At 36.1% G+C, this 144179-nt stretch overlaps 4 protein-coding genes, 1 long non-coding RNA gene and 1 pseudogene across 10 annotated transcripts; 2 read left to right on the top strand and 4 right to left on the bottom strand.

Moving 5' to 3' along the window:
- The first annotated feature begins 37133 nt into the window (after nt 1-37133).
- On the top strand, nt 37134-39962 carry LOC103959428. 3 transcript variants are annotated; one of them, XR_007251606.1, is made up of 5 exons: nt 37134-37783; nt 37869-38010; nt 38229-38379; nt 38704-38755; nt 39007-39962. It is a non-coding gene; the product is annotated as an uncharacterized LOC103959428 (long non-coding RNA). The 3 variants fall into 3 exon arrangements; XR_007251605.1 differs by having other exon boundaries at nt 37869-38379; XR_007251608.1 differs by having other exon boundaries at nt 37869-38379; nt 38996-39962.
- A 510-nt stretch (nt 39963-40472) lies between these two features.
- Nucleotides 40473-139446, bottom strand: LOC103959480 (probable disease resistance protein At4g27220). 4 transcript variants are annotated; one of them, XM_048566385.1, is made up of 10 exons: nt 56540-57017; nt 56258-56424; nt 55686-55750; nt 50867-50951; nt 48094-50764; nt 42952-43320; nt 42195-42842; nt 41215-42054; nt 40824-41055; nt 40473-40675 (listed from the first exon to the last, which is right to left on the bottom strand). In XM_048566385.1, the coding sequence occupies exons 5-9, from the start codon at nt 50725-50727 to the stop codon at nt 40852-40854; spliced, it is 4695 nt and encodes a 1564-aa protein (XP_048422342.1). In that variant the 5' UTR covers nt 50728-50764; nt 50867-50951; nt 55686-55750; nt 56258-56424; nt 56540-57017; the 3' UTR covers nt 40473-40675; nt 40824-40851. The 4 variants fall into 4 exon arrangements, with proteins under 4 accessions (XP_048422342.1, XP_048422343.1, XP_048422344.1 ...); XM_048566386.1 differs by having other exon boundaries at nt 56258-56359; XM_048566387.1 differs by lacking the exon at nt 56258-56424.
- LOC125469268 (disease resistance protein At4g27190-like) lies at nt 79071-88269 on the bottom strand. The gene is made up of 5 exons (XM_048566389.1): nt 85630-88269; nt 81335-81703; nt 80573-81223; nt 79580-80393; nt 79071-79395 (listed from the first exon to the last, which is right to left on the bottom strand). Exons 1-4 carry the CDS (start codon nt 88267-88269, stop codon nt 79608-79610), a joined length of 4446 nt encoding a protein of 1481 aa, XP_048422346.1. The 3' UTR covers nt 79071-79395; nt 79580-79607.
- LOC125469269 lies at nt 83276-84216 on the bottom strand. The gene is made up of 2 exons (XM_048566390.1): nt 83884-84216; nt 83276-83772 (listed from the first exon to the last, which is right to left on the bottom strand). Exons 1-2 carry the CDS (start codon nt 84178-84180, stop codon nt 83416-83418), a joined length of 654 nt encoding a protein of 217 aa, XP_048422347.1. The 5' UTR covers nt 84181-84216; the 3' UTR covers nt 83276-83415.
- Nucleotides 107008-115211, bottom strand: LOC125469271 (disease resistance protein At4g27190-like). Its single transcript, XM_048566392.1, is given in 5 exon segments — nt 107008-107211; nt 107383-107473; nt 107475-108226; nt 109242-109811; nt 112530-115211. Coding segments are annotated over 5 exon segments (4266 nt in total). The 5' UTR covers nt 115179-115211.
- LOC103940479 lies at nt 134760-136603 on the top strand (annotated as a pseudogene).
- Nucleotides 139447-144179: the final 4733 nt, after the last annotated feature.

Here is a 144179-nt window from a genome sequence, read left to right as displayed (position 1 = left end):
CCTGAGGTCCAGGCAGAGTTCCCAGTGTTAAGTAAAGTTCTTGTTTTTGTTTTTTTGGTAGTCTTAGGTTTACGAAATTCGACAGAGAGTGAGGATTTTCTATTAGGAATATTGAAATTACATAAAAGTCCTTAATAACGGATGTTAACGGGTTTCGCGGATTCATCCAAAATGACTCATTATTTAACGGGTGATTAATGGGTTGACCCGTTAACCACCCGATCCGTTTAGCACTCATCCGAATATTAATTTTAACGGGTTAGGTCGGATCGGATTAAAGGGTCGGGTTGAAAATTCCAGGTTTAGTGGTGGTGATGGAGACAATAGTGGTTGAGGGGACGGTCGTAGAGTTGGCAATAGTGATTGCAAATATGCGTTCTCGAAACTCGAGCAATGATCCTAGAAATACAAGAATTGACTTACTATCTTGATATGGACATGTGACATGCCATCCCGATAGACATGGGTCTTGATCAATTTGCAGTTAGCAGTTTAGTCAATTTTGCATGCAAGTTTTTATGCGACTTTGAGGTGATAATGGATCTTTGAGGTGGCGTCTTAGTTTACATAACATTGCTTTTACGTACTCCACGCTTTGCGCGACATTTCAATTGAGTTGATTTCCTAGTTGTATTTTACCAGAAGTGAATGACATGTTTATCCATTCTTATATTGAATGCCTAACTCAACGCCCTAGTTTATTAACGTTTCAGTGAGGAATAGGGGTATACGCATTTGTGAATCTAGTAGCCAAGGTGAATAGGGGTATACGCAATTCAAAGTAGCCAACTCCTGCGTGCTCGTGGTTCTTCACTCAAGACGGTTGTTCGACTTGAGTTATTCTGCTATATATAATCCTAGCTTGAGTAATAAATGTATGTTGCAAGTTCATATATTACTAACAGGAGAAGCCTTGAAAATTTGAAAACAAAAAATAAATGGAGGCCTAAGATCCTCATTTAACAACAATTGAGCACAAGTACTACCTTCTCAGTTAAAAAGAAACGTTGTTTGATTGGTGTAATTGTGTCCGAACTCAAGTTTTTCTTGGAATCTTGAAACTTTGGAAGCAAAAATCTCCACATCTTGGAAACATGCAGCCTCAGATGGAAACTTCTCAGTAGGGGCAGTTTTCAGAAATTCAATTCTGTTACACTTAGGTACTGTTGTTTCAAGTCCATCCTCCATGGCAACCGCTTCCTCCAACCCACAATTCTCAACACTCAACTTTGTCAGTTGCTGTAGAACTTTGGCCACCGAGGCTGGAAAGATATTTTTCAAACTCTCAAACGAAATCTTGATTTGGACACTCAAAAGTTTTCAACTGATTGGTAGTTTTCTCAAAAGACTTGAGTTGAAATACCAATTGTAGCGACTGCCTGCCATATCTCCAAGGTGTCTAGATTATTCAATCTTCCCATCATACTTGGCACAAGGATATTTACTAGACTTTGGCATCTGTAAACATTATTGTTTCACTCATTGATGAAGGACAGAACGAAAGGTCTTGAGGAGACAAGGATAGATGACCTAGGAAGCACTCAACCAGGGGCAACGGAGCTTGCTCACGTTGCTAATTGTGGATTCACTCACATGACCAAGCCAAATGCTTGATTTTAGAAGGAGAAACAACTCACTTTGATTGCACTAAGCAAATATATTTTAATCATTCAAGTCTGTCATTCAAGAGTTTCTAGTACAATATTTATAAGGGTTTACAAATTAATTGACCTCAGGTTTCTATAACACCCTTACAACTTCCAAAATAACTTAACAAATTCCCAAATAATTAAAATACAAAACCTTTGTTATTCCAAAGCATATCAATGGTTTGATTTCTTCATGGCCTGCCTCCTGCATCACTCATTAAAACAAAACAAATAAATAATTATACATAATGAAAAAAAATGTAGTGAGCAAGAAACATGCATCTTTTAAGTAGATTATTTTCAATCTAAACAGAGCTACCATTTTGTTAGAATAAATCCATATTCATGAAACGAACAGAACATACCTCCCCTTTCATGAAAGATTTCGCAGGCCCGCCAATTTCATTCTCCATAATGATTTCTTCGGCTTCTGTATATGTCGTTACTTGCTTTTAAGTCCTTGCAGTTACAACAGAGGTGTTGCGGTTGGAGGAGAAACCAATAAGCATCGGTACATTCCACAACATCAAACATCATAATAATTCTCTTAGCTCTGAGATGCCCAAATACACCAACAATGTTGGTGTATCTTTCCAACTGATCTGAGAACAAGTTGTTCAGAAGAAGGTTAGCATCCGGAACATATATGTCTAATGCAGTTAGCTGAGACAAATGCTTTAGCTCTGAAACACTAACACTATGTTTTCCATTGATCAGACATTCAGCCTCCCATTGCTCAAAGCTGTTTAATCAAGATTGATGAAACATTAGGTGAAATCAGTACAAGTTCAGAGCAACCACTCAAATCTAACAACCGTAGACGAGTCAATTCCCCTATTTCATCAGGTAAGTCTTTAACCTGGGAGTGTGCAAGGCTAAGAATTTTCAAGTTTCTTAGTGTAGGAACCCTAATTGGACTAAATTAAGTTGAATAAGGCTGAAATACATTTGGCAGTTATACAAACTAATTATAGTTTGAGCGTGAAAAAAATAACATCTGAAAAATAAGGGATATGGGAATTGATAAGGATGCTTGCATTGCTCCACATTAAAAGAAACTGATTGCTGCAATTCACAGCAGTTGCTATCCAATCATCACGATAGATGGAAGTTGGAGAAGTCCAGTTCAATATAATAAAGGATTCCTTGCTCAAAAAGAACACGTTCTGCAATTAGGGTTCTATCACCATTGGAACATAAGGTCTTAAGTGTGTTAATAGTAACCATGGCTGCACCGGGTAAGTCTTGACCATGGTGGCAGAGATGACGTTTCGTTATGAAGACGAGGCTCCAACTGCACGGCGAATCATTGTCGTCTGGGTCAACCCAGCATTCCGGACACTGGGAGATTGTGCGAGAGCAAGGTCACTGGGATTGTACAACGGCTTGTTGCTCAGGTAACTTGCTTTCTTATTGCTTAACATATTGGGTTTTAATTATATTCAATGTTGTTATTGAGCGGGGATTAGACTCGTAAAACAATCTTCGCCAACATTTTGTATGGATAATATTCTAAAATGAAAATGTTGCACTGTATTGAAACTGACCGGTTATGTGCATGCTAGAGTCTTGTTGGTTCTATGTTGGAAGGTGTTCAAGGCACATCTCATCAATGTTCAAGTTGCAACTGCAACTCTAGCCCTCATTCTCGGGTAGAGTTGCAACTGCCAGTAAACCGTCACTTTTTGTTACCAACTTACTTTTGTTACAATCCCTTAATTCTAGAGTTTATGTCTTCTAGTATCTTAGTTCTAGATTTCTTGTAACTTGTAACTAGGGCTAGTTTCTTTATCTTTTGGCTTCTTTCTTGTAGCTGATTGTAATTGTACATTAGGTCTTTACCTAGCTCGACCTCTCTATAAGGGCCCTCTCTTGTAATTCTATCTTACAATGAAAAATATACAAACATTTGTTGAACTAAAAATCAACATGGTATCAGAGTAGGAACTATAAGGTCATGTCTTTACAGTCTGATTCATTCAAAAAAAAAAAAAACTTTGTTTCTTCTATTCTTCATTCACCGTAATGGCAAAAGGCCATTCTTTAAGCCAAGAAGCTACAAGTTCTTCAAACACTTCACCTCCCAGTATAATTCATGGTGAGATCAATCCAAATCAGCGTCTGTGCTCCGTGTTGTTAAACGAGTTCAATTACCTACCTTGGTCACATGCCATTTCTCTTGTCCTAGGTGGAAGATCGAAGTTGGGGTATGTCAATGGAATCATTAAACTACCTGAATCATCCTCTACATCGTATGGTGCATGGCATGCAAACGATCAGCTTGTTATGTCCTAGATACTTAATTCCATGGAACCTAAGCTATCTGAGCTTTTCAGCTACTCAGAGTCCTCTTGTATTTTGTGGGAATCTATCAAAGAGATGTATGGCAGCCAAAATAATGCTGCTCGTATATTTTAACTCAAGAAGGATCTTGCGGGGCTAAGGCAAGGTGACGAATCCTTCGTGCAACACCTTAGAAGCATGAAGTTCATATGGAATGAACTCGACATGTACCATCCACATACAACCGATTCTACTGCACTCTTTAAAAGAGCTGATGAAGACAAAGTGTTCCAACTCCTGGCAAGTCTAGGAGTTGAATATGAAGATCTTCAAAGTCATTTGTTGATGACACCCAATATGCCCTCATTTAATAGTGTTTGTCAAGTTATCCAAATGGAGGAAACTCGAAGAAAAGTCATGCACATTGAGCCTAAGTTTAACTCTAAGGCTAGGGCTTTCACTAGCAATCATAAACACACTGGTGAAAAAAATTTCACTGGAAATAAGGCATATTAGAAATGTACTTACTGCAACATGAAAGGGCATCTAAGGGAAAAATGCTGGACCTTGCACCCGAAGTTAAAGCCAAGGTTTGATAAGGAAGGAAGAATGATCAAAGAAGGGAAATGAATAACTCCAAAGGCTCTCCAGTCATCTAGTTTTTCGAATGGTAAATTTTCAAACTTCACTGTAAACCCAATAGATTTGATAAATGAATTTACAAGTTTTCTTCAAAGAAGAGGAAGCACCACTAAAGATGAGGAAGTGACCACTAAGAATCCTACTGCCATGCTCAGAAAATTCATGGGTTTCTTGACTGAAACCACAACTCAAGACAATGTTTCAAGTATTATCACTGCTATCTCCACTGCACTTAATGAAATTACATTTAATTGTTAGATTATAGACTTAGGTGCCACTAACCATATAACAAACAAGTCTTCTTGCTTAGATGAGTTTCAAAATACGCCTAAATGTACCCGTGTGTCTGTAGCAAATGGGAAAGGAGAACCTATTATAGGAAAAGGAAAACTTAAACTGTTAAGTGATGAGATTGAGTCAACAGCTTTATATGTAGCTTCATTTCCCTTCCAGATTTTGTCCATAGTTAAAATCACAAGCATTCTAGATTGCCTTGCCATATTCTCTCCTCACAATGTTGTATTTCAGGATTGAGTTACTCGGAAGAAGATTAGTGAAGGGTTTCTCTTGAATGGACTTTATTATCTCTTAAAGAAGTTCAAGTCCGTTAAGCACCCTATTGCCAACCTAAGTCACCTTCAAGAATGCCAACTTTGGCATCATCGACTGGCCCATCCCTCAGAACCTGTGATGACCAAACTCTTTCCTAACTTTTGTAAAACATCACATGAGTGTGAAATATGTCAAATGTCCAAAGCAACTAGACTTCCTTTTGTTTCTTCCAAGTCTAGAACCAGTAAACTGTTTGAGGTTGTTCACTCAGATATATGGGGTCCTTTTTGTGTAGACTCATTTGATGGATATAAATACTATGTCATGTTTATTGATGACTACTATCAGGTCACCTGGGTTTACCTCTTGAGGTTCAAGAGTGAATTTTTTGATGCTTTCAAAGAATTTCATAAACTAATCACAAACCAATTCTCATCTAAGTTAAACATCTTACAATCGAACAATGGCACTGAGTACACATCCAATAACATGTCTAATTATTTGAGCAATCATGGGATTTTACATCAAACCAGTTGTGTTGGTACACCATAACAAAATGGTGTAGCTGAGAGAAAGAACAGTGACTTATTGGAGAAAACAAGGTCCCTTATGTTTCAAATGCATGTTCCTAGAAGGTTTTGGTCTCAGGCTTTTCTCACTGCAACTTACATTATCAACAGATTACCTACTCGTGTTTTGAATTCAAAATGACCTGTTGAAGTAATGAAGGGATGAAGTATTGACATCTCACACCTCAGAACCTTTGGGTGCACTTGTTATGTTTATGTTCAAACTGCACATCGAGATAAGCTTGAACCTAGAGCTGTCAAAAGTGGGTTTATGGGATACTCGAGCTTTCAAAAATGATATAAATAGTACAATCCACATAATGGAAATATTGGAGTCTCAAGAGATATTCGATTTGATGAGCTTGCTCCATTTTTTCACAAAGGTTGCAGTCAAGAACAAGGGGAGATTCTTATGGACATATTCCCTTTGCCTACCTCAACAAACCTACATGAATGCAATTCTCAAAATGTTCCTCTCGAACCTCACTCAGAGCAACATGATGGTGAGGAAACATCTCCTGATCATGACAACTCAATCACGGCTTCGCAGCCTGCTCCATAACTTGCTTTGGAACCACGAAGAAATCCTACCCGAGACATGCATCCTCCATTAAGGTTGCAAGAGTACATTACGTACAATGCAAGACATCCCATCTCCAAAGCTTTAACCTATCAAAAACTGTCAATATCCTATGCAGCATTTCTCAATCAGTTGTCCACTAATGTTGAACGAAGGAACTTTAATGAAGCTATTCATATTCAAGTGTGGTAAGAAGCAATGAAAGAAGAGTTCAAAGCACTGAATGACAACCAAACATGGAGTGTGGTTGATCTTTCAATGGGAAAAAAGGTACTAGGGAGTAAGTGGATATATAAGACAAAGTTCAATTCAAATGGCAGTATTGAAAGACACAAGGCTCGATTAGTAGCCTTTGGTTTCACGCAAACTTATGGCATTAACTACAAGGAGACATTTGCTCATGTAGCCAAAATGAGCACGATACGAGTACTGTTGTCTATAGTAGTTAATCATGATTGGTCTATATGTTAAATGGATGTGAAAAATGCATTCCTCCATGGTGAACTTGAAGAGAAGGTATACTTGAAGCTTCCTCCCGGACATCCATAAGAGAATGAAACTAACAAAATTTGCAAGCTTCACAAGGCTATATATGGACTCAAGCAATCCCCCCGAGCCTGGCACTTGAAGTTGAGCTTAGTTCTTGAAGCTGCAGGGTTAAAGAAGAGTCATGTTGATTCTTCATTGTTTGTTCGAAATGGTACAAGTGGTAAGCTCATTGTCCTTATATACATTGATGATCTTATTATAAAGGGAGATAACATAGAAGAAATCAATGCCCTTAAATCCTTTTTTCATCAACAATTTGCTCTTAAGGATTTGGGAATCTTAAAGTATTTTCTTGGCATTGAAATGGCCACATCCTCCAAGGGTTTGTTCTTAAATCAAAGAAGATATGTGCTTGATCTATTGGATGAAGCTCACATTTTGGATTGCAAGCCAGCATGTATCCCTCTTGTGAGCAAACTTCAATTAGATATCCAAGGTGAACCACTGTCAAACCCTAGTGTCTACCAACGTATGGTAGGAAAGCTGATCCACCTCACAATTACATGACTTGATATTGCTTATTTAGTAAGCCTTGTCAGCCAATTTATGCACTCTCCCATAGTGATTCACTGGGAGATTGTAAAAAGGATTCTTAGATACTTAAAGGGGTCAATTGGCAGATGCTTGCTCATGAGGAAACATGGCTCAAATCACATTATGGCATACACAGATGCTGACGGGGCAGGTAATGCCCTCAATCGCAAGTCTACCATTGGTTTCTATACATTTGTTGGTGGTAATCTTGTGACATGGAAGAGTAAAAAACAAACTGTGATTACGCAATCAAGTGTTAAGGCTGAGTATAGAGCCATGGCAGCCACAACTTGTGAATTAATTTGGTTAAAGAGTCTCCTAGCTGCCCTTGGCTACGTCGATAAGGAACCTATGACTTTGTTTTGTGACAACCAAGCTGCCATGCACATAGCTTCGAACCCAGTTTTTCACGAAATAACAAAGCATATTGAGGTTGATTGTCATTACATCCGTGCTCAAGTCCAATCCAAAGTTATCAACACAGTGTACACTCGAAGTTACGATCAACTTGCTGATTTGTTCACAAAAGCTCTCAACTCTACTCAATTCCAAAGATTGCTGAGCAAGCTTGGATCAATTAACCATCTTGATCCAGAGGGGGAGTATTGAAACTGACCGGTTATGTGCATGCTAGAGTCTCGTTGGGTCTATGTTGGAAGGTGTTCAAGGCACATCACAGCTCATCAATGTTCAAGTTGCAACTGCAACTCTAGTCCTCATTCTCGGGTAGAGTTGCAGCTGCCACTAAACTGTCACTTTTTGTTACCAACTTGCTTTTGTTACAATCCTTTAATTCTAGGGTTTATGTCTTCTAGTATCTTAGTTCTAGATTTCTTGTAACTTCTAACTATGGCTAGTTTCTTTTATCTTTTGGTTTCTTTCTTGTAGCTGATTGTAATTGTGCATTGGGTCTTTACGTAGCTCGGCCTCTCTATAAGAGCCCTGTCTTGTAATTATATCTTACAATGAAAAATATACAAACATTTGTTGAACTGAAAATCAACACACTACAAAAAAATTTAATCATGCCACTGTCTTGTTTATTTTATGTTAATAAAATTTTAATAATAAAAAAACGCAGTTTGTATACATAATGACTGCCCGATAGATTGTGCCTATAAAATTTAAACCCTTCCAAATGGTTTTGATTTTATTGTGCTATAGTATAATTACAATATTCATGTGGGCCGCTTAACTTTTGAGGCAATTTGAATTAAAGATCGCAATGTTGGTTTTGGACGGTATCCTGGTACTTAATTAGCATATATCGCAGTCAATGTTTTCTTATATATATTGATAGATATACGTATTCGTTTTGCTTCTGTGATAAATATGTTATTATGTGACTGTTGATGTTCATATATTTCATTAAATTTTCTTATGAATGTACTGAATCATACATATCTTCTTACATAATTTATTGATATATTTATTATCTGTTTGATCCTTGTGATTGATTGAAGTTGTGTCCATTTTAATTGATCCGGACAAGCTTATGAAGGTATGGAATGGACACAATCAAAGTGATGTATTTTTGCTGGTTTGAGTTTTATCACGTAGAAATCTAAGAGATTAATGCATCCACCGATGTCAGTTGTATAGCAAAATTCATAATAACAAATGAAATTGGTCATTTTCTACATGTTTACCAAGTGGCTATTGGCAATCTTAGAGTTAAAGATTGCTTACAATTTTTTGGCCAAATAATTATTTTATGATTGACAGGATTTGGGGTTACCATACTGATTTTTCTGACTACTTTGTTTAATGTTTCTTGGTTTCTTCAGATGGTCTACAATCACAAGAATAAATTCTTTTTCAATAATATTTTATGCACTAACTTTTACTTCTTCAAGAAAAACATCTGAAAGAGATTTTGTAGTGCAGACTGGTGTACATATGTATTTCCACCAAAGTGAAAACACTTCAAGATATGGATTATGTAAATCATGATTTTAAAACCCATAACATGTCAATATTCTTTTCCAAAGAGTGGACTGTATGAATGGGTTAAGATGTTTTGAGGGTATAACATTTTTGAGAGAATTAAGTTGACTGTTTTCTTGTCTAAAGACTTGAAATCTTAGTTGTTTTCTTAATCTTTTACATAGTTGTTATACAATAAGGTTACATAATATATTATCAAATAATGGCTGTTTATGTATCTTGTCCAAATGTGTAACATAATCATGAATGAATAATGAAAATTAATATAGCAGAGGAGATGGCGAAGTTCATAATTTCTAAGTATATTTTTTATACCAATGATTCCGCTGTTTTGGGGACCATGAAAGAGAGGTTAGTATTGAGGTCATTTCATTTTATTTTCTCAAGTCGTGATCGATTTTACTTTGGTAATTGGCTATACAATATAAGTTAGGAAATAAGTCAAGATAAATATGTCCTTAAAAAAAATAAAAAAAAAAAAAATCTTAATGCATGTGTTGAATTTGTTCAAATTTAATGAGGTCATTTGTCTTGGGTTTCTTTGAATTAACTTGCATGTATCCATTAAGACATTATTCTATCCTTCATGAATATATCTCTTAGTTACAAGATATTTGGTACATGCTAATATGCATTAATGATTGATGAAATTGGAATTGAATCATGACTCACAGGACGACAATATGTTTAAATTGCACAAATATGTACTTAGTGTCTCTGCATTTGTTAATTTTCCCTATTGCTTGTTCTCTTTTTCAGATGTCTGGATTGATTACTTGTTAATCTCTATAAAGAATTCCGAGGCTAATAAGGACCTAGTGTTAATTTGGGCCTATTGATTCATACTAATTTTGTTGTCAAATTGTATAATTTTGTGTCAATGGTGAGTGCTTAAATGTTTCGTCTTACCTTCCATTGATGTTGTGGTGTTTTTCATATTAAAAGTAAACAGAAAACAAAATTTGTGATGGTATAGGTTATGTTTCTCTCTGATCCAATATAGCTTCTTGTAGCATGGAGTTCCAACTTCCATGAATGGTTTAAGAGCAACTGTGTTTCCGCAGGTCAGTGTGTGGTAGGTATATGGCGATGGGCGGTGATGCTCAGGTCTTTTAATCTGTTGCTGATGGGCTCTTTTGCATTTACACTTTACCTCAAGAAAACCTAGAAAAATTAGAATCGGTGGAAATTAAGGATATCTTATGTTTTATTTTCATTGGAAAAGGTTGATTATTATGTGACAAAACACCATCCAGTCATTCAATTATTGTTTCAAAGATTTTGTTACGTAGCTTAGATACTCATTAGAAATGGTGTAATGGGAAATCACTCACATACACGGGGAGTTGAGAACTTGCCAGAAAATTGATATCAGTTCATGTATTTATTACCTTCACTTGCCAGAAAATTGATAGAAGATAATAACCTTCTTTTGGGATTATAGATTATTAAAGGTGGAAAAGAACCATATAGTTGCACAATTATAAGCATGGTAGTCATGTGTACAAATTGTGTTAAGTAATTGCTTGAGTAAGGTTGCTCCCAAAATATGTTTAAAGTCCTGTTTTAAGTATTGTTTTGAAATTATATTACAATGTTGTGGATAATTGGGAGTTCGAGTTCATTTGGTTTTGCCTTACATGTTGCATATTAACCTATAATGTACTTATATCGTAGGGATTCTTTATAGTTTACTTAAAGGATGTGCGTAATAAAGAAACGTTGTAGCTAACCAATTAGAATAATTGACTGATTGTACTGGATTCCATTATACCTGCAGTTCTATGTATGGTTCTTGATTTTGCCTCAAGTTTTGTACATGCAGTCCATTATACTTCCATCACACATGGCGAGCACCACTTGGCCCAACAGGTTGCCAATTTGACAAACTCCCTCTCGCAGCAAAGCATCTTGGTGAACCAACTCCTCGAGTGCATCGAGATGCACCGTGCCCTAGATGAGGTGTCCCGAAACAGGACAAGGGTGGAAGAACGTGACTCATTGCAGTGACGTCTAGACAAAAAGACACTCAGCCCGCCACCAAAACATGCGTTCAGGTAGTGTGCACTCTTGTTTGGGCCATCGGGGAAACATCTTCTCCAGCTTAGATAAGCAGATAAGCGTTCATTCCCAACTAAGCTCACAAGTCACTGTGCATTCGAGGTTGGGTCCACACTCCGACGAGCACTCAAGACATTCTGGGAGAAGCGTCCACATAAGTCTAGGTCCACAAAGAGATCCTCCTACGAGGCAATGGAGTAGGCAGCCGCATAACGCCCAGAGAAGAGCACATGAGTAGTCTAGCTTAAGTTCCACTAGCAGCCCCTGCCCAGAGCAACGACGAGCAGCACAGGGCGAACCACGTGTACCACAACCCCAACACAAACGAGCAAGACGAGCCGAAGAGCAACATGGACCAGCAAGTCAACACTGAGGGTAGCTGAAGGCTCTACTGCCCCCACCAAGTGCAAATCCAGGAGGAATTACAAAGGCTCGTAACAGAGCAGTTGTGAGGATTTCAACACATTAACACTACCGATGATGCCCTCTGTAGAGATGTGGCCAACCTAAGCAAGTCACCATTTACAGACAGGATCGAGCAAATGAAGCCACCGCAGAAGTTCAGTTCGCCACATTTCACCTTATTCAAGGGAAATGAAGATTCGGATTAATGAAATTTTTGCTAGGTTAGAGCACTCTAGATCTGACATCTCCTGAACTCTGTTTAAGCCTATCCAAATAAGTTTGAAGTCTCAAGCAGTCATGTGAACAAGACCGCGCAAGCCGAGAATTATCCCAGTTTTTATGCAGTTTCTACCTTCCAGCATAGTTGAAGTGTTTCTTTATTCTTAATGAAGATCCGAGTAGTTATTCACAAGTCTGGCTCAATTGCTGCCTACAACAACTGGTTAAAGCCCCATTTGGGTAAGCTTTCTAGCGCGAGAGGGTAAACTAATTCCCTGACACCCATCTAAGTAAGCTCTCCAACGCGAGAAGGTAAACTAATTCCCCCGACACCCATTAGGATAAGCTCTCTAGTGCGAGAGGGTAAACTAATCCGGAACATCCAAACGTGGATGGGTGGTACAATTACTCAGTTTCCCGTGAATGCAGTAACTACGTGCGCTGGAAAACTCCCAGAATTGGCCACGATAGTTCTTCCCCTAGAATAAACTTAGCCAACTGAAGGATTCAATTCCGTGGGATCCTCGGTCTCTAACCGAAAGACATGCTAAGTGAATGACCCCTACCCATGAAAAAATTCGCGTGACAAGATGGTCTGTCCTCGACGTGTAAATCTTCATGAAGCGACTTGGTTTTAAAGTGTTGCAATACTAGTTAAGCAACCTGCAGAATCAAAGTTGCGACTCGGAATGATATGGCTTCTAAGGAGAGACTTCGCCTACACCTCACGCTTAAAATGCCTTCGAGAGCTAGGGATGACGCCTAAAATGGTTATGCGGGTCTTCTGCTTTGTAAGTAAGACACCCGACCGACAACCCGATGGCTAAAAGCCCAAGGCAGCCCGTAAGCCAAAACTTACATTTGTCATAACTACGTGGACTCGATTGCTTATTAACAAGCAGCACTTCCGGCCAATGGTCTATGGTTTAAGTTTTGCTGGGACAAAGTTGAGTTCATGACTATAGCAGCTACACGGACCTCTTCTGCTTTCTACAAGAAGCACGAGTCCAGCTGACGGCTTTATAAGTAAAAAATCTCGCAACATGCTTTGGGAGGGCCAAAGCACAAGAAGCTACTAAAGTCTAGTGTCACGACTATAGCAGCGACGCGGACCTCCTCTGCTTCCTACGAGAAGCATGAGTCTGGCAAACGGCTCTATAAGTCAAAAATCTGGCAACATGCCCCACAAAGGCCAAAGCTCAAGAAGCCACTAAAGTCAAGTGTCACGGCTATAACAGTTACATGGACCTTCTTTGCTTCCTACGAGAAGCACGAGTCTGACCGATGACTCTATAAGTCAAAAATCCCTTAAGAAGCCCCGGGAGGGCCAAAGCTCAATAAGCCACTCGAAAGCCGGAATACAACCATAATGGCCACAAGAACTCCCTTGCTTTCTACTAGGGTGGGTTGGAAAAATCGAAAACCAAAAAAAACCTACCCGAAAACCGGACCGAGGTCGAAAAAACCGAAACGAATTGAAATCTTCAAAACGATGTCATTTGATGCTATTTTATTATATAATAATCCTAATCCTAAAACGCCACCATTTTACCCCGAGTGTAACCTAAACCCAGGGTCCTCTCCTCCTTCTTTCTCGATCTCGCCTGTTTTCTCACTCCCAATTCGCTCAACCTTCTCTCTCTCTCAGACTCTGTCAAACTCTGTCAATCACTTTCTCAAACTCTGTCTCTCATTCCCAACAGTGACCATTCTCTCACTCGCAGCAAAAGGTTAATCTCACTCACACTCTCACGTTTAATTTTCTGCTCTACATTCAAACCAAACCTCTAAAGCCCGAGTCTTAAACAGGTCAGAACACTGGAAGTGACTGAGAATTCTCTATTATTTCTATCATCAGCAATCGGCATGACGGCACTAGGTGAGTTAGCACTGGAAGTGACTCAAGTGCTTCAAAAATTCTCTATTATTTCTTGTTTGAAAACTTCGATTGAAATCCATCTGTTTCCCCCAATTCTTGTCTTCATTCAATTTGTTTAAAATTAGGGTGTTTCTTCCATTTTTTTTTTATATATGATTGTATGAATTTTGGTTAATATTACCCAATATATTTAAAAATGGCTAATTACCTATTGGGATCAAAATGTGCGGAAAAATTAAATCCATGATTAACAAAGTGATATATGTGTTCATTCTTTGTTGTGAAAATTGGGGCTTGTCAAGCCTTTCAATTTCTTAATGTGAGTTGGAGGGTTTATTCACGATCCAAGAAATCAGAAAATATGTGAAGAAGTGCTATAATATTTAAGTGTATGTGTATATGTTTAAGTTGGAGACTGAAAAGTACATGGACTGATTTAAGTCATGGAGGACTGAGAGTGAGAGGTTGCTTAGGATGGTGTCTGTTTGATTGGCAATTTGGCAGGTAATCAAAGTGGCAATTTTTACCGCTAATCACTGATCAGAACTAATTTGAGTGAGCTCATCTGATTCCTTACGATTATTGCAATGCTAAATTAGATCTTGATCTTGCAAGTATAGCACTAGTGCACACTGTATGGAAATCAGGATTAGGCAATGTGTAACTTGGTCTATTCCTGTTTAGTTTTGTATCCCTTGTTTTGTTCACCCTTATTCATTCCTTCTCTCTCTCACTTACTTTTCTTCTATCTATTTTTAGATATTATTAATTGTTTTCTTGAGAATTTTCAAGCTTATTGTTTGGCCGAGTAGGACAGTGAATACATGTTTATTGTTTCAAAACTAGTGTGTGTTGGTTTTGTGGACATAAGTTGCGTAAGAATAACAAACTCATAGTGACTGTTAAGGTTTTGTTTATGACTTAAATTTAATAATGTGCTTGATAGTTGCTATGATTTACCATTAAGGTTTTGCTGCATGATTTCACTCTGCATATTTCATATGTTTACTAGTTTTCTACTGCTACTGACAGTGAATGTTACAGTTTTGATTAACATTTACTTTTGTATAAGTTTGTAGTACTAACTACCATCCTCTTATTATTTTGTGTGAATTAGATGAAGTCAAGGGCATCAAAGGTCTTAAGGGCTCAAGCTCAAGTTCAAACTCAATGAGATCAAAATCAAATAGCCTTCATGATCAAACAAACTCATCTTCGAGTATACCATCGGAAGTAAGTAGTCATATCTTTCTATTACTTTTGCCATTATGTTTAATAATTAATTCATTAATTGTAATGAATCTCTTATTTGAAAAATTAATTGTATGATTCTCTTATTTTAGATGGATATTGTTGGTGAATCAACTCCACCTCAAAACACCATGGTGGTACCTCGACAAACTCCTAGTTCTGTTGGTGGATCTGGAAATCCTGCCGATGCAACTCCAAAAGAAGGTGACCAAAGTGACCAAGTAAGTAAAGAATAAGCTCTTTTGGAATCATTAAAAAGTCATGAAAGGTTTACAGTTTAGGAGCACTTTGAAAGAAAAATTGAGGGTGGTAGAGTTAAGGGGTTGTGCAAGTATTGCACTCAATCATATATGGCCAACCCAGATAAAAATGGTACAACTAATTTAAGAAACCATATAGCAAGATGTAGAATCTACGGTTCTAATAAGGAAATATTTGCTGCAAATAGGTAAGATCTTAACCTTTGCCGGCACTAAAGATAAGTTGGAAGCTATAGGTTTTTCTCAAGAGGACGCAACTAAGGCTTGTGTTGAGATGATAATTATAGATGAGTTGCCTTTTACTTTTGTTGAAGGAGAAGGTTTTCACCTTTTTCACATGCAAGCATGTCCTATATGAAGAGTGCCTAGCCGTAAGACAATTGCTAAGGATGTAATTAGCTTGTTTTATTCTGAAAAGGATAAATTGAAGAGTCAATTGAAGATATTTAGGGTGTGTCTAACAACGGATACATGGACTTCTATTCAACAAACCAATTATATGGTTCTCACTGCCCATTTTATTGATGATGATTGGATGTTACATAAAAAGATTTTGAATTTTTGTGTCATTCCAAATCATAAGGGAGAATCCATTGCTCAACTTTTGGAGGAATGTTTAGTGGAGTGGGGTATAAAGAATGTGTTAACCATTACGGTTGACAATGCTTCCGCAAATGATTCCGGTTTAAGGGACTTGGTGCACCAAATAAGTGGGTGAGGGATTCCTAATGCACTCTTGCATGATGGAAAATATTTGCATATGAGGTGTGTTGCTCATATCCTTAATTTGGTTGTGAATGTTGGGATAAAATTGTTGAATACGGCTATACAAAGCATTCGTAATGCGGTTAGGTATGTAAGATCTTCCCCTTGAAGGTTGGAAAGCTTTGAAAGGTGTGTTGAGAAAGTAAAAATAGAGAGCAAAGGGCTTGTGATTTTGGATGTCCCTACCAAGTAGAATTCCACATTTTTAATGTTGGAATTGGCTTTAAAGTTCAAGATGGCTTTTGATAGATTAAAAGTAGATGATGGTCATTACCTTCCATAATTTGGTAAAGACAATCATGATAATATGAGGGAGGGGCTACCTTCGATGGATGATTGGAGTGAGGCGGGGATATTTGCAATCTTTTTGAGACCTTTTTATGAAGTCACTTTAAAAGTATGTTGTTCTAATACTCCAACTGTTCATACTACTTTTGGTGATTTGTTTAAGATCAAAAGTCTCTTGCATGAAAACAAAGATGAACTTTTGTCTATGATCTCCAAGTTGATGCAAGAAAAATATGACAAGTATTGGGGTTCACTTGAGGACATGAATCAATATCTTTTTATTGCACTTGTGTTTAATCCTTGCCACAAATTAGAGAAAGTTGTTGATTATTTTGAGATACAATTTGGTGAGGATGAAGAAAAAGTTAAAAGTGCCACAAGTGGGGTGAAGGACTTGTTGATTGATCTTTACAAGATTCATGAAGATATGTCTTTGAGTACACAACAAAGTATAAATGGTGGTGGTACTTCTCAAACGACAAGTGAAAACTCTTCATCAAGCATGATCGAAATAGAAAGAAAAAAGTGAAATGAGAAAAGCAAAGAGAGCCCGGGTTGTGCATAATGATGTCGATAAGTATCTTTCCGATCCTAATGAAGGAGAAGAAGAGGATAACTTTGATTATTGAATTGGTGGAGAGTGAATGAGGTTTCTAAGTACCCTATTTCGGCACGTGTTGCAAGAGAAATCTTAGCTATTCCCGTATCAACCATTGCTTCGGAATCCTCCTTTAGTACAAGTGGACGGATAATTAATCCATATCATAGTTCTTTAAGTCCAAAAATGGTGGAGACTTTGATATGTACTCAAAATTGGCTTAGGTCCATTCATGTTGCATTACATCATGAGCCAACCATTGAGGAGATGGAGTTTTGTGAAGAAGTTGAGAAAGGTAATTTTATTTATTGCATTTGATTTTGTTAGATTATTTTAAATAACATTTTAATTAGTATCTTTTCTTTTATTATTTGTAAGTAGAAATGGCAAGTGGAAGTTCAAAAAAAGGTGCTATGTTGCCCCCTAGGCCACCCAAGTGTTAGCAAGCAAATTGTCATTGAAAAAGTAGGTGGATCACTTTCATACCATTCTTATTCCTGGACAATTTGATTTCTATGCATTTGTACTTCATCAAGAATACCTTAAATTTTTCATCTTTATTCGAATTTAATCTCTATGATTTCTATGCAGTACGTTTTTAGACAAATTTCCTCTGATAGATGTGTTAATGTTCGTTTGTCTGTTTCAAGACCCATCTGAATGTATTGAATGCACTGAAAGAATATAAAGGAAACATCTTTCTCACTGTTACCTTCGTATGCTATTTTCTTTTTCTAGGTCTCTAGCTTCACATGGTGGTAAGGTGATAGGTGGTTTACATTAAGGAATAAGAAGAGTTTTGAGGGATAAGACTATGAAGACAGATGTGGGGGCACCTTCCAAAATCACTTCAGCACATAAAGAATGATATTTTAGGTGTGGAGGACTTGAACTTTGGAATGTTTATTTTAGATGTGGAAAACTTGAACTTTGATGTTTATTTAACTTTGGACTTTGGACTTTGGAAAACTGGATTATAATTGAACTTTAAATTGAATGTTTATTTTCATTGTCTTTGATTATATTAGAAATTTGGAATGCTTATTTTGACGATTATGTTGAAATGGGACTTATTACAAAATGGCTACAAGTTGTTTTCATAGAATTTTCTTTTTAGCAACTTGGGAAAAAAAAAACAAAAAAAAACCAAACCGGGCCGAAATCGAACCGAATACAAACTGAACGGAACCAAACCCACCCCTACTTTCTACGCGAAGCATGCGTTCGACCGCTGGCCCTATAGGTTAAAATTTTTCACAATACACCTCGGGAGGGCTAAAGCTCACAAAGCTACCCTAAGTAAAGAATCACAGCTATAGTAGCTATGTGAACTCGTCTGCCTCCTATGGAGACAACGAGTTAGGCTGCCGACTCTATAAGTTGGAAATCTCTCATTTTTTTCCTTTTATAGGTAAAGCTCTAGATACCCCAAAGCCAAAACTGAGGCCTAAAGTGATTGTGTGAGTCAACTGTTTCGTCGAAGTAGCCAACTCAACTGCCTGTCCTACAACAAAGTTTTGCAAGACGCCTTAAGTAGGCAAGGCTCCGGAAGGCCCGAAGCCGAAATTAAAACCTAAGTGACGATGTGGGATCAACTACTTCGTTGAAGCAGCTTACCCAGCCGCTCGCCCTACGATAAAGTTTCACGAAAGACATGGCGAAATGGAAAGATGAAGCAAAAACAATGAAAGATGTTTATTAAATTTCTAGCAAATTGATAAACCGGCTCAAAGGATAACAAAGTTCAAGCAAAGTAGGAAAAAAAAGGAAAAGAAGAAAACTTCTAAGTCTAAGCAAAAAGACTACTCCTTGGCAGCCTGCAGAACCATTGGTTCCTTTACTACCATGCATTCAACAGCTGCACTGCTCCCAGTAGCCAAAGCTTCCATCAGCTCATCCTCAGCCACCCCTGCATAGACTGTATGACCCTCAGCTACTCCACCAAAGGCAACCTCAAATGAGAAATCAAGCAGATCAACTAGACAAATGGAAAAAGTCTTGAAGTTCTTCTCGGAAAACTTATAATCCGATGGTTTACATAGCCAAGCTTGTAGAAATCTGCCTGACAAGAAGCAAACGCCACTTCCTGACCAACTTTCTCATTCTTCAGCTGCACATTCTTCGTAACAAGCCTAATGTGAGAACCAAACAGCTCATCCGGTTCCTTTTTCAAGTTCTCGCTAGCAAACAGCGCACCTTGTAGATCTATCTCATTGGACTTAAGTTTACTGGCAACCTCTTTGAGACGAGACACTTCAGCATGAATGAAGATAAGCTCATTGTCCTCGGCAAAGCAAGCAGATAGTAGCTCCGAATTAACACACTCAAGGTCATCGACCACTAGAGAAACACGATTGACTTCTTTCCTTATAGCTTCCAACATCGCCTGAGTCGCACTAAGCCTAGCATTCAAATGGGCTATCTCCTGATAAGCGATTTCCAGCTGCAAAGAAATGTGGGCAAAGACATCAGACCCTTTCAAAAATGCGAGTTCAGATTCAAGCTTCTTAATCTTTTTAGTAGTCAAGCAAAGCTGAGCCATCAGTGCCACTTCGGTTTCCTTAGTACACTTGACAACATCTTGATTAACTCGCATAGACTCAGCTGCTAGGATCAAAGTTTTATGCATAATAACAATTAGGGAAGACCTTCTCGAGTAGGCAGGACGCTTCGTAAAAAGTATGAGCGGATGATAACTTTCCCAACACTGTCAACAAACTTGGCATATGCATTGACATCCTCAAGCAGGTCAGCCTTCAGCAGCACACAAACCTCAACAGACGAGTTAGTTATGGCAGAAAGAGGAATAGGCCCAGGTGCCACTTTAGCAGTAAAATCCACCTTACCGCTCTTTATAGTGGCTAGCCTCTTAGAAGGGAATCCAGGCTTAACTCTTAACGGACGCTTCTATACAAACCCGGACACCGGAGGCGTCACCGAACCTTTTCACTGGGCAAGTCTCTCAGCAATGGATGTGGTCACCTTCGGAGCAACAGGTTTCACAGGCTCGGGCTCAACGGTCTTCTTCGCCCCATTGGGGGAAGTTAGATCAATAACAATCTTCTCAGCAACAAGCTTTACAACAGCGATCAGGCTAACTAATGCCTCATCCTTTATTTGCTTTATCTCTTCCTTCGAAGGAAGGCCACCTTTCTCTCGACGAAGAGGGCTGAGCAGCCAGCGCCACTCACGGTACTTAGAAGGAATACCTAAGGCAATGTGCACTTTCTTCATACCTATCAAAATCCTTAAAGTTGAGCCAAACTCCGAATCTACACAAAGTAAAAAAAGACGATCAATAAATTGAAGTCATGGAGTAGCTCAACAAAAATTCAAGCAGGACAAGAATAAAGCAGTTCACTTATCACTGATAAAGGTAGTCGGGACATGCAGCTCAGAAGAAGAGTCAGACTCCCACTCTCCACTTACCTCCAAGGTATTTCTCGCCCACTCATGGTCACCTTTGCTAGAGGCATCGAGCAGCCTATGGAGAGATCTCAGCTGCCCCACATCTTCCTTGTGGCCGATATCAAAGAAGTACCAAAACTTCTTTATGTTCAAGCCAAGATCAAAGAACCTGCTCAAGTTAGAGAATGTTACTATCGCATGGACTACATTTGGGGAGCACTAAGCAGGTGCACATTTCATGAAACAGATCACCTCCTGGAAAAGACGCTGCATGGGAAAAGTAAATCCTAACACGAAGTAGTATGGATGGAATTTGATAGCTTTCTTTCTAGCAGTGGCGCCCTCGCCTCATGGTTCATAGTCGCTATCATCTTTCACTCGCTTGACGTGAACCATAGATGAAATTGCATGCTTGTACGCCTTAAGAAAATCCTGAAACAGCTCATCAGAATTAATCTTAACATGCGCTGCTTTGAAGTAACCCACCTTGCCGGAAGAACCACCTTGACAGTACAAAGGAGAAAGATATTCATCACTTTTGTGGTCAGAGGAAAACATCTCAAAGTCTCTACAAAAATATTTAGAAGGTTGCTCACAAGGAGAGAATCTAAAAAAAAAAAAAAAAAAAAAGAACCGCAAGCCCCTCACGACCCTTATGCTCTCTCTCGCGCCCTACACGAGGCCCAAGCCACTCGGCCTAGTAGAAGGGGAAGCCCGCACCTCTTTTCTCTCCTCTCCTTCACGCACTAGGCGCCCCAAGGAGTAACCCAGGCCTCTCGGCCCAGGTGATGCACACAAGAGGGCCGGCCCATGTCGATCCCTTTCCTTCTCTTCCTGCCAACCCATATTCCAACCCTGCAGCTATAAAGGCCCAGCCCAGGCCGGTTTCCCTGCGCCCTAAAGCATCGTGCCACCTGGCCCATGCGAGCCGAACATTGAGCCTAGCTCGCGCCGCCAGCACCTCAGCAAAGCCGAGCCAACTCGTGTCGCGCCACCAAGCAGCCCACGGCTTTCATGCTATGTGTCATCAACCTTCTTGGTACCCACCAAGCCAATTTTTCAAGTTGCTAGACTCCCAAAAAATTTAAGAAGAAGAAAATTCAAATTTTTCTTACCTTGGTGCGATACGAAAAAGAAGAAGAACAACGAGAAACAACTCTTTGCAAGGGCAAGAAAAGAAGAACGCTAGGGAAAAGGTAATAAAAATTTCCTCTGTCTTCTCTTTCTTGTTGGGATAATAATTGTTCTCCAAATTTATTTTACCCCTTGCTTAAGGCAGAATTAAATAGGTATTGGGAATAATTATTTTCCTTTTCCTAGAAGAAGTCTATCTCTAAATCAAGAAAGAAGATCAAGTTCAAATTGGGAAACAACTTCACAAGCCTAAGCAGTTTGGGATTCCTACACCTACAATCCTTTTCCTGCATGCAGCAAAGTAGGTGTGGGGGCATTTGTGGAGCCTAAAATAATCCCAAATATTCTAGAGGCAACACGTTGACTTTTATTCATGAAAGACAAAATTACCCTCAATAAATGGGTAGGCTTCTTAGATACTCCCACGCGCAACTCACACCCCTGGAGGTCTTAGCAGCTAAATACGACTACCCACAGTTTGCCTGCCCTTGGCAAGGAATTAAAGATAAGGATTAATTACCCAAATCCTATCTTTAATACATTCCCAATTGAAGATTGACTCCAATTAAGTAAGTAATCCTAATTTAAATCAATTAGAGATAATCACACCATTATCTGAAGATATTATTTCCTATTTAATATCTTATGAATATTTAGAGAATATTTTTCCATTAAACACTATATGGCCGGCCCTAACCCTATAAATACCCTATGTTCTACCAATTTTGAAGAGTTTTTGCAACCCTAAAAAGCCCCTAAAAAGCCCTAAACACTTTACTCTCTCAGAGAAACTAACTTAGGCATGGGAGATCCGTTGACCTAACCCCCCCCCCCCCCCCAACCTCGTGGGCGTGTGAGGCTTAGGTCTCTGATTAAAAGTGTTGATTGTTTTGCAGGTGCATTTTTGTTTTCGTCAAGACTAAAGACTGCGGAAATTTGCATCGACACAATGTACTAGAGACGGCTTGCAGACTCACCTAAACACTGCCATAAATCATTAAGCAAAGGTGTAGACGGAAACTGAAAAACCCATAAATATGCATCAAATAAGACAGTAATCCTTCCACATAACCATCATAATCATTAGTTTGGTTCATGAAATTATTTTTCATTTTCCTTCCCATAAAGCATTCAGACAACAAAGAACAACAGTGCCGCAAATCACTAAAATTAACCAAACTAAAGGATCACACCTGTTCCCAATTATGAACAGATGAAGAGTGTGCAAAATACATGATCAAATTATTCACCACAACAATATTGACTAGCATAAGAAGGGTAGTATGGTCAAAATGTGTAAAATGGTGCTGGTTTGTAAAACTGTTATAAAAGATAGTTAGTTAGTTAGAGTTGTTAGGATTGGAAGCTTAGGAGATAAGATAACACTTGGGTATATAAGTGCGATAAAATCTTGTAAACAATCTATCGAATGTAGTACACTGAAAATCATATCTTTCCATCTCTTTCTCTCTATCTTTCTCTCTCTATATCTCTAAGAATTTTCTTGTTTTCTTTAAGTTTTTTAGCACTGTTATCATGGTATCAATCGCCCGGACGATTCCTGGTGCCGTTTCTTCTGCTGAAGATTAAGGAACTGCGATTGAACGTTAATGATGGCGGTAAGTTCACAGCGATTTCTGCCAAAAAGGGTCAAGGGTTTCATTCATATCAGGTTCTTGGTTTCAGTTTTTGCAGTGCACACCATCTGTTTGTGATATGTTCTAGTTGAAGAGTGTTTGTTATTTTTCTATGAATTTGAAGGCCGATAGCCATTGTTAGCAAATTCAAAGGCCGATAGCCATTATTTGAGTTTGTAAAAGGCCAATAGCCATTGTTTGATTGCGATCTATTGAGGTTCGGAAGCTGTTTTCATAGAAAAAGGAAAAAGGCCGATAGCCATAAGAAACGAAGGGTAGCATATTTGGGGTTTAAGAACATATTTTGTTTGGTTGTTTGGTATTCAAATGGCTGCGTCTAATGTCAAGATTGAAGAGTTGCTTGGGATGCTTACGGTAAAGCTTCATGATGACAATTTTGTTAAATGGAGTTTCCAGTTTCAGTCTGTTCTTAGGGGATACGATCTTTTTGATCATTTCACGGGTAAAGATCCATGTCCTCCGAGATTTGTTATTGATACAAGGGCAGGAGTTGCTAATGAAGTCACTATGGCGTATAAAGATTGGGTGAAGAAGGATCTAGCCTTACTCAGTCTTCTCATTGCTACACTATCCGATGATGTTATGGAACACATTATTGGTAGTAAGACTGCGTGTAAGGCCTAGACTTGCTTACAAGAAAGGTTTGCATTTGTCTTCATGGTTAGAATCAATCAACTGAAGAGTGAGTTTCACACTATCCAAAAAGGTGAGGAATCTGTGGATAGGTTTCTTTTACGGGTTAAAGCAATTAAAGATCAACTAGTGTCTGCTGGAGAAAGGATAATTGAGAATGACTTTCTTATAGTTGCGCTATCTGGCTTACCTCCTGAGTTTGAAATGATAAAGACTGTGATATTGGCTCGGGATTCTTCTATATTATATAAAGATTTGGGGACTCAACTTCTTGGTGCAGAGGCTAATATTGAATCAAGAATGAAGTCTTTGAGTACATCCATGGCAGCAATGTATGTTCACGGAGATGGATCTGGTTCTAATGCTTTTCAGAATAATCATAACGGTTTCGAAGTTGGGGAAAGTTCTAATTCTCACAGGTTTCAAGGGGAATATGATGGAGAACACTCCAATGCGTTTCGTGGTGGTTCTGGCTTTGTGGGGAATGGTGACAGGTTTGTACAGAAGAGCAATTTTTCAGGGGGGAAATAGGAGATATAGTGGCAATTATAACAATGGTAATTTTGATCATAGAAGTAATAATGGTTCAAGAAACTTCTTTGGTAATGGAAATCAATCTGGTCACAAAAGTAACAATGGCAGTTTTAATGGCAACTTTTCTGGCAATGGTAAAAATGTTCAGTCACAGAATGGAAGTAGTTTCTCCAATAGTGGTTTTCAAAAGAGTAATACCTGGAATGGCAATACAACTTACAGATCTGGTGTTTCACCTGAATGTCAAATATGTTCTAGGAGGGGACACACAGCAACTAATTGTTATCACAGAGCTGCCACTGGAAATACAAGGCTCATTGCTTGCCAGATTTGTGGGAAAATATGACATATTGCACTGGAGTGTTATCATCGAAATAATTTTGCTTATCAGGGTACTCCACCACCTTCTTCCTTGACTGCAATGAATGCACAGGCTAATATTGGACATAATGCACCACAAAACAATGGATATGGGTTCTCAAATAGGGATACTTGGATTCTAGACACCGGAGCTACACATCACATGACTTCTAATGTTCATGCACTCTCTCAAGTCAATCCTTACAATGGAGATGAGAAAATAACAATTGGAAATGGTGAAGGTTTGGCAGTCAAGAACATTGGTTCTTCTACAATAACAACTCCGAATAATGCTTTAATTCTGCATAATGTTTTGCATGTGCCTCAAATCACTGTCAATCTTCTTTCTGTTAAGATGTTATGCAAAGATAATGGATGTTGGTTTATTTGTGATGATGTGGATTTCTTTATACAAGACAAAGCAACAAGGGTGATTTTGTACCAAGGAAAGAGTGATGATGGGGAACTTTTCAAGATTCCAGTGATTGTCTTTGACAATTCATTTGCTACAAGGTTGAGTCGATGTGCTGCATTCTTAGGACAGAAAGTAAGGACTGCAATTTGGCATCAACGACTAGGACATCCATCAGAGGATATTTTGGCTCGAATGTTGAAGGCTGCTAAAATTACTACTAGTAAAGATCCTTGTCCAACTATGTGTTCTTCTTGTGTAAAAGGGAAAATGTGTAGACAAGTATTTCCAGTTAAACAAAATAAAGCTAAGTGTTTGTTTGAGAAAGTTCACTCTGATGTACGGGGACCATCTCCAATACAATCTATAAAAGGATACAAGTACTACATTACCTTTGTGGATGAATTTTCCAGATTCATGTGGATATTTCTTATGATCAATAAATCAAAAGCTTGTTCAATTTTTGTGAAGTTCACAGCTTTTGTGCTTAATCAGTTTCATGCTTCAATTAAATGTTTTCAATCTGATGGGGGAGGTGAATATATGAGTAAAACATTTAAGGAGTTTCTAGCAAGTAAGGGTATTTCGCACATGATTTCTTGTCCTTATATTCCTCAGCAGAATGGTATTGCTGAAATGAGACATCGTCATGTAGTAGAAACTGCCATCATTTTAATGACAGAGAAAATTTGCCTCAAGTGTTCTGGTATCATGCTTGTTCTCATGCACTCTTCTTAATTAACAGAATGCCATCTCAGGTCTTAGAGTTTAAGTCTCCATATCAACTTTTGTTTGGGAAAACACCAGAGATTCATAATTTTAGAGTCTTTGGCACTGCCATTTATCCCTTACTAAGACCATATACTATCAATAAGTTTCAAGCTCGATCTTCACTATGTGTTTTTCTTGGTTATGCTTTGGGATACAAAGGAGCAATATGCTATGATCTGACCAATTGAAAATTGATTTTGTCAAGGCATGTCATATACAATGAAGAAGTGTTTCCATATAAAACAGAACTATGAAGAAGTGTTTCCATATAAAACAGAACTATCTCGAGGGTATATTCGTTCTGATCAGCCTAAGCAGATAACAAGAGATGTGGTTATGGTTCAAATGCTTATTCCTGCAGTTCATAGTTAAGTATCAGTATCAAGTGGTGTATCTATTCATGAATTACAAGTAGCTTCAATGTTAGAGCCTGTCTCTCAGCAGCAAGCGTCAAGTGTGCAATCCAGTTTTGATATGGAAGCATCTAATGAATCTGTTAATAGTTCTAGCAACTCTTAACCATCACCTTCCCATCATCACTCCAATGCAAAAGTCAATGAATCACCCTTGTTGCCTGTCCATCATGGTTCCCAACTGGAGGTATTAATTCCTATCCATCCTCAACTAAGTGAACATTCTGAAAATCATTCAATGTCCCCAGATGTATTATCTATTCATCCCATGGTTGTAAGATTGAAGAGTGGGACTATACAACGACAAAATAATGCTACCTATTTGACATCTTTTCCAGAATTAAAGTCATTACAGATTATAGAAGATGAAGTGTTTTCTGGTGGTTATTCATTTGTGACAGAGATAACTGATACTAAAGAACCTTCTAATTTTCGAAAAGCTGCAAGTATTCCACATTGGCAGCAAGCTATGCAGGAAGAATATGACTCCCTTAGGGCTCAAGGTACCTAGCAGTTAGTTCCATATCCTAGTAACAGATCTGTGGTTGGTAGTAAATGGGTTTACAAGGTCAAAAAGAATTCTGATGGCATTGTATCGAGATACAAAGCTCGATTGGTGGCTCAAGGATTTTCACAGGGGCATGGAATTGATTATTCAGAGACATTTAGTCCTGTTGTTCGACACACAACAGTACGAATCATTCTTGCTATAGCTGCAATGAATCACTGGGAGTTGAAACAATTAGACATTAAAAATGCATTCTTGCATGGGGATTTATAAGAAGAGGTTTATATACAACAACCTTAAGGTTTTATTGATCCTACCTGTCCTACTTATGTCTGTAAACTGGTTAAATCACTGTATGGCCTTAAACAATCACCAAGGGCCTGGAATTCTAAGTTTACCACCTATCTGTGTGCTATGGGGTTTCATGCTTCATTGTCTGACACAAGTTTGTTTGTAAAGAACAATGGTGTTGATATCATCATACTACTTCTCTATGTGGATGATATAATTTTGACAGGTTTTAATTCTGTCCAAGTTCAACAAGTCATTCATGAATTATCGGAGGTGTTTAAATTAAAAGATTTGGGCAGACTCATTTATTTCTTGGGCCTACAGATTTCATATCAATCAAATGGTGATATCTTTGTAAATCAGTCGAAATATATAACTGATTTGATTCATAAGCTGGAATGGATTCTTGTAAACCATCCACAACACCATGTAAGCCACACAACTCATTGCTTGTCACTGAAGGAATGTCATTAACTGATCCTACGTTTTACAAAAGTATTGTAGGTTCTCTCCAATACCTGACATTTACTAGGCCGGATATTGCTTTTGCGGTTAATTCTGTGTGCCAGTTTATGAAAGCACCAATTGATGTTCATTTTGGAGCTGTGAAAAGAATCTTGAGGTATCTTAAAGGTACAATGCAGTATGGTATTGTGTATTCAGCAGCTACAAAATCGAGTCTCAAGGCTTTTTCAGACTCGGATTGGGCTGTAGATTTGAACACTCGGAGGTATGTGACTGGTTATCTTGTTTTCCTCGGTAATAATCCAATTTCATGGCAGTCAAAGAAACAAAGTTATGTCTCTCGAAGCTCTACTGAAGCGGAATACAAAGCCTTGGCTCACACTGCAGCTGATCTAGCTTGGACAAGGGCAGTCTTGAAGGATTTCGAGTTGTTTCTACCAACACCACCTGTTATACACTGTGATAACTTGTATGCGATTGCATTGAGTGCAAATCCAGTGTTTCATTCTCGAATCAAGCATTTGGATACGGATTACCATTTTGTTAGAGAGAAGGTGCAACAAGGTGATTTAGAAGTCTCCTACATTCCCACTGAAGATCAATCTGTCGATATTTAAACTAAGGGGTTGCATGGTCCGTTATTTGTCAAACATTGTTACAATCTTAAACTTGGTACCCCAAGTTAAGATTGCGGGGGGATATTGACTAGTATAAGAGGGGTAGTGTAGTCAAAATGTGTAAAATGGTGCTGGTGTGTAAAACTGTTATAAAAGACAGTTAGTTAGTTAAAGTTGTTAGGATTGGAAGCTTAGGAGATAAGATAACACTTGGGTATATAAGTGTGATAAAATCTTGTAAAAAATCTATCGAATGTAATACACTGAAAATCATATATTTCCATCTCTTTCTCTCTATCATTCTCTCTCTCTATATCTCTAAGAATTTTCTGGTTTTCTTTGAGTTTCTGTGCACTGTTATCAAACAACACTCGGCTATCAAATTGAAGAAATATAAACAATGACAGAAAAGAAACTTACAGCAGTAAGCTTTCTGATTCTGTGGAATTTAGGCAGCCATACTTTGCGAGGCATAGTTTGGCAGCACGGAACGGCAGCCAAGGAAAAGGGGATAATCCTACCCAGACCGGATAGAACCTCCCCCATTTTTTTTTCTTTCTGTCGACTCCCCCATTCTTCTCGATAGTTCTCCCTTTTTCTCCTTTTTTTTTTCCTTATATTTTGTTTTATTATTATCATTTTCATTTTATCTATTGTTATTAAACTTTCTTTTTACTCTTAAGATTACTAAAATGCCTTTCACTTTTGTGTTTTGTAAAATCTTCTTTCTAGCCTCAAATTTTATTTTACTTGCTCCTACACAATCGTAGCGACAAGTACTATCCATCTATGCTAACAGGTGTAACAAAACACGAAAGGATCCAATGCGTAGGATTCCACATAGTCCAACATGGGCATTTGCGTCAATTTACTTAACAAAAAAAATTCTACACCATAAATATATACGTAATGTGACTACAAAATACGAAATACGGTATTTAAATAGTGAAATCCGAGGACGGAATTTCACAAAGACATTCTGACATGCATAAATTTTGTATTCATGTTGCTATTGATGAATTATGTTTCTTATTCTGTCAATTAAATGCAATGAATGGATTGTGCACATTGATCAATTTTATGTCTTGATTCATAAAATTTTGGCGAGTTGAAATTCAGTTTTCGAATATATCGATCCAAGGATGGTATATGCAGAAGCTAGATTTTGTATGTTTTGATGAAGGCATGATGAAATTGTCATGGTGTAAATAACATCATACAGGTCGTTTTTAAACATTTGTGATTCTAGAGTGCATGTGTTCATAGTTACACATGATTTTCTACAGTTCAAATATTTGAATCGATTATGTGAGATGGGGGATGTTAATGGCGTGATAACTCAAGTGATCACTAAGGAAATTAGTGTTGTACTTTGCATGCTATTTCAATACAACGATTAGTTTACCTCCAAGTGGGAGAATGCAGAAACCCTAATAGGACTAAACTAAGTTGGATAAGGTTGAAATACATTTGGCAGTTATACAAATTGATCGGAGTTTAAACGTAAAAAAAATAACATCCGAAAAATAAGGGATGTATATGGGACGTGATAAGGATGCTTGCATTGCTCCACGTTGAAAGAAACTGATTGCTGCAATTCATAGCAATTGTTATCCAATCATCACAATAGATGGAAGTTGGAGAAGTCCAGCTCGATATAATAAAGAATTCCCTGCTCACAAAGAACACGTTCTGCAATTAGGGTTCTATCACCATTGGAATGTAAGGTCTTGAGTGAGAGAAGAATTCTTGAGTGTGTTAACAGTAACCATGGCTGCACCAGGTAAGTCTTTATTATCTAATTTCAAATCGTGACCTAGTATGCATGCTAATAACTAAGGTTTTTCCAACACTTAGCTCTCCAACTAGATCTATATCCCCCAACACACACTGATCTAAGCACAATGTTTGAAGAATTGTTAGGTATTTAAGAGATGGAGATAATGATCGAAAATTAAGCACAGTTAAATCCAACACTACTCCCTAAAGAAAACATTTTCAGTTCTGAGCATTCCCAGGGTATTTCGAGAAGCATGGAGATAGTACAGTACGGAGAGATCTCACAGAGCACTCTTTAAACAAATCCATAGCTGGCCATTCTTCCAACTCTGCATATGCTAGCAATCCGGACAGCAACATCTCGTACAAGCTGGTGCTTTCTCATACTTTGATCATCATAACCGTCTTTGAATCAATGCATGAAATGCATTTTCTGCCTCGTCTACAGTATCGACATTTTAAACAAACCCTAAACCTATAATATATTTCAACAAGTCAGACCAAAAAATTAGAGTCACTGTGTGCCATCATCAACCAAAAAATTAGAGTCACTTTAGACCAAAAAAATACGTAATTCACAGAGCATGAACAACGGCTTGAGCTTCTCATCAACCAAGTGATTGTAACTCAAGTATGCTGTCACTGTCAAACCTTTTTTGTCAAAACTTTTGAAGCGGCAACGCCCACATTGTTTTGCTAGTTGGGTTGCTACTTTCAGTATATGGTCATCTTTAACAACATCACCTGCTATGTTCTCAAACAAACTCCAGGATTCTTATTCGCAAAGACAAGCTGTAAATCTTTCTGGGTATGCATCTCAGAGTGTAAAACTTTTCGGTCTCTAGATGTCAAAAGTAGTCGGTGCCCTGAGAAGTCCCACAAGGTCCAAATGAATTCTTCCCAAAGCATCGTCTAAAATAACAAAGTGTTATTTTCCTTTATCCTGTCCCATAAACAATTTGCCCTTACTGCCTTACTCTCAGATTCATCAACGTGCATACCGAACTTTTCGGCAATTTGTTTCTGAATTTTCTCCAGGTCTTCATTTTCTTAGACATTCAGTATTATAACCACATCATCATATAACTTAACTTGTGCAGCATGTCTATAAACTTGTTTGGCATCAAATTATAGGCAAATGAAGCATGAGTTCTTCAATGACTCCGTAGGTTTTCAAGGTTGCTTTTGTATTGAATTACGTATCCCCAATTGACATCCAACTGGAACAACTGTGTACTCGATTGTTTTTTCGACGACCTTGAGAATAATTGAAGGTAAGAGTCTCCATGCACTTCAGTTTATTAATATGTCTCTGTTGAACATAAACGAAGCCAAAAACATGGAAAAAGATCTAGAAATTTATACAACAAAATAAAATGAAAAATGGAAAGACAAGAATAAACTGTGAATGAAACAGAAGACATACCTCAGCTCGTGCGAGTGAGATGAACGGCAAAGAAGAAGAGTGTAACGCGTGAGAATGAGACTAACGGCAAAGTAAAAGCAAAGTGAAGGTGAATGACAACAGAAATTGCAAAGTTGTGTTGTGAAATGAAATTAGAGGACAACTGAAGACAAGTGAAATAAGTGGGGTTTATCGTATTAAAACAAAGTCGGATGAGTTGCTATTTAGTAATACGGTCTAGTTGTATTTTTTTTCATTTGTAAATGAGAAATCTTAAGTTCTAACTTCGTGAATGGTAAGTTTGATACCAATTTAGTCTTCCTACGTTTAGTCAAACTCTTTATGGCCCAATATTATGTTTATTGATGCCCAATATCCATCTTATTTCTGTACCCCAAGTCCAATATGAGATAACTTGCATATAAGAATCTTTTTTCTTCAAGCTCTCAAAATTACTCCATCCCTCCAAAGTAGAAAGATGGCGATGGTCAAGACTTAACAAAGAGAAGTTGCGCCTGTGACTTTTGGTTCTTTTTCGATTTTTTTTTGTTTTTGTTTTTGTTTTTTTTTGTTTTTGAAGGAGGTGATAGAGGTCGGGTCATAACTGATTAAGGTATGGATGATGAGGATTTGATACGAGGAGCCAAGAAAGTGGCCATAAAAATTGAGCATGAGTGGTGCATTTTTTGGCCAAAAAAGTGAGTTCAAAACACTGTATATGGACAAAAATGCCCACCCCAGTGTTTTATTTTTTCACATCACCTTATAATTACACCCACCATAAAAAGTGAAAAAAAACATAAAAACTATTTTCTCACCCACCATTATTCCCAAAATAACCCTATATATTAATTCTTCCATTTTTCCTTTGCTTTAAAAGAATATAATTAAAAAATAATTATTACACAGAGAGAGTGGTAGAGGTAGGTAATGGAGTCCTCAGCTGCTTCTTCACTCTCAGTTACAGGCTTACAGCGTCGTCAAATTCCCCTTCCAAACGCATGTTGTTCGACTGCCATTACGCTTGGGTAGTTGACAAATGGAAAGGCCCATCAGAGGAAGCTCTTGCTGGTGGCAAAGGAATATTAATGTTGCAGCAAACTCAGCAGTGAAAGCTTTTGAACACCCATTCCTGCTTTCTCCTCGGCACCATCCCACCAGCACCATCTCCCAAATTCCGGCGAATAGAAACTCTGCAAAATCCTCTGCACTAAAATAGGACTATTGTACTGAATTCTCCTCTCCCAAATTCTAATGAAACCGCTGGCAAACTCGAGTGCGATTTCGAATCCTTCATCTCCTTTTTATTCTTTGCCTTCACCATGGTTTCTTCTTTGAACGCTCGAATGTTTGCAACTGTAATCGATTTCTACAAGTATTTGCCACAATACCTTCACCATTTTCAGGTGGGTCACCGCCGCGATGCCTAACTTAAGAAGTTCAAGTTCGAAACGGTGCTCTCACTGAATCAATTACATTGATTTTATTCCCAATCTTGTTAAGTTGTTTTATTTTTATTTTTTTAATGGTTGGGTTCAGAATCTTTATTGTTTGTTTTGTGTTTTTGTTCATCTGAAAAATGTTGCTGATGTTTGTTTGGACTATTGGTTTGTGAATTTTTAAAGGAAACTTGGCTGGTGTTGTTCTTGGATTTTTGTGGAGCCCTTTGTGGTAAAGATCTCTGGTTTTTGGTTTGCATCCACCATAATTTCAGATTCCTCCAAATTTAATATATGGCAGGTATCCAAATTCCAAATTGTTCCAAAACACCAAATACGATCGGTTTTTAGGATTTTTCTTTTTCTTTTTCTCATTTATGATATTTTAGGTTTTTGTCAATATAATTAATGATGTGGCAAGACATGATTGGTTGGTTATTAGGTCTTTGAAAATCATTTTACATAACAATAAAGTTGTCTATCAAATTATCATTTTAAAGTGTGTGGAGAAATAAAACATTGAGATGGGCTTAGTAGCGCTCTTCTTTTTCCTACTCGATACAGTGAAATTTCGAAATTACCCATGTTGTCCACGCGTCAATCTGCTTCTACAAACTCTTGACTTTCCTTCAATTGTTGTGGATGGAAGAGGATCCGCTCCAGACCTTTGTGTCCGGAGCCTCCTCATCAAGTCATCTCAACCACTAATTGGTGTGAAAGTCAAATCAGAGCCATTGGTTGTGTGGTGGCCAGGAAAATAAATTAATGAAGACTGTTGGATTTAATTTATGCGGGCTAGATGACTTGACGAGGATGTTCGGAGCGGATCCTCTTCCATTGTGGATGGGTCTGCTTCGAGAACTCCACTTCTGTTTCCATCTCACAGAAGTCTGCCGGAGAGCAAAGAAGATCATGTTCAAGCTCAATTGCTCAACTTGTTGCGAGCTCTGAGGCACCTCCACGCCTTCCAATCCACCAGAATCAGTGCGCTTACCACCTGAAATTATGGTTTGTTTATGGGATTATAGGGATTTTACGTGAAGTTAGTCATGAAATTTGGATTCCAGTGAAGTCGGTCGTGATACCAAAACCAAAAAACCTCGAGATTGTTCAAGTTCCGCTGCTATTATGCAGGTAAAGCTTTAGTTTCCATTTAAATTTTTTTACTGTTGAGGTAAGCTCTCTGCTAAAAGCTTCGGCCTAATCGGATAAATAGTCCCCGTGGTCATAAGGTATTCGGAAGGTAACCCCTGTGGTAAAAAAATTCGGATTTAAGCCCCTGTGGTCTAAGTCTATTAGGATTTATACCCAAAATTAAAACTTTCGTTATCCCTCCGTTTGTAATAGTTTCATATGAGGATAAGATGGTCATTTCATAATTAGTAGCATGCCAATAGCTTAGCTATAGAACCCCCTCAAGATCAAACTCGTTCCCAATTCTAAAGCATGAACATACCCAGAAAATTGGTTCGTGTTTGAAAAGCCACATCGATGGCTAAGCGAAGAATTGAGGGAGACATCGCACCAATATACCCAGGTATTGCTGCAATCTTGATAACTTTAGGTGATTGTTCTATTTTGAAAATCGTTTGTTCGTAATGATATCCACCATGTGCGGTATCTAGGGGTGGTTCGGTATGGGATACCATACCGAAACTAGTATCCCGAATCCCAAACCAAAATTTTTCGGGACGGGAATTTGAAGACCAATCCCAAACCAAATTTTCGGGAATCCCAAATTTCGGGAATCCCGAAATATTTTCGGGATTTTGGGACAAATCGGGAATCCCAAATTGAAATATGAAATTATGAATTGTTCTTCAAATATATAATTCAAGAACACATCCCGAATCCCAAACACTGGCATGCCTGACTGTTTTTATCATAGTCAAAATTCAAATTAATTAAACCCTTTTTGCAATATGTTGAGAGACAAAATAATCGAGCCTTCTAAAATCATCAGCCATGGCAGCAGCAATAATAAAATCCACATGAATATCGAACAAAACATGAAAAATATGCAAGGTGTACGGCATTCCAGGTTGCAGAGCATGAATTAGAAACTACTAGCATCAATTATAAAAGAATAATATATATATATATATAATAATTAATATTATGTATTTTTGGTTCGGTATGGGATTCCCAAAATATCGAGAAGCCAATCCCGAATCCCATACCGAAATTTTGGGATCGGTTTGGGATAGCATCCCGAAAATTTAGGGAATTTCGGGTTGGGAAATTTTTGGTTTGGGATTGGGATTTTTTTGGTTCGGTTCGGGATTTTTGGGAATTTTTTCCACCCCTAGCGGTATCCACCATGTGCGGTTTTATGCTTGAAGGTCTCCTCCTTATTATGCTTCAAAGGCTGGAGTTGATGGTTTTTCGTTGGATGAATCATGGGTTATATTTTCTTTTTTCCAGTAGGTCTCCTTCTTAGTGGTATATAGGGGTTTATGTGCAGGGTTTTGAAAGGGAAGAAGGCAACAAAAAGGAAACAAACAAAGCAAACTAGAAGGCAAAAAGCCAATTAGTTGTTTAATAGTAGTAGAACAAATCTTATTGCTTTTTTGGATTCCACATTCCATCACTTGTCTGTTACCTTTGAAATTTGCATTTGATTGATTAAAGTATGCAACTTTATTGTCATATAGTGCACTGCCATTTGATTGATAAAGTATGCAATTTTATTTTAATTATAGGTATTGATAGGTTAACTCTGAAGTTTATATGTGGAGGGCAATTGGTGATATTGCCCAAGCATACATATTTCGGTGGTAAGACAGTGTACTTTGACAATGTAGATCCCGATTTGTTGTCAACGATTGAATTGAAGTACATGATGGAAGAGGTTGGATATACAAATGTGAAGAAATACCATTATACTAAACTCGAAGAGGAGCCCAAACGTGGTTTGCATCCACTAGTTTCTGACAGTGACATAACAGACATGGTGAAGCTTATACCTAGATCAAGGGAGATGACTATTTATGTAGAGCATGATATTGATACACCTCATATTGCTACAGAACCCCCTCAAGATCAAACATCAAATTATTCCAATGTATTCAATGAGATACCAGATGATGTGTTCTCTTAAGTACCAATAGAATTATTCTCTCAAACAACTTATTCACACCCTGATGAAGCAAACAATGAGGAGCAGGTTGGTGTGAATGATAATGTGATTGCTGGTGAGGAAGGTCATGGTCCATATGAAACTTTTGTACAAGAAAGTGGGCAGTGCACTAATGGTTTTCATTACGAGCATGGAACGAATAGTGATGATTCTGATTACGAGCTCTATGACAGTGAGAATGATGCTGCTATAGAAGATGATAATTTCTATTTGATAAATATGTGAACTTGCCATTATCAGGAACTATTACGAGGGATCGTGTAGACAAAACAATTCTACCTAAAAACTTAGCTACTGAGAATCTCCCAACAGAAAAAGAGCTACCAACAAAGGAATTACGGGCTGGTTTGGTATTGCTGTGCTTTGAAAAAAAGCTGCTTATGCTGTGCTGTGAGAATAAGCAGCTGTGAAATAAAGCAGCAAAGTGTTTGGTAAACTTTTTTGTAAAAGTGCTTTTGAAAAAAAAAACAGTATTAGAGTGTTTGGTAAACTTTTATGTAAAACAGATGTGAAAAAAAGCCGGTTTTTCAAAGCTAGGTTTTGCAGCTTCTTGTTTTTGGCTTTTTTTCACCCAAAACTGTGAAAAAAAAGCTGAAGCTGAGTGTTTACCAAACACAAAAACAGCTCCCAGCTTTTTTTGATAGCAGCTTTTTTCAGAATCACCTCAGTACCAAACCAGGTCTACATAGCCCTGTAAATTCAGATGATGAAGAACAATCTAGTGAGAGGTTCAAGATAATAGTCAACCAACCATTACTAGAAGGGTAAGAGGTGCCACATTTACCACAATTCCTAGAGTGGCGATGCCTCAAGGTAGACTTGGAAGTTCAAATCCTATGACTGGAGTATCTCCTCATCCTCCAACCATTACTGAAGGGGCAAAGGGTGCCACATTTACTATAATTCCTAGAGTGGAGATGCCTCAAAGTAGATTTGGAAGCTCAAGTCCTACGACTGGATGGCCTCCTCATCCACCAACCACTTCTAAACAAACTGTTACACCATGGAAACCTCCTGGCCAGAGCTTTGTCAACAAAAATCAAAACCTATGGTAGAAGAGAACCTGATAGTGCTCTTATTTTATTTTGGATACATTGTGTTTTGATACTTTCATATGTGGGAGTCCCTTGTTTTATTTATTTTTTATTTTTTTATTTTTTGCTCTTTTGTAATCGGGTCAAGAAAGTTGAATTTCATAAACGATTGAATGTCTTTTGGTAGTTTGTTGTGCTTATTGATTGGAACCATGTTTATCAATGGTGATTATAAATCGTTGAGAATGAATGGTCATTCATCCCTTCCGTTCAACATTCATGAGAAGTGAATAGCAAAACCAGGCGTTTCGCCCACTTCAAGCAATATGTTGGGTTGCAAACCTCAATCTGCTCGACGACCGCGATCTGACCCTTTTTAGAAAGGGGTCGTCTGTTTGTCAATATGTTGTTAAAATGGAGAGAGAGAGATATTATTGTGAAACTATGATGGGGCTCCTCTGGTTTTGCTAGGTTACCACCCTAACGAAACCTTTCCATCTCCTCTGGTTTTGTTCCTAAACTACAAGGTTTAAATCCAAATTTTTTTTAGCACAAAGATTACCTTCCGAATACCTTATGACCACGGAGGCTATTTTTCCGATTAGGCCAAAAGCTTCTAATTCATCCTTTATTTCTCTTTTCATATGGGCAAATTTTTTGATGGATTTATGTATTTTTTTTTCCTTTGAATTAGAAATCGAATCTGAATTATGGATTCAAAAGAAACAAATTGATGAATTTTCTATTTGCGGGTATGTTGGTCCTGTCATGTGTCACCGCATGATTTGATAATCTGACCGCGAAGCTAATTGTTTATGTGTGCTTTTGGGGTTGCAGACCTGGACCGTTGAAAGGAGACGATGAAAAGCAACTGCAGGAAGGCAGCAATGGAGACCGGGCAGTAGCATATTCAAGTCGATCTGGGTCATCTCATGCCCTTCGACCCTCATCACAGCTTCTCCTCCATCCCCTTCTCCAAGTTATTTTTCTTTACATATTCTATATATCTCTATTTTTTGGTAATGTTGAAAACTTAATTTTGAGAAATATATATTTAATCTTGAAAATGAGGATTTTATTTGATTAATCCCAGCAGTAAAGTTGCAGTCTTTAAGAGAAATAGTGAATTTTTCGCACTATGCTGACAGGTTTTTGTTCAGTGGGTGAAATTCTGATTTGTTTTTTCATGGTATTTAGGGAGGAATTAGTGAAGGAATGTATAACGAAAGGGACCGAGTTGGTTCAAGCTATTGCGAATAGTCTTTTCAACATACCTTCAACTGAAGACATAGACGGTCCCATTGTGCATTTGTCGCTTCCCGAAACTAAACTGCCAAGATAGAAGCATGTAAGCCATTCCTCTTAGTTTACGATTCTCCAACGATGTTTTTGATCATGTATATGAGCGTTTAATAGTGAATAAATGTAAAGTGCTTCACAATTGAAAGAAGTGAAATGGTGGTTTCAGGTAATTGTCGAGATTTTTGTTAATCTCCTTTTGTTGTGCTGCCGATTTACGGTTCCTATCATGGAAATTGGTTGACTAAAATGTTAGTGTATGCAAAAAGGCTGTTGATGCTGCTGGTCTTTTCCACAACCTATTTAAGAGTTGCTATTGTATTCCTAGCATTAACGTCTGACTGCCAATGACATATTCTTTTGTTTTCTACAGCTGCCGGTGCCTCAACCTCCAACAAAATGGGAAACTTTAGCCAAAACAAAAGGTAAATCATTACTGTAGGAGTCAAACTGTACCTTTCTTCTGTTTCTTTTTTCTTTCTTCTTACCCCCTTTAAGGCTCTGTTTTGGTTTCTCATATGTGGCCATTTGGGCATTGAGAAATGTAGTTGGATTTAAGATTTTAAGAAATTGGAATATCGTTTAGGAAAATGACACAATTTGGAATTGAACTTGTCTAATTTGTTATAAGAAAAGTCATAGGTATCCACACTCACCATTTTTAGACTTGTTGTAGGGATTTCCCCTGAGAGATGGTTGTGTGAGACATTGAGAACCTAAAAATTTGTGAGCTGTTCCAAGTCTGAGGGTATCACTCTGAAGAGAGAATTGCTGCTAATGTCTAAGTTGTAACTCAGGAGGAAGTTACCAATCTGTGCCGGTATTTCCCCAGTAAATGGTTCTGGCTCAAGTTTAGAAGCTGCTGTTTTGTCATTTTTTTCGAGCTCAGGTGAGATTGGACCTGAAATTTTATTTCAACCCATACGCATATATGTGATGCTTATGCATTTTCCCACTATGGTGAGAGTGTACCAACAAACTGGTTCTCATTAAGAGCAATGAATTCAAGACTGGGATGAACACCAAATGCATTTATAATGTTCCCGGTAAATTGTTTCCCATCAAACCAGACTCTAGACAATGCCGAACAATTCCTCAAGCACTTGGGCAAATACCGTACGTATTAGATTGTTATTGTTCACTTTGAAACTTGCAAAGCGAATCCGCTACACAACTCCGGTGACAGTTACAAAAACCAAACTCAAAAGCGATTGAAGAGTTTTAAGGAATTCTCACCAAGGTCAAGGTAATGAAGCTTCCTGAGTTCGCCTATTTCAATGGAATTTTTCCTTCAAGGGAATTTTGAGATAGGTCAATATCTTGCAGTCCAGACATTAAACCAATATCTTAAGGGATTTGGCCACTAATGTGTATTTTTCCTTGGTAGACTTTGAAAAGTCTCATCCTTTTGTTGTTATTTTTTCCTTAATATGTATTTGTCCTGTTTGTACGTTTGGTTCAAGTCTGTCTTCGATCGTTGTCATCTGTGAGGATGGTTTCTTATTGTTTGTGTAATGTTTTGCAGGATTCATAGATAATAGGTTTGGTATGGGCTGCCATTCGTGTAACTGTGTAAGACAACTCTCTCTGTTTCATTTAAAATGGTCTACAACGGCATCTATTATTAATGTTGATTGTTGTCCCAATGCCGAATAAATCTGTCTGTTTTTTTGCCATGACTTCTTAGGGTATTTTTCTCAACATATTTTTTTGTCTTTCTTTTTTTTATCTGTGGCTTTCATGCTGAATTATTGCTCTTTGAATTGTTTTGAGGATAACAAATTGCTCAAATTGTTCAAATTTTGTCATTCAATGACCTTTTGTGTGCATTTTTGGTTTGATTCTTATTTAAAATGAATCGAATTGAATATTTATAACCAAAATAATTGATTTTTCTAATTGCCCAAATTGTTCAAATTTGGTAGTTTAGTGTGCTTGTATATGCATTTCTGGTTTGGTTCTTATTTGAAATGAATCGAATTGAATTGAATATTCAGTGAGCTTTTATTTGCATTTTTTGTTTAGTACATTATTTTAGAGTGCTACTAATCTCATCTCATTGTCCTATTTTTCCACCCACCTTTTAATAAAATAATAATAACATGTTTAATTTTCTAGAACGAAACACACAAGTCAATACAAATGTTGCGAACAAAGGTCCAAATACAAATCACACTTTTACAACGAAACACACAAGTCAATACAAGCATAACATGACAAGGAATATGCACTAGTGCCTTCCCAAATTGCACTAGTTTCTGGGATGGCTTTCCATTGAGGCCGCAGCTTGCAGGCTTATACCAAACAATATGAGATCGGCCAGGGAAGCATGGCTGGGCACAGACCTTTGAGGGGAAAACAGAGAATAGTTAGAGCAAGTAAACAAGAAAAATTAGAAATAAGTATACTGTAACGCCAAAGCCAAGATAGCGTGCATCCTGAAAGTAGCGTAGTTTTCGCCATCTAAAATTCTGAACACACCAATGTGATTACCGTGGAATGTGTAGTGTGGTCCAACGGATCAGAATGCCTTCCGGTTTGCTTTCCTGGCTGATATTTCTTCCTTTAAAAGGAAAAACAAAAGGAAGAAGAAAATAACACACAAACACGCAATCGCACACAACCGGAAAACCTTAACACGCCAGGCAATATATGATGATGCATTTTTGGCAGAGAGTCTTGCAATTGTAGCATATACATTTGTATCCGCAATCATCGGCTGGTCCTGTGGAAATATATATTTAGTTGACGATTACAAATAAACACAAACTGTTCAATATGAAATCTGACTGAACAACTATGAATAAGATGAATAAATTTGACGGTTCAAAGTTCAGGAAAAGCTGAAATTAATAAATGCTTAATTATTGAATGAAGTACTTACGGTTTGATCACAATCATTCTCCTTTGAATCACTTGGCATCAGTACATCATCAGTTTCCTCTGTTATTTCTAGTCTTTCTGGTCTTGGATCACTTTGGAGTAACCCATCAGGAGAAATCTTAAACTCGATAAGCTGGCAGTCCTTGACAATCAAAGTCGGTAAGGATGGGACTTTGACAACGCAATTTTCCGTGCAAAATCCTTTCAGACTTGGTAGATCAGAAAGTTTCAAATGTTGCAAGCAACTGAAAGTAATCTCATTTTCTGGATTATCTTCGTTGCTCGCTACTATTTCTACCATTCTTTGACAGGACTCGACTGCCAACTTCTTGAGTTGCTGCAAATTCTTAGCCACAGAACAAGGTATTAAGTATTGCAGTCCGTGACAATCGAATATGTACAAAGTGGTTAGATTTCGAAAGGATATCAATGATGAACTTAGATTCTCTAATCTGCCACATTTCTTCAGGCATAGAAGTTCCAAGTTTGGAAAAACAGGGCCCCCTGGTTGGGAGTTTTCCTTTCCTAGATGTATCAGCTCCGGCATATCGAAGAGCCCCAAAAATTTTACACGTGGGAGGGTCTCAACTTCATGTATTTCCCCTCCACTACTTCCTTGGTGGTCGTGGCCAAATAATTCTTTCCAAGGAGCGGAGAGGACACAGAGTTGTTCAAGATTCTGTAAATTCTCAAAGAAAAAATCTGACTTGGGATGTGAAGTAGCAAAACGAAGTCCTTTTAGTTTTCTCAGCAACTCTGCCGGGAGTGGACCATATGGTTCATACCAAATCTCCGTGTTCTTGTCCAACATCAAGGATTCCAAGTTGAGGAATGACTTACCCTGAAACATAATCAACAATAATGGCATGCTGTAAAGTATTTTGAGAAACTGGATTATTTACTTTTTCCAAAGAAAACTAGTTATGTACAAAGCACATAAAATTTCGTTCATAAAAAAACATTGTGTACAAGGATGTTTACCTTCTCAATTAAAAAGAAAGGTTGTGTCATTGGCCTTGAGTGGCTCAAGTCAAGCTTGTCTTGATATGTTGAAAATTCGGAAGCAAAAATCTCCACACTACCACATTTAATGAAGCTCAATTTGTTGAGTAATGGCCAATTAGAGACATGCAATCCAGGATAGAAACTCCGAAGCCGAGGTAGATTTTCAAATATCACAATTTCTACTTTAGGGAACCCGAACTCCTCATGTGTCCTTTTTGGTCCGTCCCTTGTGACAACTTCCTTCATTAAACCACAATTTTCAACCTTCAACTTGCTTAGCTGCTTAAGAGTTTTGGCCATTGAGACGGGAAAAACATTTTTCAAACTATCACATGAGTCTATCTCAACTGAGTTTAGATTTGGGCACTCAAAACCGTTCAACTGAGTGGTAGCTGATGAGTCATATACCACTTGTAGGGACTGGCATTGCACTATTTGTAATCTCTCTAGAGCATTCAATCTTCCCATGATACTTGGCCCAAAGATATTAATCAGATTGTGGCATCTACGAACATCCATAATTCTGAGCTTGCCAAAAGAATCTGAATGAAGTTGGTTGTGGAATATTCTCTGCAACTTAGGTAAGTCCCATATGTACAACGTCTCCAAGCTAGGAAATCCTACCTGTTACATATTCATTTTAGAACTTGTGAACAAACCTTTCTTCACAAGAGTGGGACGAGTGTATAAGTTGGAAATAAAAGCATAAAGAAAAAGTGAAGGTATGGTTCACCTTTTCATCAAAGAGCTCAATATCTCTTTCTTCTTTGTTGGTTATAATATTTTCACTCTTGGCATCAAAGATGAATGTCTCCAATTTAGTACAATCTTCTAAGTCCAAATACACCAAAGACGGAAATCTAATATAACTTCCTGAGCTGAATCTAATGAGGTTTGGAAGATGTTGTAGCTCTAGACGGTTTAGCTTATCAAACATGTCATCTGTATTCTCTTCATTTCCCACTATCTCTTCCATGATTTGACAGTTGGATATCTTGAGATTTTTGAGTTGTCTGAGACATTTAGCCATAGAACTCGAAAATAAGAATCTTAAACTATCACATTGATGCACAGACAAGGTTGTTAAGTTGGGCATCATAACCTGCATAGCACATAGCAAAATTCATGTTTATCTTAAAAAATTACAATTTACATTGTTGTTAGCCATATATATTTGAAATGTGTAGAAATAAAGTAAATATCATATATTTAAAAAGTAAGCTACTATGCTACTAGACAGATGTAGTCCTTGTACTTTCATTAATTCGCAAAGAACAAATTGAAGTAAAAACTACCTGAAAACAGAAATAAAGGGCCAACGTTATGTCAATCTAATTTCAAATTTAAATTATTTTATTTTCGACCAAAATAACCTATTTTATTTAAATTGATACCAAAAACATTTATACCTAGAATAAGTGTGTCCTCGTTATGACACTGTCCACAAACTTATCCCCAACATAACTCTATCAACTCCCAATAAAATTAAATAAAAATAAAAGCAAAAGTTAAAAAAAAAAAAGCCGCTCGTCCTCCTCCTCTCTCTCTCACTTCCTGAAACACAACAGCAGCAATATCAATTGCATTCGCACTTTAAATCCATAAATCAAAACCCAAAAGCCTCACCCTTCAATTTAATTGCTCCTTCAAACAATAGGGGACTACTAGATTTGGGAGATCTCGATGACGTCATCAAGGGAGATGCTGCCGCTGTGCTTGAAGAGGTGGTAGTCCGTGAGGGAGATGCGGTGAATTGTGGCGTCGGGAAGGAAGGGGAATGGGAAAGGTACCCAGTACGCTGGGCTACTTGTTCAAAATCAACACCAGCCCAATTGGTGTTGGATGCTAGACAATCCTGGCAAAATACTATGTCGGTGGTACTAGCTAGAAGGTTCTGGAGATTCAAATATGCATGGGAGGTGAAAGGTGCATGCATTGGAAATGCCAGATCATTCTAGCACCAAAGTATAACTAGAAGGTTAGTAAAGTGTGAAGCCCATGTCGGTGGGCTGTTTGTAGAAAAGTCTATAACAATGGCTAGGATGCAATGAGTCCATTCCACCAACTTAGTAAGTAAGTTTAGCAAGCCTATAAATATGTAATGGTGTAATGCTAGTAACGAAGTAAGAGTAGCAATCAAGAGAGAGCTAAGTGAGAGTAAGAAGCAAGAGTAGTCTTGTAGTGAGTGGTCTAGAGTTTGCCTTTAAAAAGTGAGAGAATGTCATAACTTCTAAAGTGTGTCATTGAGAGTTGTTCTGTTGTAATATTTTGTAAGTGTAATAACAAGTAATTTGTTTACTTATTTTGTCTCTCCAACACTTGTGCTAGAGTTGTGTACTCTAATTTTTCCTCAACAATTGGTATCAGAGTGGTATGTCAGCAGCGCTTTGCGGAAGTGGAAGATCAATGCAGGGAAGGCCATGTTTGCCCTATAAACCACAGTTGAGGAGGACATGTTAAAGCACATAAGGAAAGCCAAAACACCAAAAGAAGCGTGGGATACCTTGGCCACACTCTTTTCAAAGACGAACAATACAAGATTGCAGCTTCTCGAGATTAGCTGTTATTGATGGCCCAAAGAGACATGACGATTGCCAAATATTTCCACAAGGTAAAGTTTATTTGTCGTGAAATTTCTGAATTAGATTCTAGTGCTGCCATTGTAGAATCCAGGATAAAAAGAATAATTATCCATGGGTTGAGACACGAATATCGAGGCTTTCTTATCGTTGCACAAGGATGGCCGACTCAACCATCACTTGTTGAGTTTCAAAATTTTCTTGTCGATTAAGAATCTTTGGCAAAGCAAATGGGAAAGGTCTCATTAAAAGGTGAGGAGGAAGCGTTCTATACTGAAAGTAAAGGCAGCTTCAAGCAGCGTGCTAGTGGTGGATTTAAAACAAATGGTGACAAGGCGAAAGGTCATCAAGGAGGAGGGAGTTCTTGGCTAGGGGAGCTCCAAGGTATCACGGCAACTATAGTCAGCCCCAAAATAAAAAAAGATTTTAGGGCAATGTTATAATTGTGGAAAGAAGGGCCACATGGCGGAGAATTGCTAGTTCAAAAGGCCTGTAAAAAGTATTGTCGCCAGCTCAAAAGAGAAAAGTGAAGATGACTGGGATATCGTAACGTCTCTAGCCATGAAGGAAGAATATGACACAGAAGCATTATCTTGTTGGTGCTAAGAAAATGACGCATTGCTCGACTTGAAAGAGATTGAAGATACGTTGCAGGAGAAAATGGGATACCAAGCTGCCCAAATACAATCAAGTCTAGATGAGCTTGAGGAATTGCTTGATGATGATGATGTCAAGCAAGAAGTACTTAAGAGTCATTGGCAAACTGGTGTGTATCAACAACCAGAAGAAGTTAGACCTAGTGAAGTGGAAGTATCAACTCCACAATCACAACTAAGGAGGCCAATAAGAATATGAAAGCCAAATCCTAAATATGCCAATGTTGCCATAGCTGATGAAGCAGCAAAAGAACCTGAGACGTTTGAAGAGGCATCACAGAGTTCTGAATGGTTAAAAGCTATAGAAGAAGAAATCACTGCTCTTAAGCAGAATCAGACTTGGGATTTGGTGCCAAAGCTAAGGAATGTGATACCCATATCCTGCAAATGGGTGTACAAGATAAAGCGTCGTCTTGATGGTTCAGTTGAGAGGTACAAGGCTCGGTGGTGGCTCGAGGTTTCTCTCAGTAGTATAGACTAGATTATGATGAAACTTTTAGTCCAGTGGCAAAGTTTACGACCATACGAGTCCTACTTGCACTTGCAGATAACAAAGATTGGAACCTATTCCAGATGGATGTGAAGAACACTTTCTTGCATGGAGAGTTGGATCAAGAGATCTACATGATGTAGCCAATGGGCTTTAAAAGCGAAGCTCATCCCAAGTACGTGTGCAAGCTGAGGAAAGCACTCTATGGTCTAAAACAAGCACCAAGGGCGTGGTACGACAAGATTGCAAAATTTCTAACACAAAGTGGTTACTCAATGGCGCATGCAGATTCCAGCTTATTCCTTATAGCTAATAGAAGTAAGTTAGCCATTGTGCTGGTGTATGTGGATAACCTAATCATCACTGGTGATGATGAGGTAAAAATTCATCGAACAAATGAGAATTTTTCAGTTCGGTTAAAGATGAAAGAACTTGGACAACTCAAGCACTTTCTTGGACTAGAGGTTGATCACACATAAGAAAGTGTGTCAACAAAAGTATGCAAAAGATTTGTTGCAGAAGTTTGGGATGCTTGAATGAAAGCCAATCTCAACACCGATAGAACCTAATGCCAAGATGTATGCATATGAAGGCAGATGTATGCACATAAAGGCAGAGACTTGGAAGATGCAACGATGTATCGACAATTGGTAGGTAATCTGATATACCTGACTCTAACTCGACCTGACATTTCTCATGCAGTTGGTGTGATGAGTCGATACATGCAAAATCCAAAGAAGCCTTATCTAGAAGTGGTTCATCGACTACTGAGATGTGTAAAGAGTACAATTAACTATGGTCCATTGTACAAGAAAGGTAAGGACCGTAAATTAGTTGGCCATTGTGACACATATTTTGCAGGAGATCAACCACTAAGTATGTCTTCATAATTGGTTCTAGAGTACTTTTGTGGTGCAGCAAGAGACAACCAACAATGTCTTTGTCAACCATGGAAGCAGAGTATAGAGCAGCAACAATGGAAACTCAAGAGAATGCATGGCTGGTACAATTGATGAGTGATTTACATTAATCAGTAGATTATGCAGTACCATTGTACTGTGATAACCAATCGGCAATTCACTTGGCAGAAAATCAAGTCTTTCATGCAAAAACTTAGCATGTAGAGGTACACTATCATTTCATTAGAGAAAAGGTCTTGCAAGAAGAGATTGAAATGAGACAGATCAATATGGATGAACAAGTTGCGAACTTGTTCACTAAAGGTTTGAGTACCAGCAAGTTCGAAAAGTTTCATCATCAACTCATCATGGAGAAAAGAATGAGCTGGTGTTAAAGGGAAGTGTTGAAAATCAACATCAGCCTAATTGGTGTTTGGATGCTAGACAACTCTAGCAAAATACTATGTCGGTGGTACTAGCTAGAAGCATATGGAGATTCAAATATGCATGGGAGGTGGAAGGTGCATGCATTGGAAATGCTAGATCATTCTAGCACCAAAGTTTAACTAGAAGTTAGTAAAGTGTGAGGCCCATGTCAGTGGGCTGTTTGTAGAAAAGTCTAGAACAATGGCTAGGATGAAATGAGTCCATTCCACCAACTTAGTAAGTCGGTTTAGCAAGCCTATAAATATGTAATGGTGTAATGCTAGTAACGAAGTAAGAGTAGCAATTAAGAAAGAGCTAAGTGAGAGTAAGAAGCAAGAGTAGTCTTGTAGTGAGTGGTCTAGAGTTTGTCTTTAGAAAGTGAGAGAGTGTTATAGCTTTTAAAGTGTGTCCTTGAGAGTTGTTGTAATATTTTGTGAGTGTAATAACAAGTAATTTGTTTACTTGTTTTGTCTGTTCAATACTTGTGTTAGAGTTGTGTACTCTAATTTTTCCTCCACACTACGCTTTGCTGTTTTTATTTTTTTCTTTATTTTATTTGGAGTTAACTATGTTAATTGAAATTTGAAAATCATGGAAAGAAAAAAATCTTAATATCAAGTTGAACACCATGAGTTATCAAATCCTAAAAATAAAAATAAAAAAACCGTGGGTTATCAAAACTTGATAACTTAATATATCATTTAAACGGTTTTGGCTTATTGAAAAAAAAAATGAAAGAATTATATGGTCGAAATTCGAAGAAGTAAAGTATAGTGAGAAATAATCACGCGACCATTTTGCTAAAAAAAATAACAGAGAAAGCACCTTCTCATTACCGAAAAGTTTCGGTGGTCCACCAACTTCATCCTCCAACACGATTTTGTTGGCTTCTGTGTCAGTCGCTAATTGCTTGTCTTTGGAAGAGAAACCAATAAGCTTTGGTAGATTCCGCAGTGTCAACGATTTTAACTTTTGGAAGGGCTCGCCTTTGAGTTGTCCATAACATACACTTTCCAACCTCACAAGGTCTTCAAGAAATAGAGATTCTAGGTTGGGGAAGGCATTATGAGAGTAACTCCAACTGATGGAGTTAATGACATATGTAACTTCGTCGTTGTTTTGGACATGGAGATGCTTCAGTTGTTTAGCAGCTTCACTGTCAAATAGATAGGAAATAATATTCACACTCTCCTTCCCATCCAAGTACAACTGCTCACATCTCTTTACTAGCAACTTTACACCTCGGTCGAATTGATTTCTTCTGGTGAGCTTCAGTTTTAGCATGTTAGACAAGGTTTCGTTGATGTCAAGATATTCCCAACAGTCACCAATAAGTATGGTGTATCTTTCTAACTTATCAGAGAACAAGTTGGTTGGAAGAAGGTTAGCATCTAGAACATGTATGTCCAATGCGGATAGATGAGATAAGTGCTCCAGCTCTGAAACGCTAGCATTACTTCTTCTGCCATCGACTAAACCTTCACCTTCCCATTGCGTGAAGCTTTTTATTCCCATCCTCAAGTCTTCTAGTCTTGTCAAGCTTGATATAACATCAGGTGGGATCAAAACAAGTTCGGAGCAACCGGTCAACTCCAATAATTGTAGCCTTGTCAATTGCCCTATTTCTTTGGGCAACTCTTTAATCTTGGATTGTAGGAGGCTAAGGATCTTCAAGTTTGTTAGCTGCGCAACAATAGTTATGTCTACCAACTCGCTTGAAGCTAAATACAATGTGTGGAGAAGCTTTAGGGATTGAAAAGACGAAGGTAGTGACGGAATACGGAAACTGGTTACATCCAACACTTTGAGTTCTTTCATCCCTTCAAAAAATTTGCTTGGGATTTCCTGGGAGTCGCCAATACTATCATTCACCAAGACCAAAAATTTTAATTCTGGGCATTCCCAAGGTACTTCAGGAAGTCGGGGGATTTTGCAACTTTCTACGAAGATCCATGTGCATTTTTTAAGGAAACCCTCAGTTGGCCATTCTTTCAACTCATCTTCATATGTTCTTGAAAAGGCCTTTTGATCATCAGATGCAATCCGGATAGCAACATCTTTTACAAGTTCATGCATTCTAACAGTTGTATCGTCATAGTTGTCCTGCAATAGGCAAGAATTTTTCAATTTTTTAACCATTACATTGAATGAAGTCCGTGCCTCTTCCACTGTCTCAACATTTTTTATCAAACCCAAACCCATACTATACTTGAACAAGTCAAGCAGAAAATTACTGCTACCCCCGCAAAGCAAGAACAATTGCTTAAGCTCTTGATCCTCCAATTGTTCGTAACTCCACTTTAGAGCCAAGAATGCTTTTTCATTCAATTCTTTCTTGTCAAATCTTTTGAAACTTCTCAACGCATCTTTCCATTCCTCCAAACTACTATCCCTTAAAGCACTTGCAACTGCAACAACCAAAACCGGCAAACCTCCGCATTTCTTTGCTAGCTGGGTTGCTTCCTTCAGTATACGGTTGTCTTTAACAACATCACCTGCCATCTTCTCAAACAAACTCCAACTTTCTTGTTCTCTTAAAAATCCAAGTTCAAAATTGTTTTGCATACGCATATCATAGAATAAAACTTTTCTTTCTCTAGATGTCAAGAATAAATTACAGTTCGGCACACCGACAAGTCCTACAGCCTCAAAGTCAATTCTTTCCAAAACATCATCTAAAATAACAAGAGTCTTCCCATCTTTTATCCTGGCTCGTAGGAGATTCGCCCTTTTTCCCATATCCTCAGATTCATCAACATCCATCCCCAACCTTTTGGTAATTTCCTTTTGAATTTTTTCATCGTCTTTTTTTTCTTTGACATTTAGTATTATAACCACATCATCAAATAAGTTCTCTTTCACAGCTTCTCTGTAAACCTCTTTGGCAAGTGTTGTCTTCCCAACGCCCCCTAATCCGTACACCCCAATCCTGTTGATATCAGGTTTTTTCAGTTCTATAATGATATCCTTCACCATAGAAATCCTTGATTCAAAGGCCATGTACCCGTCAGAGGCTATGGCAGATATGTCTTCTACGGGAGCTTCGTAAGCAACACTGGAAAACTCTTTTTTTTTATTTTCATGTTCTTCAATCTTTTTCATCAGTTTTGTTGCCTTCCTGCTACGTTGATGACAGGATATCAGATTAGAACATATAATGAGACACTTTGTCTTTGCACGACCTTCATCATGCAAGAGTGCTTCTGCCTCCAGAGTGGTCTTCTCCGCATCTGACTGCCATTTCTGGACATCAGCTTCCACTTTTTGATTAACTTTTCTTCCGACTTCATCAATTTCATGCTTCATCCTCTGTTTGACAGAATCAAAATTCTCCAATTTACTCTTTAGATCTTCAAGGTTGCTTTTGTAGAAAATGATATAACCCACTTGGCGGGCAACTGGTCTAATTGTGTAGTCAATTATTGTAGGAATAATTGCAGTGAGTATCTCCATCGCCATGGCACCTTCAGCTTATCAATTCGTCTGCTTCTCCGATCTGTTGAATATATACAAATCCAAAATAAAAAAATTCAAGATACGAGAAAGAAATCCTTACTTTTAAAGCAGATGAATTAAAGAATGAAACAATAGGTCATACCTTAGCTCATGATCGAGACTACGCTTGAAGAAAAACAGAGCAGTATGCAAATCTTTTGGTTTTCTTTTGCATCTTTTGGAGAAATCTGCATAGTAAAAGCAAAAACAAGGTTATATCACACTTCCAAAAAACTTGGTTGGTACAGAACTTAGGTGACTGTTTTCAAATCTTAGAAACTAAGAAAACGTATATAATCTGCTTTGAATTACACTGAGACATTTTAACAAACACCATATCTGCACACTTTAAGCCGGTGCATGAGGCAGAAAACGAACTGTAGAGGAAAACTGAGGACAACTTGATCATTCTTCAGGAGACGACAAGTTCAACGAACAGAGGTGCGGAAGAGCAAGAAAGGCTCAAGCTTTTCTCAACTTGGTTTTCTTCATTTTATTATGCATTTAGTGACAACTTCAATTATGTTTCAAAATTCATTTCTTTTCCCTAGAGCTACGAAGTAGCCTAATCATGATTGCTTTATTCCTTAGTTTCATTATTTATGAATTTCAGTCTTATTGAGTTTATTTTGTTGTGGATTATACGCTTGATTTTTATCTTGTTGATTAGCTACAAACTTTGTTTGTCAAGTTTATATAACGCAAATTTAAGTATGTGCCAATTCAAAGTTTCTTGCAGTTAAAGTTATGAAATCTTTGATATAGAGGTTATACACTAAGTTTCATGCGGTCTCCTTGTTAGTGTCCAAATCGTTAATGATTTTTTTTTGTGTTTAGTAATCTACATGTCATAGATTCTTAGCACATAAGAGTATACCTAGTAATCTAGATGCCATGAATACTATATGATTTAAAGGAATTAGATCATTGATGATTATTCATTAATAATTTACTGCTAGAAATAGGTTGGATTGGTTATGGTGAAATCGAATGCTCTAGTAACTCACTCATCTCGTTCACAATTTGTTTCTATTTGCATCTCTATTCCTTTAGTCTTATTTGTCTTGTTATTCTTCAGTTTTTTTTAATCAAGAACTCAATCCTCGCAATTCTTTCTTATAATCAATGTTACTTTTAATTCAAGTGCAATTCAATTTAAGTTAGGCAATTAGAATTGACTCGATCTCAGTTGGAACGAGGTTGTGTTTGCCTATTATATTATACTACGATTCGTACATTTGCAAGCATTAAAATTTGAACTTAATTGGGTTGGTTTCAGTAAATCTAAATTCGGCAACAAAGATCAATTTTTTTGTCTTAAAATAGTAAAGATCAATTAAATTCTAATTGCACAGTTTCTAAATTTTTTCAAAGGGTTGGTTGGATCTGTCAAAGCTTAGAAGTGCGCTATCTGAGAATATGGTGCAGAAAACCATTAGTTGGCCTACTGGTAACCTTGGTGTGAGAAGGGACAAACTTTCACTCATTTGAAATGGCATTTCGAATGGTGTTTTCTTTGTGAAGACTTCTTATGGTCTCTTATTTCAAAGAGAGTCTTGGATGATTGGTCCCTAATGAAAACCGGGCTACGAAGTGTTTGACCTCTAATCCTTCATGCAATTTTTGTTCTTGGCATGTTGAATCTATTCTCCATATTCTCAGGAATTGTTAGAAGACCGAATATGTTTGGCTGCTTCTTAGTGTGCCTTGTTATGTGATAAACTCTTTTGATTTGAACATTCAAGCTTGGTTGCTTGCTAATCTTAAGGTGCATATAAGGTTATCAACCAAAGTTCTTTGTGCATTGTATTCCTCTTTATTTGTTGGCATATTTTGAAATGGAGAAATCAACAAAAAAATTTATACTAATTATGTTATGCCAAGGGATCCTTAAGATATTTTAGTAAGGGATGCTGCTGAATGGGTGAAGGCGTCCTCAAAAGCTTCTGTGAAGCCAACTAGGATGGTGCAAGATTAATATTGATGGTTAAGAAGAATGACTTCTAGGCAAATTGGGGATGATTGAGTTCTTAGAGATCAATGTGGTGATTGGTTAGGGAGTTTTCTGCTAATTTGGGGCAGGGACAAGTTATGGAGGTAGAGGTTTAGAGTTTTTATTTTGGCCTTAAGCTTGCTTTAACAAAGGCGTATATAGGCTTATTATTAAGATGAATTCAGTGGGTGGAATCAACTTGATTAAGCAAAATATGGCAAATGATTTTCATCCTCACCATACAATTTTGAGGAGCTACTGAAATATGAAGGATCAGCTGAAGCGTCATCAGTTGGTTCATATTTTCAAAGAAAAGAATTTTGTTGAGATGATGTTGATGGATGATTGCTTAGGATCTTCAAGGCTTGTTTTTTCTGTTCGAATGACGTTTCCTATTTCTTACATTTATAACGACGCGCTACCGCGGGCGCCAGCGCTGGTTGAAGTTTTTGTTAGGGATCCATTAAATAGTTATTTCTGAAGCCATTGAATTTAAAGTCAATCAATTTTCCGAACATTGAGAATTCATTTGGTTTTGAAATTAGTCACGGACTTCAAGGTTCATTGGCCAAGACCTAAATGTGATAAATTTTTCATTGTGCCTGAAACACGGATGGTACATCACAACTTGTTATATAAGTGGTGAGAAATGTTATTTTTTAAGTTGTTAATTTTTTAACGTAAGTATTTCACTATTTGTATAATAACACATGATGTATCACCTGTATTTCGAGTACACTGAAAAATTTCTCTTAGCCGGTTATAGAGGGAAAAGAGATTGTTGAGTGTGTTGCTAGAGTGTCTGAAATAGTCTCTTTAAATAAGCTTTTAACAACCACTTAGTATTATGATCTAATGTTATTCTTCTTCACTTATAAGTGAGACGTTTTAGTTTCGATTTTTTTCAAAAAAGAATTTGAGCCACATTATTGTTAGCCCATTGTGAGGTTTAACCTATTTTTCACCTCTCTTGGACACCCACATAGAATTTTTTTTTTTTTTTAGTACATTGATATTTTTACACTAGGAGGAGGGGGAGTTCGATTAAGCCACACAATGGGCAGCCTAATTTGGTATCGAATTCACCATTCACGAGATTCGAACCTAAAACCTCTCACTTCCAAATGAAGGTACTGAGTGACTAATCCCAACAATAATTAGCAATAACTTTTTGCACCTAATTCGCTCCCAGCTCGCAACATGTGTTTACATCTCTCTTTCTATTGTTTTAATTCCTTTTTTAAGTGAGCTTCAATAGGTTTTTAAAACTAAAAGTTGAAATCAACGTTGGAGAGATAGACAAAAGGTGAGTGAAGTTGAACTCAACGTTTTACTTGATGAACACATTTCTTTGTATAAAAATCCTAGTGGGTGTTCAATTTGGGTGTATAGGAATTAAGTTGAGTGTAGTCAAATTAGGATTTGCGTCTCCTTCTCCAGATGGGTTATGACCCTTCCACATATCAGTGAGTGGGCTTTTGGTTTTCCGTATATACCTATATACTTGTTGTTTTTCCCAGAAAATGAAATGGAATGTTTATATGTGTTTAAATGCCATGCATAGCATTTGCCTATTTATTTATGCATTAGTAGTTGCATATATGTATGTTTGGTGCTGCGGACGCACAGGTAAGTGCCAGGTAAGTTTATGGTTTATGATTGTGAATTCGTGGTTATGTGAGATGCATAGAGATCTCATAACCTGCACTCCCGATGTTAGTGTTCCCGCCCAGAGTAGGGCATAGTCCTTCACGTGATGTTCACCTCCCGCACCACACGCTCATCTTGGATCCAAGTTAGGTGCACAGTCTTGTCGTACAGACCACTATAGGTGGTTCCGACTCGTAGGTGACCCGCGATTATTCACCCAGTCTTCACATGATCGTAGCACTTGAGCGTATTTATTTACACCCAGTCCTGTCGTACAGACCACTTTAGGTGGTTCCGACTCGTGTGCAAGTTTAATTAGTGAGTTGGGGATTTGAGCTTTAGATTCAGCCGTACAGGTCACGTTAGGTGACTCCGGCTGACATATTACTTGCATTGATTGACATTACCTGGGTTACTTACATTTTATGTGGAGGCATTTGACATGACATATTTCTGAGCATGTTTTCGATATATGTGTATATTCTATTTTCTGGGAAACTATACAGGTTTTACGGCGAGGGGTTAAAACTTTTGATAATGATATGATTTTGAAAAGTTTTGTTTTTGCCCACTCACACTTTCTGTTTTGCGCCCCTCCAAGTTCTAGTTTGGTTTGCTCTTTTGGTGGCTTACGAGGAATCCACAGCATATTTGACAAATTATCACCAGTGTAGGACCACATCTGGGTGTGTTTAGTTAGTGTTTGTTCCTCTGGACTGCAATAGGATTTCTGTGCTCTGAATATTCTTTTTCACACTTACACTTGCACTTGTACGTTAACTACATTGTTTAGTAGTTTGGTTTTTATTTATTCGTACTTTTATTATTATCTTAGCTTCCACACTGTGCACATGGCTATGTCACCCTCACATGACGACCAGCACGCCTTGATTTCGGTCGGGTGTGTCACCATTAGTATCATGTGCAACTTGCAAGGTTATAAGGTTGACACTTGCTTTATGCTAAAATTGCTTTCACAAATACATTTTAACAAATTCATATTTGAATTTATTAATTTTGTTTAACTTCCTCCAATTATATCCTTATAAATGTACCTAAATGAGAAAACATTGCAAAAATATAATAATGACACCTAAGAAACATGTAAATATATAACTGTACCGAAAATATACTAAAAGGAATTGATGTACCTAAATATCTGTACTGAAATCTAAGATGTACCTAAATGTTTGTACTGAAATGTATTATATTAAATTAAGGTACTTAAATGTTCGTACCGAAATGACTATACTAAGATATATTAAATGAATTAATCTACCTTGGTTATCGCACTTTCTAGGTTAAGCTACATGCCAGGCTCCAATGAAGGGCCTCCACCTCCTCCTACATTCAAATACATAAAATAAAGATGATCATATAAAATGTGAAATATTTGATAGGATCCATTTTGGAAACGTAGAATACCGAAAATATATTAAAATGAATTGATGTATCTAAATATCTATACTGAAATATAAGATGTATCTAAATATTTGTATCGAAATGTATTATAATAAATTAATGTACCTGAATGTATGTATCAAAATGACTATATTAAAATATATTAAAGGAATTAATTTACATAAATGCAGAACTCAAAGTGTATTGAAATATAGTTTACTAAATAACTATAACAAAATAAAATATCAGAATATAATTAAATGTAGAAGAAAAAGAAAAATAATATAATTATGAGGTTACTAAATGTACCAATGGACTAAATTTGATTTTAATCTTACAAAAGATTTTAGTTTAAAAGTTATATTTTTGAAGGATTAGAATGCAATTTTGTATTTTAAATATGTTACTGTTGGTATTATGTGTGACTTGTGGAAACTTATGTATATGAACCTGAAGTTCGTAGACTTTTGATCAAAGATTGTAGGGTTGAGGACCCTAGGGACACCGCTTTAACCAAAGGGTTGACTATCTATCAGCTTTCCCCATAGCATCCTAGCATGTCATAGCCAACATATAGAATTCAGATTTGACAGTTGTTCGACTTGATCTCAACTCGACTGGTAAAGCAATAATATAGGTTAAACAAAACGAACAAATTCACACAAACAACTAAAAAAACTCATAAAGAGCAAAGGAATGAAACAAAAGACAAGGTAAAATCAAAAGACGTACCTCCTTATATCTTGTCTCTCCAGATTCCTTTGCCTACAGAACACTGGAGCACAAGCTGTCTGTTTATAAAGCTGAATTGAGTATGAATGCCTTTTTTCGCTAATAAAGCCGAGGGATGGGAAATTGAAATTGTCAGAAAATAAAATCAAGAGGCACAGGAAACAACGAAATCGATAGAACGTAATTTTTTTTTTTTTTTTTTTTTTTTTGGCTTTTGATTTTGGGATTCAAATTTTCAATTTTGTAAGTAAAGAAAAGTAAATTAAGCAAAAGAAGGTTGCTGTGATAAAGAAACCAAAACCAGACAAGTGTCTGTAATTAGAAGATGGAGCAAATAATGAGATGGCCAATGGCAAGAACAACTTTCTTAGCAGAAGAAGATGAGACAAATAATGCATGAGAGAGATAACGTGGTGTGATAGAGAAATGCAATTAAAAAAGACTGAACTTGTGGACTTATTCTGGTATTTGGTAGGTTAGAAATGGCTATATTAATTGACGTCAATTAAATTATAACTTAAATTTTCATGGCAATTATTTAGCACTTTGGAGTGGGAATCTACGCCAACTCCTAAATTAACAATATTTTCTCGTATTATAATATTAATCAGGTGACGTTCTGCATAAAGAAAACCTCACAGCAAGACTATGGAGAAGGGCGGGCCATCGTAGTATCGAATTAAAAAAGACTAAAGCGAGGACTTATTCTGGCATTTGATTCCTCGATGAAATTGTACTGGCTGTATTAGCTATGAAAATAATTTTATGTTATTCTACTATGTTGGGGTTTTAAATCTGAATCAAGTAACCACTTGATCAGTAAGCCTTTTAAGTTGATCAGTAAGCTTTAGGAGGTCGCATGATCACTTGATCAGTAAGCCTTTGTTAGCTATCCACTAATTACTGAATTTTCAGTTAATATATCAATAATCAGCCTAATGCTGTCTTTTATTGGTTTAGTTTTTCAGTTACGCTTTTAATTAAGTTGTTCCAATTGTGTATATATCGAAACTTGGATGTTTTTTGTGCGCTTGTGCATCTACCGAGCCAGATAATTACTGAAAGTTATTCAATTGTGTCATCAATTTCTTTCTATCAAATGTTATGAAATCCTTACTGGATTCGTTTATTTAATTGAGTGAGATGATTTAATAATAGTAATGTATGTTTAGGATCATAACTTAGTTAACAAATAACTAATGAATTAAAAACTCAAACGCTATCATACTATGAAATACCTTGTCAAATACTTAACATAAGCAAGCACATTATACACTAATACCATTCAGTCTGAGTGGCACTCAATCTCGATATTGTTGGACGTCCTAAGCTTACATGTTCATGGTTGACAATGGTCAATTAATTGAAAGAAAAGGTAAGAAAATGACACTTTTAGGGGCACCATTAGTATCATCTACAACTTGCAAGGTTATAAGGTTGACACTTGCTTTATGCTAAAATCGCTTTTACAAATACATTTTACCAAACACCTAACGCATGTTAATCTCTCCATTGCCCCATATATGTTCATATTTCAAACACAAAATGTGAAAATTGAAGTAAAATTGAAATGATTATCAACATGCGCTTAGAGATTATTTGCGTAAAATTAAGCTTAATCATATTTCATCAATGTGGAGGGCAAGGGTAATTAATTATTAACTCTAAAAAGTAATTTCCCTTGTGCAAGTCCACCTATTTGGAAGAAGGAAGAGCAAGAACAAGGGCGTTACTATTCACAAATATATATATATATATATATATATTTTAATGTTTCTTCGTCTTATTCCCATATGTCATTATCGCCGTAGATTTTTGTTTAATTTACAAGTGTTATGAACTTTGTAAGATTTTTGAAGTGTTAATTTTGTAAGTTTTTTAAATTTTCTAATAATTTTTCTAGTTGGTAATTTTTTAGATTTTTTTTTCAATTTTTTAGGGTTGGATTAGTCCTTGCCATTGAAATTTTCAATTTTTAAAATTTGACGCGCAAAAAAGCGCCATGTGGTGCAGCCCTAAATTTTTTATTTTTTTATTTTTTTAACCGTTGGAATCCAACGGCTGTTGTTGCCTCAAATTTGAGTCGTTCGGCTCCGTTGGCCCCCCTCTGTCTGCTACATTTCCTGGCCCAAGCCCCTGCAATAATTGGTGGGGCAGCTACTTTTCTACCAATTGCCCCATGTTTTTCAAACCCTTGGAGTTGATTTCAAAACCCATAGGCAGTTTCACCTAATTCACAGGACAATCCTACCACTGGTGGAGATTCTCTTATAAAGGTAGGGGTGGACGTTGGAATCGAAAATCGAAATCGAAACATGAACTAAATCGAACCGCGCCAAACAGTTTTGAAATGGTTGCAGTTTTGAAATTACACCGCAGTGTAGGAAAACGTTTTGGTTTCGGTTTTAACTTTTGAAAACCGCACGGAAGCTCATACCACACTTCAAATTAAATGTCATTTTTAATTGGTTGTTTGGTAAAGTCCATACATTTAGTATGGACTCAACCACACTAGAATATCACATTTCTTTTGTCTTCGACAGTCTGCTCAGAGGCAGCTCTCGCCTCTCGGTTTCAATTCTTATCACTCATCAGTCTCTCTCTCTCTCAAAATTCATCTGATTCATCTGTTTTGGCAATTGACCATTTCAACTTTATAATGTTGTTGATTGCTGATAACGGGCATTTTGTATTTTGGAGACTGCATTTTATTAACTGTGATGTGTAAGTTTACGATCCAAAACCCATTGATGACATTAGTAGAATGCATCAATGCAAGCTCTATAGAATTATTTTGTTGTGGATGGCTGGATGTGAATTTTGAATGCAAAGTGCAAATTGTATAAAACGCAGGATGATAAGTATTTTCTAGTAGCAGCTTTGGATTATATTAAATGAACATCTTTGGTTTAAATTCTTGTACATCATAAATATCTTGCTATGGCTTCATCATTGAGTTGGCTTGGGCCGTCATGTTCGGATGGGGCCATACGGTCAATTTAGTGTCGACCAACACATTACAACCTCGAAACTTGTGTTATTGAGGTCGGAGTGTGTCACTTATGCAACATTAAATCTTGACGTCACATAGATCAAATGATGATAAATGCGCTTAAGTTATAAATCTAATCAAATAGGGCTGCATTTTGTTCGTTCTCTGGAGCTGCATTCCCTTCCCCAGACGAAGCCGACTGCATCCATAGAAACCCAGCTCCTCAATGATCCCCAAATGCATCCCTTTCCAAACTTACCTAAGTCTACCCCACTTTATTCTTATCCCTTTCCCATCCCAGATAATTTTTCTACTTTCTTCATCCAGTAATCTCTTGTTTGACTTCTGACTTTCACTCTCTTTCACTCCTATTTCTTCTATTCCATTGATTAAAACTTTTTTTCTTTTGCAATTTTTTTATCAAGGTCCTCAGGTTTTAATAAACGTCATTATTTCAATAATAAAATGTTTACATAACAGCATAATTAAATTTTATTTCGAAAATATATTCATTTAGTGTTAAAAACGTTACATTCGATAAATTTATATTCAAATATTTATATTTTTAATTTGTGCCCAATTTTAATTTGCAACCTTTTTTTTATTTTATTTTATTTTATTTTTACTAATTTTCTTTTTAGTTTTAATTGGACACATATATTAATTTATTTTTGTGCCCATATTTTTTAAAACTTCATTTGTACTCATTTTGTGACAGCCTGCTCCGAAAATTTTAAAACGTACGCGTGAAAAGACGATTTTGCCCTTAATGTGATCGTTGTGTGGTTGTTTTTGAGATTGGTGTGGCTGGTTGTGGACCACAAACTCACCCTCACCATTTCTGCCCTGCACCCCCTGTCCCGAGCCCTCTCTCTCCCATTTTCCCCCTCCATGTGTATGGACACACCCCAAAACCCTTGTAATCTTCACAGATCGAAGAAACAAATTACATATCCATGCTCGTAAGGTCCGTAGGAGTTCAACCATACCCATTTCAGGTAAGGATACCTTCGTTTTCACGTCGAACTCGGGATACCCGATTTTTGGCACTGTTCATGCACACGTAAATTCTTATGTTTTTGGGAATTTCAAGCTTGTAGGAAGCTTGGTGAGGTCCTTAAGAGGCTCGGGGTGGTTCGTTTGAAGGTTTTGGACGTCGGGATCGCGAGTTTCGAGGTTGGCCGGAGTTTGGGGTATTTTCCCAGCAAGATTTCGTGGATTTTAGCACTTGAGAGTGGTATGATTTTGTTCCTCTCGTTGTAAGCTTCATTTTGGTACCAATTTTGTGAAATTTGATTGAAAAACAAAGAAGATAGGACGATTTGAAGTTTTTTCCGATTTTCCGGCGGCGGCGACGGCGCCGGAGCCTCGCCGGAGAAGACGACAGAATATTCCGTCAGTTTGGACGGAATATTCCTAACGCCGTTGACAGAATCCGTTAAAGTTAACGGAATATTCCTGACGGCGTTAACTGACGCCGTCAGCGTGCCAGGCATGTGCCTGCGTGTGGTCGGGGCGTGCGGCAGTGAAATTTTTTTCTAAAAATATGGGGATGTTCCTGAGGTTGAGTAGATCACATTGGTGTATTCATACACCCCATTTGAGCATTGTATGAGAAGTTATTTCATAAGGTTGGTTATGTGCTTTAAAATTAACGTTTTTATAGTTGTTTCGCATATAGGTGATACTTACCCCGAGGACGAGCATGGTCACTCGAGGCTAGGGGGTTACGACCCTTCCACACACCAGTGAGTGGGCTTTTGGTTTTCCGTATATACCTATATACTTATACTTTTCCAAGAAATTAATTTAGAACGTTTATTCATTTATATGCCATGCCTATAGTTTGCCATTGTTTATGCATTGTTAATTGGATATATATATATATATATATAATATATATATATATATATTATATATATGTATGTTTGGTGCTGCGGACGCACAGGTAAGTGCCAGGTGAGTATGATTTATGTGTTACATTCAGTAGTGATTTGAGATGCATAGAGAGCTCATAACCTGCACCCCCGGTGTTGGTGCTCCCGCCCAGAGTTGGGCACAGTCCTTCACGTGATGTTCACCTCCCGCACCACACGCTCATCTTGGATCCAAATTAGGTGCACAATCCTGTCGTACAGACCACTTTAGGTGGTTCCGACTTGTAGGTGACCCGCGATTATTCGCCCAGCCTTCACATGATTGTAGCACTTGAGCGTACTTATATTACACCCTGGCTTGTCGTACAGACCACTTTAGGTGGTTCCGACTCATGTGCAGGTCTAGCTAGTGAGATGGAGATTTGAGCTCTAGATTCAGCCGTACAGGTCATGTTAGGTGACTCCGGCTGACAAATTATATGATATTGTTGCGATATTACCTGAGCACTTGCATTTTACTTTGAGGTTTTGGCATAGCCTATTTTCCGAGCATGAGTTATATATATGTATATTATATTTTCTGGGAAGTATACAGGTTTTACGGCGAGGGGTTAGAACTTATTTATTAAATGGTTTTCGAAAAGCTTTGTTTTTGCCCACTCACGCTTTTGTTTTGTACCCCTCCAAGTTCTAGTTGGCTAGCACTTTTGGTGGCTTCCCTGAGGATTTCTCCGGCATATCTGACAGACTATCACCAGTGTAGGACCACCTTCGGGTGTGCTTCTATCGTGTCGTTTTCTTCTGGACTGCATTAGGTTTTCGTGCTCTGAACTTAGTGTTCACACTTACGCTTGCACTTGTTCGTTGTTACCTTGTGTAAAGCCAGTTTTTATTTATTCGTACTATTTTTATTATTATTTTATTAGCTTCCGCACTGTGCACATGGTTACATCACTTCCAAGTGACGGCCAGCATGCCCTGATCTCGATCGGGGTGTGTCACATTTTTTTTTAATCTTATATTTGTACCCATAATTTACTTATAATGTACCCATTCTTCTTTATAAACTTACCACTTTGTTATATGTAAAATGTGCCAAATTTTTTTTGTGAAATTTTATATTTAAAATGTACCAAATTTTAACACTATGGATACATTCTTTTGCCATTTGTTATTTTGTATTTTTACATTGTTTTTATCCATTTATTCAATCAATTTTATTGAAATTTTTGTATTGCAGCCATTTCTAATAGTAATAAATGAAGGATTTTAAATCTGAGATTTATATGCCATATATACACACACACACACACACACACATATATACACATGAATTATGCGATTATAAATATCATAAAATGTCAAATAATTAATGTCAAACATATAGAAATATTCAGATTAATAGTAATTTCATGAGGTGTACCAAGTTAAGGGACTTTGATAAAAATTTGAATACAATTAAGGTTTTAGACAAAAAGTGTCAGTGACTAGGGACTAGATCCAAGTCTCACTTAATTCAATTTCCAATTCATATTTTGTTTTGTTTTAATATTCAATGTGTATAATATTCATTATCTCCTATCAAATATTTGAATTTATTAATTTTGTTTAACTTGCGCCAATTGTATCCTTATAATGTAGCCAAATGAGAAAACATTAAAAAAAAAAAGGACACATAAGAAATATGTAAATACATAAGTGTACCAAAAATATTTTTAAAATTAATGAATTGATGTACCTAAATCATGGATGGAGCAAATGAAGGCTCACTAGGGGTAGATGCCCGTACTCAAGTAATTCGTTGGTTAAGCTGCATACTGCAATTATATATATCCATGTGTTATTTTTGAAGAAAATATATGTGCCTAATATCAAGCATACCATACTACTTCTACTCTATATCAAATATAATATGAGCAAAAGTGCTCTTGTTCTGTCATTCAAACCAAAAAACCCCTCATCCGCCTGTCATGTATTAATATTTTTCTCATCAATTTGCCACTTTCAACTAGTACTAAATTTTTTATAACATTGCAATTGTGATACATCGTCATATGCAATCATCTCCAATATCATATTTGGTATAAGCCATACTATAATAAGGTCTTCTTAGTTGTTTTTCAAGTTGCCCCCACTAGAAGAAATCTAGTTTCGTCCCTGACCTAAATGTTTGTACTGAAATATATTATAATGAATTAATGTACCTAAATGTTTGTACGAAAATGTTTGTGCTAAATGATATTATATTGAATTAATGTACTTAAATGCCTCCATCGAAATGCACATACCAAAATGTATTAATATACCTAAATGAATAACATGAAGTGCATTGGGATATTATATAAATGAAATTAGTTTACCTATGTCTGTAACAAAATAAAATATCATAATATTATTTGTGGAACCCCCAGATGTTATTGGGATATTATTCCTTGTTCTTATAATGGAGTGGCACTCGGCCTTGCCAAGTTAAGTTTACATAATTGTTCTGATGTAGTTTGGTTTGAGGAACCCCCATATGTTGTTTGGGAAGTTCTCAACCAAGATATGTTACTCCCTTGAGTTTATGAATAAAAGCTATCGTATTCTATTCAAAAAAGAATATAATTAAATGTAGTTAATATTAACATTAGGAAAACAAAACATGAAAATGTAATTATGAGGTTATTAAATGTATTAAGGGACTAAATTAGATTTTAATCTTAAGCTAGAATTTAGTTTAAAAGTCAAATTTTTCAAGAACTATAACCCAGTATTCTGTTTTAAATATGTTATTGTTGGTGCTTTGTGTGACTTGCATAAACTTACATTTGTGAACCTGAAGTTCGTCGACTTTAGCTCAAAGATTTTGGGGTTCCAAAGGGTTGACTTTCCCATCAGCGTTCATCGTAGCACCCTATCAATATCATATCCAATGTATACGACTTAGACTTGACAGTTGTTTGACTTGAATCTCAACCTGACATTTTTTATTTTTTTTTTAGTAAAGGAATCTCAACTTGACTGGTAAAGCAACAATTTGGGTTAAATAAAACGGGCAAATCCGCACAGACAGCTAAAAAACCCATAAAGAGCAGAGGAATGGAATAAAAACAAGGAAAAATCAAAAGACGTACCATATACCTTATCTCTCTATATTCCGTTGCTTACATAACCCCGAAGCACAATCGGCTGGTAAATGAAGCTGAACATAATATGTATACCTTTTTTTCTTTCTTTTCAAGTAAAACCGAGCGACAAGAAGTTGAAATTGGCAGAAAATGAAATCAGGAAACACAGGAAAGCAACGAAATCGACTTTCCACTTTTAGAAGTAAAGCAAAGTAGATTAAGCTAAAGAGGGTTGCTGTGATGAAGAAACCAAAACGAGAAAAGTGTGTGTAATTAGAAGATGGAGCAAATAAAGAAAAAGGGATGGGAAGAAAAGCGCTCTTAGCAGAAGAAGATGAGATAATGAATGCATGAGAGAGAACGTGGTAGGATAGAGAAGCCCAACGTTTGTATGCAATTAAAAAAGACTAAGGTAAGAAAATGGCTGTATTAGTTGACGTATTGAGAAATGTGAGAAGGAACGTGGTACGATAGAGAAGCCCAATGTAGTATGCAATTGAAAAAGACTCAATGACGACTTATTCTGGCAGGCATTTCCTACTTCCTAGGTAAGAAAATGGCTGTATTAGTTGGCGTATTGAGAAATGTGAGAGAGAACGTGGTATCATAGAGACGCCCAACGTAGGGAGGGAATTTTCAAACCATGAAACCCGGAAATCTGTATAAAAATTTTGATTCCATCTCTCAAATCATGAAAGGGTCATGGCTCCTAAGTTACAAAAACTCCATTAAAAACTCATGAACCAAACTCACTAACTCATAATCCACAAAATATACAATTATTCACAAATTTCCGATGGAAAATTTTTGAGGAAAAAAAAGGTGTAGGGAGAAACCCACAGAAAAATTAATAATTTTGGAAAAGAGAGAGAGACAAATTCAAATTGTAGATTTACCTCAGACTTTTTTCAGTTTCAAAATTCAGATCTTGGGTTGTTTCTTTGGTTTAAAGATTCAAATCCTGGGTTTGCCCAGTATAGTTCGATGGATATTTGAAAATCGACAACCACGGTTACCAATTCTTAGTGTGAGAGAGGAGAGCTGAAAATTTTGAAGAGAAGAGAGTGAGGTTTTTACAATGCTTCTGGCTTCATCGGGAATATGAAAGGGTGAAGAACAGCAAGTGGAGAGAAATATAATTTTAAATTGCTATCTTCTAAAGTTATATTAACAGTGGGACTCAAGGAGCACTATCAATTACGGTCAGATACACGTGCTGGGCAAGTCCGGCTGGACTTCCATTTGGGGCAAGTCCGGCTAGCATTCTCCTTGATCTAAAGTCTACGGACTTCAACTTCACAAACTGAAGCAATAAGGTATAAGTTACGTTAATCAATACTTAGGTACTAATTCAATTATCAACAATCATATAATATAGTTTATAAAATATGATTTTAATAGATAGTTTCCCTAACGATATGGTACTTTAACACAAGGTGAATGTTCTTCATGAAGAAAACCTCACAATAAGACCGAAGCTTCCTAAATGGTTCTTTTTCCCAACTTTGCAGTACTAAAATTTAGCACCTCAGTTTTACTATATCTCCAAAAATTGTTTACCAATAACAACAACAAAGCAATTTCCCATTAAGTAGGTCGGCTGTATGAATCCTAGAACGTCATTCCGCTCAGTTATGTAACACGTCTTCTGTTAGATCCAAATACTCTTAAGTCTTTTCTTAAAGTCTCTTCCAAAGTCTTCCTCTAACCTTTTGACCCTGAACTTCTGTCCTGTAATCGCATCTTCTAAATGGAGCGTCAATAGGCTTTCATTTCACATGTCCAAACCACCGTCACCGATTTTCTCTCGTCTTTCCTTCAATTTCGGCTACTCTTACTTTACCTCGGATATCCTCATTCCTAATCTTATCCTTTCACGTGTGTCCACACATCGAACAAAGCATTCTCATATCGGATACACCCATTTTATGTATATGTTGATGCTTCACTGCCCAACATTCTGTGCCATAAAGCATTGTTGGCCTTATTACCGTCCTATAAAATTATTTACCAAAGAGAAAAAAGATGTCCGACATAGGCTCAAACACATTAGACTCTTAAAAGGATATTGTCGATGGACTTAGATTCTTTAGTTGGCCACAATAGTACACGCTTAACTCATTCAAGTGCGGAAAAACTAGATCATCAGCTAGAGGGGAGTTCTCATTCCCTAGATGCATCAGCTCCGGCATTTCACAGAGCCACAAAGTCTTTACATGTGGATGTGAAATATATTGCATAAATATACCAACTATTTATATGATCAAATATAACAAATCAAATGTATAATCACTATCAAACTTATGAAAATTAAATTAGGAAAAAGGAATAAGAATATCTGGCCTGTGAACCAAAGAGAGGTGCAATGTCACTGCCCTAAAGTCGTAAACGCCTCCCTACGTCCAGGTTATGGCAGTGCCTACAATTCCAAGATACAACACAAAGCCTCACAGGAAGTTTGATCTGATATGCATACCAACGGCAAACGAGATTGCAAAGTAGTGATCAATTGCCCAAGAATTAAAAAGTAGGAATGTCAATTGATTGACAGAAATGTGAGAATTGAGGGAGACAGAAAAGTTTTTGGCGTATTATGTTTTCTGTCTGCGGTTTCTTTTTTAAAGAACTTCTCATACCCTTTTAGAAAAGGATTATGACTCTTCAAATAAAACACAACTCTTAAATATTAGAAATAAATAAAATATAATAATAATAAGTTTTGAATCTTAAAAATAAAATATAATTAAAATAACCAACAATCCCCCACAAGATTAAAAACTCCATGAAGAATAAAATAGGCACAATTGAAGAAACGGAAGTTTCGGCAATTTTGTATACCATGCAATGGGTGTAGGTGTCTTTTGGACTTGAACCTACACTTAGTGTTCATAGTTGTCATCTGAAGGAATCGTAGTGAACTAAGTCTTGAACTAGATTCCTCTAATTCAGATTACAACATTTGACACACATAGTATTGATCAAAGACTTGGCGTGGGTTAGCGCTATTTATGGCCATGCGCTTAATCTTGATTCTCATGAGTATTTTTAGAGAACAACCCAATTCTCACAGTCGCGGCCTCACGACTACTTTCACTTAGGTGAGTCCTCCAAGAGTACATGTGACCTGTACTCAGAGGGAGATTGCCTACCTTGGAACTCATTCAGGACAATGTCCTTCCTTAACATCACATATCATCAGCACAAATGTCATAGGGATAAGCAGGGGATTTTATTTCAAATCTCCTATTTTAGAGTGTTGGAATATTGGTCACACAATAGGATTGTTTCTACCCATTGAACCTTCTTCATGGGATCTCCAATCATAAAGGTTGGTTTCTTCCCTAAGTGACTTCCTTATGGGTTTAAGCCCATTCCCCTCGACAAATCTAGCACTCCATTCCTAGATAGATCTTTGGTCAATTGATCAGCATTATTCTTTTCGAACTTCACATAGTCCTGATAAGCTCACATTTATATATATTTTACATCAAATTCACTTGTCTTTTCTTAGTTAGTTCCTTATATTTTTGAGCTATTTACTTTGTTTTTGTTTTTTGTAGGATTTGTCAAGCAAAGAAAAGAAAAATAGCACAAGTGGGATTTTAAGTAACAAATTCGTCAAAACTGCCTGTGCAGATCAACTGACTTTGGAAGCAAGTTGCAAACAGCTCAGAATGAATTGGAGAATGAGCCTTATATGCTTGGAAAGCTACGGATGTCTATTTTCTGGAGAATTTCACGGATTGCTAATATCATTTTTCTAGAAAAGTTATGGTTGTTTTAACATTGAAAGGTTCCCAAGAGGCTGAGCAGTTTGTAACTGACAAGAAAGCATTGAAGGCAATAAATCCAATAAATCTAGCAACCAAAACTGATGCAGCCAAGAACAAACCAGCTGACACCTATTCAAATATCAGAGGAAATGGAATTAAATATGAGGATTAAGAGGGAGTAATTGGCATAAAGGCTACCCAAGGAGTTACAATTGTTTTATCATTTCCTCTCACTTATTGTCATCACTAAATGGCTATTAGTGGGTGAGTTAAGGAGAAGAAAATGACGCAGCAAGAATTGGTTTAAAAGTAGTGTTGGGGAAGGAAGGAAAAAGGGCCTCAGTCGATTTCTTTCAGTTCTATTTTCTCAAACTCATGACTATCTTTTGTTTTAACTTAAGGATTGTGTAACTAAACTTTTAGTAGTTAGGGGCTGTTTTGAAGCCTTGAATATGATTGCAAGTTTGTTGTGACATTTCTTTTGAATTACTTTTATGAATGGATGAAAATTGGTTCACTACTTGTTTCACTTATGAATTCTTTATGTGTTTTCTACGGATGCATACTTAGTAAGCATACCTAGGATTCTAATGCTATGAAAATATGTGTGTCTACCCTAATCGAATGAGGACCTACATATGTTCTAGAGTAGTACATGTTAATTGTGATTAACATGTGAATCAATGTCTAAGATAAGTAAGACAACACCAGTACTTATGATGCCTTGTGATGACTCAAACTCTTTTCGTTCTTAATGATTTCTACTTGTTAAATCTATGAACACGCCATCCTAGATTGCATGTTAGAGACTAAGTTAAGTTGAAAACGTCATTCTCTTAACATACTACATAAGAAAGAGTAATAGGTTGAGTTCTAATATTGAGCCAACTTGAGTATCTTCATCCCAAAATAAAAGGAATTTAATTGAAACATAACATGTTTGTATGATTATTTGGTGGTGGATAGCAATTCCCCTAACTCGTTTTCTTAATTTGTGAACTACTTAAAATTTGTTTTTTGTCCTGTTTTTGTTCGATTTAATTTAAATAGCAAATCAACTCTAAAAATTCCAAAAATTTGTGTGAGTGTAGCTCTGTGTGTCTAGTGTTTTCTATAAAATTTCGTAGACTTTAGATAATTGTAAGTCAGTCTAATAATTATTTTTTGGTGGCTGGTCAGTAGGGACAACAACCCAATTTTTGTGACATTTTAAGTAGTTAGATAAAACAATCTTCTGTGGGAAATACCCTTTATTTTCATATGCTACAATTGACAAATCTTAGTGTTAATAAGGAAAATCAATAGGGCATTTGTGTGCTACTTTGTGGTGTGCTCTTAATCCTATCAAGTCCAAAGAAACAACTTCTTTATTTAACAAGCTTCTCACAGATTTGTATCTAACATTGATATGTCTATTTAATTTCTTATTTGTATGTGCCTGCCTCACTAAATCTATCACAACCTTATTATCACAATGTATGGAGATGGCAGGTATAGGCTTGCTTACCAATGGAATATCAAGCAAAAAATTCTTAATCCATTTAGCCTCTATACATGCAGTATCAAGAGCTATGAGTTCAGATTCCATTGTAATTCTAGAAATTATAGTTTGTTTCTTAAATCCCCAAGATATAGCTGCTCCTCCCAATAAAAATACATATAATGAAGTAGACTTCACTTCGAAGCTATCAGTGATCCAATTTGCATCACTATACCCTTCTACTACATAAGGAAATCCTTTATAGTGTACTTAATAATCCATAGTTCCTCTTAGATACTTAAACACTTGCCTTAAAGCATTCCATTATTCTTTACTTGGATTATGAGTGTATCTATTTAGCCTTCCAACTGCATAAGCTATATCAAGTCTAGATTTATTTGCTATATACATCAAAGACCCAATCATCTGAGAATACTGGAGTTGACACATGTGTTCACCACTATTTTTAAGTAAGCACACACTTGGTTCATATGGTGTCAAGATAGGATTGCAATTGAAAAAAAAAAAATTGAACTTCTTAAGCATTTTCTCAATTGAACTAGCTTGGTTTATAATAAAACCTGCTTGTGTTCTTTCTACTTTCATTCCCAAAATACTATTGGCTTCTCCTAGATCTTTCATATCAAAGATATTCATATCAAATCTCTTTGATAGATAAGACTTAGCATCTTTCACAATTTCCAGACTTGTTCCAAATAATAATATTAATTTTCATGGCAATTAAAAAAACCTGAACTTGTGGACTTATTCTGGTATTTGGTAGGTTAGAAATGGCTATATTAATTGACGTCAATTAAATTATAACTTAATTTTCATGGCAATTATTTAGCACTTTGGCGTGGGAATCTACGCCAACTCCTAAATTAACAATATTTTCTCGTATTATAATATTAATCAGGTGATGTTCTGCATAAAGAAAACCTCACAGCAAGACTATGGAGAAGGGCGGGCCATCGTAGTATTGAATTAAAAAAGACTAAATACGCGAGGACTTATTCTGGCATTTGATTCCTCGATGAAATTGTACTGGCTGTATTAGCTATTTAAATAATTTTATGTTATTCTACTATGTTGGGGTTTAAATCTGAATCAAGTAACCACTTGATCAGTAAGCCTTTTAAGTTGATCAGTAATCTTTAGGAGATCGCATGATCACTTGATCAGTAAGCCTTTGTTAGCTATCCACTCATTACTGAATTTTAAGTTAATATATCAATAATCAGCCTAATGCTGTCTTTTACTCGTTTAGTTTTTCAGTTACGCTTTTAATTAAGTTGTTCCAATTGTGTATATATCGAAACTTGGATGTTTTTGTGCGCTTGTGCATCTACCAAGCCAGATAATTACTGGGAGTGATTCAATTGTGTCATCAATTTCTTTCTGTCAAATGTTATGAAATCCTTACTGGATTCGTTTATTTAATTGAGTGAGATGATTTAATAATAGTAATGTATGTTTAGGATCATAACTTAGTCAACAAATAACTAATGAATTAAAAACTCAAAGGCTATCATACTATGAAATACCTTGTCAAATACTTAACATAAGCAAGCACATTATACACTAATACCATTCAGTCTGAGTGGCACTTAGTCTTGATATTGTTGGACGTCCGGAGCTTACATGTTCATGGTTGACAATAGTCAATTAATTGAAAGAAAAGGTAAGAAAATGACACTTTTAGGGGCACCATTAGTATCATCTACAACTTGCAAGGTTATAAGGTTGACACTTGCTTTATGCTAAAATCGCTTTTACAAATACATTTTACCAAACACCTAACGCATGTTAATCTCTCCATTGCCCCATATATGTTCATATTTCAAACACAAGATGTGAAAATTGAAGTAAAATTGAAATGATTATCAACATGCGCTTAGAGATTATTTGCGTAAAATTAAGCTTAATCATATTTCATCAATGTGGAGGGCAAGGGTAATTAATTATTAACTCTAAAAAGTAATTTCTCTTGTGCAAGTCCACCTATTTGGAAGAAGGAAAAGCAAGAACAAGGGAGTTACTATTCACAAATATATATATATATATATATATATATATATATATTAATGTTTCTTCGTCTTATTCCCATATGTCATTATCGCCGTAGATTTTTGTTTAATTTGTAAATGTTATGAACTTTGTAAGATTTTTGAAGTGTTAACTTTGTAAGTTTTTTAAATTTTCTAATAATTTTTCTAGTTGGTAATTTTTTAGATTTTTTTTTCTATTTTTTAGGGTTGTATTAGTCCTAGCCGTTGAAATTTTCAATTTTTAAAATTTGACGCGCAAAAAAGCGCCATGTGGTGCAGCCCTAATTTTTTTTTTTTTTTTTGAACCGTTGGAATCCAACGGCTGTTGTTGCCTCAAATTTGAGTCGTTTGGCTCCGTCGGCCCCCCTTTGTCTGCTACATTTCCTGGCCCAAGCCCCTGCAATAATTGGCGGGGCAGCTACTTTTCTGCCAATTGCCCCATGTTTTTCAAACCGCTAGAATTGATTTCAAAACCCATACGCAGTTTCACCCAATTCACAGGACAATCCCACCACTGGTGGAGATTCTCTAATAAAGGTAGGGGTGGACGTTGGAATCGAAAATCGAAACCGAAACATGAACTAAATCGGTGCGCACCAAACGGTTTTGAAACGGTTGCAGTTTTGAAATTGCACCGCAGTGTAGAAAAATGTTTTGGTTTCGGTTTTGACTTTTGAAAACCGCACGGAAGCTCATACCACACTTCAAATTAAATGTCATTTTTAATTGGTTGTTTGGTAAAGTCCATACATTTAGTATGGACTTAACCACACTAGAATATCACCTTTCTTTAGTCTTCGACAGTCTGCTTAGAGGCAGCTCTCGCCTCTCGGTTTCAATTCTTATCACTCATCAGTCTTTCTCTCTCTCAAAATTCATCTGATTCATCTGTTTTGGCAATTGACCATTTCAACTTTATAATGTTGTTGATTGCTGATAACGAGCATTTCGTATTTTAGAGATTGCATTTTATTAACTGTGATGTGTAAGTTTACGATCCAAAACCCATTGATGACATTAGTAGAATGCATCAATGCAAGCTCTATAGAATTATTTTGTTGTGGATGGCTGGATGTGAATTTTGAATGCAAAGTGCAAATTGTATAAAACGCAGGATGATAAGTATTTTCTTGTAGCAGCTTTGGATTATATTAAATGAACATCTTTGGTTTAAATTCTTGTACATCATAAATATCTTGCTATGGCTTCATCATTGAGTTGGCTTGGAACGTCATCTTCGGATGGGGCCATACGGTCAATTTAGTGTCGGCCAACACATTACAACCTCGAAACTTGTGTTATTGAGGTCGGAGTGTGTCACTTATGCAACGTTAAATCTTGACGTCACATAGATCAAATGATGATAAATGTGCTTAAGTTATAAATCTAATCAAATGGAGCTGCATTCCCTTCCCCAGACGGAGCCGACTGCATCCACAGAAACCCAACTCCTCAAAGATCCCCAAATGCATCCCTTTCCAAACTTACCTAAGTCCACCCCACTTTATTCTTATCCCTTTCCCATCCCAGATAATTTTTCTACTTTCTCCATCCAGTAATCTCTTGTTTGACTTCTGACTTTCACTCTCTTTCACTCCTATTCCTTCTATTCTATTGATTAAAACTTTTTTTCTTTTGCAATTTTTTTATCAAGGTCCTTAGGTTTTAATAAACATCATTATTTCAATAATAAAATGTGTACATATCAGCATAATTAAATTTTATTTCTAACATATATTCATTTAGTGTTAAAAACGTTACATTCGATAAATTTATATCAAATATTTACATTTTTAATTTGCGCCCAATTTTAATTTGCAACTTTTTTTTTTTAATTTTTGCTAATTTTCTTTTTAGTTTTAATTGGACCCATATATTAATGTATTTTTGTGTCCATATTTTTTAAAACTTCATTTGTACTCATTTTTTTGTAATCTTATATTTGTACCCATAATTTACTTATAATATGTACCCATTCTTCTTTATAAACTTACCACTTTGTTATATGTAAAATGTGCCAATTTTTTTGTGAAATTTTATATTTAAAATGTACCAAGTTTTAACACTATGGATACATTCTTTTGCCATTTGTTATTTTGTATTTTTACATTGTTTTTATCCATTTATTCAATCAATTTTATTGAAATTTTTGTATTGTAGCCGTTTCTAATGGTAATAAATGAAGGATTTTAAATCTGAGATTTATATGCCATATATATATACACACACACATACATACACATGAAATATGCAATTATAAATATCATAAAATGTCAAATAATTAATGTCAAACATATAGAAATATTACAAATTAATAGTAATTTCATGAGGTGTACCAAGTTAAGGGACTTTGATAAAAATTTGAATACAATTAAGGTTTTAGACAAAGAGTGTCAGTGACTAGGGACTGGATCCAAGTCTCCCTTAATTCAATTTCCATTTCATATTTTGTTTTGTTTTAATATTCGATGTGTATAATATTCATTGTCTCCTATCAAATATTTGAATTTATTAATATACACATTTTAATTTATTAATTTTGTTTAACTTGCTCCAATTATATCCTTATAATGTACCCAAATGAGAAACCATTACAAAAAAAAAAAAAAAAAAAACGGATACATAATTAAGAAACATGTAAATACATAAGTGTACCAAAAATATTTTTAAAATTAATGAATTGATGTACCTAAATCATGGATGGAGCCAATGAAGGCTCATTAGGGGTAGATGCCCTTACTCAAGTAATTTGTTGGTTAAGCTGCATACTGCAGTTATATATATATATATATATATATATCCATGTGTTATCTTTGAAGAAAATATATGTGTCTAATATCAAGCATACCATACTACTTCTACTCTATATCAAATATAATATGAGCAAAAGTGCTCTTGTTCTGTCATTCAAACCGAAAAACTCCTCATCCACCTGTTATGCATTAATATTTTTCTCATCAATTTGCCATTTTCAACTAGTACTAAATTTTTATAACATTGCAATTGTGATACATCGTCATATGAAATCATCTCCAATATCATATTTGGTATAAGCCATACTATAATAAGGTCTTCTTAGTTGTTTTTCAAGTTGCCCCCACTAGAAGAAATCTAGTTTTGTCCCTGACCTAAATGTCTGTACCGAAATATATTATAATGAATTAATGTACCTAAATGTTTGTACGAAAATGTTTGTGCTAAATGATATTATATTGAATTAATGTACTTAAATGCCTCCATCGAAATGCACATACCAAAATGTATTAATATACGTAAATGAATAACATGAAGTGTATTGGGATATTATATAAATGAAATTAGTTTACCTGTCTGTAACAAAATAAAATATCAGAATATTATTTGTGGAACCCCCAGATGTTATTGGGATATTATTCCTTGTTCTTATAATGGAGTGGCACTCGGCCTTGCTAAGTTAAGTTTACGTAATTGTTCTGATGTAGTTTGGTTTGAGGAACCCGCAGATGTTGTTTGGGAAGTTCTCAACCAAGATATGTTACTCCCTTGAGTTTATGAATAAAAGCTGTCATATTCTATTCAAAAAAGAATATAATTAAATGTAGTTAATATTAACATTAGGAAAAATAAACATGAAAATGTAATTATGAGGTTATTAAATGTATTAAGGGACTAAATCAGATTTTAATCTTAAGCTAGAATTTACTTTAAAAGTCATATTTTTTAAGAACTAAAATGCAGTTTTCTATTTTAAATATGTTATTGTTGGTGCTTTTTGTGACTTGCATAAACTTACATTTGTGAACCTGAAGTTTGTCGACTTTAGATTAAAGATTTTAGGGTTCCAAAGGGTTGACTTTCCCATCAACATTCACCGTAGCACGCTATCAATATCATAGCCAATGTATACGACTTAGACTTGATAGTTGTTCGACTTGAATCTCAACTTGACTGATAAAGAAATAATTTAGGTTAAACAAAACAGGCAAATCCGCACAGACAGCTAAAAAACCCATAAAGAGCAGAGGAATGGAATAAAAACAAGGAAAAATCAAAGGACGTACCATATACCTTATCTCTCTATATTCCGTTGCTTACATAACCCCGAAACACAATCGGTTGGTAAATGAAGCTGAACATAATATGTATACCTTTTTTTTTTCTTTTCAAGTAAAACCGAGCGACAAGAAGTTGAAATTGGCAGAAAATGAAATCAGTAAACACAGGAAAGCAACGAAATTGATTTTTCACTTTTAGAAGTAAAGCAAAGTAGATTAAGCTGAAGAAGGTTGCTGTGATGAAGAAACCAAAACGAGACAAGTGTGTGTAATTAGAAGATGGAGCAAATAATGAGAAAGGGATGGGAAGAAAAGCTCTCTTAGCAGAAGAAGATGAGACAATGAATGCACGAGAGAGAGAACGTGGTAGGATAGAGAAGCCCAACGTTGTATGCAATTAAAAAGAGTAAGGTAAGCAAAATGGCTGTATTAGTAGACGTATTGAGAAATGTGACAACGAACGTGGTACGATAGAGAAGCCCAATGTAGTATGCAATTGAAAAAGACTAAATGAGGACTCATTCTGGCAGGCATTTCCGACTTCCTAGGTAAGAAAATGGATGTATTAGTTATCGTATTGAGAAATGTGAGAGACAACGTAGGGTGAGATTTTTCAACCCATTAAACCCGGAAATCTGCATAAAAATTCTGATTCCATCTCTCAAACCATGAAAGGGTCATGGCTCCTAAGTTATAAAAACTCCATTAAAAACTTATCAACCAAATTCACTATCTCATAATCCACAAAATATACAATTATTCACGGCTCCAGAACATGTATCTAACATCCACAAATTTCCGATGGAAAAATTTTGAGGAAAAAAAAAAGGTGTAGGGAGAAACCCTTAGAAAAATTAATAACTTTGGAAAACAAAGGGAGACAAATTCAAATTGTAGATTTACCCCGGACTTCTGTCAGTTTCAAAATTCTTGGGTTTACAGATTCAAATCCTGGGTTTGCCCGGTATAGTTCGATGAATATTTGAAAATTGACAACCACGGTTACCGATTCATAGTGTGAGAGGATAGCTGAAAATTTTGAGAAGAGAGTAAGGCTTTTACAATGCTTCTGGCTTCATCGGGAATATGAAAGGGTGAAGAACAGCAAGTGGAGAGAAATATAATTTTAAATAGGGTTTTTGAACATTAGTCCTTGCAAAATATTAAAGTTATATATAAAAAAAAAACCTAATGCTAGATTACATATTTAATTTAATCCCTTGAAGTGTACTTTTATCAAAATTTACATTCAATTTTTGTTATTTAATGTGTATTTTTATTTAATCTCTCCACATTAAATTTTTATTAATATGCACATATTTAGTTTTTTTTTAATTATAAATGAATGTAAATGAGAAAATATTAAAAGAAATTTGTGATGCAAAAATATATAAATACAGAAGTGTACAGAAATGATTGTGCCGAGATATATAAAATTGACTTTTTGTACAGAAATATTTGTACCGACATATATTATAATGAACCTAAATGTATGTACCGAAATGTATTATATTTAATTAATGTACCTAAATGTCAATACCAAAATGTATGTACCAAAATGTACGTATTGAAATGTCAATACCAAAATGTATGTAACTAAATGTTTATGCCGAAATGTATGCACCAAAATGTACATACCTAAATGTATGTACCAAAATATAATATATTGAATTAATGTACCTAAAAGTCAATACTCAAATGTGTGTACCAAAATGTACATAACGGAATGCATTATATTGACCGAATGTGTGACATCCCACATCGCCCAGGGGAGCGATCCTTAAATGTATATTCTCATCCCTACCTAGCACGAGGCCTTTTGGGAGCTCACTGGCTTAGGGTTCCGTAGGAACTCCGAAGTTAAGCGAGAAAGGGGCTAGGGAGGGGAGCGATCCTTAAATGTATATTCTCATCCCTACCTAGCACGAGGCCTTTTGGGAGCTTACTGGCTTCGGGTGACCCACTGGGAAGTTGCTTGTGAGTTCCCAAAAACAAAACCGTGAGGGAATGGTAAGCCCAAAGCGGACAATATCGTGCTACGGTGGTGGAGCGGGCCCAGGAAGTGATCCGCCCCGGGCCGGGATGTGACAGAATGCATTATATTGAATCAATGTACCTATATGTTTGTACCGATGGATATATCGAAATATTCAAATGTATTAATGTACCTAAATGAAGAACATACAAAATTATTATCAGAATATATATTATAAAAAAATTAGTTGCCTAAATGTAGACATTAAAATATATTATGATGAATGAAATAAAAATTAAATTTAAATGTAATTAATACATTAAAACAAAAATAAAAAGATAAATAAAACATCAAAATATAACTAATAAATGATATGATTAAATGTACTAGGGACTAAAATTAGATTTTAATCTTACACAAGATTATAGTCTAAAACTTATCTTTTTTAAGGATTAAAATGAAGTTTTCTAATTTTAAATTACTATTTTCTTAAGTTATATTAACAGTGGAACTGAAGGAGCACTAACAATTACAGTCAAATACACGTGCTGGGCAAGTCCGGCTGGACCCCCTTTTGGTGTGAGTCCCGCTAGCATTCTCCTTGATTTAAAGTCTACGAACTTCAACTTCACAAACGTAAGTAATAAGATGTATGTTATGTTAATTAACACTTAAGTAATAATTCAATTATCAATAATCACATAATATAATTTATAAAATATGATTTAAATTAATAGTTTCTCTAACAATATGGTACCTTAATTCTTCATGAAGAAAACCTCACAATAAGACCGAAGCTTCCTAAATGGTTCTTTTTCCCAACTTTGCAATACTAAAACTTAGCACCTCAGTTTTACTATATCTCCAGAAATTGTTTACCAACAACAACAAGAAGAACAAGAAAGCCTTTTTCTATTAAGTGAGGTTGGTTGTATGAATTCTAGAACACCATTCCACTCGGTTGAAATGAATCGAATGGAATATTTGTAACAAAAATAATTGATTTTTAAAATTGTTCAAATTTGGTAAATTTAGTATGCTTTTTATGTGCAGTTCTAGTTTGGTTCTTATTTGAAATGAATTGAATCGAATTATATGCGCATTTCTGATTTAGTCCATTATTCTAACATATGCAATATTTATAATTCTTCACCACTTCAAATGCATCAATGTTTACAGAAATCACACAAGCATTATTTTCCAAACACCAAAACCTAAAATATAGCGAATAAAGCTCCAAATACAAATCACACTATTACGACGAAACACACAAGTCAATACAAGCATAACATGTCGTGGAATATGATTCAGTGCCTTCTCAAATTGCACAGAGAATAGTTAGAGCAAGTAACAAGGAAAATCAGAGTGCCTTCCAGTCTGCTCTCCAGGCTAATATTTCTTCCTTGAAAAGGAAAAACAAAAGGAAGAGGAAAATAACGAACAAACACGCAATTGCACACAATCGGAAAACCTTAACACGCTAGGCAAAAGATGAGGATTCCTTTTTGGCAGAGAGTCCTGCAATTGTAACATCTACATTTGAATCTGCAATCATCAGCTGCTCCTGTAGAAATATATATTTCGTTGACGAAATAAACACATAAATTGTTCAGTATGAAATCTGATTGAACAACTATGAATAAGATGAATAAATCAGACTTCTAAATTTTACGGTTCAAGGTTCAGAAAAAGCTGAAAAATTGGAGAGTGAAATTAATAGTTGTTTAATTAGTGAATGAAGTACTTACAGTTTGATCACGATCATTCTCCTCTGAATCACTTAGCTATTTGTAGTCTTCCTGGTCTTGGATCACTTTGGAGTAACCCATCAGAAGAAATCTTTAAGTCGATCAGCTGGCAGTCCTCGACAAACAAAGTTTTGAAGGATGGGACTTTGAAAATGCAATTTCCCCTGCAAAAGCCTTGCAAACTTGGTAGACCAGAAAGCTTCAAACATTGCAAGCAACTGAAAGTAATCTCATTTTCTGGATCATCTTCCTTGCTCGCTACTATTTCTACCATTCTTTGACAGGACACAACTTCCAACCTCATGAGTTGCTGCAAATTCTTAGCCACGGAATAAGGTATTAAGTATTGCAGTCCGTGACAACTCTGTATGACCAAAAAGCTTAGATTCCGAAAGGGTATCAAAGTTGAAGCTAGATTCTCTAATCTGCCACATTTTTCCAAAAATAGAACTTCCAAGTTTGGAAAAACAGGGCCCCCTGGTTGGGAGTTTTCCATTCCTAGATGAATCAGCTCCGGCAATTCTTTGAGCTGCAAAACCTTTACACGTGGGAGGGTCTCAACTTCATGTGTTTCCCCTCTACTACTTCCTTGGTGGTCGTGGACAAATAATTCTTTCCAAGGAGCAGAGAGCACAACAAGCATTTCAATATTCTGTAAATTCTCAAAGAAAACATCTGACTTGGGATGTGAAGTAGCAAAACAAATTGTCTTTAATTTGCTCAAAAACTCTGTCGGGAGTGGACCATACGGTTCATACCAAATCTCCATGTTCTCGTTCAATACCAACACTTCCAAGTTGAGGAATGACTTACCCTGAAATATAATCAACGATAAGAGCATGCTTTAAAATATTTTGAAAAACTGGACAACGCATAATAACTTTAATATTAAAAACATAATAAATGTATTTACTTGATGGTGCATGTTTAACTAGTATGTAAAAATTACATAAAATTTCGAATATCAAAAAAGTTGTGTACAAGTATGGTTACCTTCTCAATTAAAAAGAAAGGTTGTTCCTTTGGCATTGGGTGGCTCAACTTAAACTTGTCTTGATATGTTGAAAATTCAGCAGCAAAAATCTCCACACCACCACATTTAATGAACTTCAATTTGTTGAGTGATGGCCAATTAGAAACATGCAGTCCTGGATAGAAACTCCGAAGTTGGGGCATATTATCAAATATCATAGTTGTTACTTTAGGGAACTCGAACTCCTCGTATGCCATTTGTGGTCCTTCTTCCTTCACAACAATTTCCTCCATTAAACCACAATTCTTGACCCTGAACTCATTTAGTTGCTTAAGATCTTTGGCCACTGAGGCGAGAAATACATTTTTCAAACTCTCACATGAGTCTATCCAAACTGAATTTAGATTTGGGCACTCAAAACCATTCAACTGAGTGGTAGATGATGAGTCATATACCACTTGTAGTGACTGGCACTGCTCTATTTGTAATCTCTCTAGAGCATTCAATCTTCCCATGATACTTGGCCCAAAGATATTAATCAAACTGTGGCATCTACGAACATCCATAATTTTGAGCTTGCCAAAAGAATCTGAATGAAGTTGGTTGTGGAATATTGTCTTCAACTTAGGTAAGTCCCATATGCACAAGATCTCCAAGCTAGGAAATCCTACCTGTCACATATTCATTTTAGAACTTGTGAACAAACCTTTCTTCACAAGAGTGGGACGCATGCATAAGTTGGAAATAAAAGCATAAAGAAAAGAAGTGACGTTATAACTCACCTTTTCATCAAAGAGCTCAATATCTCTTTCTTCTTTGTTGGTTGTAATATTTTCACTCTTAGCATCAAAGATGAATGTCTCCAGTTTAGTACAATCGTCTAGATCTAAATACCCCAAAGACGGAAATTTAATGTAACTTCCTGAGCTGAATCTAACGAGGTTTGGAAGATGTTGTAGCTCTAGACGGTGTAGCTTATCAAACATGTCATCTGTATTCTCCTCATTTCCCACTATCTCTTCCATGATTTGACAATTGGATATCTTGAGGATTTTGAGTTGTCTAAGACATTTAGCCATAGAACTTGAAAACAAGAATCTTAAACTATCACATTGATGCACAGTCAAAGTTGTTAAGTTGGGCATCATAACCTGCATCGCACATAACAAAATTCATGTTTATATTAGGAAATTACAATTTACATTGTCGTTAGCTGTATATATTCTAAATGCGTAGATATAAGAGAATTTTAACGAAAAACTACTAGTACTGATCATTTTAACGAAAAATCATATTTTTACACTAAAAAGTCAATTATGGTACTATTCATTTTACTCTTTATTTTGTTTTTATCGTTAAAATTCAAAGTTTTCAAACTTTTTTCATTAGTTTCCTTCAACATAGTAAATGTCATACATTTAAAAAGTAAGCCACTAGGCTACTAGACAGATGTATGTCCTTGTGCCTTCATTAATTAGCAAAGAACAAATTGGAGTAAAAAAACTATCTGAAAAAAAAAATATATATATATATATATATATATATATATATATATATATAGGGCCAAAATTATGTCAATTCAATTTTAAATTTAAACCTTTTTGTTTTCGACAAAACAAAAACCTATTTTATTTTTAAATTGATACCTAAAAACACATTATTGTGAAAGATCTTTATGGTAAGTGATGAATTAGTCGGGTTCAAATTTTTTGTACTTAAAATAAGTGTGGTCTTTTGACAAAAAAAATAAAAAATACAATAAAGTGTGATCTCTTTATGACACGTCTCAGTACTTGACACTAGTCCACAAACTTAATCTTAACCTAACTCTAGCAAAAGTTCAGAAAAAGAAGCCGCCCATCCTCCTCTCTCACTTCCCCAAACACAACAGCAGCAATATCAATCAAACACAACAGCAAACACAACAGCAGCAATATCAATCAAACACAACAGCAGCAATATCAATCAAACCCAAAAGCCTCGCCCTTCAAACTATAACGGACGACCAAATTTTGGAAGATTGAAGAATAAATCCTTTTTGGTGCAAAATTCGTTGAACCCTTGTCGATCGAGAGAGATCTCGACGTCACCATCGACGATATCCTATTGCAAATCCTTGGGGTCCTTGCCGTCGACCGTGCAGCCCACCGAGTCGCAGGTTCCACGAATCTCCTTCACCGTTCCCGTGAGCTCCTTCGGCTATGGATCTGATCCTCATAACCTTGCCGATCTAGATGACGTCATCAAGGGAGATGCTGCCGCTGTACTTGAAGAGGTGGAGGTCCGTGAGGAGGGGGCGGTGACTGGTGGCGTTGGGAAGGAAGGGGAATGGGAGAGATACCAGTACACTGGGCTACGCTCCGATTTTTTTATTTTATTGGGAGTTAACGCCGTTAGGTTTCGTTGAGTGAATGGACAGATGGCAAAATTGTAAGAAAGTATGCATAAATGGATGCAGAAGATTTGAATTTGTTAGTTTATTACAAATAGTTGTTATTTAGTACTATAGTATACTGATATTCTTTCTTATTGGCAAATGAGAAGTCTTAATTTCAATTTTCATCAAAAACGAATTTAATTTACATTATTACTAATTCATGATGAGACTTAGTCGACTTTTTCATCTTTTTAATATAGATAATATCGCATATTAAAAGAAAAAAAAAAAAAAAAAAATATATATATATATATATATCAATAGTTGAATACCGTGGGTTATCAAAACCTGATATCTTAAATATATCATTTAAATGGTTTTGGCTCATTGAAAAAATAAATCTTATATCTTAAAGAGGAATCTTAAAAAAAACCGTGGGTTATCAAAATAAATCTTAAAAAGAAATTCAAAATTCGAAGAAGAAAACTACTTGGAGAAAAATAACAGAGAAAGTACCTCTCCATTACTGAAAAGTCTCGGTGGTCCACCAACTTCTTCCTTCAAAACGATTTCGTCGGCATCTGTAACAAAACCGCTCAACTGAGTGGTAGATGATGAGTCATATACCACTTGTAGTGACTGGCACTGCTCTATTTGTAATCTCTCTAGAGCATTCAATCTTCCCATGATACTTGGCCCAAAGATATTAATCAAACTGTGGCATCTACGAACATCCATAATTTTGAGCTTGCCAAAAGAATCTGAATGAAGTTGGTTGTGGAATATTGTCTTCAACTTAGGTAAGTCCCATATGCACAAGATCTCCAAGCTAGGAAATCCTACCTGTCACATATTCATTTTAGAACTTGTGAACAAACCTTTCTTCACAAGAGTGGGATGCATGCATAAGTTGGAAATAAAAGCATAAAGAAAAGAAGTGACGTTATAACTCACCTTTTCATCAAAGAGCTCAATATCTCTTTCTTCTTTGTTGGTTGTAATATTTTCACTCTTAGCATCAAAGTTGAACGTCTCCAGTTTAGTACAATCGTCTAGATCTAAATACCCCAAAGACGGAAATTTAATGTAACTTCCTGAGCTGAATCTAACGAGGTTTGGAAGATGTTGTAGCTCTAGATGGCATAGCTTATCAAACATGTCATTTGTATTCTCCTCATTTCCCACTATCTCTTCCATGATTTGACAATTGGATATCTTGAGGATTTTGAGTTGTCTAAGACATTTAGCCATAGAACTTGAAAACAAGAATATTAAACTATCACATTGATGCACAATCAAAGTTGTTAAGTTGGGCATCATAACCTGCATCGCACATAACAAAATTCATGTTTATATTAGGAAATTACAATTTACATTGTTGTTAGCCGTATATATTCAAAATGCGTAGATATAAAGTAAATATCATATATTTAAAAAGTAAGCTACCATGCTACTAGACGGATGTAGTCCTTGTACTTTCATTAATTCACAAAGAACAAATTAGAGTAAAAACTATCTGAAAAAAGAAAAAAGAAATAAAGGGTCAATGATATGTCAATTTAATTTCAAATTTAAACTATTTTATTTTCGACAAAAAAAAAAAAAAAACAAACCTATTTTATTTAAATTGATACCAAACGCACGTTATTATGAAAGATCTGCGAGCGGTGAATTATCCTAATAATTAGAGATGGGTTCAAATTTTCTACAATTAAAGTTAGTGTCTTTTTATGTCATTCAATACTATGGTTTGACGGTATTCCTCTTCACTTGGGAGTAAGAGGTCTTAGGTTGAATCTCGTAGATTGCGAATTCGATAGTAAATTAAACTGCTATTGTATGGCTTAATCGAACTCTCTCTCCTTAATATCTAAATATCAACTAAAAAAAAAACTCTCTTTTATGACACGTCTCAATACTTGACAGTGTCCACAGACTTAACCCTAACATAACTCTATCAACTCCCAATAAAATTAAATAAAAATAAAAGCAAAAGTTAAGAAAACGAAGCCGCTCGTCCTCTTCCTCTCTCTCTCACTTCCCGAAACACCACAGCAGCAATATCAATTGCATCTCCTTCACACTTTAAATCCATAAATCAAAACCCAAAAGCCTCGCCCTTCAATTTAATTGCTCCTTCGAACAATAGGGGACTACTAAATTTGGGAAGATTGAAGAATAAATCCCTTTTGGTGCAAAATTCGTTGAATTTACACCCTTGTCGGTCGAGAATGATCTCGACGTCACAATCGACGATCTCCTATTGCAAATCCTTGGGGTCCTTGCCGTTCACCGTGCAGCCCAGCGTATCGCAGGTTCCGAGAATCTCCTTCACCGTTCCCGCGAGCTCCTCCGGCCATGGATCTGTTCCTCATAACCTTGGCGATCTCGATGACGTCATCAAGGGAGATGCTGCCGCTGTGCTTTAAGAGGTGGTGGTCCGTGAGGGAATGGTGGCGTTGGGAAGGAAGGGGAATGGGAAAGGTACCCAGTACGCTGAGCTACGCTCTGCTGTTTTTATTTTTTTTCCTTTATTTTAATATCAAGTTGAATATCATGAGTTATCAAATCCTAAAAATAAAAAATAAAAATAAAAAACTGTGGGTTATCAAAATCTGATAACTTAATAAATCATTTAAATGGTTTTGACTTATTGAAAAAAACGAAAGAATTATATGATCGAAATAGCAGAGAAAGTACCTTCTCATTATTGAAAAGTTTAGGTGGTCCACCAATTTCATCCTCCAACACGATTTCGTCGGCTTCTGTGTCAGTCGTTAATTTCTTGTAATTGGAAGAGAAACCAATAAGTTTTGGTAGATTCCACAGTGTCAAAGATTTTAACTTTTGAAATGGCTCATCTTCGAGTTGCCCATAACATACACTTTCCAACCTCACAAGATCTTCAAGACATAGAGATTCTAGGTTGGGGAAGGCATTCTGAGAGTAACTCCAATCGATGGAGTTAATGACATATGTAACTTCGTTGTTGTTTTGGACATGGAGACACTTCAGTTGTTTCACAGCATCACTGTCAAATAGAAAGGAAATAATATTCCCACTCTCCTTCCCATCCAAGTACAATTGCTCACATCTCTTTACCAGCAACTTTATACCTCGGTCGAATTGATTTTTCCTGGTGAGCTTGAGTTTTAGCATGTTAGAGGAGGTTTCGTACGTGTTAGGATACTCCCAACAATTACCAATAAGTATGGTGTATCTTTCTAACTTATCGGAGAACAAGTTGGCCGGAAGAAGGTTAGCATCTGGAACATGTATGTCTAATGCAGTTAGTTCAGCCAAGTGCTTCAGCTCCGAAATAGTAGCATTACTGCCTCCGCTAGTGGGACCTTCACCCTCCCATCGCTTGAAGCTTTTTAGTCCCACCCTCAAGTCTTCTAGTTTTGTCAAGCTTGATATAACGCCAGGCAAGATCAGAACAAGTTCAGAGCAACCGGTCAAATCCAATAATTGTAGCCGAGTCAATTGCCCTATTTCTTTGGGCAACTCTTTAATCTTGGACTTTAGGAGGCTAAGAATTTTCAAGTTTGTTAGCTGTCCAACAAGAGTTATGTCTACCAACTCGCACCGATCTAAACACAATGTCTGGAGATGCTTTAGGGATAGAAGAGACGGAGGTAGCGACGGAATACGGATTCCGCTGACATCCAACACTTTGAGTTCTTTCATCCCGTCAAAAAATTTGCTTGGGATTTCCTCGGTGTCGCCAATATCATCATTCTCCAAGACCAACAATTTTAATTCTGGGCATTCCCAAGGTACTTCAGGAAGTCTGGGGATTTTGCAAGATATTAAGGAGATCATAGTGTACTTCTTAAATAAATCCTCAGCGGGCCATTCTTTCACCTCATCTCCATATGCTTTTGAAAAGACCTTATTATCATCACATGCAACCCAGATAGCAACATCTCGAACAAGCTCGTGCATTCTAACAATATTATCGTTGTAACTATCCAGCAATAGGCAAGAATTTTTTAGTTTTGCAGCCAGTGCATGCAATGAATTCCGTGCATCTTCCACTGTATCAACATTTTTTATCAAACCCAAACCCATACTATACTTGAACAAGTCACTGAGAGAAATACTACAGCTCCCCCCTGCAATAACTCCACATAGCAAGAATAATGGCCTAAGCTCATCACCCTTCAACCGATTGTAACTCCACTCTATAGCCAATTTTGCTTTTTCTGCTGGTCCGTCCTTGTCAAAGCTTTTGAAGCGCCTCAAGGCATCTTTCCATACCTCTAAACAACTATCTTCTCTTAAAGCCCTTGCAACTGTAACAACTAAAACCGGCAAACCTCCACATCTTCTTGCTAGTTGGGTTGCTACTTTCCGTATACGGTTGTCTTTAACCACGTCACCTGCCATCTTCTCAAACAACCTCCAAGTTTCTTCTTCACTTAAAATGCCAAGTTGGAAACACTTTTGCATGCCCATCCCAGAGAGAACTGTTTGATCTCCAGATGTTAACAACAATAAATTACAAGTCGGCACACCAACAAGTCCCACAGCCTCGAAGTCAATTATTCCCAAAACATCATCTAAAATGATAAGAGTCTTCCTATCTTTTATCTTGGCCCATAGGAGATTCGCCCTTGTTCCTATTTTCAGAGATTCATCAACGTCCTTATCAAACTTTTCAGCAATTTCTTTTTGAATTTCTTCGTTGTCTTTTTTTTCTTTGACATTTAGTATTATAACCACATCATCAAATAACTTCTCTTTCACAGCTTCTCTGTAAACCTCTTTGGCAAGTGTTGTCTTCCCAACGCCCCGTAATCCGTACACACCAATCTTGTTGATATCAGGTTTTTTCAGTTCCGTAATGATTTCCTTCACCATTGAAGTCCTTGATTCGAAGGCCATGTACTCGTCGGAGGCTATGGCAGATATGTCTTCCACGGCAACATTGTAAGAAATACTGGGAAACTCTTTTTTATTTTCATGTTCTTCAATCTTTCTCACCAATTTAGTTGATTTTCTGCTGAGCTGATGATAGGATATCAGGTTAGGACATATATAGAGACACTTTGTCTTTGCAGGGCCTACATCATCCAATAATGCATCTGCCTCTCGAGAGATCTCATCTGCTTCTGTCTGCCAGTTCCGGACATCAGCATCCACTTTTTGATTAACTTTTCTTTCGACGTCTTCAACCTTATGCTTCATCCTTTGTTTGACAGCATCAAATTTCTCCCGTGCACTCTTTAGATCTTCAAGGTTGCATTTGTAGAAAATGATATAACCCACTTGGCGTGCAACTGGTCTAATTGTGTAGTCAATTATTGTAGGAATAATTGCAGTGAGTATCTCCATCGCCACGGCACCTTCAACTTACCAATTCGTCTGCTTCTCCGATCTGTTGAATATATACGAATCCAAAATAAATAAAAAATTCAAGATACGAGAAAGGAATCCTTTATTTTCAAAGCAGATGAAATTAAAAAAAATAAAAAAAATCAAACAATAGGTCATACCTTAGCTCATGATCAAGGCTATGCTTCAAGAAAAAACAGAGCAGTATGCAAATCTTGTGGTTTTTTTTTTTTGCTTTTGGAGAAATCTGCATAGTAAAAGCAAAAAGAAGGTTATTCCACACTTGCAAAGTAGAAGTCGAGACCATGAACAAGTTTTCACATACAATTATTATACTAAAAAAACTTGCTTGGCACGGAATTTAGCAACTGTTTTCAAATCTTAAAAACTATGAAAAACATATATAATCTGCTTTGAATTTCACTGAGACATTTTAACAAACACCGTATCTGCACACTCAAAGCCCCCCATATCTGAATTTCACGAAATATAGAACAATTTGTTCGTTGAAGACCACCAATTGAAGTTTGTACCACAGAGCTACTGATTTAGATGGTATGATGGAGTTGACCCCCGATTCTCAGGAGCTGAGCGAGTTAACTCTGCCAAGGCTCGACGAGTTCCAGAGGCTCATGACGAGCTCTAGTTTACGAAAGAAATCTGAGGCCATCAATTGCGAAATCCAGGCAGCCGTGAGCTCGAGCAACGCGAGGTTAGGAACAGAGATAACCTCGCTCTGAAAGGTCGAGCAGAGCTAGGGGGCTGCAGAGTGTCTGATTTTGTTCATCTTGAAGAGAATTCAATTTTTTATTTATTTACAAGTATGATAATGGCAGCCATTGTGATTGGTCCTAGACGAAGGGAGATGGAGGAAAAAGGGTGAAAAAGTTACAGGGAGGAACAAAGGAGCTGTTTGGTTGTTTGTTTAAAAGGTGTTTGGTTGTGTGTTGAAAGAACCACATAAGCAAGTCCGCGTATTGGGTTCTCAAAGACAAATACAATTTTACATTTTTATAATTAGATAATGTATATGTTAGATTAATTTAATAATGATTTTTTTTATAAAGAAAATATTAAAACGTGATAGTATTTTGTTTGATAGTAATATCTTTGTAATGTATAAGATAATGGCAATGTTGGTGGAGATGGTGGTTATGACGAGAGTAGTGCTGCCATACCTCCATCAACCACCTCCCTCCCCTTTCTCCCGAAGTCATGGCTGCTCCACCCCCAAATTTCACAACCCATGACAGATCATATCCATCTTACTAATTAACCTTATGAAGGAAATTTCATTTAGAAGAAAAATCACGAAGGAGGTTGAAATTATTTGGGGGAATTTGGGCTTCTATATTGCTGTGAATTCCATGACGGAGAAGTCCGACGACGACGGAGTGCTGCCATGGCTTCCACGATAAAGAATATGAGGATTTTGGGGCGGGGTCGTCGACAGAGAAAGTTTGGAGGAGAAGTGGGTGGCACCGATGGAAGAGACAAGGTTATCGGAACCGTTGGAGAAGACAAGGTTTCTAGTGCTCAAACCATGGCAAAAAGCGAGTAGTGAGGCTTGAAGAGCCAGGCGTTGAGAAAGAAAGGGGATGTTTGGATGTGAGGTTAATATTGTGTTTGGTTACACGTTTATAAATTAAAATTGTAACAAATGTTTTGTTCTCATTGGGCCACTTCATGTGGCTATTATTTTGGGTACTGACTATTCAGTACCTAAGTATTGTCCCAGAATGAGAACAGTGGATAATTAAAGAAGGGAACATTGCGGTAATTAGCCTCAAGTAGACCAAAGGTACAAGAGAAGACATTGTCAAATGAAAAAATTAATCAATGTGTGTTTAATGTCTAAAGTGGCGTGCAGATAATTGAAGAGTTTTTGTGTTTTTCTCTTCTAATGTTGTCGATAAATGAACTTTAAGCCATTTTCGGTTAGGGAAAAGGAAATGGAAACATAACAAGGAAAAGAAAAGGACAACTGATTTATTCAGGAGATGACAAGTTCGATGAACAGAGGTGCGGAAGAGCAAGAAAGGCTCAAGCTTTTCTCAACTTGTAAGCTTGATTTATGTTAGCATTGTGTCTTGAGGAAGCAAACTAGAATGAGATTCGGTACTGTAGTACATCAGACAAAGGACATTCTTGATTATGTGCATTCAAATATTTAGGGTCCTACAAAGACTCCCTAGACATTGGTTCATGACCTTTGATGATTATTCTAGAAGGTCTTAGGTCTACACTATGAAGCACAAAAATGAGGTGTTGAGAATTTTTCTTAGGTTGGAAGAAAAAGGTTGAGAACCAGACTGGGGGGAAAATTAAGATTTTGAGATCAAATAATGGTGGAGAACAAATATCTGTTCATTTCCTTAAAGTTTGCAAAAAGGAAGAGATTGTGAGGCATTTCAGTGTCAGGGGAACTCCACAGCAAAATGGAGTTACAGAAAGATTAAATCAAACCTTGCTTGAGAAGGTTAGATGTATGTTGTCTCAGTCAGGTTTGAGCAAGTCGTTTTGGGCAAAGATAGTTACTTATGCATGTCACATCATGGTTACCCTCAAGTGTTGTTCAGGGTAAAATACCAATGGAGCTATGGATTGGAAAACATCCTCTAACTATGGTTATATTCATATTTTTGGTTCACCTTTTCATGTAACTGAAAATAATTGATCCTAGAGCCAAAAAGAATATCTTTCTTGGTTTTAGTAATGGTGTCAAAGATTACAGGTTATGATGCCTATCCATGAAGAAACTTGTAATCAATAGAGATGTGACATTTGACAAAGAAAGTATGCTTAGAGACGCTGAGAAGAATGTGAAAGATGTCCAACAGGTGGAGCTTGAGAAAGTTGCCTCTAGTACTTCATATCCTATTCCGCTGATGTTAAAGCCACTACAAGTGAAGAAGTAGGAGGTCAAAAGGATGTTGAAGATGTTGAAGTTGAATGCTCTTTTCAAGATGAAGAGCAAGTTTCACCTCAAGAGTCTATTGCCAAGAACAAAGGAAGGAGAAATATTAACAAGCCAACTCGGTATAGTGATTATGTTGCTTTTGCTCTTCCCATTAGCACTGATGAGATTCCATCCAATTTTGAGGAAGCCATTGAGAGTGAAGAAAAGAAGAAGTGATGCAATGCCATGGGTGACAAGATGAATTCTCTCTTGAAAAACAAGACTTAGGAATTAGCTAAATTGCCCAAGGGTAAGAAAGTTATCAGTTGCAAATGAGTGTATGGCAAGAAGGAAGGTATTGATAAGAAAAGCAATGTGAGATCCAAAACAAGACTAATTGCTAAAGGGTATGCACAAAAGGAAGGGATTAACTACAATGAAATCTTTTCTCTGGTTGTGAAGCACTCTTCAATTCCTATTATGTTAGCTCTTGTTACACAATATGATCTTGAGCTTGTGCAACTTGATGTAAAGACGGCTTTCCTACATGGTGATTTGCATGAAGAGATCTATATGTTTTTAACTGGATGGGTACAAAGTGAAAGGAAGGAGAATTTGTTTTGCAAGTTGAAGAAATCACTTTATGGCTTGAAGCAGTCTCCAAGACAATGGTATTTGAGGTCAGATAAATTTAAGAGAGAACAAAATTATTCTAGAAGTCAATATGATCATTGTGTGTACTTCAAGAAGTTGCAAGAAGAGTCTTTCATTTGTTTGTTAATATATGTTGATAATATGTTGATTGCCTAAAAGAATGTCGAGGAGATTGAGAAATTGAAGAAGGTAATGAAGAATGAGTTCGAGATGAAGGATCTTGGTGAAGCGAAGAAGATCCTTGTCATGGAGATCACTAGAGATAGAGCAAAAAGTTTGGTGTGCTTGGATCAAAAGCAATACCTTGAGAAGTTGATTTGGAAATTTGGAGTTCATGATTCAACCACACCGGTTAGTACTCCTTTGGCTCCTCATTTTAAATTGAGTTCTTTACAATGTCCTAAAACTGATAAAGAGAAGCTACAAATGAAAAATATAGCATATGCAAATTTGGTTAGTAGTTTGATGTATGCAATGGTATGCTCTAGACAGGACATTGCTCATGCAGTTGGTATGGCGAATCGATATATGCATAATTTTGGTAAAAAGCATTGGCATGCAGCTAAGTGGATATTGAGGTATCTCTATGGTACTCGAGATGTTGGTTTATACTTTGAGAAGGATGTATTGGCAACTTTGCAGTTGGTTATTTTGATTCTGATTATGCAGGTGACTTGGATATAAGAAAGTCTACTACATGCTATGTGTTTACTATGACTAAAGGGCAGTTTGTTGGAGGTCTATTACAATCATCTATTGTTTTGTCTACTACAGAAGCTGAATATATGGTAGTTGTTGAAACTATATAGGAGGCCATTTGAATACATGGACATATTAGAGACTTGGGGGTTGATCAGAAGTAGGTGGAGGTGCATTGTGATAGTCAGAATGCCATTTATTTTGCTAAGTATCAGGTTCATCATGCGAAGACTAAGCACATAGATGTGCATTACAACTTTGGCTTGAAGTCGTTGGTAAAGGGAAGATCATTCTCCAGAAGATTCCAACTAAAGACAACCCCCCTGATATGTTAACGAAGATTGTTGGTGTAGCCAGGTTTGTTCATTGTTTGAACTTGGCTCACATTCTGCCTATATAAAGATGGTGTTAAGCAATAAGAGTTTTGGAGCATTTGGCTCAGCATGAGTTATTCTCTTGCTAGCTTTCGGGAGTGGTTATATGTTGATTGGTTTGACTCATCATGGCACTTTCAGAATTTGGTGGTAGAGATTGTTGAATATGTAACAAAATTATTGTGGGCCTTTAGTTGTAAGCCAAACAACCCACTAAAAGGGCATTTTTTTATTGGCCCATGTGCTAGCCACGTGAGGTGGCTAGGGTTTTAATTAGCAACAACTGCTACCTTTTGAAATCAGCCAAAAAAAAAAAAAAAGTGAGGAAAATTATGAGGAGCCGACAACACCATTATTGGAGAAGAAAAGCGAGCTACTCCCCTCTTCTGGTTTTTTTTTACTTTTTTTTTTTTTTGAGTCGAGCTATAATGTTAGTAAGTTAGATCTTAGATTAGCCACCGGCAAAGTTTGAACCCACGCCGTCATGCAAGGCGCAACACCTTTCCACCACTGTGGTAAAGAGCCACTTGCAGCTGCTGTCCTCTTTGGTTAGCAATCATCCATCAAAGCAGTTGTTGTTGTAATAGCTTTGAGCTTTGTATAGAGAAGAAATTATTCACTATATTTCCTTCTCTCTTTGTTTCTTTGGTGTGTAATAGCTAATTGGGGTTTTGGGTTGTGAGATTGTCAAACAGTTTATAAACACTCTTATTTGATTGATAGTAGGTTATTGGTGAGCTCCTACTACTGCAATGATGTACTCTAGTTACATTGATTATTGAGGAAACTCGTTAAATCTTGATGTCTTTTCTATTTTTATTCTTGCATTTCATTTGATATATTTCCTGTGAGTTGGCTTGAGTTGGTTTCCAATTAGTTTGGTTCTATCCTAGCACAACCCAAAGACTATCAAGACTCTAAAAACTCCATTTCAAATCCCCAATAGGCTTCTGGTTTTCAGTTCCCACAATCCAATTTGGACTCAAATTCTCAACGAAACCCTCCAAATTCCACAAACTTTGGTTTTAAATTTTGCCTCCTTTATTTCACACTTTCATCAAAGAAAAGTGTTAAAATTTCAGTCTCCTTTGGTCTCAAATTAGACTTCACAGTCCGATTTCTGAAGAGGGAGAAGGATGAGACTTTGGGGCTCCGTCGATTCCACATCCCAATGTTTTAATTTTTAATTTTTATTTTGCATTAGCCAAAAAAAAAAAAAAATCTGCACAATCATCATCCACGTAGGCCACAACAACAAGTCACTACACAGTCATCGTCCACATAGGTACCACATTACGCTTTAATGAACGTTTGGACAGCCAGATTAACGAAAATATGAAAATGTCACAAAATTCGGACTTTAGGTACAAGACTAAGATGAAAAAACTTATGTATGAGAGTTTGAAAACCATGATACTTCAAGGTAGTAGAGTGAGAATTACCCTTCTCTAAATGATATTTGGAAAATAGTATTGCAAACGAAAAATACATGAGGCTCAAAAGATAAATACAATTTTGCGTTTTTTAACCGTCGAGAATTAAACTCAGGCCGTCATGCAAGGGCACAACATCTTTCCACCACTATGGTAAAGGGCCACTTGCAATTTTTCATTTTTATAATTACATAATGCATGAGTTAGTTTAATTTTATAATAAATTTTTAATAAAATATTGCAAACGTGTCTAGTATTCATATATACAAGATAAAAGTACAATTTTAAAAAAGAATTGGAATTTGGTTAAGAAAAAAGAACTGAAATTAAAATTAAAAAGGGGGAAAGTAGGGAGTTGGAGAGAAAAAGTGTAGGAGTAAAACTATGTATATTAGCAAGTGACCTTTTACCACAATGGTGGAAAGGTGTTGATTGTTGAGTCCTTGCATGACGGCGTGAGTTCAAATCCCGTCGGTGGCTAATATAACAAAATCTATTGTTTGACCAAAAAAAAAAAAACTTTGGTTATTTGTGGTGAGGAAAAAAAAAATTTGTTTGTGTGAATTACTTTAATGCCTCTATATTTTTTTCTTCTAATCTAATATTAATTATGTACACTAGGGTATACTAGTAATTTTATTAATTTTTGGTTGGCAAACAAAGTTCTATTAATATGTAGCTTAGAGACATATATAATGAAAAGTACTGATTTTGTCTTTGGTAGTAATGTAACTAATGTTTGTGTAATGTATAAGATAGTAGCAGTATTGGTGGACACGGTGGTTGCAGCAAGAGTTTGAAGTGCAAACAAAATTTTCAAAAGAAAAAAACATTTCCCAAATGAAATTAAATTTTTGGACAATTTAATTTTTGAAGTACAGATGATAATTTTTTAAACGAAATTATACAAGGAAATAAAGTACATACCGGAGCTCCTAATCGACTGCAACTCTTTTCGTTTTGTTTATGCATTCTAATGAGCTTTCATTTGGAGACAACTGCATAGCAAAAGCAAAAGGAATGTCAAATTATTTCGAGATCATCAATGTACGTACGATTTACAAGTCCATCGCAATTTTCCTAATAGTGCAGATGAACTTTTGATTGATTTTAAGAGAAATAATAATTAAATTACATGAAGCATCATGTGAAAGGAGAAAGATTCTCTGTCCTTCCACTTTTCGTACTCTTCTGTTTTAGATGTGGTTACGATTAAGTAATATAAAATATTAACGTGGTTTAATCGTGACAACACAAATAAGAGGGCACAAGAGGGCACGAGAAGTGGGAGGGCAGAGAATCTACCTCCACAAAAGGATATGATTAATGTCTATAAAAGCAGAATTCATTCTTCTATACAAATAATTGGACGTGGAATTTATTTCTCTTCCTCCCATTGGAGAGATTTTTCAATGTAACCAGTACATGGACGGTACATCACATATTACTATACAAATGATGAGATATGTGTGTTAAAAATTTAATAACTTAAAAAATACAATTTCCCACTACTTATATAAAAACTACCACTTGTTTTCCGATCACAATAAAAAATTTCTCCTGCCTTTAAAGTGCTATTTCTCCTTTCACACACAGTACCACATAATAATTAATAGTCTAACAATATTAGAGTTTGATTATGTACATCTGGAGCGCCAATTATCGTACTCTTCTTCGAGCTATACCGAACACTTTCTCTACAGAACAGGCCAAAACAATAAAAAAAAAAAAAAACAAAAACAAATAGAAGAAAAGAGATTGGAAAAAGGGTACAGGAACCAAAGAAGGAAAAAAAAAAAAAAACCCAAATTGCAAAGAAACTGATTGCCTTTTTCATACAGAAGTAGGCAATACCAAATTGCAAAGAAACCAGCTTCGAAAAACCCAAATTGCAAAGAAACCAGCTTCGAAAAACCGGTTTTTTTTCACATCTGTTTTACATAAAAGTTTACCAAACACTCTAATACTGTTTTTTTTTTTCTTTTCAAAAGCACTTTTACAAAAAAGTTTACCAAACACTCTGCTGCTTTATTTCACAGCTGCTTATTCTCACAGCACACCAAAAGCAGTTTTTTTTCAAAGCACAGCAATACCAAACCAGTCCCAAGTCTTCAATAAGCGATGAGGAATATTTCCAAAAATTTTCATTTAGATTTCGCAAAGAGGAGAGAGCAGCATGAGAAGGAGAGCAAAGGAATATTTCTAATTAAAATTATCAAGTGACCAATAGAACACTTTCCATGAATATTATATGGAAAATCTAAAGACGCGCCAACCCTTGAATTAACAGTTAACACAGAATGAAATCAAAGAAGGAAACGGAAGGACAATCCTTATTTTCTTCTTAAGCTTGAGCAAGTAAGAACAAGTTGCAAGTAAACAAGTAAGAACGGTGGCGGGTGCGTAACTCTTTATATTCTTCTAACAAGCTGCAATTAAAATCAGAGAACATAAAAACGCAAGTGTGAAAAGAATTATGGAGTGGGAATACAGGAAATCTGAAGGCGTTAGTAACCTTTCATGTTCTTGGAATAACAGTTGAAAACATCAGACGAACACATGCAGGCAGAAGAAGCTGTTATCTTTTTTTGCGGTAGCTTCAAGCCTGACTTGCAAATGTCAAGTCAAGAAATGGTCTAAATAGTCCATTTGTTTAAGTCAAGCAAATTAGAAAGCAATGCGCTCAATAATTGAAGGAAAATACTAGTGGCGCAACGCGCGTCCAATTTTGTGAAAGGCAAAGACTATTTTTGGAATTTCATACGAATAGAGGAATGTACTGATTTAGTAACTGAATTATTATCAAAGTAAATTTTAGGTTCTTAAACTATGTTTTTAGAAAAATTAGTCCTTAAATTAATTAAAATTTGCTAATTACATCCTAATATTATGTGGAAAAATAATGAAAATGACTTCAAATCTTTACATTTTAATAAAAAAAATTATATACTAATTTAATTTAATAATAAGGATAAAAAAAATAAAAATAAAACATAAAACATAAAAAATACCACTTGCGCTGGGCGCGCGTACCCCCCCCCCCCCCACACCCTCTGCCCTTTTTCACTTTTTTTTTCTCCTGTTGCCAGCTATCATTAAGAGATTTCTTTTTTCTTTTTCTTTTTTGGCTTAGAATAAGAGAAAGACTTCAAATTGAATTACATTTCCCAGTTTTATCTTTGTGGTGTTGTTTCCCAATAGTAGTCAAGATGACGAGAGATTTTTCAATGTGCCTAGAAATCGATTGGTACACCATGTGTCTATATACAAGTGATGAGATTCTTGTGTTAAAAAAATTAATAACATAAAAAATAAAATTTCCCACCACTTACATAATAACACGTGATGTACCACTTGTGTTATGAGCATAAGGAAAAATTTCTCACAGATGACATCCAAGCTAAAGAATTTGGATGGACAACTACATGTAATTATTGTAGGTATGTAAAAAATGTGAGGGAATTTTAATTTGGTAGTTAAAACATATTTTTAAATATAATTACTAAGGACATAATCTTCTCAAGGTTTTAATCTAAATGATCACTTCTGGGTTCATTGTTTTGGGCACAATGAGTAGGGTATAAGTTTCAAACCTTAAGAAACTGAACTAAGAATTATACATTATTTATAAAACTTGACCAATATGTAGACATTATTTATGAAACTGAACTAATAAGTAGACACTATTTATGAAACGAAACTAAGAATTATGCACTATTTCTAAAACTAAACCAATAGGTGAAAACATTTATGAAAGTGGATTATACACTATTTATGAAACTGGACAAAAAACTAGACACTATTTATGAAATATGACCAAGAACTAGGCATTATTCATGAAAGTGGACCAATAACTAAACACTGTTTATGAAACCCAACAAAGAAAGAGAAACTATTTATAAAACTGTACCAATTACTATATTTTATTTATGAAACAGGACCAATAACTGGGCACTATTTATAAAACATGACTAGGAACTAGGCATTATTTATGAAACTAGACCAATAAATAGTGTAGTACCGTTCAATTTTATAAATAATGTTCAGTTTCATAAACAGTGTATGTGATGGACGCACGGGTCTTGCGCGTCAGTTTTTTTTTTTAAATAAATTTTTTGCATTAAAATTATTTCATTTTCATTAAAATTTAAGTTATTTTGTCATTTTTATTAAAATTTAAGGGTTTTTCATTAATATTTAATTCTTTTTTATCAAAGTTATAGCATGATTTTTTGTTAAAATAAACTTAGATCAAGCCCTTTTCTTGAAAGCTCCCAATATTATATGCGAAGCTATTCTATTCAATTTTTCGTCAATTTAAGTTACGTAACTTGCATGTGATACACTTGGTCAAATTTTGTCAATTCATTTTATTTTACCCAAAAAATAATTTAAGGATCCAATTTTTGCTCAAGTGATAATTCAGGAACTGAGTCGACAATTCACCCTAATGAAAATAAAACTCGAGTATAATTCAGATAACATTGCTACTAGTTTTTACCAATATTTGTCTAAATTTAGACTACTGGAAATATTTGCACTAGTTCCTCGATAGAAATTAAAGATTTGTTGGAGGTTTCTCGACTAATTGGGTATTTTATCCACTAATTGAAGCTTTTCTCTAAAAGGTAAAATTTTTGCTCACTATCCTCAAGTGATGATGATGCTCATCATATTTTCTATAGCATTGTATGTGTTTAATTTTGAAATATGTATAGTAGATATACATAAACCTCAAAATTTTAAATTCATTCAACACTGATAAATAGAATAATGAATATTACCACAACTTAAAGATGACGAGAAAAAATGCACTTGTTTCTTTAATATGGCGTCAACTTAAAGATGAAGAGCAAAAATGCACTTGTTTCTCTAATATGGCGTGGAAGAAGAAACTTGACTGTTAAGTGCACTTGTGTTGTAACTCAATTAGTGGAGAACCACACCTTTATCTCCGGCCTTGTAAATTAATGTGGGGCCATTGACCCCACTGGTTTAAGTAGATTTATGTGGAATCTAATATTCTTGAATAATTGTAGCCGTTGGGATCAAATTTCAATGGTCCGGATGCATTGCTTAGTGAGTTCAGATCTATTTGAATCCGGAGGGGATGCAGTTCCTTCTTGAAGGACACTTTCAAAAATTTTGAAATGTTGTGACGTTTAAGAGGGATATACATTACACGTCCTTGAAGGTGACATAAAAAAATAAGACCTCTCACCAAACTTTATAACTTTTGGGTTCTAGCTTTTTCGAATCATGTAATTTTAAATTCTTGTCTTAATCTCATTTGCTAAAGAGATTAAAACTTTGAAATTCATGTTTTGTTCTTTCTTGCAATTGAATTTGCAGGACACATATTAAATACTTGTCCAACAAGTCTCTGATGTGATGATAGGTCATCAGTGCAACTCTCATCATTTTTTACATGCGACCAGTTTTGTTCCATGAGAAATGACGTTGGTTTAGCACCAAGAAACCGTGCATCCTATAGGATCTAAAATGTGTATTTCGTTTGTGAAAGAACATTTCTCCTGATCTTGCCACCGCAATAATGCCAAAATCGAAAAGGTCCAAGCAGTCATACACAAACATAATATAACCAAGGCTTGAATTGAGCCAACAGAAACCACACTACCAAGGCTTCTCCCTTGAGGCGGAAGCTTGCAAGGTTAAATCCGATAAGCGGTTGCGGACGATTATAATGGTGCCCATCTTGTTCTTGGAATTATGACTAATAGTCATAGCACGACTTCAAGTAGCATATTTGTCTCCATCCAAGAATTTGGACGCACATAAGATCTCTTACTTATGAGTGAAGAAGAATACTAATAGACCGTAGTACTAAGTAGCTGTAAAGACTATTTTTAGAATTTCATTATAACAAAAAGAGTAATATCCCGATTTTGCAACTAATTGTTATCAGAGTGAAAATTAAGTTTTAAAATTATTTTTTTCAGAAAAGTCAATCCTTAAACTTATTAAAACTTATCAATTACATTTCTAATACTAGATGCAAAACCATTTTGTTTAATTTGTTGTCAATTTAAGTTACGTAACTTTCATGTGATACACTTGATCAATTTTTCGTCAATTCATCTTATTTTATCTAAAAAAATAATTGAAGGATCTAATTCTTACTCAAATGTTAATTTAGGAATTAAGTAGACAATTCATCTTAACGAAAATGAAACTCAAAATATAATTCAAAGACCATTACCATAGTTAAGCCTTTATAATTTTTACCAATATTTGTCTAAATTTAGAGTGGAAATTTATGCACTGGTTCCTCGATCGAAATTAAAGCTAGGTTGGAGGTTTCTCGGCTAATTTGAGTATTTGATCCACTAATTGAAGCTTTTCTCTAATATGGCGTGGAAGAAGAAAGTTGACTGTTATGTCCACTAGTGCTGTCTAACTCAACGAGTGGAGAACCACTTTGCACAAAGTTAAGGAGAATCAGACCTTTATCTCCAGCTTTATAAATTAAGTGTCGGCTGTTAGTGATTCACTGACTCATATGGGGCCATTGACCCCATTGACCCTTATATGATCACACACGGTAGCGTCACTGAAACACTCTAAATTGAATCACTATAATACCCCGGAATTCAATGTAAGGCCTTCATAGGCCTGATAATTTCTGACACGATTCGTTAATCTGACATGATAAGATATTAAATTTATAGGTTATCAGATCGACCCGATAATGAATCGGGTTGTTATTGGATAACCTGATAAGCACATGTTAAGATAACGGATTAGTCCGAGTATACATGTGGGTAACCCGATACACGATAAGCAAAATATTAATTTAATAAATTTCTACCGCTGAAAATACTATAATAATTATATATATATATTAAATTAAATTTAGAAAATTTGAAAAAAAATGAGTTAATATATTTTTATATGGTATAATACTATTGTTTTATTTCTTTTTATAATTATTTTGGTAAACTTCTTATAAATTAAATGGTTTATATTGTTTGGTTTTTCTATACTTAATTTATGCACAAGACAGTTCTGATGTGGAAAAACCTTATTGAAAACATCATCAACATAACTTCTGAGAAAGGCTTGACAATTTTGAAAAGAAAAAGTCATTCATTTTGCATATCATTGCACATTTGATATTTTGTAGTAGACTAGTAGTGCATTGGTCCTTTTTTATTAGGCTCTGATTTTGGATTGTAGATTTAGTACTTAACAACAAATGTGTTTTTTATATTTTGAAGTAAAATTTATGTGGCAATGTGGTATGTGCAAATTTAAGGAAAAGAATAATGTTTTTCTTAATGGGTCATATTGGGTCAAGTCATTTTACCTATTGGGTAAATTGACCCAACCTATTAAGGATCCGTTAAGATAACAGGTGTGACACGACATAATCTTTTAAGATAATAGGTGTTATACAAAAACTACACGAAACACGGTAAACACGACCCGTTTTTCAGGCCTAGTCCTTCCTAACATTCCAATAACATTGCTACTAGTTTTTACCAATATTTTTCTAAATTTAGAGTGGAAATTTATGCACTGGTTCCTCGATCGAAATTAAAGCTAGGTTGGAGGTTTCTCGGCTAATTTGAGTATTTGATCCACTAATTGAATCTTTTCTCTAATATGGCGTGGAAGAAGAAAGTTGACTGTTATGTCCACTAGTGCTGTCTAACTCAACGAGTGGAGAACCACTTTGCACAAAGTTAAGGAGAATCAGACCTTTAGCTCCAGCTTTATAAATTAAATGTCGGCTGTTAGTGATTCACTGACTCATATGGGGCCATTGACCCCATTGACCCTTCTGTGATCACACACGGTAGCGTCACTGAAACACTCTAAATTGAATCACTATAATACCCCGGAATTCAATGTAAGGTCTTCATAGGCTGGACAATTTCTGACATGATTAGTTAATCCGACATGATAAGATATTAAATTTATAAGTTATCAAATCGACCCGATAATGAATCGGGTTGTTATCGGATAACCTGATAAGCACATGTTAAGATAACGGGTTAGTTCGAGTATACATGTGGGTAACCCGATACACGATAAGCAAAATATTAATTTAATAAATTTCTACCGCTGAAAATACTATAATAATTCTATATATATTAAATTAAATTTAGAGAATTTGAAAAAAAATGAGGTAATATATTTTTATATGGTATAATACTATTGTTTTATTTCTTTTTATAATTATTTTGGTAAACTTCTTATAAATTAAATGGTTTATAATGTTTGGTTTTCCTATACTTGGTTTATGCACAAGACAGTTCTAATGTGGAAAAACCTTATTGAAAACATCATCAACATAACTTCTGAGAAAGGCTTGACAATTTTGAAAAGAAAAAGTCATTCATTTTGCATATCATTGCACATTTGATATTTTGTAGTAGACTAGTAGTGCATTGGTCCTTTTTTATTAGGCTCTTATTTTGAATTGTAGATGTAGTACTTAACAACAAATGTGTTTTTTATATTTTGAAGTAAAATTTATGTGGCAATGTGGTATGTGCAAATTTAAGGAAAAGAATAATGTTTTTCTTAATGGGTCATACTGGGTCAAGTCATTTTACCTATTGGGTAAAGTGACCTGACCTATTAAGGATCCGTTAAGATAACAGGTGTGACACGACATGACCTTTTAAGATAATAGGTTTTACACAAAAACGACACGAAACACAGCAAACACGACCCGTTTTTCAGGCCTAGTCCTTCCTAACAGTCTACCTTACAGAAAAAAATTTCAAACCTAACATATAAAAAAAAAAAATATGGGAATTGTTATTAACACTCTCAAAATCTCATTCTACACTCCAAATTTTCTATATTAGGAAAGAAAAATACACTTGTGAGGAGTGTAGAATGAGATTTTTAGAGTGCCAATAACACTTCCTAAAAAAATTACATAAATAACTATTCAAAATTTAGAGTGACTCCAAATAGATTTATATATTTTAAATAGCTATATAACGTTTAAAAAGTGGTCACTCGTTAGATCACCAACATTCAATGATGATATCACAGCCATTAATTTAGGATGTCATTAATATTAAGTGACAGTACGAAGAGATACTGAAGCTAATTTTTACTAACACTTCATTTATAGAGTTATGATGAATCCCAAATGGACTCTTCTTTGTCTAGCTAAAAGGAACTGGTTTCGAGAACAATATTCTTCTTTTGCTGAAGATCGCTACACTGTTGTATTTTCTTAGTTTTTCAAGACACTAGTTACTTTCCAAAAATTCTACAATATCTAGTGGTACAACATCTAGTGTCTCGACACCTTGCCAACAGAATCACACAACTTATGCTTCTCCCCTGAGGCAGAAGCTTGCAAGCTTAAATCCGAAAAGGTAGTTGCTGACAATTATAGTGGTGCCCATCTTGGTCTTGGAACTACGACTAATAGTCACAGCACGACTGCAAGTAGCATAGTTGTCTCCATCCAAAAATTTGGACACATCAATGTGATTTTTGGGAATGTTTTATGTGGTCCAACAGATAAGAGAGCCTTCAAGTCTACTCTCTAGGTTGATATTTCTTCCTTTAAAAGGGAGAATAAAATTGTTGGTAATGTATGCAAATAATATAAAGGAATTCGATTCGGAACAGATCAGAGAGCCATCCTGTTTCGACGAATTGTTGCATGAACTACAAATAAGGGTGTCACTAAAGAAAGTATTCGGTTGCATCTAGCCGAGCTAGATTGCCTACATACCTTGTGCATTCTGAAACAGTTGTAGTTCTTAGTAGCATCCTAGGGCCAAGGTGATACCCTAGAGGCTAAACTAAGAGAGAAAAAGATTCCTAAGAGTTGAGAGCTTATTCTCTCCTCTTTAGAGCAAACATAATTGTTTCTCCTAGTGTGTTTTCGCCTTTCCCCAAGATCATCTTTATATAGCGGCTAGGAGGGGAAGAGAAAATGATATCAATAGCACACCCTATATTGGGTGGAATAATATTGTCTTTTATGTAATACATGATTATATAAATCATACATCTCCTACTCACCCACATAGGGTGTTGACATCATCTCAATTAGCTCATCCAATTCTCATTTGTTATGGTTTACCTCCTCATACAGAATAAGGGACGTGCTACCTTGCAAACATACTTATCTAGAAGAGCTATCATTAACCTATCACCAAACTTAACAAGAGTGCATCACTTGGAAGTTCATTGCTTTATACCCTAGACAATTCTTCATACACCAAACTTGACATTCTTTCTTCCTCATCATGATATAAAAAGCAATGTTATGGTCCACAAGTATCATGTATATAGGTGTTACGTTTGACAACAAATATAAAACAAACGTTGGCCAACTAATGAATCACATGACATAGTTTAGTCTTCAAACTATTTTCCCTAAGCTCTCATGTTAGTCTAACTCGGTTTAACTGTTTGCCTAGACTCCTATATTTATAACCAAAATAATTGATTTTTCTAATTGCCCAAATTATTCAAATTTGGTAATTCAGTGAGCTTTTATGTGCATTTTTGGTTTGGTTCTTATTTGAAATGAATCTAATCACATCGAATTGAATATTCAGTGAGCTTTTATGCACATTTATGGTTTAGTTCATTATTTTAACACACAAACAATATTTAGAATTCATTTGACATTCTTGCAGCACCGCACGGGCTAAAGCTGCAGTAACTACTAGTCCTTTTTAAATTCTAGTTAGGAGCTCAGTGTATATGAGATGCTCTTAAGAAGATGGTTGGAAATGATCTTTTTCGCGTATCACAGAAGCAAAATACAAGAAAGAAAAAAGAAAAGAGGCAAAACATGGGAAGAAATAAAATGAGTATTTCATTAAGGTTAGTAGAGAGTGTGAAGAAAATATGGAAATTGAGGTGCATCCCAAAAACCAATTCAGAAATCACACAAGCATTATTTCCCAAACACCAAAACCGAAAATGTAGCAAACAAAGCTTTAAATATAATCACACTTTTATGACGAAACACACAAGTCAATACAAGCATACATGATTAGAGTGGTGCTCATCATGTTCTTGGAATATGACAAATAGTTGTCTCCAGTCCGTGACAACTCCATATATTCAAAATGGTTAGATTCTGAAAGGATATCAAAGTTGAAGCTAGATTCTCTAATCTGCCACATTTGTGCACGCATAGAACTTCCAAGTTTGTAAAAACAGGGTCCCCTGGTTGGAAGTTTTCCTTTTCTAGATGTCTCAACTCTGGCATATCGATGAGCCACAAAAGCTTTACATATGGGAGGGTCTCAACTTCATGTATTTCCCCTCTACTACTTCCTTGGTGGTCGTGGACAATTAATTCTTTCCAAGGAGCAGAGAGCACACGAAGATCTTCAATGTTAGTAAATTTTCAATGTTCTCTACAGCTGCCTGTGCCTAAACCTCCAACAAAATGGGAAACTTTTGCCAAAACGAAAGGTAAATCATTACTGTAGGAGTCGAACAGTACCTTTCTTCTGTTTCTTTTTTCTTTCTTCTTCCCCCCTTTAAGGCTCTGTTTTGGTTTCTCATATGTGGCCATTTGGTCGTTGAGAAATGTAGTTGGATTTAAGATTTTGAGACATTAGAAAATCCTTTAGGAAAATGACATGATTTGGGATTGGACTTGTCAAGTTGTGATAAGATAAGCCATAGGTATCCACACTCACCATTTATAGAATTGTTGTAGGGATTTCCCCTGAGAGATGGTTGCGTGAGACATTGAGAATGTCACGCCCCGATCCCGACATACGTCCAGGACTAACACTTGATGTCGCCAAATACCTATATCTAAAATATACCCCGCCTCCAAAATATGGCAAATCACAACTCGAGAATTGAATCGTATCGTAATTTTTCATACACTTTATGGCTGCATCTAACCTCCTCGTTAGACTACTTACGTACTTTAAATAGGGATTCAAAGTTCGGAAAATTTTGAATCAAAGACTGGTAAGTGAGGGATTCATGAATTGAATAATCAAATGGACAAAGAAAGCACCTTGACGAGGAGGAGGATTAGCTTTTCTACTTTTTCCTCCTTCTTTCCTTTCTTGTCGATCCTTCTCCCATCCCCTCTCTCATTTTTTACTCTTTCTTTTCTTTCCTTCCATCCCAGCCTCACACATGGCTTCTTAGATCTTTGCTCCAGAAATCTAGAGCGTTCCAAATTGAAGAAAATTACCAAAATATCTTTAACTTTAAATGTTAATAATTCTTTCGTTATAGCTTTGTTTCACGAACGGTTTGCACCTATGCGTTCGTGAGATCGAGTTCTATTCAAAAATATAAATTGTGACCTCGAAAGGCATATGGATTTTAAATAACCAATTTCCAAACTTCACTCTTAGTAACTAGTTTAATTAAAATCTAAATTAAAATAAATTAATATAATTTTACAAAAATAACATGACATGGAATATGCCTTAGTGCCTTCCCAAATTGCACAAGTTTCTGGGATAGCTTTCCATTGAGGCTGTAGCTTGCAGGCTTATATCAAACAAGATGAGATCGGCCAGGGAATCAAGGCTGGGCACAGACCATTGAGGGGAGAACAGGGAAACATGTTTCTAGGATCTCCAATGCGTACTTCCATCGACTCCAAGTAGCATAGTTTTTCTCCATCTAAAAACTTGAACACACCAATGTGATTTCCGTGGAATGTGTAGTGTGGTCCAACAGATCAGAGTGCCTTCCAGTCGACTCTCGAGGTTGATATTTCTTCCTTTAAAAGGAAAAACAAAAGGAAGAGGAAAATAATACACAAACAAACAATCGCACACAATTGGAAAACCTTAACACGCCGAACAAAAAAGGAGGATTCCTCTTTGGCAAAAAGTCTTGCAATTGTAACATCTACATTTGAATCCGCAATCATCAACTGATCCTGTATAAATATACATTTAGTTAACGATTACAAATAAACACACAAACCGTTCAATATGAAGTCTGACTGAACAACTGTGAATAAGATGAATAAATCAGGCTTTTTAATTTGACAGATCAAGCTTCAGAAAGTGAAATTAATGGATGCTTAATTACTGAATGAAGTACTTACAGTTTGATCACGATCATTCTCCCTTGAATCACTTAGCATTAGTACATCATCAGTTTCCTCTACTATTTCTAGTCTTTCTGGACGTGGATCTCTTAAGTAATCCATCAGGAGAAATCTTTAACATGATCAGCTGGCACTTCTTGACAATCAAATCCTTGGGCAGTAAGGATGGGACTTTGAAAATGCAATTTCCCGTGCAAAATCCTTGCAGTCTTGGTAGATCAGAAAGATTTAAACGTTGCAAGCAACTGAAAGTAATCTCATTTTCTGGATCATCTATGTTGCTCGCTACTATTTCTACCATTCTTTCACAGGCCATAACGTCCAACTCCTTGAGTTGCTGCAAATTCTTAGCCACAGAATGATGAAGTAAGTATTGCAGTCCGTGACAATCCCCTATGATGAAAACGGTTAGATTCCGAAAGGATATTAAAGTTGAAGCTAGATTCTCTAATCTGCCGCATTTGTGAACGCTTAGAGCTTCCAAGTTTGGAAAAACAGGGCCCCCTGGTTGGGAGTTTTCCATTCCTAGATGTATCAGCTCCGGGATATCGATGAGCCACAAAACCTTTACACGTGGGAGGGTCTCAACTTCATGTCTTTCCTCTCTACTACTTCCTCGGTGGTCGTGGACAAATAATTCTTTCCAAGGAGCAGAGAGCACACGGAGCATTTCAATATTCTGTAAATTCTCAAGGAAAACATCTGACTTGGGATGTGAAGTAGCAAAATAAATTGATTTTACTTTGCTCAACAACTCTGCCGGGAGTGGACCATACGGTTCATACCAAATCTCTGTATTCTTATCCAACATTAAGTATTCCAAGTTGAGGAATGACTTACCCTGAAATATAATCAACGATAAGAACATGCTTTAAAATTTTTTGAAAAACTGGACAACACATAATAAATGTATTTACTTGATATTGTATGTTTAACTAGTATGCAAAATTCACATAATAAATGGATTTACTTGATATTGTATGTTTAACTAGTATGCAAAATTCACATCAAATTTCGAATATCAAAAGAGCTATGTAAAATATGGTTACCTTCTCAATTAAAAAGAAGGGTTGTTTCGTTGGTCTTGGCCGGTCCAACTCAAACTTGTCTTGATATGTTGAAAATTCAACAGCAAAAATCTCCACACCACCACATTTCGTGAACCTTAATATGTTGAGTGATGGCCAACTAGAAACATGTAGTCCTGGATAGAAACTTCGAAGTTGGGGCAGATTATCAAATTCCGTAGATGTTACTTTAGGGAACCTGAACTCCTCGTATGTCATTTGTGGTCCTTCTTCCTTCACAACAATTTCCTCCATTAAACCACAATTCTGAACCTTCAACTTGCTTAGCTGCTTAAGATCTTTGGCCACTGAGGCAGGAAAGACATTTTCTAAAATATCACATGAGTCTATCTCAACTGAGCTTAGATTTGAGCACTTAGAACCGTTCAACTGGGTGGTAGATTTGTCATATACCATTTGTAATGCTTGACATTTAGATATCTTTAGATGTTTGAGTTGTTCGAAACATTTAGCCATGGAACTTGAAAACAAGAATCTTAAACTATCACATCCATGCACAGTCAAGGTTGTTAAGTTGGGCATGGAAACCTGCATAGAATAGAACAAAATTCATGTTTATTTTAGAAAATTACTGTTTACATTGTTGTAGCGGTATATGTTCCAAATGTGTAGATATAAAGTAAAGGTCATATGTTAAATAAGCTACTGGGCTACAAGATAGCTGTAAGTCTTTCTATTTTCATTATTATTTTCATTATTATTATTATTTTTTGTCAAAAGATAGATAAAATTTCGAATATCAAAAGAGTTGTGTACAAGTACAGTTACCTTCTCAATTAAAAAGAAAGGTTGTTCCATTGCTCTTGGGTGACCCAACTCAAACTTGTCTTGATATGTTGAAAATTCAGCAGCAAAAATCTCCACACGACCACATTTCGTGAACTTTAATATGTTGAGTGATGGCCAATTAGAAACATGTAGTCCTAGATAGAAACTCCGAAGTTGGGGCAAATTATCAAATTCCATAGATGTTACTTTAGGGAACCCGAACTCCTCGTATGTCGTTTGTGGTCCTTCTTCCTTCACAACAATTTCCTCCATTAAACCACAATTCTGAACCTTCAACTTGCTTAACTGCTTAAGATCTTTGGCCACTGAGGCAGGAAAGACATTTTCCAAACTATCACATGAGTCTATCTCAACTGAGTTTAGATTTGAGCACTTAAAACCATTCAACTGGGTGGTAGATGATTTGTCATATACCATTTGTAGTGCTTGACATTTAGATATCTTGAGATGTTTGAGTTGTCCGAGACATTTAGCCATGGAACTCGAAAACAAGAATCTTAAACTATCACATCCATGCACAGTCAAGGTTGTTAAGTTGGGCATGGAAACCTGCATAGAATAGAAACAAATTCATTTTTATTTTAGAAAATTATTGTTTACATTGTTGTAGGGGTATATGTTCCAAATGTGTAGATATAAAGTAAAGGTCATATATTAAATAAGCTACTGGGCTACAAGAGAGCTGTAAGTCTTTCGATTTTCATTATTTTTATTTTTTTGTCAAAAGATAGATAAAATTTCGAATATCAAAAGAGTTGTGTACAAGTATGGTTACCTTCTCAATTAAAAAGAAAGGTTGTTCCGTTGCTCTTGGGTGGCCCAACTGAAACTTGTCTTGATATGTTGAAAATTCAGCAACAAAAATCTCCACACGACCACATTTCGTGAACTTTAATATGTCGAGTGATGGCCAATTAGAAATATGTAGTCCTGGATAGAAACTTTGAAGTTGGGGCAGATTACCAAATTCCATAAATGTTACTTTAGGGAACCCGAACTCCTCGTATGCTGTTTCTGGTCCTTCTTTCTTCGCGACAATTTCCTCCAGTAAATCACAATTACTAACCTTCAACTTGCTTAGTTGCTTAAGATCTTTGGCCATTGAGGCGGGAAAAACATTTTTCAAACTATCACATGAGTCTATGTCAACTAAGTTTAGATTTGGGCACTCAAAACCATTCACCTGAGTGGTAGATGATGTGTCATATACCATTTGTAGTGCTTGACATTCGGATATCGTGAGATGTTTGAGTTGCCCGAGACATTTAGCCATGGAGCTCGAAAACATGAATCTTAAACTATCACATTGATGCACCGTCAAGGTTGTTAAATTGGATATCAAAATCTGCATAGCACATAACAAAATTCATGTTTATTTTAGAAAATTATAATCTACATTGTTGTTAACCATATATGTTCCAAATGTATAGATATAAAGTAAAGGTCATATATTAAAAAAGTAAGCTACTAGGCCACTAAACAGCTGTACATCTTTCTACTTTCATAAACTAGCAAGGAACGAATTGGAGTAAAAAAAACTACAGGTGGTTTGGTATGGGATACCGAACCGAAACTAGCATCCCAAATTTCAAATTGAAATTTTTTGAGACGGGAATTTGAAGATCAATTCCAAACCAAATTTTCACGTATCCCGAAAATATCTCAGGATTTCGGGACAAATCGGGAATCCCAAATTAAAATATGAAATTATGAATTGTTCTTCAAATATATAATTCAAGAACACATTCATGAACTAGGAATGTCATTTCATTCACACTACCATTTAATCGAACACTAGCATGCCTGATTGTTTTTATCAGAGTCAAAATTCAAATTAATTAAACTCTTTTGGCAATTTGTTGAGAGACAAAAGAATTAAGTCTTCTGAAATCATTTGCCATGAGAGGAGCAATAGTAAAATCCAAATGAATATCAAACAGAACATGAAAAACATGCAAGGTATAAGGCATTCCAGGTTGCAGAGCATGAATTAGAAACTACTAGCATCAGTTATAAAAGAATAATATATATAATATATATGTATAAATATATATATATATAATAATTAATCACATATATTTTCAGTTCGGTATGAGATTTTCGAAATATTGAGAAGCCAATCTCGAATTCCGTACCAAAATTTCAGGAATTTCGATTTGGGAAATTTTTGGTTTGGAATTAGGATTTTTTCGGTTCGATTCTAGATTTTCAGGGCCGCTCATCCTCCTCTCTCTCTCTCTCACTCTCTCACTTCCCCAAACACAACAGCAGCAATATCAATTGCATCTCCTTCACACTTTAAATCCATAAATCAAACCCAAAAACCTCGCCCTTCAATTTAATTGCTGCTGCAAAGAATAGGGGACCACCAAATTTGGAAAGATTGAAGAATAAATCCCTTTTGGGCTGTCAGATTTGTGAATAATGAGTGTCTCCCCCGAAATTTCTTTTACGTGCAAAATTCGTTGAATTTACACCCTTGTCGATCGAGAGGGATCTCGACGTCACCACGACGATCTCCTATTGCAAATCCTTGGGGTCCTTTCCGAGACGCAGATTCCGAGAATCTACATCACCGTTCCCGCGAGCGCCTTCGGCCATGTATCTGTTCCTCATAACCTTGGAGATCTCAATGACGTCATTAAGGGAGATGCTGCTGCTGTGCTTGAAGAGGTGGTGGTCCGTGAGGGAGGGGGCGGTGATTGGTGGCGTTGGGGAGGAAGGAGAATGGGAGAGGGGAAAGGAATTTTGGCCGGATCCCTTCCTCCTAATTCACCAAATCATGAAATCCTTACCATTGAAATTTGATCCAACAGTTACAAACAGAAATTGTTTTTAAAAGTTAAAATAACTTCAATCGTTGTATCAAATTTCAACGATACAAATTCTCTAATTCGCTTGGCTGCGCTCTGATTTTTTGTTTTTTTATTTTTTTTGGCCGAGGGAATGGACATGAAATGACATACAATATGAGAAAATAAATCTCAATATCAATAATTGAATATTGTGGGTTATCAGAACCTGATTTAATATACCATTTAAATGGCTTTGTCGGAGGAAAACATATGAAAATTAAAACACGAAAGAAACCTAATTTAATATACCATTTAAATGGTTTTGTGTGAGGAAAACATATGAAAATTATACCACTTTAATATTCTTCTAATTTAAAACATGAAAGAATTATATGATCGAAATTCGAAGAAGAAAAGTATAGTGAGAAAGAATCATGCAACCATTTTGCTATAAAAATGATAGAGAAAGTACCTTCCCATTACTGAACAGTTTCGGTGGTCCACCAACTTCATCCTCCAACACGATTTTGTCGGCATTTGTATCATTCGTTAATTGCTTGCCATTGGAAGAGAAACCAATAAGCTTTGGTAAATTCCGTAGTGTCAAAGATTTTAACTTTTGAAAATGGTCACTTATGAGTTGCCCATAACATACGCTTTCCAAACTCACAAGGTTTTCAAGAGATAGAAATTACAAGCAAGAGAAGGCATTATGAGAATAACTCCAACTAACGAAGTTAATGACATATGTGACTTCGTCGTTGTTTTGGACGTGGAGATGCTTCAGTTGATTAACAGCTTCACTGTCAAATAGATAGGAAATAATATTCATAATCTCTACCCCATCCAAGTACAATTGCTCACATCTCTTTACCAGCAACTTTATACCCCGATCGAATTGATTACTCCTGGTGAGCTTGAGTTTTAGCATGTTAGAGGAGGTTTCATCGAAGACAGGATATTCCCAACAACCACCAACAAGTATGGTGTATCTTTCTAACTTATCGGACAACAAGTTGGTTGGAAGAAGGTTAGCATCTGGAATGTGTATGTCCAATGCAGATAGATGAGATAAGTGCTTCAGCTCTGAAACGCTAGCATTAATTTTTCTGCCATCGACCAAACCTTCACCTTCCCACAGCTTGAAACTTCTTATTCCCATCCTCAAGTCTTCTAGTCTTGTCAAGCTTGATATAACATTAGGTGAGATCATAACAAGTTCAGAGCAATCGGACAAATCCAATAATTGTAGACGAGTCAATTGTCCTATTTGTTCAGGCAACTCTTTAATCCTGGACTCTATCACGCTAAGGATTCTCAAGTTTGTTAGCTGTCCAACAAGAGTTATATCTACCAAGTCGCAGTCATATAAACCCAATGTGTGGAGATGCTTTAGGGATTCAAGAGATGGAGGTAGCGACTGAATACGGAATCTGGTTACATCCAACACTTTGAGTTCTTTCATCTCTTCAAAAAATTTGCTTGGGATTTCCTGGGAGTCGCCAATATTATCATTCTCCAAGACCAACAATTTTAATTCTGGGCATACCCAAGGTACTTCAGGAAATCTGGGGATTTTGCAAAACCTCAAGGAGATGGCGGTGTACTTGTTACATAAATCCTCAGTGGGCCATTCTTTGACCTCATCTCCATATACTTTTAAAAACGCCTTTTGATCATCAGATGCAATCCAGATAGCAGCATCTCGAACAAGCTCGTGCATCCTAACAGTCCCATCTTCATAACTGTCCAACAATAGGCAAGAATTTTTTAGTTTTTTAATCATTAAATTCAATGAAACCCGTGACTGTTCCACTGTCTCAACATTTTTTATCAAGCCCAAACCCATACTATACTTCAACAAGTCACTGCAAAGACTTATAGACATCGAACCCCCAGCAAGAATTCCGCAAATCAAGAACAATTGTTGAAGCTCTTGATCCTCCAATTGTTTGTAACTCCACTCTAGAGCCAAGAATGCTTTTTCATTCAATTCCTTCTTGTCAAATGTTTTGAAACTTCTCAATGCATCTTTCCATTCCTCCAGACTACTATCCCTTAAAGCACTTGCAACTGCAACAACCAAAACCGACAAACCTCCACATTTCTTTGCTAGTTGGGTTGCTTCTTTCAGTATACGGTTGTTTTTCACAACATTACCTGCCATCTTCTCAAACAAACTCCAACTTTCTTTTTCTGTTAAAAACCCAAGTCGAAATTCTTTTTGTGTACGCATATCAGAGAATAAAACTTTTCTTTCTCTAGATGTCAACAATAACTTCAAGTTCGATACACCGACAAGTCCCATAACCTCAAAGTTAGTTCTTTTCAATACATCATCTAAAATGACAAGAGTCTTCCCATCTTTTATCCTGGCCCGTAGGAGATTTGCCCTTGTTCCCATATCCTCGGATTCATCAACGTCCATCCTCAACTTTTTGGTAATTTCCTTTTGAATTGTTTCATCGTCTTTCTTTTCTTTTACATTTAGAATTATAACCACATCATCAAATAAATTCTCTTCCACAACTTTTCTGTAAACCTCTTTGGCAAGTGTTGTCTTCCCAACGCCCCCTAATCCGTACACACCAATCCTGTTGATATCAGGTTTTTCCAGTTTCGTAATGATATCCTTCACCATTGAAGTCTTTGATTCAAAGGCCATGTACTCGTCAGAGGCTATGGCAGATATGTCTTCCACGGCAGCATTGTAACAAATACTGGCAAACTCTTTTTTATTTTCATGTTCTTCAATCTTTCTCACCAATTTAGTTGATTTTCTGCTGAGCTGATGATAGGATATCAGGTTAGGACATATATAGAGACACCTTATCTCTGTACGGCCTTCATCATCCAATAATGCTTCTGCCTCTCGAGAGATCTGATCCGCTTCTGTCTGCCAGTTCCAGACATCAGCTTCCACTTTTTGATTAACTTTTCTTTCGACTTCTTCAACCGCATGGTTCATCGTTTGTTTGGTAGCATCAAAATTCTTCAATCTACTCCTTAGATCTTTAAGGTTGCTTTTGTAGAAAATGACATAACTCACTTGCCGTCCAAGTGGTCTAACTGTGAAGTCAATTATTGTAGGAATAATGGCAGTGATTATCTCCATCGCCATGGCACCTTCAGCTTACCAATTCGTCTGCTTCTTCTATCTGTTAAATATATACGAATCCTTTTTCTTTTTCTTTTTTTTCAAAGCAGATGAAATTAAAAAAAAAAAAAAATTCAACAATAGGTCATACCTTAACTCATGATCAAGACTACGCATGAAGAAAAACAACGTAGTATGCAAATCTTTTTGTTTTCTTTTGCTTTTAGAGAAATCTGCATAGTAAACGCAAAAAGAAGGTTATACCACACTTGCAAAGTAGAAGTCGAGACTATGAACAAGTTTTCATATACAATTATTATACTAATAAAACTTGCTTGGTACAGAACTTAAGCAACTGTTTTCAAATCATAAAAACTTTGAAATCATGTATAATCTGCTATGACTGTCAATGAGACATTTTAACAAACATCATATCTGCAAACTTTAAGCTGGTGCAAACGATTTGCTCGTTGAACATTGTACCACAGAGTTACTGAGCTGGATGGTACGATGGAGTTGACCCCCGATTCTCGCATGCTGACCGAGTTAACTCTGCCAAGGCTCGATGAGTTCCAAAGGCTTATGACGAGCTCTAGTTTACGAAAGAAATCTGAGGCCATCAACTGCAAAATCCTGGCAGCCATGAGCTCGAGCATGGTAAGCCTCTTGTGTTTTCCACGTCTCCTTATGTTCCTGAAGAACAGTCCAAGTCCAATGAGGACACGCCTCCTGTTGCTGAAATGTAGAACGATTGGCTCGAAGGTGAGCTATAGAATGCCCCGAATCCCTATCCTCCTCGCCGCCTGTCGGCCTCTCGTTCCACTGAGAGTTGGGCGTTGTCATCGTCGTCGTTAACCGGGATCGACAAAACGTAGGCGCCTTGTCGGTGCCGCAGTAGAGGTCTGTCGAAGGTGACGGAGGTGAGGGACCAATTGCAGCCCATAAAAACATTTCCCAGCTGCAAATTTGAACTTTTTCTAGATTCTGTGTAAGAATTTCAAAAATCCAATCGTTTAATTTGGTTTTACTGGGTTTTATGCTTTGTTTTTAGTATCGTTTTTCGCATTCTCTTCTCTACAGAGCATGAAAGTTCAAAGATTTTATAATTTTTGGGATGTTTTCAATGAAAGCTCATATCTAGATCTGAGAAAATATCCCACCTTTTTCTTTTACATTTCTGCAGATTTCTCCGTCTTTTATTTTTTATTTTTTATTTTTTATTTTTTGACTCTTGAGAGTCTCAAGAGGCTAAAAGCTCTGTAAACTCCATTTTAGATTGTTATGAACCCAAAATGTAATTGAGGTTTATGCTTTAATTGAATTGTTAAGAATTGTTAAATATGCCAGCTAGCGTAATAAGAAGTAGAGTCTGTATAAAAGGAGCCCAACTCCCTCAAATGGGTAATCAGAATTTACAAACAGAAATACAAAACCAAAAAACAACCCAAGAGCTTTGCTCTCTCTCTCTCTCTCTCTCCCTTCCCTCTCCCTCTCTATCCTTTGTGACTTGTAGGTTGATTAAGGGGTTAGAGATTTGGATCTTATCATTGGTATCATCCTTCTCGAATCCTGGTTTCCCTCCTGTGTACGCCCACCCAACGCGTCTTCCTGTCATGGATGCACGCCTCTCTACTGCAATCGACTCATTTGAAGCTTCAATACATGTTGCGATTCGTGATGCAATCCGCGAAGCTATGGATTCTACACTCACCGACATTCACAAGGCTGTGAATCATATACTCGTAGAAATCCACAGTGACCTTGTTCAGTTACGCCGTGACTCGGCTCTCGACGTCGAGGAAGATTCTGATCCAGCCTCGATGTGTTCCTAGGAAGCTGAATTGATCGAGGTCGGTCACCAAAAACCTCACAACGGAGACGGCAACCCACTATGAATTCCGTAGACAATCCACGACCATTCCATTCTGCCATTGCTCTCATCTTCATCGATGTTGCGCACACTGGCAACTTCGGCCGTCAAGCCACAGTCGAACAATTCTGTTGCAACCTTAGTTTCTCTGTCGGAATCGAAGAGAGTGATTCATGCTTCAACAATGACCTCTGCTCCGCAGCTACTCCGTAAGCACTTCTTCTTTGATACTACGAAAACTGAAGCTAAGGTAGTTCTCTATTTGCATTTCATTATAACAACTTCGGAAGCTATATTTCCTTCTTTTTTGACTGATAACTATAGTGCATTTCGGAATGATAAATATGGTTGGATAAATTGGTATCTTGTGGGTAAATTTGTGAAGAAGAATTTGTTTGCATTGCATTTGTTTGATGAATTGCCTAAGAGATGGAGAGAAAACAATATGGCAATAACTGAGTTGATGAAGGAAAGGTTTTCCAATAAATACTTCCCATCTGATCTTTCCAACAACCATTCAATCCTACAAACCATTTTGTTATTGCGAAAATTATGTTGAACTCAAACCATTTGGTTATGGTTATAATTTATGAATTCACATGTAATTTATGAAAATTTTGGACGTGGAGATCCTACAAACCATTTGGTTATGGTTATAATTTATGGTTGTAAGTGCGAAAAAATTTTGTTATTGCGAAAATTTTGGACGTGGAGATCCTACAAACCATTTGGTTATGGTTATAATTTATGAATTCACATGTAATTACCAAGATAAAATCAGTTTTTGTAACATGCTTGAAGGAAGAAACTCAAACTAATGCTACATCCTTGAGAGACTTGAGCCTATAACGTTCTTTGGAGAGTATAATCTGTGATTTCTTGTTTTCTAAAGTCGTTGCATGATCTCATCATTCTTTGCTTGGTTGCTATTTAGAATGCATTTCATTATAGTTCCAAATACTAAAACTCATGCCCATTTCATTCAAAGCAGGGTATTGATTGCATAACATACAATAAGATGAAGTTGTTAGTCAAGCCAGAGCCAAAAAGCCTATCCCTTTTCATATGTATTGTAGGATTAACCCTCTTGAGCCTTTTCAAAGCCTATTTTTGTTGTTAGCCACATTATCCTCACCTAGCCTAGAATAGGACTTTCCATACCTTGGTTCTTAAAGGATAGTGAAGCACGACTTAGAGTGAACTCCTTTGGTCAATATATGGCGGAAAACAAGTGTGGGGGAAGATGATAGGGCACGAAGAAAAAAAAAAGAAAAAAGAAAAAAAAAAAAGAAGAGAAATTCGTGGAAAAATCAAAAGAAAATAGAAAAGTGTTCAAAAGAAAGAAAAGGAGTTGAAAAATAAGTGAGAATGAACTCACAAGTGTTGGTTGTTGAAGGAAGGGTCCAAAAGAGTGAATTTGACCCTAAATGTTGCATGAATCTTCCCTTGTGTTTAAAAGTTGGTTTTTGCCATTAGAAGTGAGTTTAAGTGTCAAATTCATTACTTTGCTTACTATTGCTTTAAGAACGTTTGTCTATCCTTACCTTTCTTTGTTAGCCAATACCTTAGCCTCGTTACAACCCTCAACTTCTATCTTGATGTTATGTGTTCAATATGTGGAGTTTGAATTTGGTATGAGCATATGGAATCACTGGTTCTCGTTCTAAGTAGTAGCATTCCATTCATGAGATCATATTCATGTCATTATCGTAAATCCAGAAAATGCTTTCTTTGATATAGATATGTGAGTGTTAGTCTTCATATTTACATCAATCTTCTCACATATACCTAGTGTAGGGTGTGAAGTTAGAAAATCTGTGTGAAAAAAGAGTGCATTCTAGTGAGGAATTGAGGGAATTCTCTAAGGCATGTTACTACATTCAAAACATTGTTTTAATTGATTATATGTGAACTAATAAATAGTAACTATGGTTAAGTGTTTGTTGAAGTGTAAAGAAAGCTAAAAACCGTGGGAATGATGTTCACTAATGTGTCAAGTTCGTTGGAAATCCCTGAGGGACATGTTGGAAGGTCTAGAATGTGTTTTGTTTGTTTTGGTTTATTTCGTTTTGCTTGAGGACTAGCAAAAGCTAAGTGTGGGGAAATTTGATAGGAGCATATTTAGGCGACTTACTTAGCTTGTTTTCGTGCATTTATGTTGTTAATTCATAGTTGTTTTAGTATTTTAAGACATTTTCGTATGTTTTTAGGTTCTAATGGCAAAGGGAGCAAGAAAGTGCATTTTGAGGCTATTTGGAGCATTTTTGGGCATGGATTGGATAGCTCAACCATGGAGCAAAGAGGATGGACGAAATTGAAGACAAGAAGAGCTAGGAAAGGCTACAAATCTGGTGGAAGAAGTTCTATTCCAATGAAGATAAGGAAGAAGCAAGAAACAAGGAACCTTATCCAACCTTATCCAAACCTTATCTTATCCTATCCTAGAAACCTTATCCTATCCTAACTCTAACATTATCCTATTCTATCCTATCCAAATCAGATTGGGACTTAAACCTAGCTAATTAGGGGGAATCAATTACACATCTAAACACCTATTTCAGTTTCTAGAAGACTTATCCATACCAATGCCGCAAAACACCATTCCTTGTAGGTTTAGGAATCACAATCCTTTTCCTACTCTTATATCACATGTCCTAGGCCCTTTAGGATTAGGAATCTGCCTTAAACACAGTTTCTAGAACACCTAATCCTATCACTACATGTGTGCCGCACCTAGCCTTCTAGAACTCCCTAATTCCTAGTCGAAATTCCTATTCCCAATCCCACTTGATTTCTGCCTTGAATTGACCCTTTTTCAATAGGATTAGGCAATCCTTTTCCTTCACTAAGTGTGCCAAACTAGTCTATATAAACAGCCCTTGCCGCACCATTTAGACCACCACCCCTTCACACAACATTCATACATTCATTCATCCACCCTTTGCCGTGACCTTGCAACCACCCATCCATCATTCCCCTACTTCCACACCTCCATCCCAACCTCCATACACCACCATCAACCCTTGCCGCACCACCATACATACCTAAATCCATCCAAAACCCAGAAAATCATCCACAAACTTGAACAATATTTTGACGGCACAGTTAAAATCAATTTTGATCGTCCAACAAGAAAATCTTGTGAATCAGTTTTGTCACACAAATCTTTTACTCCTAGCATACAGTCTTTTTCTGGATCCACGTCAACCGATAGACTGGGTCGAGATCAAGATTTGATCAAATCTTTAGTAAACAAAAAACTAAAAGAGCAGGAAGCTGCACAACAAGATTTAGTCAATGATTTGCTTAAATTAAAGTCTGTCGACACTTCTTCACAAGTTGCACATCCTGTTTATCATCCTTCAAACCAAGAAGAACCCACTTCTCCAACTCCTTCTGATTTTGAAACAACATCGGTGAATCACCAATTACTTGTTTTGAACAAACCACATAAAATAAGATGGAGGAAGCTTAAAGCTGACATCGCTTCTCAGGAAAATATTCCCAGAAGAAATATTTTTAGAAAAAAGTATTGTGATGAAGAAAAGCTAGCTATATATGCCGAATGGAAAGCTTTTGTAGAACAATACCAATTTGAAATATCTTTCTTTGATTTCATTGAAAAACATTATGAAACCAAAAATAAAGTTACGGTTGTTACCAAAGAAAATTGGGTTAAGGAAGACAAAACTTTGATTTCTTCCAGTCATCCTCCCAAAGAAACTATTTTGATTTCCACTGGTAATACCAACATCCCCGCAACCCCTTTTAAAATTCCAAAAGAAGATTCTGGTTTTAAACCTGTCATTGAACAGAATAATTTTACAAACCAAAGTCTTCATACTATTGGAAAACAGTTAGACAAAATTGAAACCAAAATCGACAAATTGTCTCAACCAAAATCTTCTCAAAAAGAAAAACCTTTAGTAAATTTTACTGATACTGCTTCAAGTTCCACTGCTTTAAAATCCATGACTACTTTACAAAAAATTGATCATATGCTCACTGAGCTCAAAAAAGAGAAAGTTGTTAATGTTTTGCAAAACAATGATGTTTCTGTCGAAGAAGAAAATACTTCTGATTCTTCTCAGGACACGGAAACTAGTTCTGCTATCCAAAAAATTGAAAATATTTTTCAAAACATTGCTCTTCAACCAACTTTTGATTTAAAATGTATTCGTACTCATCCGGTCAACCCTACTTCTCTCACAAAAAACTGGTATCCCAGGCCAACTCCTCCTGACCTTCAATTTGAAGAACGAAATATTCAAAATCAATTTTCAGTTTCAGCCGACAAACTTTATGAGTGGAACATAGATGGCTTATCCGAACAAGAACTTTTGAACAAACTTCAACACATGTCCATGGTTGCTAATAGCTACATTTCAAATCACAATTTTACACAAACACAAATCGTTGATCTTCTCGTCACTGGTTTCACTGGAATGCTTCATTCTTGGTGGGAGAAGCACTTAACTTCTCAGTCCAGAGATGAAATACGCTTTGCGGTCAAAAAAGATGAGGAAGGATTTCCCATTTTTGACGAAACGATAGGACAGGGAATACCCGACGGAGTAAATACTTTACTTTATACGATTATAGAACACTTTATAGGAACACCCAGCAACGTTACTACGCGTATTCACGACCAACTGAGTAATTTAAGGTGTCCAACCTTAAGTGATTTCAGATGGTATAAAGATGTTTTCATATCCAGAGTTATGCTTCGGGAAGATAGTAATCAACCTTTTTGGAAAGAAAAATTTATCAATGGTTTACCAAATCTTTTTGCTCACAAAATTCGAAATGTTTTAGTAAATGAAGAAGGTGTCATACCTTATTTACCCTTACTTATGGTAACATAGTTAATGTTATTCAAAAGGAAGGATTGAAAATGTGTATCGACATGAAGATTTCAAAACAAGTTCATAAAGATAAATCTATTGCTAAATACGAACTTGGAACATTTTGTGAACAATATGGTTTACCTCCAATCGCTCCTTCGAGTAAAAAGAAAAAAGCCCAACAAACCAGCAAGTTTTCTAAACATCAATCCAGATTTTATAAAAACAAAAGATCTTCCAACAAACCTTTTCAGACAAATAAATTTTATGAAAAACCATCTTCAAACAAAAAACCTTTTCGAAAGTCTAAAAAGGATTTTCAAAATAAAAAGGGAAAGTGTTACAAGTGTGGTAAATTTGGTCATTATGCAAATGAATGCAAGGTTAAAAAGGTTATTAACCAACTAAAAATCTCTGAAGAAGAGAAAGTTCAACTTATCCAGGCTTTAGAAATTAGAAATACCGACTCTAGTCAATCTGATAAAAATCCCGATTTTTCCGTCTCCGACTCTAGCAGTTCTAGCGACGTCTCCTCGCCAAACATTAAGTTTGGGTGCACGGACACTTGTTGTAACAAAATTTCAGTGCTTAATAAGTAAGAAGAACAAGAAGAGTTTTTAATGGAATTAATTAGTAAAGTTGATGACCCTGATTTAAAATCTTTTTATTTGAAAAAACTCAAAAATTTGATTTCTTCTCATGAACCTGGCACTAGTCAAATTTCTTCTCAAAAGATTTCTCTCAGTACCACTTTGGAACGTTTTAATAAAAACAAAACGGAGATCACCCTCAAAGATCTGCAAAAAGAAGTTAATCAAATCAAATCGGAAATTAAGTTTTTAAAATCCGAAAATATCGAAATTCGTTCACAACTCAGTAGAGTACGTACGCAAGAACTCGTCCAAGAACAAAATGGTTCTTCCTCAAATTCCGATTCCGACGCTCACTCAGCTAAATCTTCTTCTTCAAAAGAACTTGTTTTAAGTCTTTTAGACAAAATAAGAATTCGAAAATGGTATTCTAAAGTTACGATAGTAATCGAAGATTTTCATTTAGAAACCATCGCTTTAATTGATTCAGGTGCAGATTTAGATTGCATTCAAGAAGGATTAATACCTACTAAATATTTTCACAAGTCTACGGAAACACTTAGCGCTGCAAATCAATCCCCGATGAAATTAAAATATGAAATTCCCAAAGCCCATGTTTGTCAACAAAATATTTGTTTTAAAACTCCATTTGTTTTAATCAAAAATATTTCTGATCCAGTTATTTTGGGACTCCCTTTCATTGCATTAATTTATCCTTTCAAAGTTCATCATAACTGCATTTCTACCAAGGTTTTTGGCCAAAAAATTACTTTTGAATTTTGCATGGAAACAGATCATAAAAAGTTAAAACAACTTCAAAAAGATAATGTTTCAAAAACCCTCAACCAGATTACTGCAAAATCCAAACAAATTGCATTTCTACAAGAAGAAATTATTCACAAAAGAATTGAAGAACAGTTGACGAACAAATCTTTGTTAAATGCTATTCGTCAGTTTTCCGATAAGCTTACTAAAGAAATTTGTTCCGATCTTCCAAATGTTTTTTGGCACAGAAAACAGCATATTGTCAAACTACCTTATATTAAAGATTTTATTGAATCAAAAATCCCCACGAAAGCACGACCGATTCAAATGAACCAAGAAGTTTTAGAGTTTTGTAAAACCGAAATTAATCAACTTTTGGAAAAAGGATTTATCCGTAAAAGCAAGTCTCCATGGTCTTGCCCTGCTTTTTATGTCCAGAAAAATGCAGAATTAGAACGCGGCGTTCCATGATTGGTTATTAACTACAAACCCTTGAATGATGTTTTAGAATGGATCCGATATCCAATTCCTAATAAACGAGATTTGATAAAATGACTTTCTCAGGCCACTGTTTTTTCTAAATTTGATATGAAATCAGGCTTTTGGCAAATTCAAATTCATGAATCTGATAAATACAAAACTGCTTCTGTAACTCCTTTTGGACATTACGAGTGGAATGTAATGCCTTTCGGTTTGAAAAACGCACCAAGTGAATTTCAAAATATCATGAATGAGATTTTTAATCAATACAGCCATTTTTCGATTGTTTATATTGATGATGTATTAATTTTCTCAAAATCAATAGATGACCATTGGAAACATTTGCATGCATTTGCTAGGATCATTAGGTCTAATGGGTTAGTCGTCTCGGCATCTAAGATTAAGTTATTTCAAACCAAAGTTAGATTTTTAGGTTACCATATTTACAGGTCTACCATCCAACCAATTGATTGAGTCATCCAGTTTGCTGATAAATTTCCAGATCAAATTATTGATAAAACCCAGCTTCAAAGATTCCTTGGATCTCTCAATTATGTTTCAGAATTTTATCCTCATCTTCGTCAACAATGTAAACCTTTGTTTGATCGTCTCAAGGAGAATCCTCCATCATGGTCTCAAAATCATACTTCCATTGTTAAACAGATAAAAAATCATGTCAAGACTTTGCCCTGCCTTGGCATTCCAACTCCCGACTCTCTCAAAATAGTCGAAACCGACGCATCCGATATCGATTATGGAGGTATCCTCAAACAGAAAACTTCTTCCGAATCTCCTGAACAAATTGTTCGTTTCCATTCAGGAATTTGGAATCCGGCTCAAAGCAACTATAGTACTATTAAAAAGGAGATTTCATCAATTGTATTATGCATTAGCAAATTCCAAGATGATTTATTAAATCAAAAATTTTTAGTTCGTGTTGATTGCAAATCTGCAAAACATGTTTTACAAAAAGATGTTCAAAACATTGCATCAAAACAAATTTTTGCACGCTGGCAAGCCATATTAAGTATTTTTGATTTTGAAATTAAATACATTAAAGGCAGCCAGAATTGCATACCAGATTTTCTAACTAGAGAATTTTTGCAGGGAAAGAATGGGTACTAATCCTACTCAGCAACGAAGGCTCCCAGCCACCCTTACCCAAACCCCAGCACCAGTAAAACAAGAGTCTATTCCCGACTCTTCATCGGCCCTCGCCATTACAAACAGATTTACTCCCTTAGGATCAACAGTAGGAAATATCCGACCAAATTACCAAACGGCCTTAGCCACCCCTTATGATCCTTACTCATCAGTTCGTTCTCCAGCTCCCTCACAACCAAAAACACCTAGCTATGCTAAAACATCACCATATGTCCAGAACCCTCATTCTGAAAAGCTTTTTAGCATTCCTCTTCATATTGACAAAAACCAACCCCCAGAGCGCATTGCCAAATTACTCCTTCCACCAAATTTTCATTTCTTACCAATTGAATCCTATAAAAGCCTAAAATATTACCAGGCTATCCTTTCAGGAACAGAAAGCATTGCTATTAAGCCAATTTACAGTACCACTCATCAAAACAAAATATTGTACCATTCTCTCCATATTGGAAAATTCCTTTCTGAACTCGAATGGGGAATTCCCCTTTATCACACAAAACCCCTCCATACTCAGCATGTTCTCATCCCGAATAACCACTACAATTATTATGATTACATCCAAGCATGGACCAACATTTTTCTTCATCAGACAGAAGATTTCAGCCATTCATGGTTCATAACTTTTGATAAGAATTTCAAATTTCGGTTTCCCGCCTGGTTTCCAGATTGGCGGGCTTCTCATGGCCCAAGTTCTTCCATCATTCCAGAAGACCTCCGTCATGTTCTCATCAACAATTTCCAGCCCAGATTTGATAGAAGTCGATTCGACAACAGAGTTACTATTTTCTCACTCCTCATGGCCAAGTACAAAATCCCTTGGATTCTCAAATGGAACTTTGAAGTTGATACTAGTGGAATTTACAGAACCCGATGGGTACAATGGTGGGACAAATTCAACCACCAAAAAATTATTGATTTTGTAAAAATGGAATTTCCTCAAGTTTCTCCTCAGGCACAGCCAATCAAGATTTCAGCTTCTTCATCACAGGCTCTGCCAGAAAATGAGCAATTTCCTGAATTACCAAAAGCTCAGGAACCAGTTCAGTCCTTATCAGACATTAGTCCATCTTCCTCTCTCAAAGGAATTTCCAAGTCAGCCAAGTCCTCCAGCTTAAAGAAAGAAAAAACTACCCAACTGCTGGATATGGCTCAGCTGCTAATGGCGGAAGCAGCATTGCTGCAAAAGAAAAAAGGTTCAGACTCAGATTCAGATAATTCTGTTGCCTCGTCTCAGCTTCCCGCCAAATGGGCTGATCAAGCAGATTTTCAAGATGCCCAGGACCCATTTGATATCTGAGACACAATATTTGCCCATGTGATTGTGTCAGCCCAGCAACATCATCAGCAGTAGCTGCTTTTATCTCTTCCGCAAAAGACAAGGCATTATTCTTCAATAGTGAAAAACAAAAAGGTCACTATTCACAACAGTGAAAACAAAAAGGTCACTATTCACAATAGTGAAAAACAAAATGGTCACTATTCATTTAACTTTTGTAAAAGAATCAAAGCATCTTCACTATTCATTCACCCAGCTTTAGCAGACAGCGGGATTCCCGGATCAATTGGCCAAGCCTCATTCAGTCTCCTCGCCGTATATAACGAGGACTCATCTTCAGAAGAAATATAAGTTTTTAACTTCAAAAGCTCAGTTCAATATCATCTCTCTGAGATTATTCAAACACTTGTAGTACATATATATTATTCAGGATGCCTGCGAGCTCCATCTCTTTGTTTACTTGTTTCATCTGCCATTAGGCAATACCTGTTTGTTATCTGCATTGCAGTAAGTTTTCAATAAAACTTATTTTCCAAATATATTTGCATCATTACGTTTAATTCATTATTTTGATATGCTACTCTGTTTTTATATGTTTTATTTCTGCACTTTAAATTCTATGGACGGCTATGCCGCCTGCTGCTATTTTATATTTTACTTCCGCACTTTACATTCTGTGGCTGGCTTTGCCGCCTGTTGTTAGTTCCGCCCCATTTTAAAGTGTAGAAATAAAACATATAAAAACAGAGTAGCATATCAAAATAATGAATTAAACATAATGATGCAAATATATTTGGAAAATAAGTTTTATTGAAAACTTACTGCAATGCAGATAACAAACAGGTATTGCCTAATGGCAGATGAAACAAGTAAACAAAGAGATGGAGCTCGCAGGCATCCTGAATAATATATATGTACTACAAGTGTTTGAATAATCTCAGAGAGATGATATTGAACTGAGCTTTTGAAGTTAAAAACTTATATTTCTTCTGAAGATGAGTCTTCGTTATATAGGGCGAGGAGACTGAATGAGGCTTGGCCAATTGATCCGGGAATCCCGCTGTCTGCTAAAGCTGGGTGAATGAATAGTGAAGATGCTTTGATTCTTTTACAAAAGTTAAATGAATAGTGACCTTTTTGTTTTTCACTATTGTGAATAGTGACCTTTTTGTTTTCACTGTTGTGAATAGTGACCTTTTTGTTTTTCACTATTGAAGAATAATGCCTTGTCTTTTGCGGAAGAGATGAAAGCAGCTACTGCTGATGATGTTGCTGGGCTGACACAATCACATGGGCAAATATTGTGTCTCAGATATCAAATGGGTCATGGGCATCTTGAAAATCTGCTTGATCAGCCCATTTGGCGGGAAGCTGAGACGAGGCAACAAAATTATCTGAATCTGAGTCTGAACCGTTTTTCTTTTGCAGCAATGCTGCTTCCGCCATTAGCAGCTGAGCCATATCCAGCAGTTGGGTAGTTTTTTCTTTCTTTGAGCTGGAAGACTTGGCTGACTTGGAAATTCCTTTGAGAGAGGAAGATGGACTAATGTCTGATAAGGACTGAACTGGTTCCTGAGCTTTTGGTAATTCAGGAAATTGCTGATTTTCTGGCAGAGCCTGTGATGAAGAAGCTGAAATCTTGATTGGCTGTGCCTGAGGAGAAACTTGAGGAAATTCCATTTTTACAAAATCAATAATTTTTTGGTGGTTGAATTTGTCCCACCATTTTACCCATCGGGTTCTGTAAATTCCACCAGTATCAACTTCAAAGTTCCATTTGAGAATCCAAGGGATTTTGTACTTGGCCATGAGGAGTGAGAAAATAGTAACTCTGTTGTCGAATCGACTTCTATCAAATCTGGGCTGGAAATTGTTGATGAGAACATGACGGAGGTCTTCTGGAATGATGGAAGAACTTGGGCCATGAGAAGCCCGCCAATCTGGAAACCAGGCGGGAAACCGAAGTTTGAAATTCTTATCAAAAGTTATGAACCATGAATGGCTGAAATCTTCTGTCTGATGAAGAAAAATGTTGGTCCATGCTTGGATGTAATCATAATAATTGTAGTGGTTATTCGGGATGAGAACATGCTGAGTATGGAGGGGTTTTGTGTGATAAAGGGGAATTCCCCATTCGAGTTCAGAAAGGAATTTTCCAATATGGAGAGAATGGTACAATATTTTGTTTTGATGAGTGGTACTGTAAATTGGCTTAATAGCAATGCTTTCTGTTCCTGAAAGGATAGCCTGGTAATATTTTAGGCTTTTATAGGATTCAATTGGTAAGAAATGAAAATTTGGTGGAAGGAGTAATTTGGCAATGCGCTCTGGGGGTTGGTTTTTGTCAATATGAAGAGGAATGCTAAAAAGCTTTTCAGAATGAGGGTTCTGGACATATGGTGATGTTTTAGCATAGCTAGGTGTTTTTGGTTGTGAGGGAGCTGGAGAATGAACTGATGAGTAAGGATCATAAGGGGTGGCTAAGGCCGTTTGGTAATTTGGTCGGATATTTCCTACAGTTGATCCTAAGGGAGTAAATCTGTTTGTAATGGCGAGGGCCGATGAAGAGTCGGGAATAGACTCTTGTTTTACTGGTGCTGGGGTTTGGGTAAGGGTGGCTGGGAGCCTTCGTTGCTGAGTAGGATTAGTACCCATTCTTCCCCTGCAAAAATTCTCTAGTTAGAAAATCTGGTATGCAATTCTGGCTGCCTTTAATGTATTCAGTTTCAAAATCAAAAATACTTAATATGGCTTGCCAGCGTGCAAAAATTTGTTTTGATGCAATGTTTTGAACATCTTTTTGTAAAACATGTTTTGCAGATTTGCAATCAACACGAACTAAAAATTTTTGATTTAATAAATCATCTTGGAATTTGCTAATGCATAATACAATTGATGAAATCTCTTTTTTAATAGTACTATAGTTGCTTTGAGCCGGATTCCAAATTCCTGAATGGAAACGAACAATTTGTTCAGGAGATTCGGAAGAAGTTTTCTGTTTGAGGATACCTCCATAACCGATATCGGATGCGTCGGTTTCGACTATTTTGAGAGAGTCGGGAGTTGGAATGCCAAGGCAGGGCAAAGTCTTGACATGATTTTTTATCTGTTTAACAATGGAAGTATGATTTTGAGACCATGATGGAGGATTCTCCTTGAGACGATCAAACAAAGGTTTACATTGTTGACGAAGATGAGGATAAAATTCTGAAACATAATTGAGAGATCCAAGGAATCTTTGAAGCTGGGTTTTATCAATAATTTGATCTGGAAATTTATCAGCAAACTGGATGACTCGATCAATTGGTTGGATGGTAGACCTGTAAATATGGTAACCTAAAAATCTAACTTTGGTTTGAAATAACTTAATCTTAGATGCCGAAACAACTAACCCATTGGACCTAATGATCCTAACAAATGCATGCAAATGCTTCCAATGCTCATCTATTGATTTTGAGAAAATTAATACATCAACAATATAAACAATCGAAAAATGGCTGTATTGATTAAAAATCTCATTCATGATATTTTGAAATTCACTTGGTGCGTTTTTCAAGCCGAAAGGCATTACATTCCACTTGTAATGTCCAAAAGGAGTTACAAAAGCAGTTTTGTATTTATCAGATTCATGAATTTGAATTTGCCAAAAGCCTGATTTCATATCAAATTTAGAAAAAACAGTGGCCTGAGAAAGTCTTTTTATCAAATCTCTTTTATTAGGAATTGGATATCGGATCCATTCTAAAACATCATTCAAGGGTTTGTAGTTAATAACCAATCGTGGAACGCCGCGTTCTAATTCTGCATTTTTCTGGACATAAAAAGCAGGGCAAGACCATGGAGACTTGCTTTTACGGATAATTCCTTTTTCCAAAAGTTGATTAATTTCTGTTTTACAAAACTCTAAAACTTCTTGGTTCATTTGAATCGGTCGTGCTTTCGTGGGGATTTTTGATTCAATAAAATCTTTAATATAAGGTAGTTTAACAATATGCTGTTTTCTGTGCCAAAAAGCATTTGGAAGATCGGAACAAATTTCTTTAGTAAGCTTATCGGAAAACTGACGAATAGCATTTAACGAAGATTTGTTCGTCAACTGTTCTTCAATTCTTTTGTGAATAATTTCTTCTTGTAGAAATGCAATTTGTTGGGATTTTGCAGTAATCTGGTTGAGGGTTTTTGAAACATTATCTTTTTGAAGTTGTTTTAACTTTTTAAGATCTGTTTCCATGCAAAATTCAAAAGTAATTTTTTGGCCAAAAACCTTGGTAGAAATGCAGTTATCATGAACTTTGAAAGGATAAATTAATGCAATGAAAGGGAGTCCCAAGATGACTGGATCAGAAATATTCTTGATCAAAACAAATGGAGTTTTAAAACAAATATTTTGTTGACAAACATGGGCTTTGGGAATTTCATATTTTAATTTCATCGGGGATTGATTTGCAGCGCTAAGTGTTTCCGTAGACTTGTGAAAATATTTAGTAGGTATTAATCCTTCTTGAATGCAATTTAAATCTGCACCTGAATCAATTAAAGCGATGGTTTCTAAATGAAAATCTTCGATTACTATCGTAACTTCAGAATACCATTTTCGAATTCTTATTTTATCTAAAAGACTTAAAACAAGTTCTTTTGAAGAAGAAGATTTAGCTGAGTGAGCGTCGGAATCGGAATTTGAGGAAGAACCATTTTGTTCTTGGACGAGCTCTTGCGTACGTACTCTACTGAGTTGTGAACGAATTTCGGTATTTTCGGATTTTAAAAACTTAATTTCTGATTTGATTTGATTAACTTCTTTTTGCAGATCTTTGAGGGTGATCTCCTTTTTGGGTTTATTAAAACGTTCCAAAGTGGTACTGAGAGAAATCTTTTGAGAAGAAGTTTGACTAGTGCCAGGTTCATGAGGAGAAATCAAATTTTTGAGTTTTTTCAAATAAAAAGATTTTAAATCAGGGTCATCGACTTTACTAATTAATTCCATTAAAAACTCTTCTTGTTCTTCTTGCTTATTAAGCACTGAGATTTTATTACAACAAGTGTCCGTGCACCCAAACTTAATGTTTGGCGATGAGACGTCGCTAGAACTGCTAGAGTCGGAGACGGAAAAATCGGGATTTTTATCAGATTGACTAGAGTCGGTATTTCTAATTTCTAAAGCCTGAATAAGTTGAACTTTCTCTTCTTCAGTGATTTTTAGTTGGTTAATAACCTTTTTAACCTTGCATTCATTTGCATAATGACCAAATTTACCACACTTGTAACACTTTCCCTTTTTATTTTGAAAATCCTTTTTAGACTTTCGAAAAGGTTTTCTACTTGAAGATGGTTTTTCATAAAATTTATTTGTTTGAAAAGGTTTGTTGGAAGATCTTTTGTTTTTATAAAATCTGGATTGATGTTTAGAAAACTTGCTGGTTTGTTGGGCTTTTTTCTTTTTACTCGAAGGAGCGATTGGAGGTAAACCATATTGTTCACAAAATGTTCCAAGTTCGTATTTAGCAATAGATTTATCTTTATGAACTTGTTTTGAAATCTTCATGTCGATACACATTTTCAATCCTTCCTTTTGAATAACATTAACTATGTTACCATAAGTAAGGGTATGATAAGGTATGACACCTTCTTCATTTACTAAAACATTTCGAATTTTGTGAGCAAAAAGATTTGGTAAACCATTGATAAATTTTTCTTTCCAAAAAGGTTGATTACTATCTTCCCGAAGCATAACTCTGGATATGAAAACATCTTTATACCATATGAAATCACTTAAGGTTGGACACCTTAAATTACTCAGTTGGTCGTGAATACGCGTAGTAACGTTGCTGGGTGTTCCTATAAAGTGTTCTATAATCGTATAAAGTAAAGTATTTACTCCGTCGGGTATTCCCTGTCCTATCGTTTCGTCAAAAATGGGAAATCCTTCCTCATCTTTTTTGACCGCAAAGCGTATTTCATCTCTGGACTGAGAAGTTAAGTGCTTCTCCCACCAAGAATGAAGCATTCCAGTGAAACCAGTGACGAGAAGATCAACAATTTGTGTTTGTGTAAAATTGTGATTTGAAATGTAGCTATTAGCAACCATGGACATGTGTTGAAGTTTGTTCAAAAGTTCTTGTTCGGATAAGCCATCTATGTTCCACTCATAAAGTTTGTCGGCTGAAACTGAAAATTGATTTTGAATATTTCGTTCTTCAAATTAAAGGTCAGGAGGAGTTGGCCTGGGATACCAGTTTTTTGTGAGAGAAGTAGGGTTGACCGGATGAGTACGAATACGTTTTAAATCAAGAGTTGGTTGAAGATCAATGTTGTGAAGAGCATTTTCAATATTTTGAATAGCAGAACTAGTTTCCGTGTCCTGAGAAGAATCTGGATCAAATGTGTTTTCTTCTTCGACAGAAACATCATTGTTTTGCAAAACACTAACAACTTTCTCTTTTTTGAGCTCAGTGAGCATATGATCAATTTTTTGTAAAGTAGTCATGGATTTTAAAGCAGTGGAACTTGAAGCAGTATCAGTAAAATTTACTAAAGGTTTTTCTTTTGGAGAAGAAATTGGTTGAGACAATTTGTCGATTTTGGTTTCAATTTTGTCTAGCTGTTTTCCAATAGTATGAAGACTTTGGTTTGTAAAATTACTCTGTTCAATGACAGGTTTAAAACCAGAATCTTCTTTTGGAATTTTAAAAGGGGTTGCGGGGATGTTGGTATTACCAGTGGAAATCAAAATAGTTTCTTTGGGAGGATGATTGCAAGAAATCAAAGTTTTGTCTTCCTTAACCCAATTTTCTTTGGTAACAACCGTAACTTTATTTTTGGTTTCATAATGTTTTTCAATGAAATAAAAGAAAGATATTTCAAATTGGTATTGTTCTACAAAAGCTTTCCATTCGGCATATATGGCTAGCTTTTCTTCATCACAATACTTTTTTCTAAAAATATTTCTTCTGGGAATATTTTCCTCAGAAGCGATGTCAGCTTTAAGTTTCCTCCATCGTATTTTATGTGGTTTGTTCAAAACAAGTAATTGGTGATTCACCGATGTTGTTTCAAAATCAGAAGGAGTTGGAGAAGTGGGTTCTTCTTGGTTTGAAGGATGATAAACAGGATGTGCAACTTGTGAAGAAGTGTCGACAGACTTTAACTTAAGCAAATCATTGACTAAATCTTGTTGTGCAGCTTCCTGCTCTTTTAGTTTTTTGTTTACTAAAGATTTGATCAAATCTTGATCTCGACCCAGTCTATCGGTTGACGTGGATCCAGAAAAAGACTGTCTGCTAGGAGTAAAAGATTTGTGTGACAAAACTGATTCACAAGATTTTCTTGCTGGACGATCAAAATTGATTTTAACTGTGCCGTCAAAATATTGTTCAATGTTGTCAAGATTAACGAGGCTGTTTTGAACGGAAATCGGCTTACTTTCATTAATTAAACACCAATCTGAGGGGAGACTGATGTCTGACCACCTAATGGTTCTTGGTACTCTTAAGTTTGCGCTTTCTTGGGTTGTTTGGATTAAAAGAGTGTGGTCGCGAGGACTTTTGTTCAAAGCTTGAAAATTCATGTTTGTGCCAGTGACTTTGTAATAAATTCTAAAAATAAGTGCCAAAGGTTGTGTTCCTTCCAGGACTTGGTACCCGGAGGTTTTGATATTAAGAGTAAGAGCTTTTAAAACATGTGGGTCTGAAAGACTTATTGTGAGATCTGGAAAACAATCAAAATTGATAGGTCCGTTATAAAGACTTGATTCAATCATTCCAAGAATATTATCGTTAAAATCAGTAAATCGGGCGTCACGGAGACATAAAAGAATAGTTGTATTAAGACCTTTTCGTGTTAAAGGTTTAACTGCGATTTGAACTAAACCAATGTGAAGATAGTTATGACCGTTTTTGCGATGCGCTTTGATTTGTTCTGGAGAAAATAATTGACAAGTCTCATGTTCTTTGCTAAGAGCATAAGCCTTCTCAACTGTTTTGACGTGATGTTCGGATTTAAAAGAGGTCAAAGACCATTTTTTTCTTGTAAATATTTTGGGTTGAAACTTTTGGAATGTTCCAGTCGGAAAAATCAATACTTTCGTCTGTTTGAAAATCCAGTTTTTGTTCTTCATTGACAATGTCAGGTATAGTTCCTAAGGTGGATCTAGAGCTAGTGCTGGCCATTGAACTAGATCTAAATAATCTACTCATGAAATGCACAAAACAAGTATACTATATGCAAGACTTAAAAGATTCACCTTCCTCGTATGTCTAGACTCTTCCCCCGCTTATGCGCTCCACTCATGCCTCTCCTGGGACTTATTGTTTGGACCACGTCTTACTGTTTGGCTGGAAGAAAGAAGAACTGAGGACCGACGATTAAGAAATGCAGATAAGATACAAGTATGTGAATAGCAATGAACAGATTAGATAGATGCTAATGCAATGACCAACCACTTGGCTCTGATACCAAATGGGGCGGAACTAACAACAGGCGGCAAAGCCGGCCATAGAATGTAAAGTGCGGAAGTAAAACATAAAATAGCAGCAGGCGGCATAGCCGTCCATAGAATTTAAAGTGCAGAAATAAAACATATAAAAACAGAGTAGCATATCAAAATAATGAATTATACTACAATTGTCAGCCAACACCTATTGTCATCTGCTTCTTTCTCAAATTGACAACAATGTGAAGCTTATTGTTCTTGATTGGCTGACTGAGCTAAAGTCTTCTCATAGAGAAGTTGTAGCTGATATGTTCATGGATGTGCTGAAACTTAGCATCAGGAGGAAGACCCTAGACATTGTTCTTAGCTTGGTTACTTGCACAAACATCAATGAGCTTGTTCTTATTTTGGAAAGGGAAGTTGTCAAGACTCATACTGGAGAGCTAGAAAAGAATGGTGAATAGGCAGATGCTTATTCGGGCTATTCACTCTTGTGCAATAAAGTTCCCAGAAGTAGGGAGCATAGTGGTACATCTGTTGATGGATTTCTAAGGAGGCAACAATGTTGCTTCTGATGTTGATATGATTGTTTTTATCCGAGAAATAATATAAACCAACCCTAGAGTAAAGGTATCTATAATAACAAAGCTAGGAGACACTTTCTACCAAATCCAAGCATCATGGATTTGCTCTTCTGGCCCTTGGATTTTTGCAACATGTTGCACATCACTTCCTGAATTTAAGGGTGGAACTGCATCAATTAAACGGTGCCTAAGCAAATTGCCTTTTCTCTTGGTTTCAGAAGAACAAACTAATGATTCTTCACAAAAGGTTCAGCAAGTAAACTCCATGACCGTGTCTTTTGAAAGACCTATTATTCTTGCTGATGGAACTTATGCCACACATCATACGGCATCTGGAATTGCTTTCTCTCCTCCTACCTTTTTTCAAGGATCCGTGGCATCTAGGAACTTGAGATCCCTGCTTCTCACTAGTGACTTTTTCCTTGGGACAGTTGTTGCATACCCTATGACCAAGCTTGCCTTAAGATTGGAAGGGGTCCAACCATCAAAAGTTGAAGTGAATAAAGCATTTTTGCAAGCACTGTTGATTGTTGTTTCTATGTTGCAATTAGGACAATATCCAATTATTCCCACATCCAATTGACAATGATTCTTTTGCCGGGATGGTCCTCTGCATAAGATTGCTATGCAATACTAGTGATGAGGTCAGAAAAATATGGTTAAAATCTTGCTGTCAAAGTTTTGTTGACATGCTTTCAAAAAAACAATTAAGGGAGACAGAGGCGATAAAAGCAACAGCTCAAATTTCTCAAGCACAACCGGTTCGATTATTACTACATGAAGCTATTTCAGGTGCGCTTTATGCAGGACACATTCATAGCTTGTTACAGAGGGAATGCATTACTGAATCATTTCTTCAAGGTTTGTCATGGTTGCTCCGATTCATTGATAAATGGATACATAGCATGGATCTTGAAAATCATAAGCTCAATCATCGTATTGAACACTATGGATGCATTCTGGATCTTCTTAGTCGTGCTAATCTGTTAAATGTGGCAAAAAAGTTCATCAGAGATATGCCTACTCAACTGGATGTGGTTATATAGGGATCGTTGCTGTTTACATGTAGGTTTTATGGGAACATAGAATTGGCAGAGTTGGTTGACCAAAGGACTGAGGTGTTTGAACCCCAGGGCTCTTATGTTAATTCACCAAGAGACACTGGAAGTCCCTTAATTTGGGATGTTGGTCATGGTCACCAAGATGCAGTGGGAGTTCTGTTACAAAACAATGCTAATCTTGTTGCTGAAAATAATGACAATATGACACCTTTGCAGTCATCTGTTTTAGTTGGTTCACTACCATGCTTAGAATTGCTGGTTCGTATTGATCATCCAAATATGCGTATCACCCCTTGGAAAGTTGCACTGATATTGGGACAATGGGTTTCTGATATTAAAAAGGACACAAAAATGCCAGTTTATTGTGCTTTGATCGAATTGCTATAGGACAAGGACCTATTTGTAAGGTTGGCAGCTTGTAGGTCTCTTTGTTTGCATAGTGAAGATGCTAGTTTTTCAAAAAGAGAATTCATCAATCTTCTCCTTATCTATTGGAATTCATGCCTTAAGTTGATTAAGGAAGTTCAGGAGCTTAACTCGAAGAAGGCTTGGGAGGAATCTGCCAATGAGTGCCTTCTACAAATTCAACTTCTTGTTGCTTTGAGGACAGCAGCTAACTGGGAGGACTTTCACAATTCCAACAAAGAACAAGTGAAACATTCAAAATCCTTCAAATTAACACACAAATCTATCTTGCGCAAACTCTCGCTTATGTGAAACCTCTCAAACATTTGTTTTTCCCACCAACAAATCTTCAGTTTGGAAAAACAGTACCGTGAAGACAACCGAGGATATCTTCAGTTTGGATAAACATCATTAGAGTTGTAGAATTAGGCAATTAAGGAGCACCTTTAGTTTGGATAAATAGCACTGCTTTGATACAGATTGGTTATCTATCCAAGTCTCGGTCAATAAGGAATCTTTGAATCCTTGTTGGAACTAGTCACTTCATTAGGTTTTCGGCAAGTAAAGTGTTACCAGATTGCTTAATATTCAGCACATTGAAATCCGAATCTATCTTGAACTTCATAGTAACTAGCAACCTTCAGGCTCTAAAACCCAAAGGTCGAGACGTGTTCTTTCCTTGGCCGTAGTCGCAAGATTAAGAAGTCATCATCACCCCTAATGCCACAACAACATTCATTTACTCCCTGGTTGAGCTTGGTCGACGAGTTAGTACGCCATGCATTCAACCGAATGACATTGTTAACTTATGAGCTATTCGGCATGCGTGCTACATAGGCTAAGTAGTTTTTAAGGTCAACAACAATGCGGTGCCTACATGATTGATGATTGTGCAGTGACTTGTTGTTGTGGCCTACGTGGATGATGAATGTGCATAATTTTTTTTTTTTTGACAAATTCAAAATAAAAATTAAAAATTAAAACGTTGGGATATGGGATCAACGGAGCCTCAAAGTCTCAACCTTTTCCCTCTTCAGAAATCGGATCGTGGAGTCTGATTTAAGACCAAAAGAGACTGAAATTTTTGGAGTAGGATTTTCTTCCCTCCTAATCTCTCTTCCCTTCTATCACCTCCTATTTAAACGGTTGCGATTATATCACGTTTACATCTTGTTTTGAAGTTTTTATATAAAGAATAAGACAAAAAGAAAAGTACGAGAAGAGGGGATGAAAGAGGATGATAAAAAGAGGGGAGAGAATCCTACTCCGCAATTTTAACACTTTTCTTTGATGAAAGTGTGAAATAGAGGAGGCAATACATAAAACCAAAGTTTGTGGAATTTGGAGGTTTAGGTTGAGATTTTAAGTCCAAATTGGATTGGGGGAACTGAAAACCAGAAGGTTATTAGGGATCTATGATAAGATCCAAATCTCTAACCCCTTAATCAACCTGCAAGTCACAGAGGATAGAGATGGAGAGGGAAGAGAGAGAGAGAGAGAGAGAGAGAGAGCAGAGCTCTTGAGATGTTTTTTGGTTATGTATTTCTGTTTGTAAATTCTGATCTACCCATTTGAGGGAGCTGGGTTCCTTTTATACAAACTCTACTTCTTAAAACGCTAGCTGGCATCAATTCTTAACAATTCAATTAAAGCATAAACCTCAATTACATTTTGGGTTCATAACAATATTCCCCCCTTGAAAACTGAAGGGTGTTTAGAGAAAAAAGTTGGTGTATACATAATTAATTATAAATTTAATGACCACGGGGTGACTCAATAATTCGAGACGAATTCCACATTCATAATCCACACAGCACGTCCTGAGCTTGATTCTTGGTGCTGGTGAATAATTAGCCTAATGTTGTCGTTTACTGGTTTAGTTTTTCAATTATGCTTTTAATTAAGTTGTAACAATTGTGTTTATATCGAAACTTGGATGTTTATGTGCGCTTGTGCATCTACCCAGCCAGATGATTACTAGGGGTGATTTAGTTGTGTCGTCAATTTGTTTTTGTCAAATGTTATGAAATCCTTACTGGATTCGTTTATTTAATCGAGTCAGATGATTTAATACTAGTGATGTATGTTTAGGATCATAACTGAGTCAACAAATAACTCTTGAATTAAAAACTCAAAGGCTACCATACTACAAAATACCTTGTCACATACTTAACATAAGTGAGCACATTATACACTAATATCATTCAGTCTAAGTGGCACTCAGTCTCGATATTGTTGGATGTCCTGAGCTTACATGTTCATGGATGATAATGGTCAATTAATTGAAAGAAAAGGTAAGAACTTGACACTTTTAGGGGCACCATTAGTACCATGTGGAACTTGCAAGGTTATAAGGTTGACACTTACTTTATGCTAAAATCGCTTTTACAAATACATTTTACCAAACACCTAACTTATATATAAGGTTGACACATGCTTTATGCTAAAATCACTTTTACAAATACATTTTAACAAATGCATATTTGAATTTATTAATTTTGTTTAACTTCCTCCAATTATATCCTTATAGATGTACCTAAATGAGAAAACATTGAAAAAATATAATAATGTCACATAAGAAACATGTAAATATATAAGTGTACCGACAATATACTAAAAGGAATTGATGTACCTAAATGTCTGTACAGAAATATAAGATGTACCTAAATGTTGTACTGAAATGTATTATATTAAATTAAGGTACTTAAATGTCTGTACCGAAATGACTATACTAAGATATATTAAATGAATTAATCTACCTTGGTTATCGCACTTTCTAGGTTAAGCTGCATGCCAGGCTCCAATAAAGTGCCTCCACCTCCTCCTACATTCAAATACATAAAATAAAGATGATCATATAAAATGTGAAATATTTGATGGGATCCATTTTGGAAACGTAGAATACTGAAAATATATTAAAATGAATTGATGTATCTAAATGTCTATATTGAAATATAAGATGTACCTAAATATCTGTATCGAAATGTATTATAATAAATTAATGTACCTGAATGTCTATACCGAAATGACTATACTAAAATATATTAAATGAATTAATCTACTTAAATGCAGAACTAAAAGTGTATTGAAATATAGTTTACTAAATAACTATAACAAAATAAAATATCAGAATATAATTAAATGTAGAAGAAAAAGAAAAAGAATATAATTATGAGATTACTAAATGTATGAACGGACTAAATTTGATTTTAACCTTACACAAGATTTTAGTTTAAAAGTAATATTTTTGAAGGATTAGAATGCAATTTTGTATTTTAAATATGTTATTGTTGATACTATATGTGACTTGCAGAAACTTATGCATGTGAACCTGAAGTTCGTAGACTTTGATCAAAGATATTAGGGTTGAGGACCCTAGGGATATCGCTTTAACCAAAGGGTTGACTATCTATCAGCTTTCCCCATAGCATCCTAGCATGTCATAGCCAACATATTCAATTCAGATTTGACAGTTGTTCGACTTGATCTCAACTTGACTGGTAAAGCAATAATATAGGTTAAACAAAACAAACAAATTCGCACAAACAACTAAAAAAAACTCATAAAGAGCAAAGGAGTGAAACAAAAGACAGGGAAAAATCAAAAGACGTACCTCCTTATATCTTGTCTCTCCAGATTCCTTTGCCTATCAGAACACTGGAGCACAAGCTGTTTGTTTATAAAGCTGAATTGAGTATGTATGCCTTTTTCCCCTTTCTAAGTAACACCGACTGATGGGAAATTGAAATTGTCAGAAAATAAAATGAAGAGGCACAGGAAACAACGAAATTGATAGAACGTAATTTTTTTTTTTTTTTTTCGGCTTTTGATTTTGGGATTCAGCTTTTCAAATTTATAGGTAAAGAAAAGTAAATTAAGCAAAAGAAGGTTGTTGTGATGAAGAAACCAAAACCAGACAAGTGTCTGTAATTAGAAGATGGAGCAAATAATGAGATGGGCAATGGCAAGAACAACTTTCTTAGCAGAAGAAGATGAGACAAATAATGCATGAGAGAGATAACGTGGTGTGATAGAGAAATGCAATTAAAAAAGACTAAACTTGAGGACTTATTCTGGTATTTGGTAGGTTAGAAATGGCTATATTAGTTGACGTCAATTAAATTATAACTTAATTTTCATGGCAATTATTTAGCACTTTGGAGTGGGAATCTACGCCAACTCCTAAATTAACAATATTTTCTCGTATTATAATATTAATCAGGTGATGTTCTGCATAAAGAAAACCTCACAGCAAGACTATGGAGAAGGGCGGGTCAACGTAGTATTGAATTAAAAAAGACTAAAGCGAGGACTTATTCTGGCATTTGATTCCTCGATGAAATTGTACTGGCTGTATTAGCTATGAAAATAATTTTATGTTATTCTACTATGTTGGGGTTTGAATCTAAATCAAGTAACCACTTGATCAGTAAGCCTTTTAAGTTGATCAGTAAGCTTTAGGAGGTCGCATGATCACTTGATCAGTAAGCCTTTGTTAGCTATCCACTCATTACTGAATTTTAAGTTAATATATCAATAATCAGCCTAATGCTGTCTTTTACTGGTTTAGTTTTTCAGTTACGCTTTTAATTAAGTTGTTCCAATTGTGTATATATCGAAACTTGGATGTATATGTGCGCTTGTGCATCTACCAAGCCAGATAATTACTGGGAGTGATTCAATTGTGTCATCAATTTCTTTCTGTCAAATGTTATGAAATCCTTACTGGATTCGTTTATTTAATTGAGTGAGATGATTTAATAATAGTAATGTATGTTTAGGATCATAACTTAGTCAACAAATAACTCATGAATTAAAAACTCAAAGGCTACCATACTATGAAATACCTTGTCAAATACTCAACATAAGCAAGCACATTATACACTAATACCATTCAGTCTGAGTGGCACTCAGTCTCGATATTGTTGGACGTCTTGGGCTTACATGTTCATGGATGACAATGGTCGATTAATTGAAAGAAAAGGTAAGAACATGACACTTTTAGGGGCACCGTTAGTATCATCTGCAACTTGCAAGGTTATAATAAGGTTGACACTTGCTTTATGCTAAAATCGCTTTTACAATACACTTTACCAAACACCTAACACACGTTAATCTCTCCATTGCCCCATATATGTTCATATTTCAAACACAAAATGTGAAAATTGAAGTAAAATTGAAATGATTATCAACATGATCTTAGAGATTATTTGCGTAAAATTAAGCTTAATCATATTTCATCAATGTGGAGGGCAAGGGCAATTAATTATTAACTCTAAAAGGTAATTTTCTTTGTGCAAGTTCACCTATTTGGAAGAAGGAAGAGCAAGAACAAGGGCGTTACTATTCACAAATATATATATTTTAATATTTCTTCGTCTTATTCCCATATGTCATTATCGTAGTAGATTTTTGTTTAATTTGCAAGTGTTATGAACTTTGTAAGATTTTTGAAGTGTTAACTTTGTAAGTTTTTTAAATTTTCTAATAATTTTTCTAGCTGGTAATTTTTTAGATTTTTTTCTATTTTTTAGGGTTGGATTAGTCCTAACTTTTGAAATTTTCAATTTTTAAAATTTGACGCGCAACAAAGTGCCATGTGGTGCATAGCCCTAAATTTTATTTTATTTTTAACCGCTGGAATCCAACGGCTGTTGTTGCCTCAAATTCGAGTCGTTTGGCTCCGTTGGCCCCCCTTTGTCTACTACATTTCCTGGCCTAAAGCCCCTGCAATAATTGGCGGGGCAACTACTTTTCTGCCAATTGCCCCATGTTTTTCAAACCGCTGGAATTGATTTCAAAACCCATAGGCAGTTTCACCCAATTCACAGGACAATCCCACCACTGGTGGAGATTCTCTTATAAAGGTAGGGGTGGACGTTGGAACTGAAAATCAAAACCGAAACATGAACTAAATCAGACCGCACCAAACAGTTTTGAAACAGTTGCAGTTTTGAAATTGCACCGCAGTGTAGGAAAACGTTTTGGTTTCGGTTTTGACTTTTGAAAACTGCACCGAATCTCATACCACACTTCAAATTAAATGTCATTTTTAATTGGTTGTTTGGTAAAGTCCATACATTTAGTATGAACTCAACCACACTAGAATATCATCTTTCTATAGTCTTCGACAGTCTGCTCTGAGGCAGCTCTCGCCTCTTGATTTCAATTCTTATCACTCATCAATCTCTCTCTCTCTCTCTCTCTCTCTCTCTCTCTCTCTCTCTCTCTCTCTCTCTCTCTCTCTCAAAATTCATCTGATTCATCTATTTTGGCAATTGACCATTTCAACTTTATAATGTTGTTGCTGATAACGAGCATTTCGTATTTTGGAGATTGCATTTTATTAACTGTGATGTGTAAGTTTATGATCCAAAACCCATTGATGACATTAGTAGAATGCAGCAATGCAAGCTCTATAGAATTATTTTGTTATGGATGGCTGGATGTGAATTTTGAATGCAAAGTGCAAATTGTATAAAATAAAAGATGATAAGTATTTTCTTGTAGCAGCTTTGGATTATATTAAATGAACATCTTTGGTTCAAATTCTTGTACATCATAAATATCTTGCTATGGCTTCATCATTGAGTTAGCTTGAGACGTCATCTTCGGATGGGGCCATACGGTCAATTTAGTGTCGGCTAGCACATTACAACCTCGTAACTTGTGTTATTGAGGTCGGAGTGTGTCACTTATGCAACGTTAAATCTTGACATCACATAGATCAAATGATGATAAATGTGCTTAAGTTATAAATCTAATCAAATGGAGCTGCATTCCCTTCCCCAGACGGAGCCGAGTGCATCCACAGAAACCCAACTCCTCAAAGATCCCCAAATGCATCCCTTTCCAGACTTACCTAAGTCCACCCCACTTTATTCTTATCCCTTTCCCATCCCAGATAATTTTTTTACTTTCTCCATCCACTAATCTCTTGTTTGACTTCTGACTTTCACTCTCTTTCACTCCAATTTCTTCTATTCCATTGATTAATTTTTTTTTTTTTTTTTTTTACAATTTTTTTTATCAAGGTCCTCAGGTTTTAATAAACATCATTATTCAATAATAAAATGTTTACATATCAGCATAATTAAATTTTATCTCTAAAATATATTCATTTAGTGTTAAAAACGTTACATTCGATAAATTTATATTCATGGCTAAACTTTATATCAAATATTTATATTTTTAATTTGTGCCCAATTTTAATTTGCAACCTTTTTTTTTTTTTACTAATTTTCTTTTTAGTTTTAATTGGACCCATATATTAATTTATTTTTGTGCCCATATTTTTTAAAACTTCATTTGTACTCATTTTGTTTTTAATCTTATATTTGTACCCATAATTTACTTATAATGTACCCATTCTTCTTTATAAACTTACCACTTTGTTATATGTAAAATGTGCCAAATTTTTTTGTGAAATTTTATATTTAAAATGTACCAAGTTTTAACACTATGTGTCATATCCTAGACCGGGCTGGGACCACTTACCGGGCCCGCTCCACTACCGTAGCACAATATTGTCCGTTTTGGGCTTACCATTCCCTCATGG

Source organism: the organism of the source record quoted next, unplaced genomic scaffold (genome assembly GCF_019419815.1).
Source record: "Pyrus x bretschneideri cultivar Hongxiangsu unplaced genomic scaffold, Pyrus_bretschneideri_v1 Contig41, whole genome shotgun sequence".
NCBI classification, from domain to species: domain Eukaryota; kingdom Viridiplantae; phylum Streptophyta; class Magnoliopsida; order Rosales; family Rosaceae; genus Pyrus; species Pyrus x bretschneideri.
Note: the sequence above shows the minus strand (reverse complement) of the source record. Positions and strands in the feature narration are given on the sequence as shown.

Bases quoted from the DNA above. Each gene is read 5' to 3' on its own strand.
- LOC103959480 (XM_048566388.1), bottom strand. From the start codon at position 50,727: ATGGCGATGGAGATACTCACTGCAATTATTCCTACAATAATTGACTAC. The intron at 43,321-48,093 runs GTGCTTTCTCTG...TGTGCTATGCAG, and splicing joins AACTTTTCGGTAATGAGAAG to GTTATGATGCCCAACTTAAC. The intron at 41,056-41,214 runs GTAAGTACTTCA...ATATTTCCACAG, and splicing joins AGAATGATTGTGATCAAACC to GACCAGCCGATGATTGCGGA.
- LOC125469269 (XM_048566390.1), bottom strand. From the start codon at position 84,180: ATGGCTAAATGTCTTAGACAACTCAAAATCCTCAAGATATCCAATTGT. The intron at 83,773-83,883 runs GTGAGTTATAAC...AATATGTGACAG, and splicing joins TTGAGCTCTTTGATGAAAAG to GTAGGATTTCCTAGCTTGGA.
- LOC125469268 (XM_048566389.1), bottom strand. From the start codon at position 88,269: ATGGAGATACTCACTGCAATTATTCCTACAATAATTGACTACACAATT. The intron at 81,704-85,629 runs GTACTTTCTCTG...TGTGCGATGCAG, and splicing joins AACTTTTCAATAATGAGAAG to GTTATGATGCCCAACTTAAC. The intron at 80,394-80,572 runs GTAACCATACTT...ATTATATTTCAG, and splicing joins CTTTCTTTTTAATTGAGAAG to GGTAAGTCATTCCTCAACTT.